The sequence below is a fragment of the Capricornis sumatraensis genome, chromosome 16 (assembly GCF_032405125.1).
Source record: "Capricornis sumatraensis isolate serow.1 chromosome 16, serow.2, whole genome shotgun sequence".
Taxonomy (NCBI): domain Eukaryota; kingdom Metazoa; phylum Chordata; class Mammalia; order Artiodactyla; family Bovidae; genus Capricornis; species Capricornis sumatraensis.
Genome location: NC_091084.1, coordinates 33,621,043 through 33,765,221, shown reverse-complemented (window position 1 = coordinate 33,765,221; position 144,179 = coordinate 33,621,043). Strand labels below are relative to the sequence as shown.

At 43.6% G+C, this 144,179-nt stretch overlaps 1 protein-coding gene, 1 non-coding gene and 1 pseudogene across 2 annotated transcripts; 1 reads left to right on the top strand and 2 right to left on the bottom strand.

Annotated features, from left to right (window-relative positions):
- Positions 1-18,466: 18,466 nt before the first annotated feature.
- On the bottom strand, positions 18,467-19,658 carry LOC138092098 (large ribosomal subunit protein uL23-like; annotated as a pseudogene).
- A 2,208-nt stretch (positions 19,659-21,866) lies between these two features.
- Positions 21,867-21,938, top strand: TRNAC-GCA (transfer RNA cysteine (anticodon GCA)). The gene has a single exon. It is a non-coding gene; the product is annotated as a tRNA-Cys (tRNA).
- A 34,456-nt stretch (positions 21,939-56,394) lies between these two features.
- Positions 56,395-137,282, bottom strand: TECTA (tectorin alpha). Its single transcript, XM_068989417.1, has 23 exons — positions 137,219-137,282; positions 133,900-134,033; positions 130,695-130,982; positions 126,446-126,583; positions 125,931-126,096; positions 120,120-120,532; positions 113,489-114,059; positions 110,966-111,558; positions 109,107-109,680; positions 100,628-101,229; positions 91,289-91,850; positions 81,143-81,342; positions 76,566-76,949; positions 73,893-74,179; positions 71,303-71,628; positions 68,221-68,331; positions 66,818-67,020; positions 65,518-65,681; positions 64,346-64,594; positions 59,361-59,523; positions 57,952-58,039; positions 57,520-57,636; positions 56,395-56,495 (listed from the first exon to the last, which is right to left on the bottom strand). The coding sequence occupies exons 1-23, from the start codon at positions 137,280-137,282 to the stop codon at positions 56,395-56,397; spliced, it is 6,498 nt and encodes a 2,165-aa protein (XP_068845518.1).
- Positions 137,283-144,179: the final 6,897 nt, after the last annotated feature.

The window sequence follows — 144,179 nt, the reverse complement described above, 5'->3', positions numbered from 1 at the left end:
AAAAGAGAAGTAAAAGCTCAGAGAGGGGGCACAGTGGCTTAGAAGATTTGGGGGTTGTGTTTTATTTCTTATGGAGAAGGGAAAGGCTACCCACTCCAGTGTTCTGGCCTGGAGAAGTCAGTCCATGGGGTCACAAAGAGTCGGACACAGCTGAGCAACTTTCACTTCACTTCACTTATTTCTTAAGCCAGGAGGTTTAACATATTTGGTTTTATTAACATTATTTAAGTATACGAGTATAGTTTATTCATTATTTTGTATGAATGAATTTTTTTTAATTAAAAAAATTATTTAAAAAAAGATTTGAGTTTCTTGTGTCAAGATCCATGGTCTAAAATCACCACATTGTAAAGCGATTATAAGCCAATAAAAAATAAAAGAAAAAAAAAGGTATCAGAACAACTGGAAAAAAAAAATCCTTACTAGGAAGGATTGCATAGAAAACCATTCTGTTCCTGGAAAGACAAAATGTCAAATAGGTCCATCTAGTGGTGAATTAGAGAATCTCAAATACAAGGATATTCCAGCTGAAGAAATACACCGGAGATAAGGCTTTTACTCAAAAATATCATTCGAAAACCATGTACACAGTAGAAAAAAATTATTAATTGAGGGAATTACTCTGACTTCAGATGCATGGTGAAGTTCTTTGGTTTGTCTCTAACTGGTTGAAAGATTAAATATCAAGCTTAGGTAATTTGCAAGGCCTCGGCCTCCTTTAAGCTTTCTGAAGGAGGAAATGGCAACCCACTCCAGTATTCTTGCCTGGGAAATCCCATGGACAGAGGAGCCTGGTGGGCTACAGTCCATTGGGTCGCCAGACACGACTGAACTGACTTAGCACAACACACCCACGGCCTCCTTTGTGTGCATCACGTTTGCCCCTTGTGGGCATATTTCCCCCCCTCACTCAGGTGCTTTCCTCCCCAGGTCTCCTGCATTGCAGGTGGATTCTTTACCATCTGAGCCACCAGGGAAGCCCAGTTATATGTATGAACACATCATTAAATAAAAATGAGCAGGAGACAGAAATATGCTCACATTCATATTTCTAAAAGGATGTATATGTTGTTTTATATATATATATATATATATATATAGTATCTGGGGAAGGAAATGCAAGAAACTGGCAAACCTTTAGGGAGGGGGGACTCTGGGGAAATTAAGTGAGAAAGAAACTTAATTTGGTTGTTTACTGTCTATTTATTGATACTGATTCACTTTTGTTACAATGTGCTTATATGATTTCCTCATACCAATTTTAAAGAGAAAAGAGTGTGTGTTTTATATGTGGAGATGCTGCGCTGTGCTTAGTCGTTCAGTCGTGTCTGACTCTTTGTTACCCCATGGATTGTAGCCCGCAAAAGTTCCTCTGTCTACAGGAATTCTCCAGACAAGAATGCTGGAATGGGTCACCATGCCCTCCCCTTCAGAGGATCCTCCTGACCCAGGGATCGAACCCAGGTCTCCGTCATTGCAGGTGGATTCTTTACCGTCTGAGCCACCAGGGAAGCCCTATGGAGATGTTACACACTGATAAATAACTTCCTACAGATAAAAAAGAGTATTGATGCTTTCTAATGGATGTTATGTGTTAGTGGTTATGCACCAATGCTGTGGTGTAAGGCAGCTTTAATTTCTCAGGGGAATGGGCTTACCTGGATGGAAAAAAATCTCTCCTGCCTGTCTTTGGACATATTCATTGCCCATAATATTTAGCTACAGCCTTTAGTTGTAAATGATTTATCTGACAACTGACATATTTTTCCAATTATGTTGAAAAAAATCAATTTGTACTTTTTCTGGATGGATGTTCAATCCTCAATACTCTATAAATGGCCTGAAATCTAACAGTGATCTCAGACTGGCACTTGACTTTTGCAAAGATCTACTTTGGATGCTAATTGGGAGAAACACTGTAATTGATTTTGTATAGCAAACTCCCAAATGAACAGGCAGTCAAGTATCACTTCAGCCAAAGCATGAGTGTTTTCTGAGCAGATCTCTTCTAGTGGACGCAAGGCTTGTTTCCGCAACACTCACTCTGCTTTCCCATTGTGTGGCAGCAGTGAGCTTTGAGGAACTGACCCGAGTTCCGTTGATGGGCTCTAGTTAGGAATCCAAGGGTTGCTTCAAGGACCTACCGTTGCATGAGGAGATATAAATTGGCCCCCAGAGACTGCAGAGAAAGACTTTCCATTGGTTGGCTTAGGGAGAGGCAATTTCTGTCATCTGCTGGATGTAAAGAAAGAAATCAGCCGGTCTTCCTGTAACCAGCAGCTGTCTCATAGCCCAGAGAGGGAACCAGACGTAGAATGATACAGACCCTGTACTTACGGGAGAAAGAACCTATATTCTTCATGACACAAGTGAGTCACTTAAACAACCAACCCTGTAGCCTGCCCCAGCTCTAGACTTGGTGTAAATGCCAACTGGTCAGTTTTTCATTCCTTGAATCAAATGGGGTGGGTTGGTTTCTCTATTACTTTCAATTGGAAGCATCATAGTGCCTATTTCAGTAGAGCAGTAAGAAAATCCCTCCATATAGAAATTACAGTATCTAGGCTAGATCTTGAATACCCTTCTCAGGATGAATTTCTTGAATATTTCAATTATAGAAGTGTAAAAGGACTACCCTGGTGGTCCAGTGGTTAAGAATCCGCCTTGCAAGGCAGTGGACATGGGTTCGATTTCTGGTTTAGAAGGATCCCACATGCCAGGAGCAACTGAGCCCATGCACCACAAGTACTGCAACTACTGAAGCCCGCATGCCTAGAGCCTGTGCTCCTCAGCAAGAGAAGCCACTGCAGCGAGAAGCCCGAGCACCACAGCTAGAGAGCAGCCCCCACCCTCTGCAACTACAGAAAAGCCCGCGCAGCAGCAGAGACCCAGCACAGCCGAAAGTAAAAAAATAATTGAATTGTTTAAAGGAAACAACTAAAGTTTGGTGTCTGTGTATCACCATTCATTGAGCAGACTTCACTTTCACTTTTCACTTTCATGCATTGGAGAAGGAAATGGCAACCCACTCCAGTGTTCTTGCTTGGAGAACCCCAGGGATGGAGGAGCCTGGTAGGCTGCCATCTATGGGGTCACACAGAGCCAGACACGACTGAAGTGACTTAGCAGCAGCAGCTATGAAGCAGACACTTTATTTCCAAATCTCATAATCATTCTGCAAGTTAAGTACTTCTCAGTTTTGAGACTCTGGGTTCAGATGCTCGCTGAGATGAAGTCACTTATTCAAGGCAGCATAGCCAGTGAGTGATGGAGCTGAGCCTTGACCTTCTCCCGGTACCGTGCCTGCCACACCCAAGGCCTGCCTGGTCAGACAGACAGGCCTGGCTCATAATCCTGCAGAGGGAAAGCCTTTGCTAGCACATTCTGTGATTTCTGCGTCTTTACCTCAACTGCCCCGGGTACCACCACCAGGGCTGAGGGTCTCACCTAAGGGCTTTCCATCTGAAGTCAGGCTAGTAGCTTATGATGTGGTCTGTCATGGGAAGCTCTGCTAGAGAAGACACTAGTGATCTAAATTCTCACTTCTATTTGTTTCATTTTAGAAATAGTGAGCAAACCAGGCAGTTGTTAGGGAAAGAGACTGGGAGAATGTGAGACAAAGCTGGAGGGCATTTAATTATACTCTCAAGAACATGCAAACTAGGTGAGACAGAACTAGACTGCTAGGCCACCCATGCCAGAAAGACTGAAGTGGGTTCAACTCAGAAACAAAGATCAAAATCTGAAGTAAAGGGAAGTAGCTGTCAACCACACTAAATTCTGCAAACAGTGCCTGTATCTGCAAAATCATGCTCATTACGTCCTCTAGTCCTTCATGATCTGCAGGCTCCTCCCTTAACTCCAGCCAGGCACACAGCTTGTGTGTCTGTGGGTACACTGTGCTGGTCATCAGTATTGCCTTTCAGCTTCAAATTCAGCCTTTTGCCTGAACACATAAATTCATGATGCTGTCCCCTTCTTGGAAAGCATTTTCGCTTGTCTAGCTTATTTCTTTGTACCCTAAGAAATGACTCAAGAGAGAATTCCTCTGAGAAACTTCTAATGATCTTCTCCACTGAACTGTGTCCACATGAGCACAACTCCAGGGAAACCCTCTTGGCTACATAACAGCTTTATATCAGGAGAAGTTAGTCTGTGTAATGATCAGATATGAAATGAGCAGAAAACCGAAGAGAAGATTAAGTAGCAGGTGTAATAAGGATTGCCTCAGGAGTCAAACTAGCAGCAACCCCTAAATATGCTAGAGGAAAATGTTCCCTCAAGAAAGGGAGGCATTAGCAGATGCAAGCTAGTCTACATGGGATAGATAAACAACAAGGTCCTGCTGTGTAGCACAGGGAACTATATTCAATATCCTGTGATCTACAGGTACCAGGACATGAGAGCAACCTAGATGTCCACCGATAGATGAGTGGATAAAAACGATGTGGTGCATACATACAATGGAATATTACTCAGCCATAAAAAGGAATGGATTTGAGTCAGTTCAAGTGAGGTGGATGAACCTAGAGCCTGTTACACAGAATGAAGTAAGTCAGAAAGAGAAAAACAAATATCATATATTTACACATATATATGGAATCTGGAAAAAATGGCACTGATGAACCTATTTGGAGGGAGGAATGGAGACACAGATAGAGAATGGACTTGCGGACACGGTAGGGGAAGCAGAGGGTGGGATGAATGAAGGAAGTAGCATTAACATGTATACATTCCCATATGTGAAACAGATAGCTAGTGGGAAGCTGCTATATAACACAGGGAGGGCAGCCTGGCCCTCCGTGTTGATCTAGATGGGTGGCCTGGGGGAGGGGAGGGAGGTGCAACAGGGAGGGGATATATATATATATATATATATATATATATATATATATATATATATATAAATAAAATTATGGTTGATTCACATTGTTGTATGGCAGAAACCAACACAGCATTGTAGAGCAATTTTTTTTCCAATTAAAAAAAAAACTATGTATTTGAAATAAAATAGCAGTGTTACTAAACTATTATTTTAAGTAAAAAAAAAAATTCTGTGATAAACCATAATGGAAAAGAATATATAAAAAAAGAATGTATATGTATAACTGAATCACTTTGCTGTACAACAGAAATTAATGCAACTTTGTAAATCAACTATAGTTCAATCCAAAAATAAATTTAAAAAATAAAAAGAGAAGCCGACAAGTGGATTAAAATCATTCACACAGGGACTTCCCTGGTGGTCCAGTGGCTAAGACTTCATCCTTCCAATGTAGAGGGCCTGGGTTCAATCCCTGGTCAGGAACTGGATCCCACATACCACAACTAAGACCTGGCACAGCTAAATAAATAAAATAAGCAAATAAATGTTTAAAAAAAATCCTTATTAAAAAAAAATTCACATATCCTTATCTTACCTCCTGAGTTAAAGTAGATATATTTATACATATATATTTATAACATTATTATATTTTCATTTTATTATGTTTTATTTCATATACATTATTTCACTTTATTCCATATATTATATTTTCATATATATGTATATATAATTGAAAGTTTGAAACTGACAGACTTTTTATTCACTTGTAGCTACGGTAAAACTGATCTGATTCTAAATTAATGAGAATGATACGCTATAATAGCAATTTGTATTACAAACTGTTCTTGAGGCAACCATCTGTACTGCACAAATAAATTTGTCTCCGAAACTGCAAGGCAACACTTTCCCAGAGTCCTACAGAGAATCCAGATGCAAATTTTCCTGGCTCGCTGCCTTTGCTTTCTCTATTTGGCCTACCAGTTTGTGAACAAATTTATATATAAAAATTTAAAAGCTGGCTCAGGCCCCGAGAGTGAGGTGGAACAATAATAACAGTGTTTTGTATTTGTGTAAGTAGAACGTTTATCCTAAATGATCAGATCATTTCAAAATAGCCTCCCATTCATTTATACTCATTTATCCAAACCAGGGAAAGTATAAATAAATATTTTAATAGCATCATTTGGTAAGAAGTATGCCCAGCAATCTACATTGGTTTGAACCAGACATGGGTGTTGTATGATTTGTATGTCCCTAGGGAACAGTACTTTAAATTCAGAAATGTTGCTTAATACTGGCATTAGGGGATTTGGGATTGAGATCCCATTAAGTTGCATTTCTTCATCTACTATGCCTAAAATCTACGAAACACTGAGCTCAGAACTAGAAATAAAATCATAAGACTCAAACTTTATAATTTAAGAAATTTACAGTTTAATTATTCTCCTGGTGACTCAGTTGGTTAAGAATATGCCTACAATGCAGGAGACTCAGGTTCAATCCCCTGGGGAAGGAAATGACAACCCACTCCAGTATTCTTGACTGGGAAATAAATGAACAGAGGAGCCTGAAGGGCTACTCTCCCTGGGGTCACAAGAGTCAGACTCGACTTGGAGATTAAACCAGTTATGACCAACCTAGACAGCATATTCAAAAGCAGAGACATTACTTTGCCGACTAAGGTCCGTCTAGTCAAGGCTATGGTTTTTCCAGTAGTCATGTATGGATGTGAGAGTTGGACTGTGAAAAAGGCTGAGCACCGAAGAATTAATGCTTTCGAACTGTGGTGTTGGAGAAGACTCTTGAGAGCCCCTTGGACTGCAAGGAGATCCAACCAGTCCATCCTAAAGCAGATCAGCCCTGGGATTTCTTTGGAAGGAATGATGCTAAAGCTGAAACTCCAGTACTTTGGCCACCTCTGCGAAGAGTTGACTCATTGGAAAAGACTCTGATGCTGGGAGGGATTGGGGGCAAGAGGGGAAGGGGACGACAGAGAATGAGATAGCTGGATGGCATCACTGATTCAATGGACATGAGTCTGAGTGAACTCTGGGAGTTGGTGATGGACAGGGAGGCCTGGTGGGCTGTGATTCATGGGGTCGCAACGAGTTGGACATGACTGAGCAACTGAATTGACTGACTGACTGACCACCACCCAGGTTTATTGAGATGTAATTGACATATAACATTGTGTACGTTTAAGGTATACAATGTCATGATTTGATACACATATATATTGCAAAATGTTAACCACAATAAGGTTAAGTACTCTTGCCTGGAAAATCCCGTGGATGGAGGAGCCTGGCAGGCTGCAGTCCATGGGGTCACTGAGTTGGACACGACCAGGTAACTCCACTTTCACTTTTCACTTTCATGCATTGGAGAAGGAAATGGCAACCCACTCCAGTGTTCTTGCCTGGAGAATCCCAGGGACATGGAAGCCTGGTAGGCTGCCATCTATGGGTCGCACAGAGTTGGACAGGACTGACGTGACTTAGCAGCAGCAGCAGCAGCACGTACTTCACCTCACACAATTACCACTGCTGTTATTGTGAGAACATTTAAAATCTAACCTTAATCACTTCTCCCTTTCAAGTATACAATACAATGTTGTTAACTCTAGTCACCACATTGTTGATTAAATCTCTCAAACTTATTTCTCTTATGAAGTTTGTACTCAAATTTCTGAATTTGAAGTTTGACCAACATCTCTTTCCCCATCCCCAACCCCTGAAAATAGTTCTATCCTTTACGTCTATGAGTTCAGCTCTTTTAGAGTTAACTATGGGCTTCCCTGGTGGCTCAGAGGTTAAAGCATCTGCCTGCAATGTGGGAGACCTGGGTTCGATCCCTGGGTTGAGAAGATCCCCTGGAGAAGGAAATGGCCACCCTCTCCAGTATTCTTGTCTGGAGAATCCCATGGATGGAGGATCCTGGTGGGCTACAGTCCACGGGGTCACAAAGAGTTGGACACAACTGAGCAACTGCACTCACTCACTCATTAATATAAGTGAGATCATATAGCATTTGACTTCCTCTATTTTATTTAGCATAATGCCCTCAAAGTCCATTTATGTTGTCAAGGACAGCAAGCATTCCTTTTTTTAAAGGCTGAATGAACATTCTGTGTGTATATCTATAGTTGCTGTTCAGTCATTAAGTCATGTCTGACTCTTTGGGACCCTGTGGACTGCAGCCAGCTTCTCTGTCCCCCATTCCCTCCTGAAGTTTGCTTAAGTTCCTATCCATTGAGTCGGTGATGCCATCTTTTGTCGAATATTGATTCCATTTTCACTTGTTAGAGAGTATTTTTTTTTTGCTTCTCCCCCACCCTTATAAAAAATATCGTCAAGTCTCTATTTTGTTTATTTAGCTGTGCTGGGCCTTACTTGTGGCACGTGGGATCTTCAGTCTTCGATGCGGCATGTGAAATCTTTAGTTGTGGTGTGCAAACTCTTATTTACAGAATGTGGGATCTAGTTCCCTGACCAGGGATTAAACCCAGGCCCCCTGCATTTGGAGTGTGGAGTCGTAGCCACTGGACCATCAGGGAATGCCTTGCTTTACAGTGCGGTGTAAGTTTCTGCTACACAGCAAAGTGAATCAGCTATACTATGCATATACCCCTTCTTTTTCGGATTTCCTTCCCACTCAGGTCACCACAGAGCACTGAGTTGAGTTCCCTATGCTATACAGTACCTTCTCTTTAGTTATCTATTTTATCCATAGAATCAGTGGTGTACATGCATCAATCCCAGTTACCCAATTCTTCCCACCCTCACCCCCATGGTTTTTTATGAAGTTATTTCTAAGAACTCCAGCAGGAGTAAGCATGGGTGGGGATTTCTGTCCCAGACTCCCTCTGACTTCTCTGAGGGATTGCCCTCCCCACTTTCCATAGCCACCTCTCCCCCATGGTTTGCCCACCCCCCACATTCCAGTCCACATGGTGGGAAACAGACCACCAGCTCTTGGATTTGACAAGTATATCTTTCTAATAGGAGAGGCCCAACTCTTCCTCAGCTTCAGTGCTAAAAGCCCCTGGGTTTGGACTTTTCATGCAGATTGCGTAGAGACTCCTGAAAAAATGAGGCATAACCAGCAGCAGGCAGTAAGAGGATAGGAGCATGTCCACAGTACGAGGAGCATTGTGTCCAAACATGGAGAGAGGGACATGGAGAGGATGGTAGACCAAGCATTGTTTATTTGTCAAGTATGTTAGCATTTGGGGAATCTGGGAAGAGGCATAAGATTTATCTCCTAAGGCATCAGAGAATTTTTTGAACTATTTTTAAACCTTTTTGTAAATCTGAAATTATTCCAAAACAAATGTTTAGCAGATTTTGTGATATGTAGTTCTTTTTTCCACCAGAATAAAAATGTAAAATAAAATGTTTTGAAAGTGGCATCTGAAGCCTGTAATCTTCGGTTTCCTTGGGGCATGTCACTCCCACTGCATGCACTTGACTTGGCACAGAGACGTTGATGAGCCAACCTCCCAAAGGTTTTTCAGACTGGGGAGGCTATTGAGCACAGGGTCTAGGGATTTGATGTTATTTTAAATCAACAAGCAGGTCATTGGAGGTTTTGAACAGTGCAGCAATATTATTTTGAAAAAGAACTCTATGTGGAGGACAATTTGGAAGGAGAATGACTCTAGGGAGATTTAACTAAGGGCCATGGAAAAGGAAAGGAGAACATGAGCTAAATTTTAATGGAAGAATCGACAAATTTGGCTACTGCTGGTGATACCATTAATGGAAATAGAAGAGACACAGGATATGTTTGGAGATATATAAACATAGAGAGCTACTGAGTGTTATAAACAGTGCCAGAGAGAAAGTAGAATCATTTTATGGAAAAAGGCATGAATAATATCATAAATTTTATGAGTAACTATGTAAGGGAGGATTTCTAAATATGACTTCAGAGAAACCTCGGACAATAAAATTTTAAATTGTATAGATTTTTAAAACCTTCTCACATAAATTAAAAAGTGAATAACCCAAGAATAAACTTTGCAATGTACATATATATATATAAGATAAATCCTCAATATCTTATAAATCCATAGTAAAAGACAAACTCCCAATTAAGAAATTAACTGATAGCCAATTCACAAAGAAAACATACCTATGGCTGAAAGAAGGAAGGAAGTTCAGCCTCATTAATAATCAGACAAATTAAATTAGAAGAATTTGTGTTCCACCCTTGAAATTGCAAAAATGAAAAAATGATGTAAGGGGTTTCCTTGGTGGCTCAGTGGTACAGAATCTGCCTGCCAATGCAGGAGACACACGTTCGACCCCTAACCCGGGAAAATCCCACATGCTACAACCAGGCCTGTGCACCACGACTGAACCTGTGCTCCAGACCCTGGGAGCCGCAACTACTGAGCCCACATGCTGCAACTACTGAAGCTCATGCACCCTAGGGCCTGTGCTCTGCAACAAGAGGAACCCACGCACCACAACCAGGGAGTACCACCACTCTCTGCAACTAGATAAAAGCCAGCTCAGCAATGAAGACCCAGCACAGCCCAAAATAAAATAGAATTAAATTATTTTAAAAAATGATAGTAAGCTGGGGCATTTGAGAAGTAATATGAAGAAACAGATGGTCACATACATGATTGGTGGGAGCAGAAATCTTTTTGGAGGAAATGTACATATCCATTAATCAGTACCTTCCTTTCTAGGAATCAATCCAGAGCATGTAATCTTGAGTATACAGTAATTTATCTACAGGAATATTCATTAAAGGTGTTGGAAATAATAAAATTTAAAGCAACCTGAATGTACAAATTAGGAGATTGCTTAAATAAATTGTGGTAATGAAATGTTCCAGTAGTCATTACAAATATTATTTTGGATTTATGTCATAAGGATGAAGAGCTATTCAGTAAAAAAAAAACAAACCCAAAACTCATGTATATTGTAATTACATTAAAAATTTTAATATCATTAAGGTATATGTATATTATAATCTTATTAAAAATTGAAAGATAAAACTCTGGAAATACACATATCAAAATATTAATAGAATTATTTGTAAAGATCAGGTATGGATATTACATCTTTCCTTCTTGTTTCCTTACTGGATTTTCTAATGTTGTACAAATGGTTTTATTCAAGTCACCTGTTGAAAGTGTACAATCCAGTAGTTTTCAACATATTCACAGAGTTGTGTGGTCATCACCGCAATTTAGAATATTTTCATCACTTCAAGTTCAAACCCATTGGCAATCACTCTCCATTTTCCCTCATCCTTGCCAACAATTACTCTACCTTTTGTCTCTGTAGATTTGATTATTCTGGACATATCCTGTTATAGGAATTATATAGTATGTAGCCTTTTGTGACTCATGATGTTTAAGTATTTCATTCCTTTTAAATGCTGAATAATATTTCATTGTAAGGATATACCATTTTATTTTTCTATTCATCAGTGGAAAGACATTTGGGTTGTTTCCATTTTGGGGCTATTATGAATAATACTGCTGTGAACATTAGAGAACAAGGTTTTGTGTGGACATATGTTTTCAACACTTTTGGATGTATACCTAGCAGCAGAATTGCTGGGTCATATGTTAGTTCTGTGTTTAACATTTTGAGGAACTGCCAGAATGTTTTCCAAAAGTGCTACACCATTTTACATTCCCACAGTAGTGTATGAGTTTTCCAATTTCTTAATATATTTCTTAGCAATACTTGTTAAATCTGTCTTTTTTATTCTAAGCATCTTAGTGGAGAAGTAACATGTTTACCCCATCGTGATTCGTATTTGCATTTTCCCAAGGACTCATGATGTTGAGCATATATATATATATTTTGGCCCTGCTGGTGGCATGCAGGATCTTAGTTTTCCAACCCAGAGATTGAACCTGTGTCCCCTGCAGTGGAAGCTACAAGGGCAGTGGCAATGCAGAGGATCTTTGCAAGTCCTTATGGTCATTTGTATATCTTCTTTGGAAAAATATCTCTTCAGATAATTTCCCCATTGAAAAATTGGATTTTTTTTTAATTGAGTTGTTAGGGTTCATTATATATTCTAGACACAAGTCCTTTATCAGACATATGAGTTGCAAATACCTTCTCCTATTTTGTGGGTTGTTTTTTCACCATCTTGATGGTATCATTTCAGATCAAAAGTTTTAAATTTTAAATCAAATTTATCTATATTTTGCTTTTAGTGTCATAGCTAAGAAACCATTGCCTAATCTAAAGGAATAAATATTTATGTAAGAGTTTACTCAAGAAATGTGAATTTTAGCTTTTTAGGTTTATGATTCACTTTGAATAAATTTTTGTGCATAGTGTGAGGGGAGGACCAACCTCGTTGTTTTGCGTGTGGATATCTAGTTGCCCCAGCACCATTTGTTGAAATGACTATTCTTTCCCCATTGAGGTGTCTTGACCCCTCTGCCAAAAATCAATAAACTAGGAATGTATGGGTTTATTTCTGGATTCTCAACTCTATTCCCTCAATCTATTTGTCTATTTGTATGCCAGTGCCATACTCAAAATGCCGGGCTGAATGAAGCACAAGCTGGGATGAAGATTGGTGGGAGAAATATCAATAACCTCAGATACGCAGATGATACCACCCTTATGGCAGAATGTGAAGAGGAACTAAAGAGCCTCTTGATGAAAGTGAAAGAGGAGAATGGAAAAGCTGGCTTAAAACTCAACATTCAAAAAACTAAGATCATGGCATCCGGTCCCATCACTTCATGGCAAATAGATGGGGAAACAATGGAAACAGTCACAGACTTTATTTTCTTGGGCTCTAAAATCACTGCAGATGATGACTGCAGCCATGAAATTAAGACACTTGCTCCTTAGAAGAAAAGCTATGACTCATCTAGACAGCATATTAAAAAGTAGAGACATTACTTAGCTGACAAAGGTCCATCTAGTCAAAGCCATGGTTTTTCCAGTGGTCATGTATGGATGTGAGAGTTGGACTATAAAGAAAGCTGAGCACCAAAGAATTGATGCTTTTGAACTGTGGTATTGGAGAAGACTCTTGAGAGTCCCTTGGACTGCAAGGAGATCAAACCAGCCAATCCTAAAGGAAATAAGTCCTGAATATTAATTTGAAGGACTTATGCTGATGGTGAGACTCCAATATTTTGACCACTTGATGTGAAGAACTGACTCATTGGAAAAGACCCGGATGCTAGGGATGATTGAAGGCAGGAGGAGAAGGGGACAACAGAGGATGAGATGGTTGGATGGCATTACTGGCTCAATGGACATGAGTTTGAGCAAGCTCTGGGAGTTGGTGATAGACAAGGAAGCCTGGCATGCTGTAGTCCATGGGGTCACAAAGTGTTGGACATGACTGAGTGAATTGAACTGAACTGAACCATATAGTCTTAATTACTGTAGCTTTATATTGAGCTTTTAAAAGCTTTATATTAAGTATATATTATTTAAAAAGCTTCATATTAAGTCAATCCTAAAGGAAATCAGTCCTGAATATTAATTGGAAGGACTGATGATGAAGCTGAAGCTGAAGCTGAAATTCTTAGGCCACCTGATGCGAAGAGCCAACTCATTGGATAAGACCCTGATGCTGGGAAAGACTGAAGGCAGGAGAAGGAGACAACATAGGATGAAATGATTGGATGGCATCACCGACTCGATGGACATGAGTTTGACCAAGCTCTGGGAGTTGGTGATGGACGGGGAACCCTTGTGTGCTGCAGTCCATGGGATTGCAAAGAGTCGGACATGACTGAGAGACTAAAGTGAACTTATATTAAGCTTTGAACTTGGAGAATGTACGCCATCCAACTTCGTTATTTTCTGTCAGATTGTTTTGGCAGTCTAGGTCCCTTGCATATTTTTATATATCAATACTTTAGGGTCAACTTCCCAATTTCTTGGGGGGAAAGGGCAGCTGGAATTTTGATAAGGATTTCATTTTGATTCCAGAGATCAATTTGGAAAATCCTTTCACCTGTAGTGGATTGAATGGTAGTACCAAAAGTATATATTACTTCCTAAACTCTGGAACCTGTGAATGTGAATTTTTCTTGAAATTGGCTCTTTATAGATGTAATTGTTTCAAAATAAGATCATCCTGGATTTACAGTGAGCCCTAAATCCAATGACAGTTGTTCCTATAAGATAAAGATAGAGGGAGATTCTAAGACTTAGACACACAGAGTAGAAGTCCCTATAAAGATGGAGGCAGAGACGGGAATCATGAAACCCCAAATCAACAGGTGCCTGGAGCCACCAGAAGCTGGAACAGGCAAGGAAAGATTCTGAGGGAGCACATCCTTGAGGACACCTTGAGTTCAGACTCCTGACCTTCACAACTGTAGGAGAGAATAGATTTGTGTTATTTTAGGCTACCCACTCTGTGGTCATTTGTTACAGCAGCTGTAAGAAACTCTAGTTAATCTGTGTGCTGTGCTCAGTCGAGGCTGACTCTTTGTGACCCCATGGACTGTAGCCCACAAGGCTCTTCTGTCCATGGGGTTTCCCAGGCCAGAATACTGGAGTGGGTTGCCATTCCCTTCTCCAGGGCATCTTCCCAACCCAGGGATGGAACCTGTGGTCTCCTGCATCTCCTGCATTGGCAGGTTATTTTACCACTAGCGCCACCTGGGAGACCCATACACAATCTAAACATCATTAAATCTTCCAACCTGTGAACCTGGTTTGTGTTTCCTTTTATTTAGATCTTTAATTTCACTCAATAATGTTTTACAATTTTCAGTGTATTTGTCTTTCACTTCTTTTGTTAAATTTATTCCTAAGGCATTTGTTGTATTGATGCTATTGGAAATAAACTTTAAAATTTTTTATCTTTGAATTGTATGGAAATGCAGTTGTTTCTCATGTCTACAGCCTTGTTGAACCTGATTACTAGCTCCAATTGGTTTTCTGTATATATGGATTTCTTATAAATCCATACGGCTTTATAAATATAAAATCATGGCAACTGCAAATAGAAATATTTTGCTTCTTCCTTTCTTGCTGGGAGCCTTCCTTACAATGTTAAATGGAAGTGGTCAGAACATATGCACTCAGTTCAGCTCAGTTCAGTCACTCAGTTGTGTCTGACCCTTTGCAACCCCATGAATCGCAGCACCCTGGGCCTCCCTGTCCATCACCAGTTCCTGGAATTCACTCAAACTCATGTCCATTGAGTCAGTGATACCATCCAGCCATCTCATCCTCTGTCGTCCCCTTCTCCTCCTGCCCTCAATCCCTCCCAGCATCAGAGTCTTTTCCAATGAGTCAACTCTTCACATGAGGTGACCAAAGTACTGGAGTTTCAACTTTAGCATCATTCCTTCCAAAGAACACCCAGGGCTGATCTCCTTTAGGATGGACTGGTTGGATCTCCTTGCAGTCCAAGGGACTCTCAAGAGTCTTCTCCAACACCACAGTTCAGAAGCATCAATTCTTCAGTGCTCAGCTTTCTTCACAGTCCAACTCTCACATCCATACATGACCACTGGGAAAACCATAGCCTTGACTACATGGACCTTTGCTGGCAAAGTAATGTCTCTGCTTTTGAATATGCTATCTAGGTTGGTCATAACTTTTCTTCCAAGGAGTAAGCATCTTTTAATTTCATGGCTGCAATCACCATCTGCAGTAATTTTGAGGCACCCAAAAATAAAGTCTGACACTGTTTTCACTGTTTCCTCATCTATTTCCATGAAGTGATGGGACCAGATACCATGATCTTAGTTTTTGTAATGTTGAGCTTTATAAGCCAACTTTTTCACTCTGCTCTTTCACTTTCATCAAGAGGCTTTTTCAGAGAAGGCAATGGCACCCCACTCCAGTACTCTTGCCTGGAAAATCCCATGGACAGAGGAGCCTGGTAGGCTGCAGTCCATGGGGCCGCTGAAAGTTGGACACGACTCAGTGACTTCACTTTCACTTTTCACTTTCATGCATTGGAGAAGGAAATGGCAACCCACTCCAGTGTTCTTGCCTGGAGAATCCCAGGGACGGTGGAGCCTGGTGGGCTGCCATCTGTGGGGTTGCACAGAGTCGGACACGACTGAAGCACCTTAGCAGCAGCAAGAGGCTTTTTAGTTCCTCTTCACTTTCTGTCATAAGGGTGATGTCATCTGCATATCTGAGGTTATTGATATTTCTCCCAGCAATCTTGATTCCAGCTTGTGCTTCTTCCAGCCTAGCATTTCTCATGATGTACTCTGCTGCTGCTGCTGCATATAAGTTAAATAAGCAGGGTGACAATATACAGCCTTGACGTACTCCTTTTCCTCTTTGGAACCAGTCTGTTCCATGTCCGGTTCTAACTGTTGCTTCCTGACCTGTATATAGATTTCTCAAGAGGCAGGTCAGGTGGTCTGGTATTCCCATCCCTTGAAGAATTTTCCACAGTTTATTGTGATCACACAGTCAAAAGCTTTGGCATAGTCAATAAAGCAGAAATAGATGTTTTTCTGGAACTCTCTTCCTTTTTCCATGATCCACTGGATGCTGGCAATTTGATCTCTGGTTCCTCTGCCTTTTCTAAAACCAGCATGAACATCTGAAAGTTCACGGTTCACATATTTCTGAAGCCTGGCTTGGAGAATTTTGAGCATTACTTTACTAGCGTGCGATATAAGTGCAATTGTGTGGTAGTTTGAGCATTCTTTGGCATTGCCTTTCTTAGGGATTGGAATGAAAACTGACCTTTTCCAGTCTTGTGGCCACTGCTGAGTTTTCCAAATTTGCTGCCATATTGAGTGCAGCACTTTCACAGCATCATCTTTCAGGATTTGAAACAGCTCAACTGGAATTCCATCACCTCCACTAGCTTTGTTCGTAGTGATGCTTTCTAAGGCCCACTTGACTTCACATTCCAGGATGTCTGGCTCTAGGTGAGTGATTACACCATTGTGATTATCTTGGTTGTGAAGATCTTTTTTGTACTGTTCTTTTGTGTATTCTTGCTACCTCTTCTTAATATCTTCTGCTTCTGTTAGGTCCATACCATTTCTGTCCTTCATTGTGCCCATCTTTGCATGAAATGTTCCCTTAGTATCTCTAATTTTCTTGGAGAGATCTCTAGTCATTCCTATTCTGTTGTTTTCCTCTATTTCTTTGCATTGATCACTGAGGAAGGCTTTCTTATCTCTTCTTGCTATTCTTTGGAACTCTGCATTCAGATGCTTTTTCTTTCCTTTTCTCCTTTGCTTTCACCTCTCTTCTTTTCACAGCTATTTGTAAGGCCTCCCAGATAGCCATTTTGCTTTTTTTTTGCATGTGTTTTCCATGGGGATCGTCTTGATCCCTGTCTCCTGTACATATGCACTGCTTATGCTTTATTATGCAACTACATGGCCCTCTAGATTCCCATGAATATATCAGATTATTGCAAAGCCCCACATAAATATCTTATTCCTTGACTTTTTTTTTTTTTTTTTTGGTTATCCTATCGTGTCTTGCATGAATATCAGCCCCTTTTGCTATTTTCAGTGGTTGCCAGGCTGCTCTGTGTGTGTGTGTTTTTAAAAAAATTTTTGGTTGTTGTTAAATATTTATTCTATGTATTTATTTGTTTGGCTGTGGTGGATCTTAGTTGCAGCATGTGGGATCTTCGACTGAAGCATATAGGATCTTGTTCCCTGACCAGGGATCAAACCCAGGCCCTCTGCATTGGGAGTGTGGAGTCTTAGCCATTGGACCACCAGGAAAGTTCCCCAGGCTGCAGTTTTTAACTGATTGTGGGCTATTGATTTTCATGATTATCATAGAGTGAGAGGGGGATGGGAATAGGGCAAATTAAAAATGCCACAAAGCTCATTGTTCTTTACCAAAACTCAGCCGTTTTTCTTGAAAAAATGTTCCCTGATGGCTTATAGCCTTTGATTAATTTCCAGAGTTCCAAAAAGTTGATCATGACAGGTTTTGCCAGCCTCATTTCTTTATAGAGTAGAGAATATTTAGAGGTCCTGAGCCTGGTGGGCCACAGTGTGTGGAGTCACAAAGAGTCAGACACGACTGAAAAGACTTAGCATGCATGCATGCGTTCTGTATTTTTATTAATATCACCCTTACAGTCTTAAGCTTAGATTTTTAAACTTAACTCCTAACAATATTTCCAGTGTTTTATTAATAAATCTTGAGGAAAATGGGTAATTTATTTATAGATTTAATTCATTTCATACATAAATAAAACTCTCCTCAAGTTGACAGTGACATGAAGCCACATTGTCGCTCATTGTCAAATGTGTTTTAAGTACTGAGAAAAAGGTCTATATATGAAGTATTGAGAAAGGGTACACTGTATACAAAGAATGTGGATGTAGATGTTCCAACAGCCAAATATTTTATTGTGCGATGAGATGTTGATGGAAAGGCAGTGAGGTTATGATGAGTTTGACTTGCATCCTGATTATGTAAGTGATCTATATGGCTAGGTTCTGTGTATAAATATCAGCTTGAGGAGAGGTTTATTTATGCATTAAATGAATTAACTCAAGAAACAAATTACCCACCTTCCTCAAGATTTATTAATAAAACATTGGGAATATTGTTAGGAATTGAGATAGCTTGGATGGCTATGCTAAAGACGATTGAGGAATATTTTGCTCTGGGAAATTCAGTTCCCAGCTCCCCTAAGCATTTGAAGTCCACCTCTCAGTATTTTTTATATAGTGAAAAGTTTTATATTTGGAATTAGCCAGCTGGACTCAGTTGAGATGATCCTAATTTTGTTGGCAACATCCAAAGCGTCATAGTCAGGAGCCAGTTGAACGAACATATGCCTTCTTCTCTCCATCAGTCCTGATCAGGGTGTTGACCTTAATCGTGTCAATGTCATTTGTTCAGTTGCAGAGCTATGTCTGACTCTCTGCAGCCCCGTGGACTGCAGCACACCAGGCTCAATGGCATAGAGCTTCTTTTAAAAATATTTTTTAATTGGTGGAAAATTGCTTTACAATATTGTGTTGGTTTCTGCCACACAGTAATGTGAATCAGTCATAATTATATATGTATCATCTCCCTCCCTCTTGAGCCTCACTGCCCGCCCACCCCTCTAGGTCATCACAGCGCCAGGCTGGGCTCCCTGTGTTATACAGCAACTTCCCGATAATGAACCCAGTAGAGAACACACTTGCGGACTCAGCTGAGGGTGGGACAAACTGAGGAAGTAGCACTGACATACATAGACTCTCAGGTGCACAGTAGGTGGCATAGAGCTTCTCCACAGTCTGACTAACTTGGTGCTTGTGGGCCCTGACATCCACAGTGAACACCAGTGTGCTGTCTTCTGTGTTCCTTGTGGCTGATTCAGTGAGAGGGGGCATATGATGGCACAGTGATCAGGCTGGTTCTCCCAGGGGTGTTCTTCCAAGGGTATTTGGGCTGCCTCCTGAGCTGCAGTGTTTTAGGCCACTGGAAGGTGGGTAATGCTCAGATCTTCTTTTCCTGTGGTTGTGGACATCTTTCCAAAGCAGTGTGTGGACTGCTTTGGTGTTGCTGCTGCTGCTGCTGCTAAGTTGCTTCAGTCATCTCCAACTCTGTGCGACCCCATAGATGGCAGCCCACCAGGCTCCTCCATCCCTGGGATTCTCCAGGCAAGAGCACTGGAGTGGGTTGCCATTTCCTTCTCCAGTGCATGAAAGTGAAAGTGAAAGTGAAGTCGCTCAGTCATGTCCGACTCTTGGCAACCCCATGGACTGCAGCCCACCAGGCTCCTCCGTCCATGGGATTTTCCAGGCAAGAATACTGGAGTGGGGTGCCATTGCCTTCTCTGACTGCTTTACTGGCCTTCAAAGCCTTTGCCTTGGCTTTGATTCTGGAAGGGCAGCAGCTTCCTTCTTTGCCTTTGGCGCCATCTTTGCGAAAAACAGTCTCTTGCTTTTTAATTTTTGTGTTTTCTTGCTTTTCCAACAAATGACTTTACAACTCATACAACCAAATCTCTCAAACATTTTTGTCTCTTTGCTGCACTATGAGCTTTCAAACATTTTAGATTCTTTAAAAGGTGTACTAGGTCACACCATCCTCTGGCTGGTAGATAATTAAAATCAGGACAGAACAGCAATATACACCCTCTAAAGCAAATGGTCAGTTCTCAGCCTTTATGCTGCCATGACATGCCTGATGAATGATTTTTTTATGTGGGGAACATTCTCAAGGGCACATTCATATTAGGACAAATATCTCAAATTTGGAAGTCATGCATTGTGGTAATTTGTAATCATCAGAACAGTTAACTGCCCATCTGTAGCAGAGGCTCTTTGTGATCCACGGTGGAGATAAACTTGGGCTGTACAGCAGGATGGTCCCAGCATTCTGGCTACAATGTCACTCCTTTGTCTCCCAGAATTCATAGATGTATATACTTATAGTAATATATACACGTGTGTGTGTGTATCAGTTGCTCAGTTGTGTCCAACTCTTTGCAACCCCATGGTTGCAGGCGTCACTGTCCATGGGATTCTCCAGGCAAGAATACTGGAGTGGGTAGCCTATCCCTTCTCCAATATACACACATACATACATATTAGAGTAAACCTTTTGGAAATTTCAGTACTTTAGCTAAAAACAACTTAACATATTGTTTTGGTTCATAGTCTGCAGCCAGATTGTGTAGGATAGAATCTGATTTCATTATGTGCTAGCAGTGTGATCCTCTGGCAAGTTAACCTCTGTCCTTCAGCATCGTCATCCATCAAGTGGACATAATGGTGCCTGTGTCATAAGGCCACTGTGAAGACACCTGAGATCACATATATAAAGGAACAAATCTGCTTCTTATAGTGGACACTCTTTTGTTTGCAACAGATCACTCTGACTCACCTTGCACTTGATTGTTTGAAATGATTTAGAGTTACATAAATCAGAGTTATGTAACTCTTAAAGGGTTTAGAGTTACATAAATAAAACTACTGGGCTTCTGGGGTGGCTCAGTGATAAAGAATCCACCTGCAAAGCAGGAGACGCAGGTTCGATCTCTGGGTCAGGAAGGTCCCCTGGAGAAGGAAATGACAGCTCATATCAGTATTCTTACCTGAAAAATCCCACGGAGAGAGGAGCCTGACAGGTTACAGTCCATGGGGGTCACAAAAGAGTCAGATACAACTTAATGACTGAACAACAACAAATACTAAACTTTGAGTAAGTTTTTCTACTCATTTAGGACATGTCAGTAATCTGGAAGCCTTTTTGGTTTTAGAGATGGAATCCTTTATCACATGAAATCATATGAAGAACCCCAGTGCAGAAACCAGTAACAAACAGATGCTCTATTTGCACTGGGAGGTCTGTGCAAATAGATGGGAGGTCAAATGGGAGGTCTGAAGCCCCATCTTTTCTGTCTGCGGCAGCACATACAGAGTCATAAGGAATTCGGCATTCAACGAAGACAGTTGGAAATCCTGTAGTCTGGTCATGCTCTTGCAATACCAATGTTCTCTTTCTGGGCAACATGTGAGCATGTAAAACGAAGTCCAATGTCCAACCTAGCTTGTATGTCTTTTTTTCTTTTTAATTTATTAATTTTGGGGAGCTGCACTGGGTCTTTGTTGTGGCATGTGGGATCCTTTTGCTGTGATTTGGGGGATCTGTTGGTTGTGTGGCATGTGGGATTTAGTTCCCTGACCAGGGATTGAGCCCAGGGGTCCTACAGTGGGAGCACAGATTATTAGCCACTGGATCAGGGAAGTTCCTAACTTTTATGTCCTGAAAAAAAATCAGCCTAGAAGGTTACCCTTCTGCAATATGCAAGGCTGTGAGCTTAATTAGCAATTCCATCAGTGTATGTGTTTAGGAAATTATCCGCCTTGGGAGTTCAGTACACCCACTTGGAGAGTAAAACCTTATAGGGTGGTGACTTTCAAGCTTTAAAAAATATCAGTATTACCTGAAGGCCTTGTTAAATCAGATTTCTGGGCCCTACTACCAGAGTTTCTGATTTGGTAGGACTTGGATAGTATCTGAAAATGTGCTTTTATTTCTTTTTTTTTAAACAATTTGATATAATTTAAATATTATATTATGAATCCTTTCAAAGTGTACAATTCAATGGTTTTATAGGGGATTCCCAGGTGGCTCAGATGGTAAAGCATCTGCCTGCAATGCAGGAGACCCGGGTTCAATCCCCAGGTTGGGAAGATCCCCTGGAGAAGGAAATGGCAACCCACTCCAGTACTCTTGCCTAGAAAATTCCATGGATGGAGGAGCCTGATGGGCTACAGCCCATGGGGTCACAAAGAGTCAGACATGACTGAGCGACTTCACTCACTCACTCACTCACTCATAGCGTTTTGCAACCATCACCACAATCAATTTTATTTAATATTTTTAAAATATAAATTTATTTGTTTTAATTTAGATTAATTACTTTACAATATTGTATTGGTTTTGCCATACATCACCATGAATCTGCCACAGGTGTACACATGTTCCCCTTTCTGAACCCCCTCTCCTTCCTCCCTCCCTGTACCATCCCTCTGGGTCATCTCAGTGCACCAGCCGCAAGCATCCTGTATCATGCATCGAACCTGGACTGGTGATTTGTTTCATATATGATATTATACATGTTTCAATGCCATTCTCCCAAATCATCCCACCCTCTCCCTCTCCCACAGAGTCCAAAAGACTGTTCTATACATCTGTGTCTCTTTTGCTGTCTCGCATACAGGGTTATCATTACCATCTTTCTAAATTCCATATATATGCATTAGTATACTGTATTGGTGTTTTCTTTCTGGCTTACTTCACTCTGTCTAATAGGCTCTAGCTTCATCCACCTCATTAGAACTGATTCAAATGTATTCTTATTAATGGCTGAGTAATACTCCATTGTGTATATGTATCACAGCTTTCTTATCCATTCATCTGCTGATGGACATCTAAGTTGCTTCCATGTCCTGGCTATTATAAACAGTGCTGTGATGAACATTGGGGTACACATGTCTCTTTCAATTCTGGTTTCCTTGGTGTGTATGCCAGTATTGGGATTGCTGGGTCATAAGGCAGTTCTATTTCCAGTTTTTTAAGGAATCTCCACACTGTTCTCCATAGTGGCTGTACTACTTTGCATTCCCACCAAGAGTGTAAGAGGGTTCCTTTTTTCTCCACACCCTCTCCAGCATTTATTGCTTGTAGACTTTGGATTGCAGCCATTCTGACTGGCGTGAAATGGTACCTCATTGTGGTTTTGATTTGCATTTCTCTGATAATGAGTGATGTTGAGCATCTTTTCATGTGTTTGTTAGCCATCTGTATGTCTTCTTTGGAGAAATGTCTATTTAGTTCTTTGGCCCATTTTTTGATTGGGCCATTTATTTTTCTGGAATTGAGCTGCAGGAGTTGCTTGTATATTTTTAAGATTAGCTCTTTGTCAGTTGCTTCATTTGCTATTATTTTCTCCCATTCTGAGGCTGTCTTTTCACCTTGCTTATATTTTCCTTTGTTGTGATGAAGCTTTTAATTTTAATTAGGTCCCATTTGTTTATTTTTGCTTTTATTTCCAGTATTCTGGGAGGTGGGTCATAGAGGATCCTGCTGTGATTTATGTCAGAGAGTGTTTTGCCTATGTTCTTCTCTAGGAGTCTTATAGTTTCTGGTCTTACATTTAGATTTTTAATCCATTTTGAGTTTATTTTTGTGTGCGGTGTTAGAAAGTGTTCTAGTTTCATTCTTTTACAAGTGGTTGACCAGTTTTCCCAGCACCATTTATTAAAGAGATTGTCTTTTCTCCATTGTATATTCTTGCCACCTTTGTCAAAGATTAGGTGTCCATAGGTGTGTGGATTTATCTCTAGGTTTTCTATTTTGTTCCATTGATCTATATGTCTGTCTTTGTGCCAGTACCATACTGTCCTGATGACTGTGGCTTTGTAATAGAGCCTGAAGTCAGGCAGGTTGATTCCTCCAGTTCCATTCTTCTTTCTCAAGATTGCTTTGGCTATTCGAGGTTTTTTGTCTTTCCATACAAATTGTGAAATTATCTGTTCTAGCTCTGTGAAAAATACCATTGGTAGCTTGATAGGATTGCATTGAATCTATAAATTGCTTTGGGTATTATACTCATTTTCACTATATTGATTCTTCTGATCCATGAACATGGTATATTTCTCCATCTATTAATGTCCTTTTTTATTTCTTTCACCAGTGTTTTATAGTTTACTATATATAGGTCTTTTGTTTCTTTAGGTAGATATATTCCTAAGTATTTTATTCTTTTCATTGCAATAGTGAATGGAATTGTTTCCTTAATTTCTCTATTTTCTCATTATTAGTGTATAGGAATGCAAGGGATTTCTGTGTGTTGATTTTATATCCTGCAACTTTACTATGTTCGTTGATTAGCTCTAGTAATTTTCTGGTGGAGTCTTTAGGGTTTTCTATGCAGAAGATCATGTCATCTGCAAACAGTGAGAGTTTTACTTCTTCTTTTCCAATTTGGATTCCTTTTATTTCTTTTTCTGCTCTGATTATTGTGGCCAAAACTTCCAAAACTATGTTGAATAGTAGTGGTGAAAGTGGGCACCCTTGTCTTGTTCCTGACTTTAGGGGAAATGCTTTCAATTTTTCACCGTTGAGGGTAATGTTTGCTGTGGGTTTGTCATATATAGCTTTTATTATGTTGAGGTATGTTCCTTCTATTCCTGCTTTTTGGGGAGTTTTTTAATCATAAATGGATGTTGAGTTTTGTCAAAGGCTTTTTCTGCATCTATTGAGATAATCATATGCCTTTTAATTTTCAATTTGTTAATCTGGTGTATTACATTGATTGATTTGCAGATATTGAAGAATCCTTGTAACCCTGGGATAAAGCCCACTTGGTCATGGTGTATGATCTTTTTAATATGTTGTTGGATTCTGATTGCTAGAATTTTGTTAAGGATTTTTGCATCTATGTTCATCAGTGATATTGGCCTGTAGTTTTTGTGTGTGTGTGTGTGGCATCTTTGTCAGGTTTTGGTATTAGGGTGATGGTGGCCTCATAGAATGAGCTTGGAAGTTTACCTTCCTCTGCAATTTTCTGGAAGAATTTGAGTAGGATAGGTGTTAGCTCTTCTCTAAATTTTTGGTAGAATTCAGCTGTGAAACCGTCTGGACCTGGGCTTTTCTTTGCTAGAAGATTTCTGATTACAGTTTCAATTTCTGTGCTTGTGATGGGTCTGTTAAGATTTTCTATTTCTTCCTGGTTCAGTTTTGAAAAGTAATCCTTTTCTAAGAATGTGTCCATTTCTTCCAAGTTATCCATTTTATTAGCATATAATTGCTGATAGTAGTCTCTTATGATCCTTTGTATTTCTGTGTTGTCTGTTGTGATCTCTCCATTTTCATTTTTAATTTTATTGATTTGATTTTTCTCCCTTTGTTTCTTGATGAGTCTGGCTAATGGTTTATTAATTTTATTTATCCTCTCAAAGAATCAGCTTTTGGCTTGTTGATTTTTGCTATGGTCTCTTTTGTTTCTTTTGCATTTATTTCTGCCCTAATTTTTAAGATTTCTTTCCTTCTACTAACCCTGGGGTTCTTCATTTCTTCCTTTTCTAGTTGCTTTAGGTGTAAAGTTAGGTTATTTATTGGAGTTTTTTCTTGTTTCTTGAGGTATGCCTGTATTGCTATGAACCTTCCCCTTAGCACTGCTTTTACAGTGTCCCACAGGTTTTGGGTTGTTGTGTTTTCATTTTCATTCATTTCTATGCATATTTTGATTTCTTCTGTAATTTGTTGGTTATTCAGCAGAGTGTTGTTCAGCCTCCATATGTTGGAATTTTAAATAGTTTTTCTCCTGTAATTGAGATCTAATCTTACTGCATTGTGGTCAGAAAAGATGCTGGGAATGATTTCAATTTTTTTGAATTTACCAAGGCTAGATTTATGGCCCAGGATGTGATCTATCCGTCAGCACTTGAGTAAAAGTTGAAATTCATTGTTTTGGGGTGAAATGTCCCATAGATATCAATTAGGTCTAACTGGCCTATTGTATCATCTAAAGTTTGTGTTTCTTTGTTAATTTTCTGTTTAGTTAATCTGTCCATAGGTGTGAATGGGGTATTAAAGTCTCCCCCTATTGTTGTGTTATTGTTAATTTCCCCTTTCATACTTGTTAGCATTTGTCTTACATATTGCGGTGCTCCTATGTTGGGTGCATATATATTTATAATTGTTATATCTTCTTCTTCATTGATACTTTGATCATTATGTAGTGTCCTTCTTTGTCTCTTTCCACAGCCTTTGTTTTAAAGTCTATTTTATCTGGTATGAGTATTGCTTCTCCTGCTTTCTTTTGGTCTCTATTTGCGTGGAATATCTTTTTCCAGCCCTTCACTTTCAGTCTGTATGTGTCCCTTGTTTTGAGGTAGGTCTCTTGTAGACAACATATATAGGGGTCTTGTTTTTGTGTCCATTCAGCCAGTCTTTGTCTTTTGGTTGGGGCATTCAACCCATTTACGCTTAAGGTAATTATTGATAAGTATGATCCCGTTGACATTTACTTTATTGTTTTGGGTTCGAGTTTATACACCCTTTCTGTGTTTCCTGTCTAGAGAATTTTAGCAATTGTTGGAGAGCTGGTTTGGTGGTTCTGAATTCTCTCAGCTTTTGCTTCTCTGTAAAGCTTTTGATTTCTCCTTCATATTTGAATGAGATCCTTGCTGGGTACAGTAATCTGGGCTGTAGGTTATTTTCTTTCATCACTTTAAGTGTGTCCTGCCATTCCCTCCTGGCCTGAAGAGTTTCTGTTGAAAGATCAGCTGTTATCCTTATGGGAATCCCCTTGTGTGTTATTTGTTGTTTTTCCCTTGCTGCTTTTAATTTTTGTTCTTTGTGTTTGCTCTTTGTTAATTTGATTAATATGTGTCTTGGGGTGTTTCACCTTGGGTTTATCCTGTTTGGGACTCTCTGGGTTTCTTGGACTTGGGTGATTATTTCCTTCCCCATTTTAGGGAAGTTTTCAACTGTTATCTCCTCCAGTATTTTCTCATGGTCTTTCTTTTTGTCTTATTCTTTTGGGACTCCTATGATTCAAATGTTGGGGCGTTTAACATTGTCCCAGAGGTCTCTGAGATTGTCCTCATTTCTTCTAACTCATTTTTCTTTTTTCCTCTCTGATTCATTTATTTCTACCATTCTATCTTCTACGTCACTAATCCTATCTTCTGCCTCTGTTATTCTACTATTTGGTCCCTCCAGAGTGTTTTTATATCATTTATTGCATTATTCATTATATATTGACTCTTTTTTATTTCTTCTAGGCCCTTGTTAAACCTTTCTTGCATCTTCTCAATCCTTGTCTCCAGGCTATTTATCTGTGATTCCATTTTGATTTTAAGATTTTGGATCATTTTCACTATCATTATTCAGAATTCTTTATCAGGTAGATTCCCTATCTCTTCCTCTTTTGTTTGGTTTGGTGGGCATTTATCCTGTTCCTTTACCTGCTGGGTATTCCTCTGTCTCTTCATCTTGTTTATATTGCTGTGTTTTGGGTGTCCTTTCTGTGTTCTGGCAGTTTGTGGAGTTCTCTTTATTGTAGAGTTGCCTCACTGTGGGTGGGGTTGTACAGGTGTCTTGTCAAGGTTTCTCGGTTAGCAAAGCTTGTGTCGGTGTTCTGGTGGGTGGAGCTGGATTTCTTCTCTCTGGAGTGCAATGAAGTGTCCAGTAATGAGTTATGAGATGTCAGTGGGTTTTGAGTGACTTTGGGCAGCCTATATATTGAAGCTCAGGGCTGTGTTCCTGTGTTGCTGGAGAATTTGCGTGGTATGTCTTGCTCTGGAACTTGTTGGCCCTCGGGTGGTACTTGGTTTCAGTGTAGGTATGGATTCGTTTGATGAGCTCCTGTCAATTAATGTTCCCTAGAGTCAGGAGTCCTCTGGTGTTCTCAGTATTTGGACTTAAGCCTCCTGCTTCTGGTTTTCAGTCTTCTTTTACAGTAGCCTCAAGACTTCTCTGCTGGGGTCCAGCCCCGGTGGATCCAGGGTGATTCGAAGGTGGGGGGATGGAGTTGGTGTCTTTGGAAAAATACATATTTAATTACAGATATAGAGAGAGATTAGAAATGGATAGTGTAGTAGGAGATAGTGTAGTGGAGAAAAGGAGGCTCAATCCAGATGGGAATTCAGCCAGAGAAACGGGAGTAAGAAGGAAGTGACATGGGGGAATCAGTCTTTCCAGAAACTGATCCGATTTCTTTACTTTTGGGTTTGCTTATATACCTTTTGTTACACATAGGGATGAATACAGAGTCGCACAGGGGTCAGCAGTCCTGACCTTTATCAAAATCAGGTGCTTCACATAAATGTATTAAAAAAAGGTCTTAGGGATATTACATCATCTTCTGGCCATGAGTGAGACCTGCTGACATTTTATGATCCTTTCTTTCTGATAACCAATCATTTCTTCCAAGGGTTTTTTTCTTAAACCAGGCACCACCCTCCAAATGAAGCTACATTCCTATAGGATGAGGGTGTAGTGAGTTACAATCAAGAAAGGAATTTATTTAACCCAAGGTTAACATGATTAATCTTCAAGGTTAATACTTATTTCTCCTATATGCTTAAAGGTTAATACTTATTTCTCCTATATGTTAGTTATATTCATTATAAGGGCAGGGAATATGGAGATTTAGCAGCGAACATCAGCCCAACAAATGAAAATCCTTTCACCAATGCTCCCCTTAAGATCTATTCAGTCTTAAGATAGTGATAAAGTTACATTTTTACGTAGCAAGGATACAGTGATTTATAACAAAGTACAGTGATCTATTACAAAAGAGAAAATCCATTAACTCAAAAAGTCTAGTATTGCTAACCTTAAAAACTACTATATTTCCTTTTCTTTTTTTTTAATTTTTTTAATTTAATTTTAAAATCTTTAATTCTTACATGTGTTCCCCAACATGAAACCCCCTCCCACCTCCTTTTCTATAGTCCAAATACATTGATTAATATATTCCCAGGTGCCTAAGGATATGGAGGTCTGGCGGCAATCATTGACTCAACAAGAAGAAAAGGCCCTATGTTAATCAAGACTCTCAAAATACTCCAAAACTCTCTGTGCTGTTTATGGTTAAGAGGTAGTAAACAATCATGTGCATAGTGGCAGGAGTATGGATAATCCTGTCACACAAGGTAGCCTGTCAGCAGAGAGGTTTGACCTGAAACATCCTTGTCCCACCCAGGGGAGGGAATTAGCAGCAATTATTGACACAACAAATGAAGAAACCCTTCACCAATATAATTCCTAACCAACCTACTATACTAATAATTTCTAACTCCCCAAAAGAATTCGCCTTTAGTAAGTCTAAAACATCTCATGCCTCTCAGGTTGTGGCCGGACGAACCTATACAGATGGGCTAGATAACCTTCAGAGGAGTCTGTAAGCTGAAACACTCTTGTCATGCCCAGGAATTTTTATTGCCTTGGAGCTGCACGTTTACTCCTTCTCCGAGAGAAATGGTTATGGGGGAGAGCCCCCTGTAAAGTCAGAGGTGTAGGTGAGAGCATAAAACAGACTCTGGTTTTGGGGTAAATGGTCTGGAACAGGGGGTTTCCTGCGGCTTGATCACGCCTTTGCATATGCCAAACCTCCTTCCTCATGACCTTTGCCATGGGTGGAGTTCCTCATGCTGGCTCCCGGCACTTCTCCATCTATACAGCACCATTGATAAAACATCTAGGTTAAAGATGAAAAGTTTCTCCACAGTGAGTGGCACCCAGAGAAGTTCACAGAGTTACATGGAGAAGAGAAGAGGGAGGAAGGAGTTAGAGGTGACCTGAATGAGATGAGGTGAAATCAAGAGGAGAGAGCAAGCTAGCCAGTAATCTCTTCCTTATGTCCACAGTCTGGACCACTCAGAGATGTTCATGGAGTTATATAGAGAAGAGAAGAGGGAGGAAGGAGACAGAGGTGGCCAGGAGGATAAAAGGGGGAATCAAAAGGAGAGAGACAGATCCAGCTAGTAATCAGTTCCCTAAGTGTTCTCCACTGTCTGGAACACACAAAGAGATTCACAGAGTTGGGTAGAGAATAGAAGGCAGAGGGAAGAGAGAGAGGCGACCTGGTGGAGAAAAAGGAGAGTCCAAAGGGGGAGAGAGCAGTCAAGCCAGTAATCTTGCTCCCAAGTAAAAATGGGTACTGAAAATTGGGTTCTTAAAGGTACAAAATTGATTAAAAAATAAAAAAAAAAACAACCAAAAAGCAAAGATTAAAAATCTAGAGTAGAGGTTGGATTTTCAAAAATACAATATTAAAGAAAAGAAAAAAGTCACAAAAATTATAATATATATATATGAAGTGTGCTTTTAAAAATAGGGTCTCTCACTCTCTCTTTTTTTTTGCAAAGTAATGGTAGGTTGCTGCTGCTGCTGCTGCTAAGTCGCTTCAGTCGTGTCTGACTGTGCAACCCCACAGACGGCAGCCCACCAGGCTCCCCTGTCCCTGGGATTCTCCAGGCAAGGACACTGGAGTGGGTTGCCATTTCCTTCTCCAATGCATGAAAGTAAAAAGTGAAAGTGAAGTCGCTCAGTCATGCCCAACTCTTAGCGACCCCATGGACTGCAGCCCACCAGGCTCCTCTGTCCATGGGATTCTCCAGGCAGGAGTATTGGAATGGGGTGCCATTGCCTTCTCCAATAGTAGGTTATAAAAATGAAAATTAAAGGAGTAATAGAGGACTTAAAAATTAAAAAAACTTAAAAAGTATGATAGTAAAAATAGTAAAAATATATCCAGGACTTTCTCTGGTGTTGTTGTGGGCAGCGTGGGGTCAGTTCATTTTCGGATAGTTCCTTGGTCTGGCTTATATTTCTCAAGATCTTTAGGCCCCTTCCTATGTAGTCAGTACTAACTACAGGGTTTTAATCTATTGCACCTGTCACTTCCAAGGCGGTTCCCTCTGTTTTAGCTTCTTCTGTTTGCTGGTCTCTTCAGTGTCTAATTTCCGCCCTGACACAAGGGGGCGGTGGTGGACACTTGTTTAGGCTCACTTGTTCAGTCGCGCTGTGGGGAGGGAGGGACGCTGCAAACAACTAACACTGGCGTGTGCTCGCAGTGTCTCAGCCACACTGGGCCTACCCCCACTCACGGCGCGTGTGCCCCCGCTGCCCACACTGCTCAGGCTCTAGGTTGCTCCACTGGGAACCATCCGAGGCCGGCCCTGGGCTGCATGCACCTCCCAGGTCTAAGCTGCTCGGGTTCAGGCACTTGGGTAGTCCTTGGGGTGCAGACTCGGTTGGGCCTGCGTTTTGTGCCCTTCCCAGGTCCAAGCAGCCTAGGTGATCAGGTGTTTGGCAAGCGTGGTCCCTGCGACTTATTGCCTCCCCATTCCTGCCGTTCGGTTTTCTGGGTGTACAACCGGCACACCTTCTCAGGCGGATCTTGACCGTCCAGAATCCCAAGAAGTCTTAGTTAACAAAGAAGCCTGCTTACAGTTTGGTAGATAATGCCTCTCTGGCGCCGCGATTGCCCCCTTCCGGCTCTGGCTGCCCTTGTCTGCCTGTCACCAGAGGGGGATGGTCTGCAGCGGGCTAGCTCTGATCAGTCCTTTGTTCTGGGAGTGGGCCTGATGGTGTCTTCAGTTCAGTTTAGTTCAGTACAGTCGCTCAGTCGTGTCTGACTCTTTGCGACCCCATGAATCGCAGCATGCCAGGCCTCCCTGTCCATCACCAACTCCTGGAGTTCACTCAGACTCACGTCCATCGAGTCAGTGATGCCATCCAGCCATCTCATCCTCGGTCGTCCTCTTCTCCTCCTGCCCCCAATCCCTCCCAGCATCAGAGTCTTTTCCAATGAGTCAACTCTTCACATGAGGTGGCCAAAGTACTGGAGTTTCAGCTTTAGCATCATTCCTTCCAAAGAACACCCAGGGCTGATCTCCTTCAGAATGGACTGGTTGAATCTCCTTGCAGTCCAAGGGACTCTCAAGAGTCTTCTCTAGGCAACCACCAATTTGCTTTGTCTCTACAGATTTGTCTGTTTGGGACATTTCATATAATATGTGGTCTCTTTTTAAAAAAGTTTTATTATAGTTGACTTACAATATTATGTTCATTTCTACTGTATAACAAAGTTATTGTTATATATATGTATATTGTTATATATGTATGTGTGTGTATATATATATATATACATACACATTCTTTTTCATATCCTTTTCCATTACAGTTTATCACAGGATAATTCCCTGTGCTATACAGTAGGACCTTGTTGTTTATCCATTCTATGTATACCAGTTTGCATCTGCTAATCTCAGACTCCCAGTGTAGCTCTCTTCTATACTCTCCCCCTTGGCAACCACCAGTCTATCTCTGTGCCCCCAATTCTGCTTCTGTTTCATTTGTGTCATATTTTAGATTCCACATGTAAGTGATATCATATGGTATTTGTCTTTCTCTTTCTGACTTACGTCAGTTAGTATGACAATCTCTAGGTCCATCCATGTTGCTGCAAATGGCATTTTTTCATTCTTTTTCATGGCTGAGTAGTATTCTCTCTCTGTGTGTATGATGTATTTATATATATATATATGCTTCCCAGGTGGCTCAGTGATAAGGAATCTGCCTGCCAATGCAGGAGATGCATATATATATATATATATATATATGAAAAAGTGATAGTGTTAGTTGCTCAGTTATGTCCAACTCTTTGCAACCCCATGGACTGTAGCCTGATATTGGAGTGGGTAGCCATTCTCTTCCCTAGGGGATATTTCCTACCCAGAGATCAAATCCAGGTCTCCCACATTGCAGGCAGATTCTTTACCATCTGAGCCACCAGGGAAGTCATATCCATATATGGTACTGTGGAATATATATATACCATGACTTCTTTATTCATTTGCTGATGGACATTTCAGTTGCTTGCATGTCTTGGCTATTACCAGCAGTCCTGCAGTGGACATCGAGGTACATGTATCTCTTTGAGTTATAGTTTTCTCTGGATATATGCCCAAGAGTGGGATTGCTGGATCAGAGCATCCATACTTCTCTCCATAGTGGCTGCACCAACTTACATTCCTACTAACAGCTTAGGAGGGTTGCCTTGAAAATGTGCATTTCTAACAAGTGCTGCTGGTCTGGGGCTACTTTGAAAACCACTATTATTAGAGAGGAGAATAAGTGGAGTGGTTGGTTACTCCATAACACCAGGGATTCATCTTTGATGAAACAATCTATATTCACTGCCATCTTGTGAAATTTTGAGATTTAATTTAATTTAACATTTATTTATTGAATTTCTACTATGGACCAAACAAACACTATGCTAAATGTTGAGAGTAAAATAGAATAAATCTACTCTGTCTTCTTGAGAAGGATTACATTTTAGTGCAGGACAGACCAGTAAGCAGGCAATTATAATAATAATATAATATAGTGTGAAAAGCCCTCTAATAAAGCTAAGTACGAGGTGCTAGGGAACCTGCCACATCTCTGGGCTCAGAGAAGGCTTTCTCAAGAAGATGACACCTACGTTCAAAATAAAGACTACTGGAAGGCAACCTAAAAAGGACAGTTTGGTAGGTTTTAGGTTGTATTTGCTTGTGCTTAACTTTTTTTGTTGCTTTGTGGTTAACTTTTATATAACAAAATAATCTTGTCATTGAGTCTAAAGTTCAGTTCTGTCCTTTTATATTTACTATTCTAAGAACTAAGACAAGTTTCTGGCAAGCCATGGAAGCATGACCTTTTGTACAAGCAGATGTGGAAAGGAGAATTCTTGTTTCCAATGCTTGAACAGCAAGAACAGTAATAAGAGAAGTTCCTATAAGTGGGTTTTCATTTCTGTTCCTTTTAAAGTGTAATTAGAATGACTGGCCTATCGTGTGGGTTATCATATTTGCTGGTAAAAAAACTTATTGATATGTTTCTTTTGAAACACTTGGTAAGAGTGATTAAAATGCATGAGACTATGGTTTCTGGAATGAATCATTCAAGCATCATTTTTCACTGGTGGGCACTGAATTAGAAAAGTGAGAGCTTGCATAACTTAAATATACTTATATGTGTTTTATACAGTATTTCTTTCTGTAAGAGGATTTTTTTCATGCCTCATAAACATTTGATAACATCAATAATTTAAATTATTTTATGTGACATTCATTTTAGAGAATGAGGTATTGAAAAATAAAAGCCATTTCTTGATCAGTGCCTCCTGACCCTTGGGGTGTCATTGTGTCCTTGGCTTCCTCAAACCCTTTCTCAATTTTTAATTTAGATGGAAAAAGAATAGAGCAAGGGAGATTTGGGAACTGTAGTAGAGAAAGGAAGTATCATGGCCAGTGTGTACTGAGAATATATATTATAGGACTTATTCTCTGCTCAAATATGTGTAAAAGTCATTTTTCTCTTTCTGCTTGGCAGCCAACCCTTGCTGACCTCCAGATATCCACCAGACAGTATCTGTCAATAGTTCTGTAGGGAGAAAGCATTTTTGCAGAGCAGAGACAAAGGTACATAGTCTAATCATTTTTCAAAGCAGATCAATGTTTGTTAATCTTTTTGATACCAAGGCCTCCTATGATAAAGATGAAAAAAAAAAAATCTCTCTGCCCTCCCAGAGACTGTAATGTGCATTCCCTTGAGGATCACAGCATTTTTTTGCAAATTTTCACCAGCAGAGGTGTCAATCTTTTGTGTGGTTTGTATTATAAAAGACATAGATGCTTTTGTTATTTTCCAAATATGTAAGTGTAATATAATTTTAAATATGCTTTTTTTATTCCACAAACATATTGTTTCCCCTAGAAGACTGATACTTCTCCAGTGGAAGATTAGGTCCTGCTCCTATCTCCCAGGGATGAGAATTATAGCTCCAGACGTGTGTTGGTGGGGAGGGGAGAAAACATGAAAGTTATATTTATATGACTGTTTCTAGTTACCAAGACAAAGACATTAAACCTTAATAACAATTAATAAGTTAGTTAATACTGATACCACTGATACCGTCACTTGATTTCTGAGTCAATTACCTGAGTATTTTGAGGAAAGATTGGGACTGTCACAATGTGGACAGCATCACTGTGGTTCTTTCATTTGTTACCTTTCTTCATATTGTGACTTAAGCCATTTACACCAAATTTAAGTGGAATTTATGCATTTCGGATGAACATAGCCTACAAAAAAGACTCCTACAAAAAAAACATAGATAAAATATAATAACAACTTTGTAAACATAAGCACACACAGAAATTAGATCAAAAGCAAGCATCTATAATATGAAAACATGCATACAATTTTAAGTGAACTTTGGAGTCATGCAAATATTCTGCAAAGTTTATAACATTTCACTAAACACTTAACACCAAATATTTCAGTACACATTAGAAAATATTTTAAAGAAGTGACAATAAAAATACATGTAAAAATTTTAGAATCAAACTAACATAATTCTTATAAAGAAATGTGTAACTTTAAAAGTTCCATGGAAAGAGGAACCTGGTGGGCTACAGTCCATGGGGTTGGACTGCAAAGAGTTGGACACAACTGAGCGACAAACACAACACTTTGCCAAGACTGATTAAGTAAAAATAGAAAAGGCCCAAATGATCAGTACTAGGAATGAAAACAAGGGAGTGAGGGGACTACTGGAGATGTTACAGGTATCGGAAAGATAATAAATAATCAACTTAATGCCAATAACATTTAAAACTTAAATAGACTGGAAAAAAATCCCTGAAAAAATATAACTGCTAAAACCTGGTTTTATTAAATATATTAATAATTATTTACTTTATAATTTATAATGATTATCGTAATTAATATTAAAGTTTTATTAAAATATTTTATTAAAAATAAAACTGGCTCAAAGAATAGAGAAACACAATAGTTAGGAATTGTTAAGGGAATTGAGTCAGTGGTTAAATATTTTTCCATAGAGAAAACTCTGGGGCTACATGTGTTTTACAAAACATCCAGAGAAAAAGCAACTCTAGCCTTCCAAAAGCAATTGCAAAGAATTTTAAAAATAAGAAATATTCTGGAACTAATTTTATGAATATAGCATAATTTTGGTATAAAATTCCAATAAGGTCAGCATAAGAAAAAAACTATAGGCCAATATAAACTAATTAATAGCATTTCAACAATGCACAAAAGGTTGGTATTTCACAAGCAAGTTGTATATATCCTAGGAATGCAAGGTATTATCTTTTCAGTATTAGAAAATCAATTAAGCAATTCATGTTCATAAATTAAAGGAGAAAAAAATATGATCAGCTCCATAGATGCTGGGAAAGCATTTGAGAAAATACAGCATCCATTCATATGAAAACTATTAACAAAGTAAAAATATAATGGAGCTTTCATAAACTTATAAAGAACATTCACAAAAAGTTTGAAAGAAAAGATAATACTTAGTGGAGACATATTGAATATTTTTGTTTGTGATCAGTATTAAGACAAAAGCAGCTACCATCATTCATATTAAAGAAAGTCCCTGATATCCTGCCAACACAGTAAGAAAAGAAAAAGGTAGACTTCCTTGGTGGTCCAGTAGTTAAGACTCTGTGCTCCCAGTTCAGGGGACACAGGTTTGATCTCTGGTCAGGGAAGATTCCACATGTCGCATGGAAGTGAAGTGAAGTGAGAGACGCTCAGTTGTGTCCAGCTCTTTGCGACTCCATGGACTACACAGCCCACAGAATTCTCTAGGCCAGAATGCTGAAGTGGGTAGCCTTTCCCTTCTCCAAGGGATCTTCCCAACCCAGGGGTTGAACATAAATCTCCCGCAATGTCTCATGGAGTCGCCAAAAAAAAAAAAAAAAGAAAGAAAAAAGTAAAAGATATGGAAATGGAAAGAACAAAATTACTGTTTTCAGATTGTATGCTATATATGTGGAACACCCAAAGACTCCACAGATAAATGATCAGAGTTATTTAGGGAGCTTCTAGAAATCACTAGGAGAAACTCAATATAGAAAAAGCAATTGTATTTCAACACATCAGCACCAGTTAGATAATGTATTCAGAAACAAGTACTATTTACTTAGCAACAGTAACCAAATACCTAGGAATATTTTTTTTTAATATATAAAACTTTGGGAAGAAAAATTGCAAATATTTGGAATTATTAAAAAGGTAAATGAATAATAATTAGGAAATCTCAACGTTATAAAGATGTTAGTTCGCAAATGGATTTTTGGGTTCAGTGCAATCCCAATCAAAACACCAACAGGTTTTTTTTGTGTGCTGTTTTATGTTGGGAAATTTTTAACTTTTGTTCATGTGAATTTATATGGAAGAGCATGTTATATTATGCTGAAGTTTATGTGGAAGAGTAGAGTAAATGCTTAAGAATAGCTGTCATTCTTTTTTTCATTATTTAATTAATTTTATTGAATCAATTTTTTAAATTGGAGGATAATTGCTTTACAATGGTGTGTTGGTTTCTGCTGTACATCAATGTGAATCAGCGATAAGTATACATATATCCTCTCCCTTGTCATTCTTGATAAAAAAACAAAATAGAAGAATGTGTCCTTCTAAGTATCAAGATATAAAGCCACAACTAATCAAGATAGTGTGGTTTTAGGTCAGGGATAAACAGATTGGCCAACAGATAATGCAGAGAGAGCTCAGAAATAATCTGTACACACAAAGCAGGCACTGAGAAATAATTATCTGAAGGATAATTCTACAAATGGTGCTTGGGCTATTTGTTACCAAACGAAAAGAAGAAGTGCACCCCTATTTCACATAAAAATCATCTTAGTAGATTAAAGACCTAAAAATTGAAATTTTTGAATTGAAATTAAAATTGAAAATTTAAATTTTAGGAAAAGAGCTTTATGAACCTGAGGTAAGAAGGGATTTTTAGAAACGCACATAGGCATATGCCAATTATCACTGATTGATAAATCAACTATATTAAAATTAAGAATGTGTATTCCTCACAAAAACAATAGCGAGTAAAAACAGATCACGAATTGGGAGAAGATATTTTCAACATATGTAGTCATAAAGATGAGCATCCAGAATGTAAAGGAATTCTATGAATCAGTAAAAATGACAATTTATCAGAAAAAAATGAGCAAAAGACATAAACAGATGGCATGGAAGAAACAAAAACGACTCATAAATCCATGTAAAGATTCTTAACCTTAATAGTCACCTAGAAAATTTAAGTCAAAAATATGATATACGGTTTTACACTCAACAGATTGGCAAAAATAAAAAAAGCTTTACAAAACCAAATTTGGGCAAGGAGGCCAAGCAATGGCAACTCTCATGCATGAGACTGAGAGAACGAATAGGTACAATTACTTTGGGAAACTGTTAGCATTATTTTGTAAAGTTGAATATCCCTCAGTACCCAGCAAATTCACTCCTGGATGTATACCTTGGGAAGCAAAAATGTACATGGTAGCACTGTTGGTAATAACAGTAAAAGAAACATGATTCAATTCAAATGTCCTTCTGTAATAGAATCATAAATAAATTGCAGCTTATTCCTGTAATGGAGTACTACCGTCGGCCCTGAGGACCCTTGGCTACTATAATACCTTTGCAGATTTAATCAATCACAGATTGAAAATATTTGGGGAAAAAATTCCAGAAAGTTCCAAAAGGCAAAACTTGAATTTTCTGTGGGCTGACAACTGTTTACACAGCATTTACATTTTGTTAGGTATCATAAGTAACCTAGAAATGATTTAAAGTACACGGAGGTTATATGCAAATACTGTGTGTAGGTTATATGCAAATACTGCACCATTTTATATAAGGGACTTGAGCTTCTGTGGATTTTTGTATCTGAAAGGGGTCCTGTAATCAATTCTCTGAGGATTTCAAGGATGACTGTATACAGAAGTAGAAATGAATGAACTGGAGCTATTCACGTTGCTGTTTTTGTTCAGTCCCTAAGTCATGTCCAACTCTTTGCGACCCCATGGACAGCAGTATGTCAGGCTTTCCTGTCCTTCACTATCTCCCAGAGTTTGCTCAGATTCATATCGATTGAGTTGGTGATGCCATCCAACCATCTCATCCTCTATTGTCCTCTTCTCCTCCTGCCTTCAGTTTTTCCCAGCATCAGAGTTTTTTCTAATGAGTCAGCTCTTTGAAACAAGTGGCTAAAGTATTGGAGCTTCAGCTTCAGTATCAGTCCTTCCAATGAATATTCGGAGTTGATTTCTTTTAGGATTGACTAATTTGATCTCACTGCAGTCCAAGGGACTCTCAAGAGTCTTCTCTAGCTCCACAGTTTGAAAGCATCAATTCTTCAGAGCTCAGCCTACTTTATGGTCCAGCTTTCACATCCATACATGACTACTGGAAAAATCACAGCTTTGACTACACAGCCCTTTGTCGGCAAAGTGGTATCTCTGCTTTTTAATATGTTGTCTAGGTTTGTCATAGCTTTTCTTCCAAGGAGCAAGCATCTTTAATCACGTTAGCATGCATGAATCTCAAAATGATGGTGCTGAATAAAAAAAGCATAAATACATACACTATGATCTATTTTATACACAATTTGAACAAAGGAAAAGGGAAGCAACATATTGTTTGGGGCTACATGAACATGTGGGCTACCGTAGTGATTCAAATGGTAAAGAATCTGCCTGCAATGCTGGAGACCCAGGTTCAATCCCCAGGTCAAGAAGATTCCCTGGAGAAAGGAATGGCTACCCACTCCAGTATTCTTGCCTAGAGAATGCCATGGACATAGGAGCCTGGCAGGCTATAGTCCATGGGGTTGCAAAGAGTCAGACATGACTAAGCAACTAACACACACACACAATATATGTGGTAAAATTAAAAGGAGTAAAAGATGAGTGACTTAAAAGATAATGGTTACTTTGAGAAGGGTTATGTGCATAGATTTGGTTGGGGAGTCATGCAAGGAGGTTTCAAGGTATGTACTGGTAATATTCTATTTTCTGACCAATGAGGTTGGCATGTGAGTGAGTGTTCAGCTTATTATGATTGTCTGTTTATCTTTATACACTCTCTTGTATATATAATCTATTTCACAGCAAAAATTTTAATTAAACATTTACAGTTCTGCAGAGTGAATATTTGGACATTTTCTTTGACTATTTATAAACATATGACTCAAAGCTTTTTAATAAAGTAGAAATCACATTTGTAAGCAAAAATAACATTAACACCAGAAAACCCAATTAATTTGTGGATATGTGCCTGATGATTATAGAATTCTGGGTAAGTATCAAAATTTTTCAAAACTAACAAAACTTATTCTATGCATGGCTCCTACTAAGATATTCTTACACAATGATTATATAAAACCTGATCTTTAAAAATATATGTATATGCTTTATAAGCTACATAATATATTAGTAAACTAGTACTGATATCTAACTTGTGCATGCGTGCATGCTCAGTCATGTTCCACTCTGTGCAAGCCCATGGGCTGTAGCCTGCCAGGCTCCTCTGTCCATGGGATTTCCCAGGCGAAAATAGTGGAATGGATTACCATTTCCTCTTCCAGGATATCTTCTCTACCCAGGGATCAAACCCACATCTCCTGCATCTCTTGCATTGGCAGGCAGATTCTTTTACTACTGAGCTACCTGGTAAGTTGGATATCTAACTTCTGCATAAGCATAAATATTATACTGCGCATGCTCAAAAATTTTCTTACTGAGTGGGTAATGAAAACATTTGGAGACCACTGTTCAAGAAACCATTTGGCAGCACCTCTGTAACCAAGGGTGCCTTAGAGTCACCCAGGCACATGTTTAAAATGCTGTCTCCTGGACGTACCCTCAGGATTCTGTTAAGTTGGTATGGAGAGGGCCCAGGAACATTCATTTTTTAATATGTGCTCTAGGATGTTCGGCTTCCCAGGTGGCGCTAGTGGTAAAGAACCCATCTGCCAATGCAGGAGATGTAAGAGATGCAAATCCGATCTCTGGGTCTGGAAGATCCCCTGGAGAAGAACGTGGCAACCCACTCCAGAATTCTCGCCTGGAGAATCCCATGGGCAGAGGAGACTGGCAGGCTATAGTCCATGGGGTTGCAAAGAGTCGGACATGACTGAAACGACTTAGCAGGCTGTTCTGACATTAGTTCACCTGCCACAATTTTGCTCTAAGTTTAGACAACAATCTAACCACATCTTTAGGAAGCTATGTCCTGAGACTGTGCAGAGCGGCTTTGACTGAATTGAACTTTGGCGTGATGCCATGGAGGGGTTCTGTCAGAAGGAAATGGCCCTTTTAAATTCATGCCAACACCTGGGATGAAGCTGTAATTGATGTTATAGTGTATGGAGGGGGCAGATCATAAAGCCCAGTGCAGCGTGCATACTCAATAAATGGTGACTTCTTATGTTGTAATTCTGTATTATGTGTTAATTCTCCATATGAGAGCACTTAGGAGTGAGTTCTTTCTGCTCTAAGTATAGGGAATAATTATGCTATTCTTTATAATATAGCAATTTGACAGTCTGCTTCTTAGTTCAATTTATTTTGATACTGGGTTAAATGGCTGTCAAAGCTGACAAAAGATACCTCCCACGAAGGTATAGATTCCAACAGAGAAGTGAGTCATCGGTTGGACTTACAAAGTGATTATATCTATTTTTCCTCTCTCACTTACCACTTATCTTAAGCAGTCTGTTTTTATTCTATAGACACTCCCTTTAGTGACTTTGTGTTGTTTCCCAGGCAGCTTAGAATCAAATTAGTGGCTCTTCCTTAGTATCTGTACAGAATTTCTTGATAGGCAAAAAAGCATGTAAGTTTTTATACTATTTTATGTTCTTGCCCATTTTTCTTACCTGCTTCTAAGTAATGCAGTTTGGGGGTTGTTTCTATATTCTTGTTATTGCTTTAAAGAGATGTTGGAATAGAGCAAGAGGAAGGGAAAGAAGAGGGAATGAGTGAGTAGGAACACAGATGAGAAGAGGAAAAAAGTGAGTAACTAGAATAAGCTCAAGTTTATTCATGCCCTGGAGCAATAATCAGAATTAGCATTCCCAGATGGCTCAGTGGGTAAAGAATTCACCTGCAACGCAGGAGGTGTGGGTTTGATCCCTGGGTCAGGAAGATCCCCTGAAGGAGGAAATGGCAACTCACTCCAGTATTCTTGCCTGAGAAATCCCATGGACAGAGGCGCCTGGCGGGCTGCAGTCCACGGGCATAGCAGAGAGTCAGACACAACTAAGCACTGGGCAGCACTCAAGTATCCAATTAATATCATGTGGATATTTCTCTTTCTCTTTCGTGGATATTTATCCACTAATTCTATATTGGGTAAATACAAATTAATCAGTTCTTTTATGGAGAATTATTGGTTATTTTTGCTTATAGACTGGTCTCCATTGTATCATACAAGGTTTGGGATGCATCTTTATTAACTGGGGAAACTTTTGAAATGTTCGACTTGGAGAATGATGAGGAGCAATCCTTCTTCAATTTCTCTTGTATTTTTAGAAGATTTATTCCAAGCTTTAAATTTGCATTGGTTAAATTTTCCTAGGCTCATGGAATTGTTATCAGTCTAACTAGTCTTAGAAGGACTTTGCGAGGATCAAGATTGTGAGAAGTTTCTATTTTTAAGTGCTAGTTAAGAGCAATTTTTCATCTTCTATTTCTACCTGCTGATAACATTTAGGAAAAATATCCAAGTGCAATAATAATGGATCTGAAATGAGTGTGTTTACATAATTTTTAATAAATGAAAGCTACTCATTTTCTTTTCATTAATGCTTCACTGTTTTTAATAGCTTTTAATGTCTCATGCCTTTTTGGAAAGCCTGCATGCTTGATAATTTTCCTTTCTAGACAGTACTTCAGCATTCAGAAACACCAGCAAGCTTTTTCGAGAATATTCCCATAAGGGATATCTATATGAACGCTTTTACAGTAAGTGGGCTAGTATTCTTAAGATGTTAATAACATTGCTGATTGGTCCCTGTGCAAGTTGCCATTAAAATTAATTGGGGGAAAAAGATACTCATACTTTACAGGGCAGTGAAAAGATATTAGGGAATGGTAAACAAGTAAAACAAGTTTTGAACTAATTAATGGCATACTCTCTCACTGATGCTGAAAAGCAATGTTTTACTACAAGAGGAAATTTATTCTTATACCTTTTTAATGATCTGTAATGTCAATAAGGAAAGAGAAATACTAAAAGCTAGTTTAATTGGCAGTCTTATAAACACAGTCCTCGACTAACTTCTCTTCCACACAACACAACAACAATAGATAACACTGAGATAATAAAGACTGAAAAAACAAACCTGCAGTACACTATTTATATACAGAGCCCATACTAAGTAGCTTGCATTTGTCATTTCACTAAGTTCTCTGAGCAAGCAGAGGGAATAAGTAATATTTTTCCTATTTTATAGATTTTGTAGGTTGTCAGAAGGGGTTTCCCAGGTGGCAGAGTGGTAAAGAATCCGCCTGCCAATGCAGGAGATGCAAAAGACGTGGGTTTGATTCCTGGGCTGGGAAGATCCCCTGGAGTAGGAAAGGTATTCTTGCTCTGGTATTCTTGCCAGGACAGAGGAGCCTGGCAGTCCACATTCCATGGAGTTTCAAAAAGTTGGACACAACTGAGCACACACACACACACACACACACACACACACACACAGAGGTTCTGAGAAAGATTCAATAACTTGCTTAACATCTTCTTACTCTCAACACAATTGGCCACTCTATCCTGCTTGAAATCCTCTCCTTCTATGGTGTCAGTCCCCCTTCCTCCTGAGTTTTCCTTGGCTTTTTCAGGCTATTCCTTGGTTTCCTTCTGTCACGTCTCCCTCTCTTCCTAACTTCTAGATTTTGATCCTGCAGATCCTCAGGTCCCCTGAGAGTGGGGCCCCTTCTCTCTCTCTCTCAAACTCTGTCCTCCACTTAAATGCCATCTAAATGTATAAGATTCCTATATATGGCTTATCACCACCCCAGTCTAGTCTGACAAGCTCCTGTCATATATCTTCTGCCTACTTGACACCTCTGCTTGGATCTCTTACAGACATTGCTTGCTCAGTGTGTACCAAACTGAACAGTTGATTTTCTCCCTGAAACTATTTCTCACTTTTTTCCATCTCAGTAAGTGACATCATCATCCATCCTGTTGTACAAATCAGAAACAGTTTTGATTTCTATCTTTCCCCTATCTTCAAACCCAATGGATGACTTAGTCCCACAGCATCTTCCTCCAAAATATAGCTCAAAGTCATCTGTTTCTTCCCATAGGCTCTGTGCCTGGGCTTTTGCCAACCACCCAGCCCTGTATAAGAGTCATTAATTCTTCCCGCTTCCTCACTTGCTCTTTACAAATCCATTCTCTATATAGTATTTGGAGTTATTCAGTTCAGTTCAGTCACTCAGTCGTGTCCGACTCTTCACGACCCCATGAATTGCAGCACGCCAGGCCTCCCTGTTCATCACCATCTCCCGGAGTTCACTCAAACTCACGTCCATCGAGTCCATGATGCCATCCAGCCATCTCATCCTCGGTTGTCCCCTTCTCCTCCTGCCCCCAATCCGTCCCAGCATCAGAGTCTTTTCCAGTGAGTCAACTCTTCACATGAGGTGGCCAAAGTACTGGAGTTTCAGCTTTAGCATCATTCCTTCCAAAGAAATCCCAGGGTTGATCTCCTTCAGAATGGACTGGTTGGATCTCCTTGCACTTCAAGGGACTCTCAAGAGTCTTCTCCAACACCACAGTTCAAAAGCATCAGTTCTTCGGCTCTCAGCCTTCTTCACAGTCCAACTCTCACATCCATACATGACCACAGGAAAAACCATAGCCTTGACTAGATGGACCTTAGTCGGCAAAGTAATGTCTCTGCTTTTGAATATACTATCTAGGTTGGCCATAACTTTTCTTCCAAGAAGTAAGCGTCTTTTAATTTCATGGCTGCAATCACCATCTGCAGTGATTTTGGAGCCCAAAAAAATAAAGTCTGACACTGTTTCCACTGTTTCCCCATCTATTTGCCATGAAGTGATGGGACAGGATGCCATGATCTTCATTTTCTGAATGTTGAGCTTTAAGTCAACTTTTTCAGTCTCCTCTTTCACTTTCATCAAGAGGCTTTTTAGCTCCTCTTCACTTTCTGCCATAAGGGTGGTGTCAATTGGAGTTATTATTTTAATGTAAATTGGTAGAAATAAGCAGGCAGAGCACAGAGGATTTTTAGGGCAACAAAAGTGTTCTGTGTGATACTATAGATATAATGGGTATGTGTCACCACACTTTTGCCAAAGATGTATACCGCAAAGATGTATACCACCGAGAATGAACCCTAGTGTAAATGGACTCTGCATGGTTATGTGTCAGTGTAGGTCCACTGATTGTAACAAATGTATCCGTACCACCTGGTGTGAGATGTTGATTGTGGGGAAAGTTATACATGTGTGTGGGCAGGGGATATTTGAGAAATCTGTGTAGCTTCTGCTCAATTTTGCTGTGAACCAAATAAGTGAAGTGAAGTCGCTTAGTCGTGTCTGACTCTTTGCGACCCCATGGATTGTAGCCCACCAGGCTGCTCCCTCCATGGGATTCTCCAGGCAAGAGTACTGGAGTGGGTTGCCATTCCCTTCTCCAGGGGATCTTCCTGACCTAGGGATCAAACCCAGGTCTCCCGCATTTCAGGCAGATGCTTTAACCTCTGCGCCACCAAAAACTGCTCTAAAAAATAAGTTCTTCTTAGAAAGTAAATTGGATGATACCATTCTCTTACTTAAAATCTTTTAGTGGCTTACTATTAGTCTTAACATAAAATTCAGATGCCTTCTCCTGGTTGACAAGACCACTGTCTACCTCCCCAGGCCCAGCATGTAGCACCCTGCTGCTGCTGCTAAGTCGCTTCAGTTGTGTCTGACTGTGTGACCCCAGAGACAGAAGCCCACCAGGCTCCCCCATCCCTGAGATTCTCCAGGCAAGAACACTGGAGTGGGTTGCCATTTCCTTCTCCAATGCATGAAAGTGAAAAGTGAAGTCGCTCAATCGTGTCCGACTCTCAGCGACCCCATGGACTGCAGCCCACCAGGCTCCTCCGTCCATGGGATTCTCCAGGCAAGAGCACTGAAGTGGGGTGCCACTGCCTTCTCCAATGTAGCACGCTAGCTCCTCCTTATCCCTGCAAATGGCATTCTCAAGCCTCAAGACCTTGCCCGAAAGGACTTGAACCTCCCCTTTGTTCGAAAAGCCTCCCCAGACATGCCCTCCTCCACGCTCACTTGGTTCCTTCTTTTCCCTCAAATCTCAGCTGAAAGAAGGCCTACCTGACCACTGTATCTAAATGAGTTTTCCACCCTCATTTCCTCCCATAAATCCTGTTTGCTTTTTTCACAGGACTTTTCTCCATTGGAAATTACATCTTTATCAGTTTTCATTTACCACCGCAGACCAATACCCACTACAAGGAAAGTGTGTGAGAGTGTGTGTTAGTCGCTCAGTTGTGTCCAGCTCTTGGTGACTCCATGGACGGTAGCCTGCTGGGCTCCTCTGTCCATGGGATTTCTCAGGAAACAAAACTGGAGTGGGTTGCCATTCCCTTCTCCAGGGGATTTTGCTGACCCAGGGACTGAACCCAGCTCTTCTCCACTGCAGCCAGATTCTTTACCATCTGAGCCACCAGGGAAGCCCTGGTACAAGGAAAATAATTGATAAATATTTGAAAAAATAATTGAATAAATGAAGTACATCTGGTTAGTAAGTGGTGAAACTAGGACTCAAACCCAGAATCTGTCTGACTCTAGAATCTGTGTTCTGAACTCTTATGCTAGGAGTAAAATCAGCTCATGTTCAGTGGAATTTCAGTGTAAAATTTCATTTTAGCACAAAAAGTCTAAAATTCTTTTAAAATTTGATCATCCACATGACAACCCTCCAAGGAAAATAGAGTACTTGATTGACCTGTGTCTTCGTGATGCTGGATAACATAAAGTATACCTGTCATATTTGGCATTTTGCTTACTAAGATGCCAGACGAGATCCCTTGCAATAACTCTTTCAACTCTGTCAAATATTTTGGAAAATCAAATAACATGACTTTGGGCAAGTTACTTAAGCTCTGTAGACCAGCATCTATAAAACAGGAAAAATATGATTTCACAGGCTAATTTAGGAGGAATAAAGGAAATAGATGAAAAACCCTCACCACAGGGTTGATATGCACTTAGTAAATAATAACTGCGTGGTTTTTTTTTTTAAGTCTTACTTCTTCCGTTAACTGAAAAGCTATAATCTTCAGGGTTAACTAAACAAGATTCCTTTTTTTGGATGAGTTGGATTCACATCCCAAGTGATCAAAGACTAGTAATAGCTGGAGAAAATTGGCAAGAGAACTGCCTCTTCAGGGAGACCCAAGAAATCACAGGAAGCTTCTAAACCTCCAGGAACTGGCTTCTAAATTTCCACTGAGTTTACACTTGACTGCAAAGGATAGCTACAGTCCTAGTTTTGAAGTGAGTGCCATTCTTGGAGGTTGTGTTTGGTTCACGGGCTTTCATTTCCCACAAAGCTTTGAGGACTACGCCAGAAGAGAACAACATATATGTTTTTTCCAAAATACTTTAAAAGAACTTTATTCATGCACTTATTTATTCTTGGCTGTGCTGGGTCTCTGTTGCTTTGCAGGCTTTTCTCTAGCTGCAGTGAGCAGGGGCTAGTCTCTGGTTGTGTGCATAGCTTCTCACTGCAGTGGCTTCTCTTGTGGAGGACAGGCTCTAGGATGCACGGATTTCAGGTGTTGTGGGCCTGGGGCTCAGTAGTTGTGGCCCATGGCCTTAGCTGCTCTGCGGCACGTGGGATCTTCCCAGATCAGGGATCAAACCCATGACTCCTGCATGGGCAGAGGGATTCTTTACCACTGAGCCACCAGGAAAAGCCCCCAAATTATTTTTAAAGAGATATTTGAGTTGGTTCATTGATTCTGCCTAGAACAACAACAAACAGACACACACTGATATTTAAGAACAGGAATTTTTCTTTTCTTTCCTCTTTTCCTTTTTATAGGCATCAGAGGGCTTTGCTTTTCAGTATTTGCCAACAGCGCTATTGCATGTTTTAATGCAAGTCTTGGGTCTCCTTTTTCTTTGAGATCAGTCTGAGAGGACCATATTTCTTTCAGAAGAAAAAAAGGTTCAGAATTTATTTTCTGTCCCTCAGGTTTTGGATGTTATTGTGACAAAACCAGACAAGCTAGCAGAGGGAGCCACGGGATTTTTTGAGAATCTGAAAACATAGCAAATGCAGTTGAATGAATTTTGAATGACAGATTCCTCATCTAACTCAGGAGAAATTAAATAGAACTTTTGCTAAATATTGTTTAAAAATTCATGGGACTTCCCTGGCGATCCAGCACTTAAGAATCTGTGCTTCCACTGCAAACGGCACACGTTTGGTCCCTGATCAAGGAACAAAGATCCCATATGCTGCTCAGTGTGGGGAGAAAAAAAAAAAAAAAAGCAAAAGCTCAGTGCTAAATACTACAGATTTTAAGATTCACCATAACGAGAGTCTTTCCTTACAACTCACTCTGAAGTCTTATATTTACATACACACACACACACACACACACACACACACACACACACACACATAACTGTAGAAGTAAATGGAACCTTAGCTATCTTAATGGCTGAGACTTGGACAAAAGAGATTGGCCAAGGAAATATTAGTAGTTTTACAATGTCCAAGGGGGAAGTTATTGGTATTTTTTATGTATCTTATGGATTGGGCTTTAAATGTATTTACTTGCTGTTCAATCAGTTTAGTGTTGTTTTAAAATATGCATTTGTTCCAAAGGCAATTGTATCAAGACACTTTTTTCTTTTCCTTACATTGCTTAGTTTCTACAAGGAATATTTTATTCAATTCATACTTCCTTCCTCAGGGTAATCTTGTCTCTCCATTTCATTTCTTGAATCTGGGTTCCATTAGATTTTTACTCACTGAATTAAATGTGAACGAGTCACAGTTATCCTTCTTAGTGTATTTCTAAAATCTCAGAAAGAAAATTAAGATAATTTTCTCCTACCTTTTGATGAAATCTGCTTAGGAGTTTTACTAAAAGTGAACTTTCCTTTATGTGACATTTTTGGAAGGGGACGTGATTTACCTTTGATGGTGGTCCAGCCAACTTGGTTCTCTCGAGGTCCTATGAGAAGGGCCAAGCCTGATCCATCTGTGTTCTCTCTACCATCCTCAGCCGCACCTTCTTACATTTTGAAGTGAAATCTTCTTGTCCTACCTTTGAAAACTGAAGGGTTATGCCACTCTCATTTTCCCAGCCTATGTGCATTCACACAGCACTTCCCAGGTGGCGCTAGTGGTAAAGAACCCAACTGCTAATGCAGGAGACACAAGAGCTTGGGGTTTGATCCCTGGGTCAGAAAGATCCCCTGGAGGAGGCCTTGACAATCCATTCCAGTACTATTGCGTGGAGAATCCCATGGACAGAGAAGTCTGGCAGGCTACAGTCCATAGGGTCACAAAAAGCTGGACATGACTGAAGCAACTTAGCCAGCATGCATGGAGTGAGAAGGAAAAACCCAGAATGGGATTGGAATAATTACTGTAGGAATCGGTGAAAATGCTTGCACTTTCAAGTTGTTAAACAAAACTGCCATAGAAGCATGTTTTGGAGGTGGCATTTAAGGGACCTCCTTCTGAGGTTAGACTAAAAGATGAGGCATTTTGTTGTTTTTGTAATATTTGCGCACCTCAAAATGACACTTTTTGGTAGAAGACTTAGAAATACACCCGTACATTTTGCAACATTTTATTATGGAAAATTTCTAGTCACCATCCAAGTTTTTAAGTTCTATAGTTTCAAGATCCTATGAATCTTAGGATCTTGAAGAGCCTGTCAGGCTTTTCTGTCTGTGGAATTCCCCAGGCAAGAATACTGCAGTGGGTTGCCATTCCCTTCTCCAGGGGATCTTCCTGACCCAGGAATTGAACTTTAACTCAGGTCTCCTGTACTGCAGACAGATTCTTTACTGTTTGAGCCACCAGGGAAGCCCATAGTTTCAAGCTACCAACACAGTATTGAAAACTCCAAGGCAGAGAAGATATGAGGAGTCCATACTGATGTAGCTGTGAGGTCTCTTGGCTTCTAGGAGTCACAGATGGAGATTTACCAGGAAAAATGATGTTTATGAATTTGTGTTTCTGGAGTGTAACACCTGGAATTTCACAGAGTCCTCATTTGTTGTGACTGTCGTAAACTGCTTTTCCTAAAATTAAAAGTATTTAGAGTTATATATGAAGACGTGTTTCTCTAGGATTTAGGCAGCCTGTGTTTTCAGGGCAATTTGCCTAAATAGTGTGCATTTAAACTGATTGCAATCATTTGCTAAATTGTTCACTGTGGCCCAAGGTGGTGATGGGTTTTTAAGATAAGGGAGATAAGATTTCTCTCCCTCTGTTGACTTAGTTCTTGATTTCCACGTAAAGTTAACTAATGAAAGGAATTGTTTATGAAAAGGATCAAAAGGGCAAAAGTTCAATTAGTAAATATTAGCGCATGGGAGATGTGAATAAAATCTACAGGGGCGGCATCTCTAGATCCTGCTAATCTGGAATTAAAATTTAGAATATTTCCACTTCTATTTTGGAGATTAACAGTAAGTAGTTAGGATCTGGGGCTTTGTTACAAGAAAAAAAAATTTGTTCTGTGCCATCCACAATGCTCATTTTATGCCTTGACTATTCTGCTACAATACCTAGACACTTTTGCATATATGTCCCATCATTTTCCCTCATGGAATTACTTTGCCAAATTGCTTTCTGAGCAGGACTGTTCGAGAGAGTAGACTCCCTCCTTTGCAAGGATGCAGCACTCTGCAGTCATGAACTCTTGGGACTCAGGAAGAACATCATTGAATATCCACTTGTAACTCCTTGATCTGAATGATCCACATAGAAAGTAAGCTACATTCAAGGACTAGGACAGCAGGTTGTACCGAGAATTCTCATGTCAGGTAAGAGGAAAACACTAGGAGCCGTGCATTCTTGACTTTGATTAGCATATAATTAACTTAATAGCACAGGTCTGCAAATAGTGTTAACATAGGAGAAATTCTGTGAGTTCCACATAAATTCAATGTAAATGTTTGTCAAGCTCTAAAGTAATTACTTATGTTATCTTTTTCATATATTTTTGCCCAGTTAAAAATAGGGTGATGTCAGTGGATTTTTGTACCCTGAACTATTCCACAAAGAAATTCAAGAGTCAGGGGGAGAAATCAAGAACTGGGTGTCACAGTTTGTTTCTTCTTAAAAGGCTGAAAAAGCTATCATCCTCATGTCTCATTAGAAGTTAGAAAGGACTAGATAAACCTACAAGCACACATATACTAGTGGGCTTGCATTTTTCTTTAGCTGGTACTTAATGCAATTATAACTTCAACCTGGTGCTTCCCCTCTGACTTCTCTGTCAAAATGCTGCATGATTTAGGATTGAGTAATAGTAAATACAGGTGGGAAAGCATTAGTTATGAAGGGTGCTCCATGAGTACACGGTACTGTTATTTCATCTAATGAGAGAATGTCTGAGTTTTAAAACTGTCTCATCATCAATATTTCACGCTAATGAATAAAATAGTAGCTAACCCAGAGGCCACATGCAAACAGAAACACACGGCAAAATGTACAGTGAACATTTTTCCTCCATTTGTTTTCTTAACAAACAGAATTTGATCGCCGAGTTATACATGAAACGATGAGTCTTTTGTGTTTTATTTCTATCAATAGACACAGAGATCTGTCCCTCTGCCACAAAGACGTTGTCTTATATGAGAGTCATATTTCAGCAGACATAATTAAACCATCACAAACAGAGTCTTCCATTAGTCAGACCAGAGTTATGGTTGTTGTGCTTTAGATGCATAAGAAAGTATTTCACAGTCTGCTGTGGGGAAAGAAAGACCACTAAATATTTCATGGCTTTTTCCAGATCAGATTGTTTATTTCTCAACATTTTAAAGAGATACTTAATTTTTCTTGACAACTATTTTTGTCATCACATTAAGAGAAATGGATATTAAGGACAAAATTTGCATGGGATGCCAAGAGCTGCTATTTTTTTTCCTGGAATGATGCTTCCTGGGTGCATAAGAATAAATATCGTACTGTTCTCCAGAAATGTCCTTGGCATTTGATGTGTTCTCTAAAGCTACATTCTGGTAATGTTCCACGTCTAAGGTTTCAAGGAGAGGGAGAAATCATATTTTGATTGGTGTCGTTCAATGTACGTTTGTGTTTAATGAGAAAATAAAAGCAGACACTAGAGGGTGCTGTTTGATTTTCTTTTTCACTGAGTTGTGCCGCAGATGCCCGTGATCCAGGGCACTGAAAAATGCCACCGTGTTCTCCTAGCCAGGACCAAATTGCAGCGCAATACAAGATGTAGACATCCCTGAGTTCAAGGGGAGAGGCCGGAAGGTTCAGAATGGTGTAGATGCTAAATTAATTCAGAATTAGTAAAGAAGTAATTCTTTATTACTCTAACCCTGTATGATTGTCATTTTTTAAAATAATTACTTAATTTTCTTGGTTGAAAAAATTTTATTAGACTTCAAGCTCTCACTAAATGTCAAATGGTTCTAAAAATAGCTAGAATATTAGACAATGTGAAACAATTTGTGCTCTCAAGGTTTGGCACTAGGATTTTGAATAGAACCCATACTACTGGTTAAGAAACTAATTAGAGAATTCCCAATTGGCAGAAATGCCAGACCCCAGGATGTTGTTTCTTTTGATATCAGAGAAATACCAAGTTAATAAGATTCCTAATTAGCTTCCCTTTTCACCTTTGCTAAGCATGTGCTTTCTTTCACCCCCCTTTCTTGACGCAAATCTTTTTGAGTGGCAGGAGAAGACAATGTTCTGGAGTTCTCTAAATATATGCTATCATACGGTTTATGTTTGTATCCTGTCATTTTCTAACCTAAGAATATTTTAAAAGAAGCTTAAAGTTCTCATTTTGTAGAAAATTAAGGTATTGTGATACGAGATGATTTGTTTCAAGCAGACAATTAAATTAGCATTGTAGAAGGGTCAGGACCATCTCCCAGTTCTTCCTGCAGACAGTCAGCTGAGGGACCTGTTCATTTTTAGTTCCATAGATAAATGTTTCTCTTTAATACAGATAGGCGTGATTGGTTCAAAGGCTACTCGGCAGCCATCACCACAGATTTCCGGTTCTTCTCCCACCCAGGCTACAGGAAGCTCACAATGCCCTCTCTCTGAACATTAGTTCTGGCCATGTAACTTGCTTTGATCAGTGAAATGGGAACAGAATGATATGTCTCTTATGAGGTGTGGTTCCCTACACTCTCTCCCCTTGTGGAGGTGAGCCCCAAAGTCTCCTATCGAGCTGGCAGCAACACAAGGTAATAAAATATTGAGAAACAACAAGTGTTGGCAAGGATGTGGGGAAAAGGGAACCCTTGGCTGTTAGGAATGTAAATTGGTGTAGCCTCTGGAAAATAGTATGATGATTCCTCCATAAACTGAAAATAGAACCACCACACGATCCAGCAATTCCACTTCTGGGCCTTTATCCAAAGGAGATGAAAAGACTAACTTGAAAAGATATCTGCACCCCTGTGTTCATTGCAGCATTATTTACAATGGCCAAGATATGGAAACAACTAAATACCCATCAGTGGAAGAATAAGAAGATGTGGTACATATACATATATAGTTGGACCCGACTGATGACTGAATACACACACGCATATAATGGAATATCATTCAGCTATAATAAAGGAAGAAATCCTGCCACTTGCAATAACATGGATAGACCTTGAGGGATTATACTAAATGAAATAAGTCAGACAGTGAAGGACAAATATATTGGGTTAGCCAAAAAGTACATTTTACATAACATCTTATGGAAAACTGGAAAGAACCTTTTGGACAACCAATAGTATGGTCTCATTTATTGGGGAATCGAAAAAACAAAACAAAACAAACATAGAACAGTCTGGTGGTTCCTAGAGACAGAGTGAAATGGGTGAAGAGGGTCAAAACATACAAACTTCCAGTTACAAAAATAATTGTGTCCTGGGGATGTAATGTACAGCATGGTAACTATAGTGAATAACTGACTGCATTCTGTATTTGAACGTTAGAAGAGTAGATCTTAAAAGTTCTCATCACAAGATAAAAAGTGTAACTGTGAATGGTGATGGATGTTAACTGGACTTACTGACAGTCATCTCCTGGTATATACATATACTGAATCATTACATTGTATACCTGAAACTAACATCATGTTAGATGTCAATTACATCTCCATTAAAAACGTGACTCTAACACAGGGACAGGAAAATAACCAATGGAAGAGAATCAAGAGCTCACAGGACCACAGAGACTGAAGCTGATTCATGCTAAAGGTGGTACTGCAGTCCTGTGAGGAAAGAATACATTGCTCAGTAAAAATAAGAGAAAAGCAAGTGAATGAAATCTCCATCCACGTCCAGCCCCCAGGATGGAAGTGAGGATCAGAGCCCCCTGACGTGAGCAAAAGAGAAACCTTTGTTGTTTAAGCCACTTAGATTCTGGGGTTTTCTATTAGGCCTCTATATCTACCTTATCCTGACGACAGGTGAGGATGTCAATCCTCTGTGAGAAAACCTGAGGCCAGGAATCAAAGTGTGGCCAGAAAGGATTTAATTAAAAAATATTAAAAAAAAACAATTATAGTCTTTAATTTAGAAATTTATAATGACCTTGATATGAAGACCAATAAAGAGAAGTTATTACATGGGAAAACATTTCCTCCTTATATGTCTTCAGGTTAAAATTTATCTAAGGAAATCATGTGTTAGTTGTTCAGTGTGTCTGACTCTTTGTGACCCCATGGACTGTAGCCCTCCAGGCTTCTCTGTCCATGGGATTCCCTAGGCAAGAACACTGGAGGATTCTTGCTATTCCCTTCTCCAGGGGATCTTCCTGACCCAGGGATCGAACCCAGTCTCCTGCAGTGCAGGTGGATTCTTTACTGTCTGAGCCACTAGGGAAGCCAAATCAGGTAGAAATAAATAAATAAATGTTACTGTGTTCCACTCAAAATCTGATTGTGAAAACCTATACCTTAGACTCTGGAAATGAGAATTGAACATTAGCTCTGAAGCTGCTATCTTAAAGTGGGGAAAGTGTGGAGCTGGGGATTTTCGTGCGAAAAAAGAACATGTGCATAACATCAATTTCCATCACGGTGCGGAAGAAGTACTGCATCTCACCTCGAATGGGCAGTTTATTCCTTAATCCATCTCAATGTTCAGCATTTTCCCAAAAGATCCTAAAATGTCCAAGTTGAAGCAGACGCATATTTTTCTCCATCAATACCAGCTGTCTTCCTGGCTGCACAGCATCCATGGCTGCCAAGCTAGAGCCTGCAGACCCTCCCAGGGGCTGAGAGAACAAAGCCGCTCAGCCCAGACTCAGTCTACACCCCACTTCTTCAGTCCAGTGACAGTGACAGCCTTTTATAGCCCAGACAACAGGAATCGTCCTCACACTCATAGTCAAGGACACTAGGGTTTCTGCTCAGTGTTTCCCAGAGTTCCCAGGAAACGACAGAAATACCCTCGGCTTCAATCCAAAACAACTTCAAAATGAACTGGAAGTGGTGTTTACTTTGTTTTTAACCTTAAAAAGAGAGGCACCCCAGGGATGTATTTACCAGGCCCTCCGTTTTGTAGTTAATTAGAGTAAATGTGGGTTTTTGTATCATATACAAAAGAGGCCACTGCCTGCTTCTCTTCTTCTCAGTACCGTACTAAATGCCCCGCTAATGCTCTGTCAGTACAAACAGCCACATAACAAAATGCATATGAGCTCCAGCCAGCAGGGCCTACCTGCTCCAACTGCTGCTGCTCTAGCTGTCTCTTTGTTTATATCAGAGGATGCTATTTGGTGTGCAAAGCTTCACCTCGATATGAACGATTCTGGCCACTGAATAATGAGAATAATTGAACACAGAGTTTATTTAAGCATAAAACATATTAAAAATTATTCGGTTGATTTGTAAAGGAGAAGAGTTTGGGTCTGAAGGGAAGGATGCGGGGTGGGGTTCCCTAGGTCAGCAAACAATATACGAGGTGGACACTTGGGCCTGGCAGGATGGCAGACAGGAGGGCAGGCGGAGGAGAACACAGGTGAATTGGAGGTCAGACACTTCCAAACACCGGAGAGACCCCTCAGAGGGAATCAAGCCTTCCAATCACTGCTTCTCAATATTTACTGTTATTCCACCAGGCCCTCCCTCTGTAAAAACTATGATCCCGACCCAGCACTGGGTCTACTGGTGGGGTAGATTTCTCTGGTTAGATTTCCAGGTAGACTTGTCTCACCAGAATTTTTTCCTTTACTGGTTTTTCCTGTGAGCCCAACGTTCCTAGTGACAATTGTTTGGAAATGTTAGGGAAGATACATGTTTTCCACAAGCAACTTTTAGAAGCCAGTTTGCATACTCTGAAAGGGGGGGGTGGTGGCATGGCTTTTCCCTCTTTTCTGGAACTCTGACCATACGGGGGAGATGGCATCACTTTGAGACTGTGGACAATTTCAAATAGGTTCTGACTTAAGGGCATACACCTTATCGCCTACAGGGGGTCAAAGTAAGTAAATTACAGTGCTTTATATATAACCTTGAGTGAATTATGAGGTCATGCCTGACTTATAGACAAAATGCCATAATGAAATCTGGGTCATGACGAGAAGCAGCATCCAAACTTGAAGTTCGATGGAAGAATTAGAGGCTGTGAACAGAAACAGCGACATGGTAAGTCCTAGGAAAAAATGTACCTGCTTGACATGGATCAGCCATCCGGGTGGATTCAAATAAAGGCACCTGCTTTCCTCAATGCCAAGAACCCACTTTCTCCAAATGGACTTGACTGTGGCAGCGAGGAAGTGAAATTAACTCAGCCTCTAGATGAATCCTGCTAACTTAAAAGGTGCCAGGGAAACCTGGTAGCTAAGGCTACTGCAGGCAAATGTGTTTGATGGATCACACACCCCAGTCCTGGACTTGGGGGCCAGATTAAAGGTCACTACTTGGTTCTTAAATGCCTGGATGTGTGTGTGTGCTCAGTTGCTCAGCTGTGGTCTGACTCTTTGCGACCCCATGGACTATAGCCCTCCAGGCTCCTCTGTTCATGGAATTTTCCAGGCAAGAATACTGAAGTGGGTTGCCATTTCCTTCTCCAGGGGATCTTCTTGACCCAGGGATCGAACCCTCGATTCCTGTGTCTCCTGCATTGACAGGCAGATTTTTTACCACTAGCACCACCTGGGAAGTTCTATTAAATGGCTGGATAACTTTCTTTAAAAAAAAAATTCCATCTTTTAGATAAAAGATCAGGGACTCAAAGGTTTAAAAAAACCAAAAATATGCTAGTATTCCTTGAGTGGGCTTCCCTAGTGGCTCAGCGGTAAAGAATTCACCTGCCAAAGCAGGAGACATGGGTTCAATCCCTGGGTCAAAAAAATCCCCTGGAGAAGGAAAAGGAGGCAACCCATTCAGTATTCTTACTTGGGAAATCCCACGGACAGAGGCACCTGGAAGGCTACAGTCGATGGGGGTGCAAAAGAGTCAGACGTGACTTAGTAATGCAACAACAGCAGTAAGTTCTTTGGGTGTTTGCTTCGTCTTTCCTTCTTACTTTCTGGAGGTCTTATAGGTCAGCTGCTGACCCACTGGGCCTTGCATTGGAATGTCTCCTTCTGGGAGTCAAGAGCTTCCTGTGCCCCTGGCTGCCCGCCCGGAGGCTGTGCGCTCACCTCGGCAGCTCTTGCCATCCTCCTGCAGGGTGCCCGTCACGCAGCTGCACAGAGGCCCGTCCACCCGGCTCGTGCAGATCTGCTCACATCCTCCATTGTCCTCACACCAGTCCAGCCCTGAAAGACAGCCCTGGACAAGTTACCTGCAGACAGTCTAGCTCTTCATCTCCTATCTACGGCCAAGGCTTTAAAGAGAGGAGTGGCAAGGGAAAAGGCCTAGTACTCCCATGAGTTTTTAGCAGTCCATGAAAGGATGTCATTATGGACACCTGTGATTATGGCAGGCTTTGCAAACGGGGGGTCCCCAAACAGGCGTCCTCAAGCTCCTGGTTCACCAGGTTCATGTCGTAGTCACAACACACCCCAGAGTTAGCTTGAATCTTCAAATCCCATTGTTTTAATCATTTAGAGTGTTTTAGGGAACATACATACTTTTTCTCCTAATAGGTCCCACTGAAATGATCTGTTCTTTAGGTTCCTTGGTATAATCTGTGGCAGTCCTGGAATTTTGAGGGCAAGTCTGAAAGACAGAACACCAAAGGGAACATTTCACACAATTAAGCTGATAACTTATTCTTCACCACATCCTCACCTCCAAAAGAGGCAGGGGCTCAGCTCGGAGCACTACTGCAGCTCAGATTAATTAGAAGCAATGTATTCTTGATCATTGAGCCTCCTGGGACTTGGGGCTTTATGTTGAACAGAATTTAATATATTCTCCACACTAGAATTAGATTCAAAGAGGCTCCCTTCCTAGGAAGGAGGATCCTGTATCAGATCAGATAGTAATGTATGGACCAGCATCGGTAAGCAGCTTGGGCCATTGCCCCATCTCAATTCTGCCAACATATTGTTGTTCAGTCACTCAGTCACGTCTGACTCTCTTTTGCAATGCTGTAGACTTTCAGGCTCCTCTGTCCATGGGATTTTTCAAGCAAGAACACTGGAGTGAATGTCTTGCCATTTCCTCCTCCAGGGGATCTTCCCAACCCACAGATCAAACCCTTGTCTCCTGCATTGGCAGGCAGGTTTTTTACCACTGAGCCACCTGGGAGGCCATCTGTCAACATGAGGTGAGGGTAAAGCTGCATTGTTAGGGATTAGGGGCCAGGGACCAGCGCAGTAAAACCTTAGGGACATAGCTGTACATGGTGGAGATGTAAGCCTGGCGTCTGTCACCTCATCTGCCAGCCCCTCAGAGCCCCAGGCCCAGAGCGTGGATCTGGATAATCTGTGGGATAGCCCCTGCCTAAAGGAGACCTGGATAAAGTACATACTGAGCCTGGGAGTTTGCTTTAAGTGGAGGAGAGCTTGGCCCCAGCCTTCACTTCGGTGACCTGGCTTCTTGAGGCTCTGGCATAGTAGTTCTCAAACAGGGCCAATTTTTCCCTAAGGGGACGCTGGGCAATTCCAGGAGGCATTTCAGGTGTTGTAAGAGGGGAGGAGGTGCTGGCGTCTAGTGGGTGGAGGTCAGAGATGTGCTGAACAGTCAACAGAGCACAGGGCAGCCCCACAGCAAAGAATCATTTGGCCCAAAATGTCAGTAGCGCTGAGGTTTAAGAAACCCTGGTCTAAGGTTACACCAACAACAGACTGACATTTCAGAGATAGAGAAGAGTAAACGGTCATCATTCTACCCTGCTCTCTTATTGTTCTGGCACAGATGACTATCACTCCTGGGCATCTGAAGACGGCTGTTATTCAGCCACCGCCAGGGGCCTTGAGCCCTAAAAAAAAAAGCCTCTAAAGAGCCACTGAACTTGGCATTCACCATCCCCACGTGGGGAAACCTGAGGCCGTGAGAATAAAGACACGTGTTGAATTTCCACACTCTCACTTACTATTTTACAGGAGTACTTTTCTGAATCACAGAGGGACACTGCGCAGTGCAGGTGGACCTCGTCATAATCCCCAATGAACTTAAAGACCGTGACGTGGAAGCGACAGGTGAGCGAGACGCCATTCTCCTCAATGCCGATGGTGTTGTCTTTAATGTTCTGACACCTGTTCAGAAAGAAAGGGACGCTCTGCTTCACACGTTCATGTCCCACCCAAAACCATCACGAATGGTAAAAATGCCTTTGCGTTTGAAAGTGACCTCTGGAGTGTGTGGGCTTGTCATTTGTTAGGACTCCCTTACAGTTTCATAGTTTGTTGGGAAAGCATCGAATAGCACCTCAAATTAGCATCTTAACTGCAACTAAAGACAAAACAACCGGAGGGCCTGTACTCAATTTCCCCACACGTCAGTTTCTCATCCCTCTCCTTCAGAATGCTGTGTTTTACGGATATCAGTTAAACACAAGATGAGTTCCTAGTCTTCTGTACTTTCTTCAGTTAATTAGCAATTTGGGGAGGGGCCCCTTTTTCAAGCTCTGTTGGGAAGTCTCCCAACAGAGTGAAAACACGTGCGAGCGGGAGAAGACAGACAAGCTGAAGGGACCACCCTCCTCCCCTCTTTGCGGTACTGAGCCAATAGGCAAGGGATGATGGTATCTGCCTCCACTCGTTGGCGTTCCCCAAATGGCCCGCAGTCTCTTATGCCCCAGGGTCTTTTCACACACTGTTTCCCCACCTGGAAGCCTCTCTGCACATCTAACTAACCCTGCTCTTTCTCCAATGCCCATCTGTGGTTCCCCCTCCAGTATAAATATGCCCTGATCAGGCAGGAACAAGTGGCCTTGCCTGAAATTTGCGGACCACACCCTGCTGAGCCCCTGGGGAACATGAACCAAGGTGTAATCATCACTGTGTCTCCAACACACTGATGGGCATGCAGTGAGTATTTCAAAAGAAGACGTGGTACATACATACAATGGAATATTACTCAGACATTAAAAAGAATGAAATAATGCTATTTGCAGCAAATGGATGGACCTGGAGATTATCATGCTGAATCAGTCAAAGAAAGACAAATATCACATGATATCGCTTATATGAGGAATCTTAAAGAAATGATGAGGAATCTAAAACAAAAATGATACAAATGAATTTATTTACAAAACAGAAGTTGACTCACAGACTTGAAAAAGGAACTTATGGTTACCAGGTGGGTAGGGTGGGGAAAAGGGAGAGATTGGGAGTTTGGGGTTGACATGTACACACTTCTATATTTAAAATATATAACCAACAAGGACCTACTATAAAAAAAAATAAATAAAAATTTTAAATAAAAAGGAATATTTAGATGCTGTGTAGTCAAACTCACACAAATATTTGCCGGACAAATAAAAGCTATGACACACCTTTTAACTCCAAGAGAACATTTCTCTGTGTGTGTATACAATTATATATAAATTGTATTTTTACTTTTGGAACATTACAAGCAGTATTAACTCTCAGACTGTTTTCTTTGAAATGTGGTGTTAAAATTATACTTAATTTTTAGACCCCCCCCCCCAAAAAAAAAAACCTCTGGGAATAATCAGTGAGCAAATGAATGAATTGTGCTGCCATGGCCAAGGCTGGCCCATCGCAGCCAAGAAGCTCTTTAAAAAAGATCTTATCAAGATAAAATGGGTGGCTCTTCTCCTTATGTTTTCTTCCCCTGGCCCACAGAATTCAATAGTTTAGTGATAAGGAAAACTTTAAGTTGATGTTATTCTTCAGGATCCCCACACCTGCTCAGTTCGGTAATTCAGTCTATAAGGCAATAGTTTCCTAAAAGCTTTGAAACAAAAACTTACTAGCTGTGCTTTTCCTTGTCACTGTAACTCATCTGAATAATCTAAATTGGTTCAAGGATTCTGCAGTGTTCTCAGCCCTCTGGTCTTCACGCAGCTCTTCCCTCCTTTTTTTAAAAAAATATTTATTTATTTGGCTGTGTCAGGTCTTATTTGCATCACGTGGGATCTTCTACCTTTCTTTCAGCATGCAGGATCTTTAGTTCCAGCATGTGAGATCTAGTTCCCTGACAAGAGATGGAACCCAGGCCCCCTGCACTGAGAATGCACAATCTTAGCCACTGGACCACCAGCAAAGTCCCCAAACCTTCCCTCTTAACTAGACCCCCCAACTCTTAGAGAGATGATTTGAGATTTAAGTGTCAGAAAAACAGGAAGCAGAAGGAAGGGGCCTTGGGAAGCAGGGACAGTCTGTCTGGATGTCGCCTTAGGGGGCAAACAAACCAAACACCAGGATCCTCTGTCCACAATTGGAAGGATGGTGTCCTTTCCTCCATCTGGGCATACACAGAGAACAGAGAAGTGACCTTTGTGTGCTCAGACCGTTGCATCACTGGTAGACGGCGGTGGCATCTCTGCCTCCCCGCGCCCGCGCCCCCTCCCGCCCCGTGTAGCTGGAGAGAAGCAGCTGACTCCCCCACTCCCAAATTCCAATGCAGAACCATTCAGCTGCTCAGTCATTCCACACTGAGCATCAGTTTTCCCGTAAGCTCACTGGAAAAAAAAAACAAAAACCAACAATAACCACATTCCTCCAAGAAAGGTCAAAAGGACTCATGAATTAAAATTCTCTCACATGATGAAATTACTTCTCACCCAACAACAGTTTAATTTGAAGACCTTCATCCAGACCCTGGGGGAAGCTGAGATTTATGAACGTACTCACTTACTCTCCCTCTCTGGGTCAACTCTATTAAATACTATTTAAAAAATGCTAAATGCCACAGTGTCCTTCAAAGGCAGCCCGAGCCCACCCACCAGGGTTTGTACAGTGGCTCAAATCATAGTCCATAAAAGGAAATTTGGGAGAAAATACCATGATGGGGTGGGGAGCCAGGGAACACATGGAGAAAGAGACCTGTTACATTAGCCCGAGCATCTGGATCTGCAAGATACCATGTAATCCTCAAGCCCTTCCCTCTGCCTCCAGGGAGGCTAAAAATCAACCCAGAAAGATAGTGCCTTCATGAGGCCTTTGCTGAAAATCCCCTTCAATGCCTCAGCAACCCAGGCTATAAGCCACACCTGGCCAGGTAGGGAATTGATGTACCTTGGTACCTGAAAGATTTCTTTCTCTGCCCCTTGCTGGTTAGGTAGCCTTGGGTGAGCTGTATTCAGGCTCTGAGCCTGTTCATCTGCAAAACAGTGGATGTTTATTGTCTGTCTGCCTAGAAGCATAGTCTTCTTTGGGGGAACTATTCCTTCTCTCCCCAACTTGAAGGCTAATTATACCCTATCCATTGCACCCCAGGGAAGGATGCTGACTCAGGCCTCAGATAGGGTTCAAGAAACACTATTCCCAAATCTGGCACCTTGAATGTTTTCAATTGAAGGAGTTTGAGAAAAATGACAGAATCAGGAAGGTCACTCTTCTCCCCTGAAAGAGGCCATAAAACTCCTGTGAGAGGTACACCAGAGGAAAGGAGCATTCTTATCTCCAAAGTCAAGGGGGCGCTGAGAAGAGTCTGAAGAGTCTGGCTAAGATTTCCCTCAGTTCACTACACTGACCACACACGATGGACCTATCATATCCACAACTGTCCACTCTGTCAAATGGGGCAAAACGATACTCAGTTTGAACGATTTCTCAGAGTCTCCATTTCCTTATGAAGACTCCCGTGTCATGTAAAATTTACATTAAATAAATGTGTATGCTTTTCTCCTATTAATCTTTGTCCAGATAATTTTCAGACCCAGCCAGGAACCCTAAGAGGGTCAAAAAAACTGCCTTCCCCAACACCAGGCACTTTAACATTGCATCTTCTCCAAACGAAGGAGAGGGAATCCATCCAAGAAAAGCTAATCCTACTCCTTCCCAGGGATTCCCTGAATTGGGACTAGAAGGAATGCTCATTCCTGGGGGTTACAATGCTGAAAAAATGCTGGTGTCTAATGAGGACAATGAGATAGACAGAGACAATGACAGAAACAGAGAGACAAAGGATAGAGGGAGGGAGGGAGTGTTGACAGCAACTGGCCCCCTGAACCCAATTACTCCTGAAGCCACATCTACTTATGTGATTTGGTTTTGTAAACGTTAAGTACTTTGTTTTTGCATAAACTTGTTTGAAATGGTCTCTACCACTTATAAAAGAAAGAATTTTGATAAATACAGTCATCTGCTTTTAAGAATTCATGTACTGAGGTGATGGAAATGTTCCAAAATTAAATTATGGTGGTGGTTGCACTTCTCTGTGTAAATTTACCAAAAATTGTTGAATTTTACACTTAGAGCAAATGCATTTTATTGCCCATAAATTATGTATGCAATAAACCTGTTAAGAAATTATTGTTGCTTGACAAAACCACTAAGTGTTTTTAAAAAATAAAGATAATTATCATGATTGTTGATTGGTTCATAGCCTTTTCTTCTTTTTCATTCACCCATTCATTCATTCAATAATTTTGTCGCATAACCACTATTTTTCAGGAAATATACTAGGTGCTGGGCACATATTGGTGAGTAGAAAACTCACCTACAGGCTATTATTCCAATTCCTTTTAAATTTTGATAGATGCATTATTCACCAACTTTAGTAATTCTCATTATCTCCTTTCATTTGTAGATAATCCACATTCAACTCAGATTGAAATTCAAAGTAGGAAGGACAGAATGCCCTGTTCTTCACATTGAGAACAGAGCGTTTTATAGTTAATGTCACAGAAAACTGGTGATCTACCACTAAATTGCTGTGTGACTTCAGGAATTGCTTGTTTTCACTAAGCCTCAGCCTTTTCGTCTATAAAAAAGGAGCTTATCACATTTACTTCATATGTTGTCATAAGGATTAGACAGTTCTTGGGTGCAAAATGCTAGTCCTGTAGGAAGTCAACAAACGTTAGTTACCTTTCTCTTCCCTAAAAAAGATGTAGACAAATGTAACACTAAAGGCTCTGAGACCGTCCTTCAAGAGGCTACCCACCCTCCTTCAATGATGAAGTATCGGAGCTTGTCGTTGCTGTCACGGGACGGGGTGGCGTAGCATTTGTTCAATGTCAGAATGAGGTGTGTGGAGTCAGCTCCGACCACAAAGACCCCAACATACAGCACATCTCGCGTTGTCAGTACAACTTCACCCTGGCGGTAAGGATGTTTGTAGGAGGCATTTTTGTAGAGTGCCATCTTGGTGGTGAAGCTGCCTTCTTGAGTTGGAACCGTCAGGTTAATGACACTATAAGGGAAAAAGTTACGGACTTAAAAATCATTCACAACCTAAAAGTTGAGAGTTATGTTTTTTTTGGTGGGAATTTGTAGGACTTCAAATGACCCTGACAGAACTGCTCCAAGAATGGGAGGGGAGGGACCAGGTTATATAGAAGTTTTGCAACAAAGGGCAGGTAATCTGAACATCCAAAAATTACTGTTAATGAAAGAAAACCAGATATCCCAAGTTAAGGAATTTAGTGCTTTTCTATGTATGGGAAGATGCAAGGGTCTGGGCTCAATGAAATCATTCCTTGGATATGCACCTCAGCTGTCTGGGGCCAGTATCCTGTTTTCACATCCTAAGCTTCTTTTTTTCAGGGCTCAACTTAGGGAGTAGCTGCAGTCTGGTGGCTGCTAGACGGCAGGTATTCTTTCCTTCCTGAGTTGCTTCAGGTCTCATCAGCTCACCATTCATGGTGGCTGCAATCCCTGATGACTGTGACATCCTTTGTTTACTGACATGGCAGGAAATACTCCGGTTCTCACAGTCATGAGTAGGGAACCCCAAACAATGTTGTCTATCCAATTACCATTTTCCCAGCTGAAAATGCAGAGGGAAAGCCACGCAGAGAGAAGTAAAGTCTAATAGGCTACATGCGGCCACTAAAATTAAACTAAAAATTCACTTCCTCAGTGCCCCGCTCCCCTGGCACATTTCAAGAGCTCAATGCCCACATACAGCTACTGCATTGGATAGTACAGATATGGGACATTTCCATCCCTGTAGAAAGTTCTATTGAACAGCACTGGTGTAAGACATCTGAGTTCAGAAAACATGAATTATCCTTTCCTAGTGCTTCAAAGATAGATGCCAGCAATTTTGATTACGCTAACCTTAACTGTCAAGGAAAAGACAGAGCGATGTGCACAGCCTGTGAGATTTTCTACCTTAGCATAGGTTTTACAACGGAGTCCAAGGAGATCTTGATATCCAGCTCATAAGCACATGAAAATTCCACGTTGATTGTCCTGTCCCTGGTGATGATGTTGCCAGTATTGTTGGCACTTTCGATCCAAATAGTGTTTTTATACATGATATGAGTGCCATTGGACTGCAGAGCAAAGGAAGGTCAGAAATCATTAAATCTGGGTGTGGGTATGTGGCTTGCATTTTAAATCCATGGGCCTAAAAGTAGAGAAATGGCTTCACTCCATACATAACCCAGAGGCCAGTATAAATCAGGATGGAGCTAGTCTCAGCATTTAGTAAGAAAAAAAATAAAGTATTAAATGGATGGCAACAGCACCCTTCAGTCTGATAACTCTGAATGCCACCAAGGGTGATTTCATGTACCACTGAATTCTAAGTACTACCAGCCCCCAGTTATCTGTGGGAACCCAAGCTGAGGACAGCATGAAGTATTGCCATCCCGAGGTAAAATACATATCATCTTTCAATTCTTAATTCAAAATCCCGCCCGCCCCCCACCGTCAAATCTTGTACCAGGCATGCCCACAAGTACCCAAATGGATACATACATGTTTTGCCATCTTGCTCCTTTCACTCGCTGATTAAAAAGTGCTAATGTACACAGTTAACAAAATACATATTACCATATGTAAAGTAGGTAGCCAGTGGGAATTTGCTGTGTGACACAGGGAGCTCAATCTAGTGTTTTATGACAACTCGGAGAGGCAGGGAGTGGAAGGTGGGAGGGAGTATACCTATGGCTGATTCATGCCAATGACTGGCAGAAAGCAGCACAATATTGTAAGGCAAATATTTTGCAATAAAAAATTAAAAAAAAAGAAAGATGGCAGGAAGGCACAGGAAGAAGAGAGGTGAGATGCTTTGCTAACCTAGAAATTGGATAGCCCAAGACAAAAAGTTGTGACCTTGCTATATTTCTGCAGCCAACTGTTAAATGATGTCTGGGACACCCTTACCCCTTGAAATAGCTGAACCCAGCTGTCTTTACCTGGGAGAACAATAAAAGCACTAAAGAGATAAAAACATGTGTCAACATTCAGGGCAAAGGATGACAGCAGACAGAGCAAAGCAGGGAAGGAAGTATGTCCCTTATCTTGCTTTCAGTTCAATCAACCACTAGCACTCAGTGATGGGTGTCTTTTGCAGTTTTCCGGGAGCATGTTCTAAGCTAGAGCCCCAAAGCTGGCTTAAGGACGGTCAGTGTGCAAATGCCCAGAGCTGTCGCCACCAAGGCCGGCTGCCCTTTCTGTTGCTCACCTGCACAATGTTTCCACAGTTCCCTTTGGTGTTGTTGATCTGAAAGGAGATAAAGTCCTCGCCCTCAACGCCGGTGCACTGCCTATCATTGACCCGCACGCCCTCCCTCTCGAAGCCGAGCTGGAAGAGCTTGCACTTAGATATGGACACTTCCATCTGAGCCGCCTTGCAGGTCACCTCTGCATCAATGATGTCGTGAGAGTCTGTGGGGACACAGGTATTATGAAAGGCGAGTCACTGGGAGCTGCCCTTGCGGCGGGAGTGGGCGTGGCACCCTGTCCTCTTCAGAAGAGGCTGATGATCTTCACACAGAGGCTCTGGCATACCTAACAAAGCTCTGATCAATCTCAATGAATACATGAAGTCATTCAAAGCAATAACCTGAGCAATGCCAGAGCCTTTTTTAAAAGATGAAAGTGCTATACAAAGCATCTTTGCTCTTTTCTCTTAAACCCAGGATTCCTGCCCCATTCTGGTAGTAGCTACTCTTGTAAGCTCCATACCGTGTCTGGCTTGCTGTGGCCTGGCTAAAAAACATGATTCAAGTGAGGGCAGCCCTGGGCTGGTACCCAGGCCAGCACTAGGAGCTCTTGTTTTTTTGTCATGGGATGCACCAATGGACATTTTCCATGAGTACACAAACAGGCTAACGAGCACTAACGAAGCAGAGAGAAACACTATCTGCTTTGGTGAAGCCTTTGAACAGCTCATGTGGGCCCCTCCTGTGGAGCCCTCTGGTCAACCAGGCATTCATTTGATGATGCTAAACGTAGCACATGCCTCCTGAGTCCCCTGGTCCAACCAAGGTGCATGGAGCTGGGAAGCAAAGCAGCTCCCCTTCAAGCTGACAAAACGGGTGTGCTCTGGGCCAGGGACAAGGTCATTGCTACTTTAAGGGGGCTGTGGTTAAGAACAGGACCTGGAGTCCTAATTGCTTGGAGTCCTAATTGCTTCAACATTCCAGTTTTCTTTGGGACCTGCTGAAAAGCTTCGGGGAAAATAAAGCTGGCTTTAAACATGTCTTTAAGCACCTGGCCCTCTCGTCCTGATTGTTTCATGTTTTCGCCAAATCACCCTATCTCCCTGTGAGTCTAAAAGATCAATTTGGATCTCTCTGATGTTGAACGTGGCCTCAGATGGAGCTGACTGATTCTATGAACGTACAAATTTACGTTTATCATTTATTGGAGAAAGGGATGTAGCTACAAGGAAATGAACATTACCTACTTTGAAGAGGTCGGGTTCCTTTCTTGTTCTGCTTAAATGCTCATGAAAACTTCATTATTTGCGTTTCTAACCCACAGCATGGGACATGCGGTCTCCCACCCAGGAGCTTTCCTACAAGGCTGCCAGGAGTCCCCCACTGGGCCTTTCTTGGGGGTGGGGCGGCAGCTGTCACTCACTGTTTCCATAGGGAGGGGGTTCAATGCAGCCACACAGCTCCCCTCCATTTTCCAGCTCACAGGTTCGGTTGGGACAGTCCACCCCAACACAAGGATCTTCAACCACTCCTGCTAAAAAGGAAAACAAACAGAAACACACACAACTTGATTTTCACACCAATGCCCGGCAGCATGTGGTCACACTCTGAACTTGCCACTTCAATGGACCTGGTGATGGTCAGATGGCAGATACAAATTAACAGACAGGGCAGCCTTCCAGGCAGTAATGACAATAGCTAATAATTGGGTCTTTGCTATGTGTTTCATGCATTGGTGGCATTATCTCTTCCAACCCTTACAATCTCTGCCAGCTAAGTATTGTAACTTGGCATCACAACTGAAATGTACCCAAAGTCACGCACAGGTGAAGGTAAGTGAGGAGGATGGAAGATACAAACAAGCTGAACTGCCAGCACGTCCCGAGATTCCTGCACTTACTGCTCTGTACCACCACCAAGTGCATCAAAATCTTTATATTTATATAAGCTGTAGAGTCCAAACCATTTACCTCTATATTCCCAATACCTGGCCACCTCACAGTAGATGCTCAACAAGTAGTTGCCAAGAATGAAGATTTCAGGGCCAGTAAGGTCCCAGAGAGGTCCCTTAAACCAAGACTTCTTAGTCTTTTTTTTTTTTTGATTCACGGTCCACATGCTTCTACTTAATTTTGTAAAAATAGACAAACCAAAATCTACACACAACTCACCAGCACTGACTGAGATTAATGGCACTTTTTTTTGCCAAAACAGGGAAAACTCTAAGTAAAATACAAATGTATGTGAAGTGTCATCACCAACAGATTACAAACAATATTTCTGTAGCAGATGAGCCCATAGGCCACCTGCAAGCTCATTAACATCTCACTTTGAGAACAACTAATGGAAAACACTTTCTTTTCGACACTCATTTCTTTATTTAAAGACTCTTTCCCTATCCAGGTGTAATAATCTTCCTCGTTGTCATGGTTTCTAACAGTAAGTGTTAAAGAAACAGCCATGATTCAACTCCAGCATGAGCCAAGTTAGCTTCAAGAGTTTAAAAACAAAACAAAACAAACCCCTCAAGCTGTCCCAAAACTGCAGATGCTTCTGCCAACCTTCTGCTAAATAACTATTATAACAGGTGAGAGGACAGGAATGGAGTCGCATCAGTCTATCTTAATTCCTAGAAAGATGACTACAGTAGAGCCCTCACCATCAGCTAAATACACTTACTTACTATTTTTGCAGTTTAAACTTTTTATTTTGTATTGGGGAATAGCCAATTAACAGTGTTGTGATAGTTTCAGGTGAACAGTGAAGGGACCCAGCCATACATATACATGTATCCATTCTCCTCCAAACTCCCCTCCCATCCAGGCTGCCACATAACATTGAGCAGAGTGCCCTGGGCTCTACAGTAGCCCTTTGTTGCGTATCCATTTTACATATAGCAGTGTGTACATGGCCATTCCAAATTCCCTAACCATCCCTTCTCCCATCCTTCCTCCCTGCAACCATAAAGTTTGTGCTCTAAACCAGTGAAGCTCTTTCTGTCTTACAAATAAGTTCATTTGTATAATTTCTTTTCAGAGTCCACACATAAGGGATGCCATAGGACATGTCTTATCCTCTGTCTGACTTACTTCACTCAGTATGACACTCTCTAGGTCCATCCTTGTTGCTACAAATGGCATTATTTCTTTTTAATGGCTAAGTAATATTCCACCAAATATACTTATTTCTTAAAAGCTTCTTTTTCTAAAGACCCATTTATTGCCTAGTATGTTCAGCACCTAAGACAGTGCTAAGCACACAGCAGCCACCCAATGAACGTGCTGGTGGATTAACACAATATGCAAACCACCCAGGAGAATAAGGGGAAAAAAAGTGTGGAGGTTACAGCTCCCAAGAAGACCAAAACCTCACTTACAAACAGAGTGGGCCACTTACTACTTGGCAAATAACATGCCCAATACAGAGGTTAAGTTTTGAGGTTAAAAACAAAAACCAATATATTTTTTTAAATTCCAGACAATTTCTGAAGTTCAAAACAGTTTAGGCTCTTTAAAGCATTGCTTATTACAGGAGAGGGTAAAATATTAAAGTTACCAAACAAAACATTTCTATTGATTGCCAACAAAACTACTCCATTTGCTTAAGAGTTTCTGAAATTACTGAGTGCATATTTTAATTAATGACATTGTTTTTAGGTTCTGAATTGTGTATTCCTACTCTTGTCAGGTGTGGTGTGCAGATTTGCTGATGAGAACATTCCGTCTTGAAACAAACAGGGCCAGTTTTCTCAGCAGGACCTGTATGTACATGGGGTTGCTGTTGTGCCTTGAGGGACAAGCACACATTCTGACGGACGCAGGGTCACACTGCATTCACGGGACAGAGTGACCATTTATGTACATGGACACACATATACGGACATGACAAATTTAGGCACACACTCACTTGCTCCATCTGTCTTTTTAACATGGCAAGAAAACAAACACAGAGAATAGTGGATAATGGACATCAAAATAGTTTTCTTACTACAGAAAAAAAATGCAAGAGTCTACAGATTTTTATTTTATCAATAGCACAGGTATAATCCCTTTATAAATCTAATCATGGCTTCCTTGCAACCTGGCAGATACAGCCAGCTCAGTCTGCCATTTGCCACCTGCCTTCTCTTTGTGTTCTGGGCTCTGACTCCTGTGAAAGGAGCTTTTGGAGAGCTGAATTTGGGGCACTGAAATCAATTAGGAGTCCCATGCTCTGTCCTGCAATCTTAGAAGACACTACACTGATTCTCTTCCCACCCAGAGAACCCCACCTTCCTCAGTTGATATTCTGAATTCCATAACTGGACCTAGTGGGGAGTCAAGCTCCACTGAAAGTGCCGCCTCACAGAATCTCCTGCAGCCCACACCTCTCCACCCTTCAACCCCCAAAGCGGATCTACAGGTTGAGATGGAGACCAGCGGCTAGCCCCGGACAAGTGACGCCACTGGCCGAGCTGTGCTTTCTAACTCAGAGAAGAGTCTGCAGCAATAAAATAATTCTCTTACAGCAATTCTCCTTCTCAATCCACTCGGTGCTGAGGATTCCGAAGGAGCGGCAGGACTCCCCGTAGGCGGCCAGGGAGCCACACAGCTGGAACTTCTTGTGGTTGTAGCAGCCATCCAGGTAGCAGGACTCGTAGAAGGGGAGGGGGTCAAGCAGCCCGTAGCAGGGCTGGAAGAAGCCCTTCATGTCCGTGAGCTTCAGGCAGTAGCCGTCGCCCTGCAGGTTCTGGATGTGCACGTTGTCGCACATGGCTGCGTACTGTGAGAACTGCAGCTCGTTGCAGCTGGGGGTGAAAGAGGGAGTCAGACTAGGAGGCAACGCCAGGCATCTGAGATGGCCAGTGGGGGTGGGGGGTGGGGGAGGGGAGACCACAGTGGTGACCTCTTATCTAACCCAGAAGTGAGTGTGGGTGCTGATCCCAACCTTAACCCAGGCTAGGATTCGAAAGTCAAGATAATTTCTACTTACCTTGGGATGAGTGAGGGTAAAATAAAATGATAGTAGCTAACGTGGAGAAGGCAATGGCACCCCACTCCAGTACTCTTGCCTGGAAAATCCCATGGACGGAGGAGCCTGGTAGTCTGCAGTCCATGGGGTCGCTAAGGGTCGGACATGACTGAGCGACTTCACTTTCACTTTGCACTTTCATGCATTGGAGAAGGAAATGGCAACCCACTCCAGTGTTCTTGCTTGGAGAATCCCAAGGACGGGGGAGCCTGGTGGCCTGCTGTCTATGGGTCGCACAGAGTTGGACACACCTGAAGCGACTTAGCAGCAGCAGCAGCAACGTGTCAGACAAGGGTAGATATTGGTATAATAACCATTAACCTTTGATGTGGGCGTCCCTGGTGGCTCAGTGGTAGGAAAAAAAAAAAAAAAACCCCGCCTGCCAATGCAAGATATGCAGCTTCGACCCCTGGGTTGGGAAGATCTCCTAGGGAAGGAAATGGCAACTCACTCCAGTATCCTTGCCTCTTGGAAAATCCCATGGACAGAGGAGCCTGGAGGGCTACAGTCTATGGGGTCACAAAGAGTTGGACACAATCAACTCTGTTGTTTAGCAACTAAACAACAACAACCTTTGATATAATTGACGGATATGATTGATACAATAACTATTAACAGATACTGATATAATAACCAATAACAATAATGATAATTATATTATTATTAATCAAAAATAAAGGTAATAACTGTTGAGAAAGTAAAAGATTTGAAAGGAAACCCAGAAGCTTCTAAACCACTTCCAGTTTAGTTACCAGAGACCATAAGGAAATTCTTCACAAGAAAATTGGTGTCAGGCTAAAACCATTTATAAAAGAAGAAAAAGAGGAAATAAGAAGGGAAAGGAAACTCAAACAGAATGATGATTCCTAAGGAGAAGCTGAATCTTGCTCATCTTTGGAAGCCCCAGAATAGTTTAATGTGCAAAGGAGTCATTTTTCTAACTGTGGGTCCCAGAAGTGACATTTTAGAGAAAGCATCACATTAGGAATTCTGAAATCTAATCCGGGCCTTGCCACTTACTGTGCCCTCTCATCTAAATCATTCTACTCTAGCCTCCGTTGCACCTAGAAAGGAAAAGACTGGACCAGATTGTGCCCAAGGTTCTTTCCAGCTCTGGGTCCCACAGTTCACAGGACGGTCTAATTTATGGCACATTTTTCAGTTTAAAGCTGCAGAAAAGTCAAAGAGGGTTGAGAGCTTCATTCCCACATCTGGGAATTCAGCTGACGTTTGGCATGTTAAAGCTCAAGGGGACAGAATCATTGTACAAGCAAAGAAATGCCAAGAAAGAGAAGTGTAGCTCTAGAACCTGAGAGGAATTAACATGATTCAGCAGTCCGGAAGGACTCTTAAGCTACACACCTTTGAAATAACTTGCTTAGCTCCTTCTATCTCAGCTGGCCAGAGAGGGGCCTGATAATAACCTCAGTGACTTCTACTTTCTTGGGCTTTCTGGACTCCCGCCAACTTCTGCCTATGCACCCAAGCCTCTGGTAAGAGGTATAGATGGCACTAGTGGTAAAGTACCTGCCTGCCAATGCAGGAGACATAAGAGACGCAGGCTCACTCCCTGGGTCGGGAAGATCCCCTGGAGGAGGGCATGGCAGCCCACACCAGTATTCCTGCCTGGAGAATTCCATGGACAGAGGAGCCTGGCAGGCTATATGACTGAAGTGACTTAGCATGCACAGACATGACGTCTCAGCAGCAGGGAGCAAGGAAGAACCCTCTTCTCCCGGGTTAACTCTTAATCCCACCCTCAGCAAGGATGCCCAGTCGCAGTTAAATTAAACTTGACCAGTTGGGCAGATGGCCAAGGCTTTAGAGCTCTAATCCTAGGAACGCTCTTCTGTTCGGCCAAGGGCCGGATGACACAAAAATTCAGACTTATCATCTAAGTCTAGTTACTTCCTCTGCTGTTCAAGAAATTACTGTGCCTGTTTGTATGATGAAAACTCCAAAGATCTTGAGCTTAGCTCTTTGTAGGAGAGGAAGGGTGTTGCTATACAAAGTACCTCTCTCATCCACATCTGTCATAGACACGGGAGACTGGGACCACTGAGTCTAGTGACTGGAGACTCTCACCTCTTCTGCATGCCATTGGTTTTCCAGCTCTGGGCCAGGACCACGCTGCTCACCACTGGCTTCCCCCGCAAGGTCACGTAATCGTCAGTTAAGTCCCCATTGAAGTTGCCGCAAAGGCCACACACTTTGTTCTGCAGCCTCTCGCTGATGCTGATTTTTATGACGTTGTAGCCGTTGTAGTAGATTTGGATGTCGGGGCTGGTGTCAATCACCAGGAACCCCTCACTGCTATAGATTTTGGTTGCCAGGCCGGTTATGAATGGAACATTCACTTGTGTGCCATTCACCTGTTAAAGGAGAAAGAAGAAGTAAATGACCCTCAAAGCAGAGATTGGCAAATATTTACTGTAAAAGTCCCGAGTAAATATTTTAGGATTTGCAGCCCATATGATCTATCCTCGTGGCAAAAAAAGCAGCCACAGACAAAAGTAACTAAATGATCAAGGCTATGTTCCACTAAAGCTTTATTTCCAAGAACAGGCAGCAAGCAGGTTTGGCTGAATTTTGTATTTTGCTGATGCCTGCCCAGGAATTTGAGTGGTCACTCATCTTACTGTCCACAGTTCCTCCCAAAGAAGCAAACTATGGTGGCAGAGAGATTAAAATAAAAATGATGGAAAGGTATAACGCACAAGTGGCTAGATTTTTGTATAAAACTTTCTCCAGCATAAACCAATTACTGAAAACAAAATCCCAATCCTGTGCTAAGGAGAGTCTAACACGATTAAAATGAATCTGGGGATCACTGCTATGTTTATTGTTTTCTTATTTATAATGTTTGAACAGGAGATGCCCTCCCAGAGGCCCCATAGGCACAGTATTTTCTCCATTTGTCATTATCTTGCTTTATAAGTTTCTTTTCTTAGCCCTTAGGACAGAACATAACATGCCTTTTCTGTACTTACAAAAGAAATTGTTCTTTTTCCCCCCTAGGTTATCAGTAACTTTTGTTGCTTAAAAAAGCACAGCAGAAGCCTTTAAAAAATACGATTCTTTACTATTTGGGTGGCTGGGAGTATTGTATTCAGCACAATGTCAGTTCTGATCTCAGGTGATCCCTTTTTGCTTTCTTGCTGATATATTCTGGGCCCACGCAGTCATGTCCATGTGGGCCAATTTGCAAAAGGAATTAGAGTGTCAAAAACAGTAGCAGATTAACTTTCACTGAAGTTAAAAACCAGTATTAAAATCCAGACTCTTCCTTTTAAGCTTGCAAAACCCTACCAGTGTTTTGCCTAAATGCTGGATACTAAGCTATTCACTGACTCTTTAAATAGAGATACTCCCAGTGCATGATTATCTGAAACGGTGGTGGAAAGCAGATACAGTACCACTCAATTCCAAAAACATTACTATGCCTGTGCTGGCTCTCTCCTTGGCCCCACCTAGCTGGAATCTGCAACACGGGGTGGGGGGAGGCGGGGCTGACTCCAGGGTTCTAGTCCGCTTGCAGCCGACTGGTTTAGCGGAGTGACTGGGTGACGGGGAGTCACCACCACTACTTCAGAGCAGGTTATCGTCTCAGATGGAAACATGGGAGGAATACAGGTCGGAGTGGTGCATTCGTTTATGGAGGGGGGGCGGGTTGGAGATTCACATTTATTTATATACCGTTGTAAGATTCACAAGAAACCCGGCAACTCTCCTAGAGAACAGCCAGCTCTAAGAGAAACCCACCGTCTCTCCTCTGTGCTCTTTCCCTCGGCGTGTCATTAGGGGGCGCTCTCATAGTGAGGGACGATCCCTCCCACCCGTTTTTATTTAGGTAGCTGTGTTTACAGGACGGAGGAGCCTGGTAGGCTGCAGTCCATGGGTTGCTGAGTCGGATACGACTGAGCGACTGAGCATCTTCACTTTCACTTTTCACTTCATGCATTGGAGAAGGAAATGGCAACCCACTCCAGTGTTCTTGCTTGGAGAATCCCAGGGACGGGGTTGGGGGCGGGGGGAGGCTCATAGGCTGCCATCTATGGGGTCGCACAGAGTCGGACACAACTGAAGCGACTTAGCAGCAGCTGTATTTACAGGCAAACGCTTGCTGTCTTTCATTTTCTAGAAAGGATGGCAGAAACGAAAGAATCGGTCTTCATTCAGGTGGCAGAGCCAAGAATAATTTCAAGCTCTTATAAACAAATGAGAATCTTTTTGGAAATTAATTCAGATTAAAGCTGACTTATCTACCATTTTATCACCCGAAGTTTTATTAGGATACACGCTGACCTTATGTCCTTGAGATACTGTACATATCCCACAAGGCCTTTGGAATCGTATGTGCTAAGTCCTTTCAGTTGTGTCCAACTCTTTGTGACCCTCTGGACTGTCGCCCACCAGGCTCCTCTGTCCATGGGATTCTCCAGGCAAGAATACTGGAGTGGGTTGCCTTGCCTTCCTCCAGGAGATCTTCCCTACCCTGGAATTGAACCCACATCTCATGTCTTCTGCGTTGGCAGGTGGATTCTTTACCACTAGTAAGCGAAGGACTAAATGGGGCCCTTGCTTATGCCTGTAGAATCTTTACACTTTCAGTTCTCTAAAATCTGGTTATCTGTCTATGGTATGTATGAAATAAACAGCCTGTTAAACTCATTATCCGGGAAAACCACAGTAAACAGCCCCCTAGATAGGCCCTCGTTCCAGGGTACATTTCCCAAGAATCAAGGACAGGTTCGTCACCTTGACTGTGTTCCGGTCGTTGATGAGAATCTGCTCTTCGTTAATGTAGAAATAGACGGGCGAAATGATGGTGAGATTGGGGGCCGACCACTTGTCGAAGTTGATGATGAGCTGGAAGGAGATGTCGGGGAGTTTCTGGCAGATAGTGGAGAGCACGAAGGCGCAGTTGGCTGGGAAGCGGAGGAAGGCGCCATCGAAGGTGCGGAAGACGCCGCCGCCGGCCGCGAGGCAGTAGGAGGTCTTGGTGCTGAAGCAGCCACGCCCCCCGTTGCGCAGCGCGCACTCCTCGTCCGATTTGCACTGGCGCGGGTCGCACTGGATTAGGTTGCGCCGGAAACAGCGGCACCGCCGCGTGCAGTCGCTGTTCCAGAACAGCTGCTTGGGCTGGAAACAGAGGCGCCCTTTGCATGAAACTCTGGTGGTGGTCAAGGTTGGGGACCCCAAAGCCCAGTCCACCTGGACCCTTTTCGGGCTGGGCTGGCCTATCAGTAACGGGGGTGGAATTTGCAACAAGAGAGGCTGGTTCAAGTTAAACAGTACCCGCCTTCCGGGTAACTCAGATGCCAAACTATATGCTACCTAGTCTCTGCTGGTTTCAGTAAAGAATTTGGGGATCTTCACAGTGGGTTGTAGAGCTAATCACAGCCAACCAACCAGAATGGGAAGCAGGTCAAGGAACTAGGTGAAGAGGAAAATACTTGGTAGGGAATTCATCTAACAAGTATCAGCTCTACTTGAAGGAACAAATTTAAAGTCACTCAATAATGATAAACCCCACCCTTCAATCTTAACTAGGTTAAAGAAAGGGAGAACCAATTCTTATGCTGAACCATTTTTGTCACCTTAAAAAATGCACAGTGTGAGAGTTGCAAATTAAGTTTTATTTGGGACAAAATAAGGGCTATAGCCCAGGAGACAGCATTTCAGATAGCTCTGAGAAACTGCTCCAAAGAGGCAAGGGGGAGGGTCAATATGTATGTGGTTTTGGTGAAGGGAGAATACATGCAATCAAGTACCTATTTTTTGCAGAAGGTTTCTGCTAGTCATGAGGAGCAGTTGTGACCATGAAGGATTTTAGTGCTTTTTCAGTTATTAGGAGCTACAAGAATTGGGCACATAAAATCGGCTCCTAAAAATGCCTATTTGAAGACCTATCCTGCCAGTTTTTCCAGAGCACAGAATGCCTGGTTCTGCTCTTCACCCTGAACTCTTTTCAGGGAATGTTGAAAAATCAGCAGCTGAAGCAGCACATGTTTTAATCCCTGTAGAGGTAGATGGCAAGTGCCAGTGGCAAATGCCAATTTGTAGCTGACAGTTTCAACATTTCACAATACTCACTGTTCCAAACTTCTTTCCTTGTAAATAAACTACTGCTAATTGACTTCTGTTGCAGATACCTCTATTTCTATATCCTGAAGTGAGAAACCTAAATAACAGTTAGGGTCCATGAAGGGAAAACTTTGGGATCAGACCACCTAGGTTTCGATCCCAGCTCTGCCACCCTACTCATGACACCCTGAGAGGCTCTGCCAGCTTCCCAGAGTGTTGATTTTCTTTCTCTGAATTGAAGTTAATAATAATGTCTTGCAAGGTAGTTGTGAAGATTAAATTCAATAAGACGTGTGATGCACATTTCCCGGCTGAGAGTAGGTACTCAATAAATAATAGCTGCTGTTATTACCAGAGAAGAACCACTCATCCTCTTTCAGATAGTGGGGAATTATAAAAATTTATATTAAATACCTGCAACGAAGTGTATCATCAATTGGTGACAGCTATTATTTTTCACTCTTTCTACAATCTGTAGACACAGCTGTACTTGTAGAGTCTGTGCTCTTGATCTTGTACCTGTTCTAGACTAAGAATTTCAGGGAACTGTTTGAAATTGGTCATGACTGTTCAAGCGGAGTGCGGTCCCAATGAGCGGTTTACTTCATAGAGATGAGGGCACTCAAGGCATTAATTCAATTTTCTAAAACAGTGCTTTCCAGGGAAGATGTTTTAATGGCACAAGAAGGGCCTATTCTACTGTCTGGTCACAATTTTCTGCATTAACGATAGACTTATTAAAACCCTGGATATCAAATAGAGATCTGACTTAGATTCAAGGGTAAGTAGGAAGAGGGTAAGATCTTCCAGAAAGAGTTTTCTCAAGAAAACCATTCCTGATTCTTTCACCCTTAAAATGGAGTATAAGTAGTTCCTGGAACCTCTTTCCAGACCCGTGAAATATTCTGGGTGCCAGCAGCTTCACAAATTGGCTTCCTTTCTCTTATCAGATTTGCAGAATAATTGAGTGGATAGTCTGGCCTCTCTCAGATAAGAAGTCAGACATTGCATGGGTGGAGAGAGAAAAATAACCTGATGTGTGTGGATATGATCAAGGGTCCATAACTCACCCTACAGGAGAACTTGATCATGAAAAGTAGCATCCCAGTAAAGAGACGGGCCCAGTGCGGCTTGTTCAACCTTAATTAGACCTGATAAGGACAGCTGGGTACTTACCCTACATGCTGATGGCTAGACGTGTTCTCTGTTTATTTCCAAAGAAATCTGTTGTATAAACAAGCCTCCAAGCTTGCTTGAACTCTGGCAAGTAGGTGTGGGTTATTTCTTCTGTGAATTTGCTACTTCCCAGATATAAGCTGTTGTCAAAACCCACTGACTTTCTGATGAAAAGTGGATACTAATGTTGATGGTGCTAATAGCTGCCGAGAGCTGTATTGTGCTTTTCCTGAGAGCTCCAAGGGCTTTTATATGCATTATTTCATTAACATGCCTGGATTTCTTTAATTTATAAAATGCCTCTTAAGAGAATTACAAAACAATAAGCAGCTACCAATCATTGAACTGCTAGGTGCCAGGTACTAAGGCACCTGCATAGATTATACAACGACCATACTGAGTTGGTATTATTAGTCATGTTCTGGAGATAAAGGGCACAGAAGCTCAGAGAAATGACACAGTTTGTTCAGTGACACATCACCAGTGTTGGCTCCGCTAGGATCAAGCCCAAATCTCAATCCATTATGTCACAGACACTCAGGATCTCTGTTGAGGGAAGCATGACACACTTGATAAATGGATACATTTCAGTAAATCTCTGGACAGGGGAGCAGAGATTGAAATAGTATTTTTCAATTTTAAGCCTGGTTATCTCTTCTCCCAGACTGTGGGAAAATGGAATCTGTTATTATTTTCTCCCACATGTTTTGCCTCTTCCTTTCAAATAATCAATATCTCTAAGAGCTAACTTCAAAACTCACCTCTGCCAAGAAGCCTTCTGTGATCAGTTCTGCTATTTTACTCTACTTTCCCCCATCTTTCTAATACAACATTTAAACAAATTTCCTGCTTAAAATGAGATTGAAGGTAATGTCCATATTCATCTCTTTCTATTTCTTCTCAAAGTAAAGCCAACTTAGTAGCTGTTCTTGAACAAGAACAATATTTCTTTACCGAAAGAAAGCAGTGTTTCTTTTTTGCCTAGTTTATTTTCAATTTAGACACTCCAATTAGGTTTTTTTTTTTAATGCTTCGATTCTTTTTCATTTTAAAATTGATTAGTGCTGTAGGGTATTATTTTTCACTTGTTGATATGTTATTTTGTAATTGTCCTCTTGTTTTTAAAGTGCATTTTTTTTTTCTCCTCTTCCGAATAGATTTTTTAGTTCCTTAAGGCAGGGAACATGCTTTATCATCCCCAACAATACCACTAGCACAGAGATCTGCAAATAGCAGCTATTGCACAGATGCTGTTGTTAACTGTCTACTCACCAATGTCAGGTATTGATATCGTTTAAACAGAGAATGGGCGAGAGGCAGAACCCAGGGCTAAATAACCTCTCCAGGCAAGATCTTTTTAAGCTTAGTATTCCAGCACATAAAGAAAGATTACAGGGTGGAAGCATAAATGATTTTGCAAGCTCATATGTTTTACTCAGTGACATCTAAGAAGGGCATCTTCATCAGCTCTATGTGAAGCCCCCAAAGAGAGAGAAGCAGAGGGTAGGATGTGGAAAACAGGACATTAGGCAGCCCAGACAGAACTCTCTGGGGACGGTCCTAGAGGGACAAATGACACACGAAGAGGTGGCAGCCTTCACTCCCCTTCTCATGGAGCTGCAATAGACAGAAGAGAGAAAGCCACTCCTCCCATCCTAGAGCTCCATATTTTCCAGTTAAGACAGCCCTTAGCTAAGACAGGTATAAATGTCAGATTCACTGCCTTCTTGTTTCCAAACAGCCGCCACGTCAGAAGCTTTCAGACTAAGGTTTACAGGAGAGGAAATCAGAAGGGCTTAGAGAAAGGCACGGAGGGGAGAGAGGGTCACACACACTGCTAGCGAGGAGGCGGGTGGAGTGAGACCCAAGCGCATGTCCAAGTCCGGAGCCTCATCTGACCTGTCCTTGACCTCTCGCCCCCCACGTCCCCCTTCTCCGCCTCCCTGCGAATCCACAGCACCATCTTCTCTTCATCAGAGAAGAGAAGATGGGCTCACCGTGACCCATCTTCCTCCTAGCGGGGAGAGAGCTCCGCTGCCTCTCAAGGCAGACGGGCGGGCCGGCGCCCCTACCTCGTAGTACTTGCCGTCGGAGTAGCAGCCGCAGCTGTGGGGCAGAATGCAGCTCTTGCCGTTGAGGACGTAGCCGGGGTCGCACTGGCAGCCCTCCACGCAGTAGTGGTTGCAGTCGCTCTTGAGGCGGATGGCGGCGCAGCGGGGCTGGCACACGCTCACGCAGCTCTCGTAGTGGCTGTTGGGAGGGCAGGCGACGGCTGCAACGGGAGACACGGGTCAGGATGTCCCGTGACAGCCCCAGGGCTGTCAACGCCTTCCTCCCGGCCTTCCCTCACCCGCCTGGGGAGATGGAGGCCTGGTGGGGAGGAAGCTTTGCCCCGCCACCTCCCGCTTTCCTCCCCTCTCTGCTTACGGAACGCCTTTATGGGACTTAGCACTGCAGAAACAATGGAGAGCAGAGCAGACGGAGGTTCCTCGGCTTCTCACACCTCTTGCTCCTCTCCTCAGCCTTGCTTTCCCTGAGGTTCTCTCCAACCTGTTGCCTTAAACCCACTACCCAACACGCATCTTGACTCCAGTGATTCACGGGATGGCCTCCCAGGGGCGCCCCACACTCATTCCTGTCTTTAGGTCCCCATTTGGTGTTCATCTCCCTTCTCCACCCACTTCTTCATCCTCCCAGTGTCTCCAAATTTATCTCCCATTTATCTTTTTTTTTTTTGCAGTATAATGGCTTTACCATTTTGTGTTAGTTTCTGCTGGACAATGAAGTGAATCAGCTATACCTATATGTATATCCCTTCCCTCTTCGACCTCCCTCCCACCGCCTTCCCCACCATCCCACCCATCTAGGTCATCACAGAGAACTGAGCTGAGCTTCCTGTACTTTATAGCAAGTTCCCACTACCTGTCTATCTTCCACATGGTGTATGTATGTGTTAATTACTCAGCAGACTCTTTTTGACCCCATGGACTCTAGCCTGCCAGGCTCCTCTGTCCATGGAATTCTCCAGGCCAAGAATACTGGAGTGGGTAGCTACTCCCTTTTTCAGGGGATCTTCCAGAACCAGGGATCGAATCGGGGTCTCTTGCATTGCAGGCAGATTCTTTACCGTCTGAGCCAGCAGGGAAGCCCTTTACACATGGCAGTGTGGTGTATATACGTCAATCCTATTTTCCCAATTCATCCCACCCACCCCTTTGCCACAGTGTCCACATGTCCATTTTCTACATATTCATCTCTATTCTTCCCCTGGAAATAGGTTCATCTGTACAACTTTTCTAGATTCCACATAATGTGTTAATATTTTATTTTATTTGTTTTAATCTTTTGGTCATGGACCATGGTATGTGAGAGCTTAGTTCCCTGACCCAGTATTGGATTGTGTCCCCTGGATTGGCAATATGGAGTCTTAACCACTGGACCACCAAGGGGAGTCCCCGGATCCCTCATTCTTCAAGCCCCAGGTAGAGTCCCAACTTATCTTCAAAACTCCCTATTCTTTCACTAACTCAGAACCCTTTTCTAAGCCAATAGGTTTTAACAGTAGGCCCTTGAACCCCTTGATTTCTGAGAAGGCAGACTTATGTGGTGTGTGTGCCTGTGTATAGAGACCAATCCATGTCAACTATGTTCTGTGGTTTTTAAATGTATGTAGATGCTTTCCTGGAAGGCAATTGGGGTCCTGGTGAAGGGTGTGGGCTCTGGAATCAGCTCTAAGAGACTGGAGCCATTACCTAATCTCTCTGGGTTTCAGCTCCTTATCTGTACTATGCAGTTACCCAGGGCAGCACTTCATGGGTTTTGGGGAGGGAATGAGTGAGTCTATGTACTTAGAACAGTGCCAAGCATCTAAGTGCTTGGCGTGCTGCAGTCTGTGGGGTTGCAAAGAGTCAGACATGACTTAGCGACTGAACAGCAGCAACAACAAGCACCTATGTGTTCAGCAAGTGGTAGGCAATCATTAGAGACAGATTTGCTTACAAATTTTACAGAAACTAGTATTTTTAGTCAATGCATACAAAAAAACCGGTAAAGAACCTGCCTGCCAATGCAGGAGATGTGGGTTTAAACCCTTCATGGGAAGATCCCAAGAAGAAGGAAATGGCAACCCGCTCCAGTGTTCTTGCCTGGGAAATGTCATAGACAGAGGAGCCTCATGGGCTACAGTCCATCAGGTCGGAAAAGAATTGACATGACTCATCAACTAAACAACAAAAATAACAATACAAAAAGTACAACTACTCTTATGTGGGAATTTCTACTCCACATCACTTAGCCTTGAATCATTGTTTTTGCACTGCTGTGTGTATTTTATGTGTTTATAATGATGCTATATCCTTATACATTTATCCATGCCCTCATGAATTAATGAATCTCTACAGTAAATTCCTGGAAGTGGAATAACTGGGTCAGAGGGTATGTGCATTTAAGCTTTTGATGGATGCAACTGAATTGCCCTCTAAAGAGGCTGTGTCAATTTATCCTCCTACCAGGGCTATATGAGATTTATTTTTCCCTCATCCTCATTGATTGTTTATCCCCAAACTTTCTGGTCCTTGGAAAAAACTACATGCTATACCTATAAGGGATCACCATCCAGAATATGAAGGAACTTCTAAAATTCAGCAACTAAAAAAACAAACAATCTGATACAAAAATGAGAGAGGGATTTGAATAGACCTTTCTGCAAAGAAGATGTATGAATGGTCAATAAGCATGTGAAAATCAACATCACTAATCATCAGGAAAATCAAAACTATAATGTGATATCACCTCATACCCATTAAGATGGCTACTATAAAAAAAAAAAAACACCCAGAAAATAACAAATATTGGTAAAGATGTGAGAAAATTGGAACCGTTTGCCCTGTTGGCAAAAATGTAAAATGGTACAGCTGCTGTGGGAAAGAGTAGGGTGGTTTCTCAAAGAATTGAAAATAGAATTACCCTGTGGGTCCAGCAATTCCATTCCTGGGTGTATACTTAAAAATGTGAAAGAAATATCTCTAAGAGATATTTAGACACTGTTGTCATAGAAGCATTATTCATTATAGCTAAATCATGGAAGCAATACAAGTGTCCACCAATGGATGAATGGATAAGCAAAATGTAGTCTATACATACAATGGAATATCACTTAGCTTGAAAAAGGAAGGAGATTCTGCAACTTGGATGAACCTTGAGACGTTATGCTAAGTGAAATAAACCTCCACAAAAAGATGAATACTGTATGATTCCACTTATGTGAGGTATCTAAAGTAGTTAAGACAGGAAGTAGAACAGTGCTTTCAGGGGACTCTGGAAGGGGAGAGGAATGGACAGTTAGTGTTCAGTGGGTACAGAGTTTCAGTTGAGCAAAGTGAAAAGCCTTCTAGAGGTGGAGGATGGTGGCTGCACAACAATATGAATGTACTTAGTGACACTGAACTATACCCTTAAAAATAGTTACAAAAGTAATTTTGTTATGTATATTTTACCACAATAAGAACTTAATGCTATATCCTTATCTCATTTGTATTATTTGTGAGACTGATTATCTTTTTCCTTTGTTTATAATCTATTTGTATATCTTTTTCTTTGAATTGCCTTTTCATGTCCTTTACACATTTTGTTTGTTGAATTTTTTGTTACATTGTAAAAGCTCTTTGTAAATTAAAAATTTATTTTTGTTTATCAGGTGTTAAAATATTTACGATTGCTTTTTGACTTTGCTGCTTCTTCCTTTTTTTTTTTTTTTTTTGGTACATTGGTTTGTGATCTTGATGATGTTTTTGCCACATGGAAATATAAAAATTTAAAGTAGTCAGATTTATCGTGTTTTCCCTTGTGGCTTTAGGTGTTTTGCTTAGAAAGGCCCTCTTTACTCCTAGGTTACCAAAAATATGCCTTTGTTCTCTGTTAGCAGTTTCTTCTGCTTTAAGTTCATTTATTTTGGCTGTGCTGGGTCTTGGCTGCTGCAGAGGCTTCTCACTAGCTGCAGTGCACGAGCTTCTCATCGCAGCGGCTTCTCAGTGCACGGCGCAGGCTCTAGGGTGCACGGGCTTCCGTAGCTGCGTCACATGGGCTCTGTCGCTTTGGCGCACAGGCTCTAGAGCACAGGCTCAATCGCTGTGCACAGGCTTAGCTGCTCCGTGCCATGTGGGACGCTCCCAGATCAGGGATCGAACCCATGTCTCCTGCACTGGCAAGTAGATTCTTTACCACTGAACCACCAGGGAAATGCTTCTGGTAGTTTTATGATTTAAATTTTCATGTTTAGTCTTGGCTCTGTTTGGGTTTTATTTTTGTGTGAGGAAATGAAGGAAGGGTTTAATTATTTTTCACCCTGATAGTTTGTCCTTTATTGAGTAATACATCTTCCCCAGTGATTGGAAACGCCAGCTTTACTGTATACTAATTTCTCTTTGGTGTTTATTTCTGGACTTTCTCATCGGTCCACTGGTTGGTTTTTCTGTGCATGTGCCAGTATCGACTTGCTGTCTGGCAAATCCCATGGACAAGGTACACAGTCCATAGGGTAGAAAAGAGTCGGACACAACTGAAGCGACTTGGCACGCACGCGTTGAAACTCTACAATATATTTTAATATCTGGGAAGACATAACTACCAATTTAGAAATGTCTACTGTTGTTTCAAGTATACTGGTCCTATTTGCCCAACAAGGCAATAAACTCCCTATTTCATACTTCTGATTTTTTTGTGGTCCCCCAAACAGTGGTGAGAATGTGACAAGTGATTAATAAATATTTGATTCTTGAAAACAATCTTCCAAATTCCTAATTCTGATTTTCTCCACCTAAATGAAGTACGGAGAGCTGAAAGTGATGATGGTTCTACACCTGGATTTCTGTTGTGGTCACAAATGTGTCTCTTGCTGTGGCCAGTGGACTGATACAGCCTTTGTGCCCTCGGCGGGCAGGATGCATGGGAAGAGCAATGCAGCAATGAAATAGAACTGGTACAGGTTCTGGAGTCAGGCTGACCTGGCTTGAGTTTTGGCCTCTGTGACTAACTGGCAGTGTCACTTCAGGCAGGTTACTTACTCTCTCTAAACCTTGGCTCCTCTGCTTCCTCATCTGTAAAACGGAGATAATAATATCTCCCTCATCACACAGTAATCATTGTTAAGATAAAATGAAGTGCAATTTTGTACAGTGCCTGGTTCTTCAATGAAAGTTTCTGTTACTAATAGTAGGAACAGTTGTAGTAGTAACAATAGGAATTTTTAAAGTTATTCAACTACAATTTTGTTTTTTTTTTATCACGCTGGGTCTTTGTTATGGCTCCAGGCTCTTCCATGCGGCTTCTCTAGTTATGCTGCAAGGGTTCCAGAGAGTGCGCGCTCAGTAGCTGTAGCACATGGGCCCAGTTGGCCCTTGGCATGTGGGATCTTAGTTTCCCTGACAAGGATCAAACCTGTGTCCCATGCCATTGCAAGGTGGATTCTTAACCACTGGACCACTAGGGGAGTCCCTCAATTAAAATTTATTGAGTTTGCAGAGAAAGATATAGGAAAACACCTAATTATCACACTTTTGACCAAGAACTTTGAAGCAGCAAAATCTGCCTCTGAAAAAAGAGAAAATGATACTCAACGTTGGCTGATCAGGCACCAGACAGCCTTGTGTATGAGCCATCATCACATTTAATTCTCGCGAGGGCCCACTGAGGTTGGAAGATGCCTCCCCAGACCTGGTTCTACAGAGCTCTGCATCCTGTGTGGCACCCCGACGCTCCCCACCCCCCAGGGCTTCCTGGGCTGACCAGATAAGAGGAGCAGCACCCTACAGCCAGAGAGCACTGTCTCTGGAACCACCTTCCAATTTACCCAAGCCAATTTCTTGGGAAAGTCACTGAGTTACTCTGAGCTTTGGTTTCCTCCTCTAGAAAGTGCGACTATTAATATGGCAGAAACCAACACAATATTATAAAGTGATTATCCTCCAATTAAAAATAAATAAAATTTTAAAAATAGGGCGTACTTTACAGGGTTGCTGTAAAGTTATAGGAGTCAATGACTGAGGACTCAGCACTGAGAAGAGTGCCTGGCACATGGTCAGAGCTAAGTACCTGCAATGAATTTATTATTTTCTTCTCTTACTATATTCTCACCATCAAGTGCTCTAATTTAAGTTCTCCATTAAAGGACTGAAAGAATGACAGATGTAGCGGAAAGAATTTTAAGAAGGGGTCCACAACAAAGACAACTGGCCTCCCCTCCCCACCTAAGCCTATTTGTTCAACTTGGGTGAAGGAGTTTTCCATGCATTTTCAAAAAGGGTAATTCAGTAATAAATTATCCCATTGATAGAAACAGCCAATATTATTGATAACCAAGAGCATCCTTCTTTGTTACCAATCAAGCATATATTTAACGGGCAATTCTGGTTTAACCCCTTTTCTCCTGAAAAGCCCTTTTTCTCTCCCAGCATTCTCATTTCTCAACATGTGAGTGTTGAAGTGGATGAATTCTTAGTAGAAGAGAGGAGTGGGACATGCATGTGTGCTAAATTGCTCAGTCGTGTCCAACTCTTTGCAACACTATAGACTACAGCCCATCAGGCTCTTATGTCCGTGGGGATTCTCCAGGCAAGAATACTGGAGTGGGTTGCCCTGTCCTCCTCCAGGGGATCTTCCCGACCCAGGGATCAAACCCATGTCTCATGTCTCCTGCATTGGCAGGCACGTTCTTTACCGCTGGTGCCACCTGAGAAGCCCCAGGGAGGGAAACAGGGGGATGCTATTCCTGCCCTCAGTCTCAGAGGTTAACACCATGTCAGATTTGGTTGTTGCTTAGTTGCTAAGTTGTGTCCAACTCTTGGGACAGCATGGACTGTAGCCCACCATGCTCCTCTGTCCATAGGATTTCCCAGGTTGGAATACTAGCTGCCTCTTGAGACCTGCTACAGAGCAGTCCCTCTTTTCCTATAGCCATGCCGTTCCTGAGTTGCCATTTCCTTCTCCAGGGGATCTTCCAACCCGGGGATCAAACCCACATCTCCTGCATTGGCAGAAGAGTTCTTTACCACTGAGCCACCAGGCAAGCTCCAAACTTGGTTACAAACAATCATATTCAAGCCAGCCCGCGTTCACCGATCTTTCAGATTGAATGGCTGAGTTAAGACTCAGGCTCCAGCGGCTTTTCTCTGCTTCTGAAATTCAAAATGGAAAACTAAGTTGCCTCCAACTGTGTCCGCACACCCCCCATCTCCGCCCACACACCGTCTCTAAAGTGTAATTTTTTTTTTCTCTTATTTTAGCTTTTCTTTTTTGCCAGTCACCACCACCACCTCTTCAGGAGCTTTCTTTTAGATCTTGGCCCCTGTCCTGAAATGCCAAGGTGAGGGAAGGACTACCCCCACTGTGGAGAGGACAGCTGGCCTAGGCCTTGCTGGCAGGCAGTGGTCCAGGCAGGGGTGGGGCTCATGGTTAAGGGTGGGCAGGACAGACTCTGCTCTGACTTGTAAGGAGCTCCCTGTGACTATGTATAGAGGACGCCACCAATGTCTGGACAGATCTCTGAGCGGGGGAGAGGAAAGAATGCTGGTTGAGGGGACAGGAGGACAAGAAAAATAGTCTTCATAGCCTTTAGGAACGGTCTCCCTTTTCCAAACTGTTTCCCCATCCTGCACCAGTTTCAGCCCTATGGGTCCAAGCTCCCTAGAAGTAGGGGAACTTTCTCCTCAAAGGTAAGGCAATGAGCACGTGCTAACTTGCTTCTTTTCTTTCCAATGAGTGACAACATTTGATACCCATAATTTCAGGTGAGAGCTCCTGGTATTAGCCTCCTTTAAAACCAATTCTTCACTGCTCATTGCAGCTAGATGTAATGGATGTGGGCAGACACTACTCTCTGCCCCACATCCCGGCAACACCAGACAAAATGACGGCCACCACAGCATGGCTACAGGAAAAGAGGGACTGCTCTGTAGCAGGTCTCAAGAGGCAGCAGGCAGGGTCTCCTTCCTAAAACTCTCTCCCCATCCTGCACCATGTTTAGGCCCCTGGCTTCAGAGGCTGGTCTTCTGATTTAGGGGAAGGTAAGCTCTCTTGTGGGTTTCCCAGGTGGCACAGTGGTAAAGAATCTGCCTGCCAATGCAAGAGACACAAGTGACTTGGGTTCAATCCCTGGTCAGGAAGATACTCCAGAGGAGGAAATGGCAGCTACTCTAGTATTCTTGCCTGGGAACTTCCATGAACAGAGGAGCCTGGCGGGCTATGGTCTGTGGGGCTCACTAGGAGTCCGATACGACCGAGCAACTGAACGTGCTGACAAGGAAGCACTCTCGCCCCAGTGAGCTCACCTCAGTGAATCCAGAGTCGTTCTGGAGGTATATCCACAGCCTGACTTTTTTATAGGCGTACTTATTTTACTAAAGTCACCAGAGGCCCCTACTGGCATTGCTCCCTGTAACCCCTCACTTAGGGACTGAGCCTGGCTGACATGGCATCTTCTCTCTCCCCCTCCCCCCTTCCTCCAACCCTCCCCTCCTAATCTACATGAATCTAATTATCTGGAATGTAAATGAACTGTGTGAGCATTAAACGACAATACTGTTTTCGGTTTTTCATCCAAATCTCCCTTTACCAGGAAGAAAAGGGATTTTATTTTCCAGGACCCCTGCTGTATCACTTATTTGGAGCTCTTTGCATTCAGCATCCATTTGTAGCCTTTCTCATACAGTTAGGCCTAAAAGAAATTTGCTGTAGCTAATGAGATTGAGATGGGAAAACAGACCCAGGCAGTTTGGCCAAAGACCAATAGCAGTTTCTCTTCCCCATTTTTTCCTATTGTGATGTGCTAAATGCAGACAAATTATTCCACTATGTAGTGTATGGGCTGAGAGCAGGAGCTTTGAGGCTGGAAGGTCAAACCCTGACTTTGCCACTGAGATTGTAGGACCTTAGGCAGGTTACTTAACTCCTCTGAGTCTCAGTTTCTCCCTGACTAATTGGGTGATTGAGCAGATAATGTTGATAAAGTGTTTAACACTGGACTTGGCTCAAAGCAAGCCAGGAATGTAACAACAATACCACTTAACATGCATGGAGTGTGCTAGGCTTTCAATTATCTAATTTGATCCTCCTGACGTTTCTGTAGCATAAAGAGTGCAGGCAGCAGCATTATCAGAGAGTGGGCGGGGGGGCGGGGGGGGATGGTTACAAATGACCAGGGGAGGAAAAGTGAAATGCTTCAAGGTCACAACCATCCTTACAGACAGAGCAAGGCAAGAATCCAGGCGCTCTATTTCTTTTGCTTTTTTCTCTTTTTTCATTGACATATAATCAATGTGAAATATTAATGTTAATCTCAGGTGTATCTAATTCTTTTTCCAATGTTTTTAACATTCTGCTATATTTCATCAGTGCAAAAACTGACACACGACATGCATGCGTGCTAAATCGCTTCAGTCGCGTCTGACTCTTTGTGACCTATGACACGTAGCCTGCCAGGCGCCTCTGTCCATGGGACTCTCCAGGCAAGAATACTGGAGTGGGTTTTGCTCTCCTCCAGGGGATCTTCCTGATCCAGGGATTGAACCTGTGTCCCTTACATGTCCTGCATTGGTAGAGCAGGTTCTTTACCACTAGTGCCCCTGATAAATGACATATATGAGTCAAATAGAAAAACATGCTAAGCGAAAGCATATAAATTATCAGTACAGTGATGAGTCAGTGAGGTTCTGGAACAATGAACTAAGCAACCTACTATCTCATTCTCCCCCCATTTGTCTTTTGTTAGAATCCTACTGTGTCCTTGCTGAGCCCAAATGCCATGTGGGCTGCTCTCTGCTTTATGTACATGTTGATTCATCTTCAGAGGAATATAAAGGAAGTAAGTGGTATTAACCCCATTTTATAGATAAGAAGACAGAGGTTCTTGGAGGTTTGAGCTCTTGCTTCAGATAGCAAACTCAATTCCAAAGGGTATATCTCCTTACCTCCCAAAAGTGCATATCCTGAGACATCCCTGGTGGTCCAGTGGTTAAGACTCCATGCTTCCACTGCTAGGGGCCTAGGTTCAATTGCTGGGTCAGGGAACTAAGATCCTGAATGCCATGCGGCACGGCCAAGAAAACCCCACCAAAACCAGAGTGCATGTCCTGAAATGGCCCCACTGGATTTGCTCTGACTCCTACTGGGTGACTGGCCCGCCCACACCAATCAAAATGAAAGGAGAGCCCACAGGAAGGACTCACAGCAGGACGTGTAGTTCCTCCAGCCAGTCACCGCAATCCCCTGGGTCTGGCAGGTGCTGGCATAGTTCTGCAGCCAGCTGCAGGCGGTCTGCACAGCACCCCCATCAATGCAAGAGTCGAAGAGGCAGTTCTTGTAGAAGAAAGTGGGGTTGACCTTGCTGTGGCACTTGGTGAAGCCTGCATTCTGGTTGGGGATCAGGCTGCAGAGCTGCTGCACTTTGGAGAAAGCTTCCACCTTGGCACAGGATGGGCAGCGGTCACCACAGCCAATCTGGCAGAAGGTGTCCCTCTTCACCCAGCTCTGTCCAAACTCATTGACGCTGGAGGCCAGCAGACCCATGGGCATCTCCAGGTCATCATCGGGGTTGCCGTTGTAGCGGCCACAGAGGCCATAGGTGCTGTTCTGCATGCTCCGAGGGACTGTGACGGACAGGAAGGTCTTCCAGTCATAGACCACCTTTAGCCCAAAGTCAGTTTCCACCACCACGTGGAAACCAAAAGAAAAGATGTTTATCTTCCCTTGTCCCAATTTCAGGGGCAGATAGAGCCGTTCATTGTTGACCTGCAAGAGGAAGTGGGTTGGCATAGACAAATCCAGGTGACCCAGACATTCCCCCTACCCCCACCCACCACTGCTGTTTTAATGATTAGTCTCTGAGAGGCAGCCCCAGAGGGGGGTGGAAGCAGGTTGAATCCAATCTTTGCATTTAGTGTCGTTTCTGTCACTCAACTGTTATTATTAGGATTTGAACAGACTTAAATGACTATCCTTTGTACATTAATACACCTATTTATTTCAGTGCCTTCTGTTTATAGTGTTATTTCCCCCAGGAGTTCAAATTGTTTTCTCCAAGGTAATGAGAGGGTAATAAGAATTCAATTAAAGTTTAGACTAAAATATCCAAACCTAGAACTCTTATGTTGCTATTTCCAGCTCTTCCGTGGATTTATCTTAGACAAGCCTCCATTTATTAAACCCTTCAGGATCTTCTTTTTCCTGAAGAATGACTTGCCTTTGCTGGTCCCTCTGCCAAGGATGCTATTCTTTACCCGTCAACATCCTTCTCATCCCCCAGACCCTGCTCAAATGCCAGCTCTTCTATAAGGCAAGATTTTTGGAGCCGGTGGTCAGAATGAATCACTCCCTCATCTGGGCAACCAGAACAAGTTATTTATACTTCTCTCCTGTTCTTCTGCACCTTTGGCCAAGATCAGGCACGCATACCTGCTACTGAAGCGCATATGACATCAGCCTCATATTACAGCTGGTTGTCTACACCTCTGTCTCATCTACAGGATTAGGAGGGACTACTCTTTATCGATCTATGCATCCAACTCCCCCTCGTTCCCTGCTGGGCGCCCACCACAATGCCTCACGTGGAGAGGGTACTTGAGACATGTTTCCTCCTGCATATTTTAAGTTGAGAAAACAAGGAAATCCCTGAGCTTCAAACTCCAGAACGGTACGGCCCTTGCACCATTTTGATTCAGATCAGTCAAATCCTGCAGCTTGTGGCTGGGTGAGTGCATGCTGGAAAACAGAGACTGTTGTGAGGGCTAAGAGAGAGCTGATCTTCCTGGTGGAGGAGAAGGTGGCTGCCCTTTGGAGTGGTCTGAGGTTGCTCTCTGACCGGAACTACCTCCCTTTCTGATGTCCTTACTCTCTTTCTCATCTGACACTCCCACCCCCAGCCCAACCACCTTAATTCAGACTCTGATCACCTTCCACCTTGACTCTTAAACACACCCATTACTCCTCTCCCTGCCCTGGTCCTCCGTTCTCCTTCATTCACTCTTCACTGCCTCTCCAATATTTTTTTAACGCAATTAATACTTAAAACCCTCTCTGCAGTGTGAATGAAATGGGGGATATGGTTAACACATCAGACAGGGCTCTCCAGGAGCTGGCCCCTGCCTCTCAGGCCCAACCCACTCATTTCCTGCACCCCAGCCATACCCAGCACTTCACTGCCCCCCAAACGGACTGAGTTGCACCACTCCACATGCCACCCCCCTTGCTGTGAGCGTGATGGTGCTTTCTGGGCCCCTTCGGGGGACCCATCCTCAGCAGTTGTGAATGTGGGCTAGTGATAACTCACAGTTGGTCTTGGCCACAGGGGAGCCACCTGGCCCAGGAGGTTAAACCTCCTATTCCAGCCCCCACCTCACCCTAAGGGCAGCCGTTGGCCAATGCCTGGCCAACACAGGGGACCGATTCTGTATGCGGGTCACACACCAGAGTTTCCGGTGACTGAAACTGGTGTCCAGCTTAGACCACATCCTCTCTGAGCTCCCTGCTCCTGGTGTACCCCTCATTTTCAGGCACCACTTTCTCAGACTCTGCCTCTAGGCGATCAAACCTGAGACAGCACTGATGCTCCTCCCCCATCCCCCCATTCTCTGGGGGCAATAGTCACCCTTCAAATTTCAACTCAGCTATCTGCTTGTCTGTGAACATTTGTCCAGGCAGGATTCACTCACTCATCCAGTAGCCATCAGTCTGGCACTACTGTGCACCAGCCACCGTGCTGAATGCTAGGATAAAGCACAAGGCTCTCTCCCTAGGAGCTCACAGGCATGTGGCCAAGACAAGTACATAAGCAGGTCTGATTGCCTGATAAAAGTTAACAGTAGAGATAAACAGACGCACAGGAACCAGACTCAGCATGGGAACAGAATCAAGGATACCTGCAGAAGGTGGTGCCCACACCCAGCTCTGAATGGGGAGTAGTGCTGGCCAGTCAAGATAAGTTAAGAGTTTGGGATTAAAATATACACATACTAGATAACTAGTTAGGATCTACTGTTTAGCACAGGGAACTCAGCTCAATACTCTGTAATGGCCTATATGGGAAACGAATCTACAAAAGAGTGGATATACATACATGTATAACTGAGACACTTTGCTGTACACCTGAAGCTAACACAACATTGTAAATCAACTATACCCCAATAAAAATTTTTAAAAATACACACTACTATATATAAAATAGATAACCAACAAGGATCTACTTGTATCAGAGAATTATACTAAATATTCTATAATATACAGAATAACCATACTCATTCTATCATGGAAGAGAATGTAAGAAATATATATGTGTGTGTGTATATCTATATACATATGTATGTATAACTGAATCACTTCACTATATACCTAGAACTAACACAACATTATAAGTCAACTATACTTCAATAAAAATTAAAACCAGAACAAAACAACAAGAAAGAAGGAATGAGAGCGAAGAAAAGGGAATCCCAAGGAGAGAGCATAGCCCAAGTCAAGGCCCAGAGGAGAGAAGCAACCTCATAAACATGAGGAATTACAGCAATTTAATGGTGCTGGAGCACACAATGTGACCTCGGGGATGATGGGAGATGAAGATGGAGCGATGGGAGGTTCCTGGACCACGGAGGGCCACGTATGTAATGTCCCATGAGATCAAGCTTGAAAGAGACTCATTCATTTCGCAACAAAAAGTCACTAGTGATCTTAGTAAAAGAACTTCAGTAGCATGATGAAACCAGAGGTTAGACTGGAGAAGTTAAACAGCAGACAGGGGATATGGAAGCAAAGATGACTCCAGGAGTTTGGTAAGAAAAGGGAGAAGAGGGATTAGATAGGAGAGGGATTGGGTTGAACTGGGGTCAAGGTTTGTCTTAGAATAAATATGTCTATGGGTCGAAGAGAAGGACCTAAGACACAGGAGGGGGAGGAGATGACAGATGGGCAAGGGCCTGGGAAGGCAAGATAGAGATGGTGCAGGTGGGTAGTGGCCGTGGAGGGGGAAGAGATGCCTCATTCTCTGGAACAAGGAGAGGAGGTGAAGATGACGTGGTGATGGGTCATTTCAGTGACAGGGTGGAGGAGGGAAGTGGAGGAGGGAGATCACATCTGGTAGGCACAATTCTCTCAATAAGAAGGCCTGGAGCTCAGGTGACATAGGTTCCATGTAGATCCATAACACAGGTGCTCAAGGTCACCAGGAGACACGGAGGCCGAAGGGCCTCCCACCAGCCTTGACAACACACACGAATAAACGAAAGGCTGTGTGCCAAATGGCTCACGTGCGCTGGCTGGCATTTCTCCACGTTCTCTGTTCCTGGCTATGGGCGTCAAGCAGGAGGCGACACCGTGCGGAGGTCTTGTACCTGGATTACAGCTGAGAGGCTTCGAGAACCCGGGCAAGCAAGGCCTCAACATAAACAGGCCGGCTTGGCTTCTCCCATCTCTGAAGCCCTGTGAATGCCACCTCCATCCCTCCATCCCTGCCCTGTCTGTCCTTGCGAGTGAGAATGGAGGGAAGGTGGGAGGCCGAGGAAGGAAGGGGTCAGTAAGGAAGTGGTGCCTGATGGATGGAGGAGGCGGGCAAGGAGGAGGAAGAGGAGGGCACGGGGGTCAGTGTGGGGCTATTTGTTTCTCATCTGAGTATCGGAAATAAGGCCACAAACTTGCTTTTCAGTGGAGAGCTTTCCTTTAAACAGCTGGCTTGGACCTGCTGCTGCCTCTTCAGCTTCTCTGAGGTCCCCTCACACCCCCCACCTTGCCGCCCCTCTGGTTCTCCACGGACGATTCCTGGTCCTCCTTCTGGGCCTGGCCAATGGACACCTTCAGGGCTCAGCTCTGGGTCATCTCTTCCAGAAAGCCTTCCTTCTCCACCCCCAGGTAGCTCAGGCAACCTGTTCTCTCATGACACCCACCTTCCCACCCACACATCATATTTTTCTGGGATTTCACATCCTGTTAAAGTTACCTGCAAACACGTCTGTCTCTCCTACCAGACCCTGAGTTCCCTTAGTACAGGAGCCCTGTTTGACTCATGTTTCTACCCTCAGGGTTTGGCACAAGACAGACATCAATACAAGCCCGTCAAACACAGCTGAGCCAGAGTGATGTTCAAAGGTCCTCTCTTCTCTGCTGCCCACAGGATGAGCAGTCAGTGATAAAGACACTGGCTGTGAGGGTCCTGAAAGCCTTCCCCTCGGCCTGGACCACTCAGGACCTGGCCGTGTTGAGCCTGGGCGAGACGGAGGACAGGGGCCGTCTCTGGAGCTCAGGCTGTGGACGGCTGACGCTCGGGCTGTGAGATGCCCAGGAGAGGCTCCCCTCTCCTGCTCACCCCACACCCTGCCTGGTACACACAGCATGTTTATTTCTAGTTTTCCTCAGCTTAGTGGATTTCCCCATATCCTCAGTACTGCAGGGAAAGAGAGTCACAGAGGGACCTGGCGTGCCGAGGAGTCCCTTCCAGGTCACCTCTGGTTTTGTGTGCACCAGCAGTGACCCGGCTCTGTTGCTGTGTTTTGCCCGGCGCTTGACTGTGTGCTGTCATTATGATGGCTGTTATTCTTCTCAGGGAGAGAGGGTGACTAATAATAACATCATGGGAAAAACAAATGCAAATCATTGAACAAGCAGATCCTGTAGTGCATGTTAATAATTCAAAGTAAATGCTAAATCTATTCCCCAGGCCCCCGAAGGAAAGAACCTTCAAGCATCCTGAACCTGGTCTTCCTGTCAGAGATTGGAAAGCTATATACTCTATTCCCAGCTTGGGCATCTTAGGACATCTGGGGACAAAGAAAGGCAGGCCGTGGAAAGTGTCCCCTCATGCCGTTAATCAATTCCTCCTTGCTGCCCATGACTCTCTAATTATTCCCTGTTGTAGACCGAGTTGTGTCCCCCCAAAAGATACACTGAAGTCTTAACCCCAGGACATGTGAACATGGTCTTGCTCGGAAATAGGGTCTTTGCAGATCTTAATCAAGTTAAGATCAGATCACGCTGTGAAAGGGTGGGTGGACCCTAAATCCAATGACGAATGGTCTTAAAAGGAGAGAGATCTGGCGCAGGGGGAGGAAGGTCATGAAAAGATGGAGGCAGAGACTGGAGGTATGAGGCCCCAAGGCAAGGGTCACCTACAACCACCAGAAGCCGGGAGAAAGCCTGGAATAGATGCTTCCCTAGGACCCCCGAGGGACCATGGCCCTGCCAACACCTTGATTTCAGACTTCTGGCCTCCAGAGCTGTAAGAGGGCAAGTTTCTGCTGTTTTAGGCCATCTGGTCTATGATGCTTTGTGATAGGAGCCCTAAGAACTAACATACTCTCCCCTCTCCATCTCTTTCTGAGAAGAAGAGACCAGCAGTGTGGTTCTCATGGCACTTGACTTTTTAGCCACGAGTGCATCTCAAGAGACATGTGCCTGGAAGGTAGGCTGACCCAAAGAGAGGGAAACACCCAGTGAGAGTGGGGAATCAGCCTCTGGGGAGGAGGGAGGGAGAGCAGGAAAAAGAACAAGTGTTCATGAGGATATGGTGTCCATATGCGAAGGTAACTGGGTCAGAAAACATAGGTAACCTCAGATGTCTACTTAACTAAACCTCGAGAGTGTGTAATGCAAGGCAGAAAATACAATTTCATAGTACACTGGATGAGACAGGGCTTACGAACAGATTGCATTTTAAAAGAAGAGAGCAATCTGAAAAGTAGAAAGGCGGAAGAGCGTTAAATGTCACAGAGAGAAGGAGTGACATCAAAGTTTATAAATCTCAGGGTAGAAAAATATCAGAGGAGGAGCAAAGCACAAATAGGGTGCCGCCACACGGACAAAATGATTGATGTCTTTGTTTTAACACAATTGATGAAAGTGAAGGAGAGAAGTTATTGTAATGAGTGACTTTGACTATCCAGACATCTGTTGGAAAACTTATGTGGCTAAAAGCAAGGCACCTGATATATTCCTAACTTGTCCGGGTGGTAATGCAATCTTCCCAATTGCTGACGAAGTGACCAGCGGCAAAATGAAAGTCGTAGGAACCTTGGAAGAAAGGGCTTGCTATGTCATCTGTTTCCTTTATTTGACAAACGTTTTGAGTGTCATGGCACGAGGTATATTCATTTAACATAAAGATGGATTAGGTGTGGTTCCCACCCTCAAGAGGCCCACAATGAGTATTGAGTGCGCCAGACACAAACATCATGGAAAAATGCACTATGATTAATGCCTTCAATGACTGAGGGACCAACTGTTAGAAGGAAACACATAGGGAAACAGTAGGGGGTTTGGGTGAAATATCCAAGAAAGAGAAGAGGAATGCCCGTAGTGAGACTTTCATCTTAGGTGCTAAAAAGGCACGTTTTCCAGTAAACGTGAAAGAGAAGACAGTTTAAGAAGCAGATGGCTGGTGAGAGCCTATTGTAAAGCACAGGGGGAAAAAAAAGGTACAATCTGTTTTTAGGACACATATTAAGTTAACCTTAAGAATGCATTCCGATATACAGAGGGTACACACAAATATGGGCTTCCCTGGTGGCTCAGTGGTAAAGCATCTGCCTGCCAATGCAGGAGACTTGAGTTTGATCCCTGGGTCGGGAAGACCCCCTGGAGAAGAGAATGGCAACCCTCTCCAGTATTTTGAGCTTCCTAGGTGGCTCAATGGTAAAGAATCCACCTACAGGAGCTGCAGGAGACACAGGTTCAATCCCTGGGTCAGGAAGATCCCCTGGAGGCAGAAATGGCGACCCATTCCAGTATTCTTGCCTGGGAAATCCCATGGACAGAGGAGCCTGGCAAGCAACAGTCCATGGGATCGCAGAGAGTCAGACACGACTGAGCGGCTAAGCTCAAAGACAAATACTATTTGATTCCACTTACATGAGGAACCTAAAACAGTCAAATTCATAGAGTCAGAAAGCACACTGGTAGATGCCAGAGGCTGGGGTGGGGAGGGGATGGCAAGTTAGTGTTTCAAGGGGACAGAGTTTAGGAAGGTGAAAAATTCGGGAGTGGAAAACGACGAGTCGCACGATGTGAATGCGCTTAGCGCCACTGAATTGCAGTTTGTAGCGTTAGTCGCCCAGTCATGCCCGACCCTTTGCAACCCCATGGACTGTAGCCCACCAGGCTCCTCTGTCCATGGGATTCTCCAGGCAAGAATCCTGGAGTGGGTTGCCATTTCCTCCTCCAGAGGAGCTTCCCCACCCAGCGATCGAACTTGAGTCTCCTCCATTGCAGGCAGATTCTTTACCGTATGAACTACAGGGAAGTCTCAAATTGTACAGTTAAGTATGTTTAAAATAGTATGTTTTATATTATGTGACTTTTATGGCAATAAAAAAAAAAGCTCATAAACCTCTGTTTGTCATAGAAGGGGGTTAAAGGAAATCCTAAGAAAGGAAAGATATCAGAAGAGCTGGCAAGGAAGTCTTTAAGTCAGGATTTGAAAGGGAACATATACAGGAGCAAGAAGCACTTCCTTAGAGCTATATTACACCACAGACCTGGGAAGACAGTGTTAGAAGGCTGACATCCTAAGTCAGCTCCTCCACAATGCTAAAGTAATGGCTTGTTAGTATCCCAAGTTCTACTTAGGGTGGGCCCTTGAAGAAGGGGTGGCCAGGCTCTTGCTGGGGCCAATGTCCACAGGCTGGACTTTGGAGGGCACAAAACTCCTCAACCCCTACCTGCTCCTGTCTTCAAGGTCAATGGACAGAAAATGTGGGAAAAAGTAAGATTATAAGGGAGCCCCTAAGTGCTCCAAATGTGGGCAAGACTCTTGAACTCCCGGGTTCCCTGGGAACCAAAGGGAGACTGGAAGAGGCGGAAGGAGGCCAAAGCAGACAAATGTTTTTATCTCAAAGAAGAGAAAGAGGGGCTTCTATGATGGTCCGGTGGTTATGAATTCACCTGCCCATGCAGGAGACACGGGTTTGATCCCTGGTCTGGAAAGATCCCACCTGCCGTGGGGCAACTAAGCTTGTGAACCACAAGTACTGAGCCCGTGCACCCTAGAGCCTGTGCTCTGGAAGAAGAGAAGCCAGCTCAATGAGCAACCTGTGCAACGCAACTGGGGAGTAGCCCCCACTCGCCACAACTAGAGAAAGCCTGCGCACAGCAATGAAGACCCAGCGTAGCCAAAAACAAATAAACTACAAGGCAAAGAGATGGGTCCTTGCAGATGCCTAGCCTGTACTAGGTGTGCCTTCTCCTACATAGACAGCAACTGCCCGAGGCCACATGACAGTAGACGAGCCGGGACTCCATCAGGCTGTGCCGTCCCCAGCACGCTCTGATGTGGCATGAAAGGCTGAGTTCCTAGAGCTGGCTCTGTCCCTAATTCAGTGCCGGTGACCTGGGTATTTTCCTGTCTGACGGCTCCATTCCTTATCTGTAAGATAAAGTGACAGGGAATCTACAGGGCCCCTCTTTGCCCTGACATCCTCTGCTGTTCCTTGGATCCTGGGCCTGCCTGGTTCAGCTGCAGCCTGGCTTGCTGGCTCGGGAGCCCCGTCCTCGCATCCCCACGGCTCCCCTGCTGGGGCCCTGCACGCACTCACCAGCACTGTGTGCTTGTAGGCCCTGTGGATCACGATGCTGTAGCCCCACACGGTCACGTCCACCTGCTTGACCCACAGCGCCAGCGACGGATCTCGGTCCTCGTTCTTGGCGATGACAACGAACTTGGGGAATGTGTCTGAGTTCGGCCTGCTTCCTGTGGTGCACAGGATGAGCGGGCAGCTGGTCTGGAAGTCAAAGGGGTAGCCGTCAAAGGTCAGGTAGTGGCCGTAGCCTGAGACGACACAGGAGGCGTCGGTGCGGGCCTGGCAGTAGTAGAGGCCGCCCTCCTCCATGCAGTACTCGTCGTCCTTGCAGGGGATGCTCTCACAGTGGACGCTGTTGTCCGTGCCGTTGCAGTAGCAGAAGATCTGGCAGTCCAGGTCTACCCAGAAGGTCTCATTGGTGGCAAGCTGGTGCCCTTCGAAGTTGCAGCCACACTCGCTCCGGGTGACGCACTGGCTGCCTTGCAGGGCATAGCCCTCGTCACACTGACACCCCTCGGTGCAGGTGTCCACACAAATGGGGCCCAGGGCCAGGGTCTCACAGGTCTCCGTACACGTCATGCACTCCTCGAAATGGCTGTTCTCAGGGCACTCCAGAGCTGAGGGTGGGCAAGGAGAAGAGGGGCTTGAGAAAGGGACAGAGAGTAGAGACAGAGTTTGTGTACACTCATCAGCATGCACAAGTGCGTGTGCATTCACAGGTGTATGCACATGTATGTGCGTGTGTGTGCATGCATGGGTGTGCGCAATGCACGTGTGTGCCTGTGTGTGCATGTGTATATGCGGCCTGTGACTCATATTTGTCCAGTGCAGTGGGCTCAGCGAATGCCACGTGAGCAGCACGCCACCAGCTTCAAGGGGGTGATCCATCCGAGACTCCGTGAGCCTTTGTCATGTGCCCCTAGCGCACTTGATTTCTCACATAGAAGATTCTGGGAGGACAGGCCTGTTCTGAGCACCTGCAACATGCCAGGCACTGTTCTAGGCATTTTACTGTGATTTTCCCAACAACCTGGATGGTAAGGAAAGTCGAATCACCCTTGTCTTACAGGTAAGGAAACTGAAGTTCAGTGACTTCACCCCACTGGTAAGTACTGGAGAGAGATTTGAACCTGTGTCTCCTGAATCTAAGTCTCCAAACTCAAAGACTTTGGCAAGAGAGTCCTGGAAGGAACAAATGCTTTGAGGCCACAGAGACCTGGGGGTCCATTTCTGAGCTTCAGTTTCTTCTTTTATTAAATAAGGACAATGCTTAACTAGGACCGCTGTTCTGAGGATTAATAACCTAATATGCCAAGTCCACAGTAGTGTCAGTAAACTCTATGCTCTTCCCCTGCTTATTCTTCCCTCCATTACAGACAGGTTTCAGGGTGGTACCACCACTCTACACACTGGACTCACCCTGGGTCTTTCGTCTCTCTGCTCCTGTGCCCTCTGACCCCTTCCGCTGCCTCACTGACTTCAGAAATGGTCACCCCCACCTCCTCTGTTCACGCCCTTGGCCCCACTGGCATAGCCCTCACCAAATAAAATGCTACCCATCTTCCAACTTCACTTCAAGTTGTGCTTCTGTCTAGAAGCCTTCCTTGATGGATTAAGTCTCTGAGTCACTAAGCACAGCACGTAATAGAAAATCATACACAGCTCACTGTGGGGTTCTGTGTAACCTTCCCATTCCTCTTTATTATTTTTGTTTGTCAGAATTTGATATGAGCCGGGGTGAGTCCAGGAGCAGAGAAGAAATCTACCTACAGGTCTGTGTTGTCTGAAGATCTGTGAAGGTCCTTACCCATCATCTCCTGGGAGTTTAAGATCTTGCCTTTAAGGCTCTCTTTAGGTATTATGTACACTATCACTCCTTAAGAGGGTTTTATAATCCAAGGACACAAAGGACACAATAGAGAAAAAGCGCCTGACAGTAATAGACCTGCTGATGAGTACCAACTCAACAGTTCCACACTGCGTACTGAAAGCCAATCTTTTTTTTCCCTCTGGGCTAAGGGGTTGTCTCCATTTCCGTTGACTAGTTGAAGGCTAGTTCAGCACTAATAAAATATGTCTGTGGAGAGGGATTTTCACATTTGTCTCTAAATTATGAATGTTCTAACACTGACTGGAGGTTTATGGTGATAGCAAATAACATGACTTATTTAAATGGCTCCCGTTTTATGAATTATTGTGTTGTCTGAATGTGTCTGAAAGTCTGGCATATACAGAAGCGAAGTAATAAAACTTCTCCTGGCCCCCAAAATGCCTCTGAAATTACTTAATTGGGCAGTCTGACTCTGCCAGTGAGCGCCGGTTAAAAAAATATCCGAACAGAGAAGCAGCGGTTGTTTCTCTCCAGGCCCAAAGGAGACTGTGTTCCTGATTTGCAGTTGTCATGCAATCCAGTCCCCACTCTGCAAGACCCCGGCCAGACTAACCTCTTAATACTCAGAAACTTGATTATAAAGTGTGTGTGCTCTGGACTGCCTCGCCAGACCCATCCACACATTCTAGAGCTTTCTCAAGTGTGTGCCGTGACCCTCCACCCAAGGAAGCCAGGCTCCATGTAGCTGCTGCTGTCCATGTGTCTCCCTCTAAAAGAGGTACTTAAAAGCACTTGCTCCAGCTCTGCAGGCCCTGATGAAGGAGTCAGTTCAGTTCAGTTGCTCAGTCATGTCCAAATCTTTGTGACCCCATGGACTGCAGCAAGCCAAGCTTCCCTGTTCATACCAACTCCCAGAGCATGATCAAACTCATGTCCATAGAGTCAGTAATGCCATCCAACCATCTCATCTTTTATCATCCCCTTGTATTCCCCTTAAATCTTTCCCAGCATCAGGGTCTTTTCCAGTGAGTCAAATCTTTGCATCAGGTGGCCAAAGTATTGGAGCTTCAGCATCAGTCCTTTCAACGAATATTCAGGACTGATTTCTTTTAGGATTGGCTGGTTTGATCTCCTTGCAGTCCAAGGGACTCTCAAGAGTCTTCTCTAACACCAAGTTCAAAAGCATCAATTCTTCGGTGCCCAGCTTTCTTTATAGTCCAGCTCTCACAACCATACATGGCTACTGGAAAAACCATAGCTTGACTAGATGGATCTTTGTTGGCAATGTAATGTCTCTGCTTTTTAATATGCTGTCTAGGTTGGTCACAGCTTTTCTTCCAAGGAGCAAGCGACTTTTAATTTCATGGCTGCTGTCACCATCTGCAGTGATTTTGGAGCCCCCAGAAATAAGGTCTTTCACTGTTTCCACTGTTTCCCCATCAATTTGCCAAGAGGTGATGTGACCGGATGCCATGATCTTAGTTTTTGGAATGCTGAGTTTTAAACCAGCTTTTTCCCTCTCATCTTTAACTTGCATCAGGAGACTCTTCAGTTCCCCTTTGCTTTCTGCCATAAGGGTGGTGTCATCTGTATATCTGAGGTTATTGATATTTCTCCTGGCAATCTTGATTCCAGCTTGTGCTTCACCCAGTCTGGCATTTCACATAATGTACTCTGCATATAAGTTAAATAAACTGGATGATAATATACAGCCTTGATGTATTCCTTTCCCAATCTGGAACCAGTCAGTTGTTCCATGTCCAGTTCTAACTGTTGCTTCCTGACCTGCATACAGATTTCTCAGGAGGCAGGTAAGTTGGTCTGGTATTCCCATCTCTTTAAGAATTTTCCAGAGTTTGTTGTGATCCACACAGTCAAAGTCTTTGGCATAGTCAATATAGCAGAAGTAGATGCTTTTCTGGAACTCTTTTGTTTTTTCAATGATCCAACAGATGTTGGAAATTTGATCTCTGGTTCCTCTGCCTTTTCTAAATCCAGTTTGGACATCTGGAAGTTCTCAGTTCATGTACTATAGAAGCCTGGCTTGGGGAATTTTGAGCATAACTTTGCTAGTGTGTTGGATGAGTGCAACTGTGTCATAGTCCGAGCATTCTTTGGCATTGCCTTTCTTTGGGACTGGAATGAAAACTGACCTTTTCCAGTCCTGTGGCCACTGCTGAGTTTTCCAAATTTGCTGACATATTGAGTGCAGCACTTTCACAGCATCATCTTTTAGGATTTGAAATAGCTCAACTGGAACTCCATCATCTCCGCTAGCTTTGTTCACAGTGATGCTTCCTAAGGCCCACTTCACTTCGCATTCCAGGATGTCTGGCTCTAGGTGAGTAATCACACCGTTGTGGTTATCTGGGTCATTAAGATCATAGTTCTTCTGTGTATTCTTGCCACCTCTTAATATCTTCTGCTTCTGTTAGGTCCATACCATTTCTGTCCTTTATTGTGCCCATCATTGCATGAAGTGTTCCCTTGATATCTGTAATTTTCTTGAAGAGATCTTCAGTCTTTCCCATTCTATTTCTATTCTATTCTATATAGTCTTTCCCCCTCTATTTCTTTGCATTGATCACTGAGGAAGGCTTTCTTATTTATCTCTCCTTGCTATTCTTTGAAACTCTCCATTCAATTGGTATATCTCCTTTTGTCCTTGGCCGTTAGCTTCTCTTCTTTTCTCAGCTATTTGTAAGGCCTCCTCAGACAACCATTTTGCCTTTTTGCATTTCTTGCTCTTGGAGATGGTCTTGATCACCACCTCCTGTACAATGTCACAAACCTCTGTGCATAGTTAGTTCTTCAGGCACTCTGTCTGTCAGATCTAATCCCTTGAATCTATTTCTCACTTCCACTGTATAATCATCAGGGATTTGATTTAGGTCATACCTGAATGGTCTAGTGGTTTTCCCTACTTTCTTCAATTTAAGTTTGAATTTGGCAATAAGGAGTTCATGATCTGAGCCACAATCAGCTCCCAGTCTTGTTTTCGCTGACTGTATAGAGCTTCTCCATCTTCAGCTGCAAAGAATATAATCAGTCTGATTTTGGTGTTGACCATCTGGTGATGTCCATGTGTAGAGTCTTCTCTTGTGTTGTTGGAAGAGGGTGTTTTCTATGACCAGTGTGTTCTCTTGGCAAAACTCTGTTAGCTTTTGCCCTGCTTCATTTTGTACTCCAAGGCCAAACTTGCCTGTTATTCCGGGTATCTTTTGATTTCCTACTTTTGCATTCCTGTCCCACAGGAGGAAAAGGGCATTTTGTGTGTGTGTGTGTTAGTTCTAGGTCTTATAGGTCCTCATAGAACTGTTGGTGAAGGATAGGGAGAAGCAATTCTTAGCAGGTACTGCAACCAGGAAAAGAAAGCATCATTTCCATGGTCCCACACTTACTTCGCATGTACAGTGCCACCAAACTGTGCTTGGTGCAGTACAAAAACAATCCAGTGACATTTCCCGCTGGGTAGGATCTCATAGTCTAAGAGATTGACACAGATACAGTCTGGCAACAACATGGATTGGGTATGGGCAGACTCTGTAATCCTGTAACATGAATGAACTATAACTACAAAGCTGAGTGCAGGGGGAGGGACGGAGATCACTGCAGACAAGCTAGAGGTAAGGCAGAAGAGGATGTGGGAGGTGGGTTAATAAGAAGGCCTAGGGAAGGCATTCTGAGGTCCCAGTAGGTGTGGTGGTCAATAGAAACCTTGGAGCCTCCCTCCCTTTAGGTGAATTTCTGAAAAGAGCATTCCCAGAATTCCAGCTCAAGGACTGACAGCCTCTGCCATTAAACCCTCCCCAGTGTGGTCAGGGTCACCTGGGACAAAACCGCCTATCTCCGGGATGACACTCGTTTGGATTTTTGATGCTCAGAAACAAGAGCATTATTATAAAATAAAGGTGAGTGTGTGTGTGTGTGTGTGTGTGTGTGTGTGTGTGTGTCTTAGTTCTATCTAAGAATTTTCTACTGAAAAGGCTTAGAGGCAAAGTAAGGATACTCCAGTAATGACAGGTAAGCCTCACCCAGACCTTGGTTTCTTCTTTTTTAAAAAATCTTTTGGCCCTGTTGCAATGCCTCTTAGTTTTCTGAGCAGGGATCGATCCATGTCCCCTGCATTGGAAGCATGGAGTCTTAACCACTGGACCATCAGGGAAGTACCCAGACCTTAACTTCTAGTAGCATTCTCCACCAAAAGGAACCTGGGCTTCTTGGAGTAATGGTTGATTCTAGGCTGGGGAAGGGAAGGCTAAAAGACGATGTGGAGCATCTTGTTAATCTATAAAGTAAGAAAATGGGTGGGAGGGAGGTTCAAGAAGGAGGGGACATGTGTATACTTATGGCTGACCTATGTTAATGTAAGGCAGAAACCAACACAGCATTGTAAAGCAATTATCCTCCAATGAAAAATAAATTAATTTTTTAAACAGAAAGAAAATAACAGAAGCCTATGAAAAGGAGGTAGGAGGCAACTTGAAGGGGCTCCCACGGGCCAAATTTGAAATAATTTTAATGCCCAAATAATTAACAAATGTAATATATCCCCAGTGGTTCAGTGGTAAAGAATCTGCCTGCCCAGCAGGAGCTGTGCGTTTGATCCCTGGGTCAGGAAGAGCCCTTGGAGGAGGAAATGGCAACCCACGGCAAGAATTCTTGCCTGGGAAATCCCATGGACAGAGGAGTCTGGTGGGCTACAGTCCATAAGGTCAAAAAGAGTCGGACGTGACTTAGTGACTGCGCATGAGCATGAGCGATAGGAAACACAAATAACTGGAAAAATACAGGAATCCACGTGTCCATATTGATAAGATAGATGGGACTTCCCCGGAGGTCCCGTGGTCAGGACTCCACGTTTCTAAAGCAGGGGGCTGAGGTTTGGCCCTTGGTCAGGGGACTAGATCCCACAAGCTGCAAGGTGTGCTCCTTCAAAAGACAGACGGATGATTGAGATAAATAAATAGGTGGATGGATGGATAAATGAGGACAGGCAGACAGGAGAGAAGCGAGGGCTCAGAAAAATAACAGCTGCTGACGGGCACTAGTGGAGAGAGTACAGGAGCTGGAAACGGCCAGCCTGCAATCACCATGCTGAAGATCAATGCGAGCATAAGTCCTCGGTGGGCACTAAATCGAGGAGGGGGACTCTGAGGACAAGCAGGACATGCATGGTCTTAAAGTATTTCCCCACACAGTGGTCATTCGTTACACGGGAGAAACCCCATAATGACACAGAGTGAGGACATTTGACACCTCCTGACCCAGGGATCAACATGCCCATCCCTAATGAGAGGAGGCTCTACAGAGTGCGCCACCCATGTGAACTGATACCAGCAGGAAAACAGGCATCTCCTAAGCAGGAAGCTTGGTGCTGTGTACAGTGTTACCCCCTCATGGGGATACACCCAACCCAAATGGGGGGCCATTCTATTTCAAAAGGGGGGAGACTCTATTCTTCAAAAATGACAAGATCATTAGAGACAAAGAAAGCTAAAGAATTGTTCCAGGTTTAAGGAGACCAAAGAGACATGACAACTAAATGCCACGTGGGATCCTAAGACTAGATCTGTGTTGAGAGAGGGCTAAAGCCATAAAGGACATTACTGGGTCAACTGGCAAAATTGAAATACAAATGCTAAGTTATCGCATCAATGTTAGGTTTCCTAAGGTCAGTAACTGTATTATGCTATGAATCAGTGTCCTGATTCTAAGGAAGTACAGACTTCTGTATTTAGGGGCAAAGGGATATGATCTCTGCAACTTCTCAGAGACAGTGAGAGGGAATGACAAGGCCAGTGCGGCAAAATGCTAGCAGTAGATTCATCTGGATGAAAGCTATATAGATAGGCTTGTACCTTCCCTGTAACTTTCAAGTTACTTCAAAGTAAAACGTTGAATAGGAAGAAATACAATGGGAGAGAGATAATCAGTCGTGAGGGATGGAATTCTCAATGGTGGAGCTGGTCTTGGTGAGGTCTGACCTTCTTGGTAGGGAAGAGATATGGAGATGTAGTCCAGGTGGGTCAGTCCTGATTCCAGGCCTGGGTCCCACTTCCTCAGCCACCCCTCCTTCTACCTTCCCACTCACTCCTCCCTCTGGGCTCCCCCATAGCCGAGGAGGTTCTCTATCTCCTCTTCCCAGCAATTATTCTAATTACTACCAGTAGTGCCAAGAGGGGTGAAATATTCTGGGGACAAAATGAAAAACCAGATACATGGGGCTCTTTATAACCATTGTCAAGTTGTCGTTGGGAATAGGGCTAATCTCTACTTGGGAGAAGGTACCCCAACTGATCACATCCTTTTGAAATGAATGGGGTCCTGCTGCCAAGAGAGAAGGCACCCACTGAGCTGTCACAAAGATTTCTGGTGCTGTGACATGATGTGTCTCCTCCACTAGATAAAACCAAGGGTCAAGAGCTAACTGTTCTACAGCTAAGAGGGACTGTGTGATGCGAAACAAAAATAAAGGTGAGAAACGGTCTGGTCTGGGGGGACAGGCCTTCCAGAGGACACCCAGGGAAAGTCTACAAGATAATTAGATTGTCCTTGAGTGTGGGATTCCACCAGGAAGAGAAGAAGATCCAGTGGGATGTCTCAGCTCTTGCCCCGCCCATCATCCCAGCCGGCCTCCCCCATAACGCAGCCCCAACTCACGGCAGAAGTTGTGGGTTCTCCAGGGGCCCACCTCCACATCGGCGTTCTTGCAGGCACTTGCGTACCGGGCCACGGAGTCACACAGCTCCGACTCATTGCCCCCGCTCTGACACAGGCGGAAGAGGCAGGTGCGGTAGTAGGCGGTGACGTTGACCACACTGTGACACTCCAGGAAGGAGCTGTTGGAGGGGTCATTGATGATGCCGCACCTAGAACGGCTGCGGTAGAACTTTAGCAGCTCCGAGTCGTTGTTGCAGGCCTTCAGCAGGTCCCCGCACTCCCCATTGCAGATCTCCTCGAAAGTGGTCCAGCTCTCCAGGAACACTGCCAGGTTGTCCGTGCACTTGCCAGTGGGGAGACAGAACTCGTCACTGGCATTGGCGTTGAAGAAGCCGCACAAGCCCCCGGTGCAGTTAAAGTAGGCCGTGGAGAGTCGAATGTAGAGCAGACCCACGTCTGAGTACTGCACGGTCAGCACACCCTTGGACTCCACCGTCGTGCTGTTTTTGTTTCGATAGATTTCCAGCTTCCCCGAAGGATGGAAAAAAGGCAGTTCCACTTCCTGACCATTCACCTGAAAAATTAAATCACTGTCATTCATCCCAGATATGCACAGAGTGCCCACAGTTTCCTAGGCTGTGAATAAAGATGTGGTTCTGCCCCATGGCTAGCCCTTGGAGAAATGTCGAGAAGCTGACAGTCTGTGGAAACCACACAGACGTCAACTGTTTTTTCATGGGCATCTTTGCTGCTTTTTTCCCAGGCTCCTCTGATCCAGCACATTTGCTGTTTGTGTGTGTGTGTGTGTGTGAGGCCTTGAGCTAGTTCCAAACACTGAAGTGTGAGCAAAAGTCATTGTAGACATGTGACTTACCTGTCCCCGAACTCCTACCTCCTTCCTCTCCTTGCTCGTCAAATCTTACTCTTCCTGTGTCTCAGCCCCTTGGAAGCACATGGTATATATATCTAATTATCCAGCTGTCCATCTGCCTATCTACCTAACACTAGTTCAATAAATTAATTTCTGCCAGCATGTCAGTGGGAATAAAACACAGCCCTTTCAGTTTGTGGATGGATGTTTTATTATTACTGCACTGACTTCTGCTTTCTAGATTAGATGTCATGTGATATTATGAAATGCATGTCCTACTGGAAGGAGGGTGAACCGCCCCTCCCCCACCCTCCCTCATCTCAGTTCTGCCCCTGCCCAGGTGTCAGGCCCAGGGCCCTCACTTAGCCTTTCTGGGATTCTCCTATGAAAATGAGGAGTTGCACTAGATGATTTCCAAAAATTCCTTCTAGAACTAATTATCTATGAGCCTGTATGTGTAGTATTGGGTATTTTAGACCAGAACAGAGGGACGGGAGGCACCATGGCGGGCACCTTAGTGTCACATCGATTTCCGTCTATAACTAGAAGACCCAGCATAGTACAGGGTGAAGAGCACAGATTCTGGAGCCAGCTGACCCAGCCTTGAATCTCATTTTAGGGCTGTGTGTCTTTGGGGAAGTCACTTAACCTCTCTGTGCGTCAGTTTTCTCATCTGTAAAATGAGAATAGTTATCTATGGCCTAGGATGAAATGTCATACTGCTTAGGATAGTGCTTGGCACATAGTAGGCGTCCTGTAAGTATTTGCTATTCTGGGGAGCTGGTCCTCCTCTCATTTGAGGAATCCCAGCTTCACTCCATGTCTCCGACTGATGCATACTTGGTGTTGACAGTCAGAAAGCTCTCACATTTCAGAGTCACTGGGGTCCTAGAATCCGCTCACGGTCAGAGACATCGAGGCAAGCCTGAGGAACACGGGTCCACCGCGGGACTCATCAGAAAACTCTCCAAGGCCACAGGAATCTTACCTTGACCTCCGAAGCCCCGATGCCTCCTATCTTGACCTCTTGGTCGGCCACCAGGATCCGGACACCCCGCAGCCAGGCGGGCCCCGCCTCTGGCTTCTTCTTGTTGATGTCGATTTCCAAGTACTCCGGCCGCTCGGGGCAGGTCTTGAGGAGCGTGTAGGAGAACTCGGAGGGGAAGGCGTAGGCGGCGCCGTCGAAGGTGTGCAGTACCTGGCTCTGGCTGAGCAGACACACGGTCTCCCGCTTGGGGAAGCAGCCCTGATAGCCGTCCTCCACCGCACACACCTCCCCGCCACGGCATGTCTTGTTGAAGCAGTACACGTCGCCGCCCTCCTCGCACAGGCACTGTACCGTGCAGTTAGCTGTGGCCCAGAAGAACTCGCCCATGGCGTAGTAGTGGCCGTCGAAGTCACAGCCGCACTTGTGCAGCGGGACGCACTGGCTGGTGCTGAGGACAAAGCCTTCGTTGCACTCGCAGCCCTCCGTGCAGGGCGTGACGCAGTTCTGCGAGGCAGTCAGATCCGAGCACGTGTCTGGGCAGCTGCTGGTGCACACGGAGTAGTGGCTGAAGCTCGGGCACTGCACGGTGGACACTGACGTAGGGGAGAGGAGAGAGTGTGACAAGGTGAATGACCCGGGGGCTAACCGGCCAGATCCACCACGCACGGGGCGGAGGGAGGGGGCGAGGAGGGTTGCCTGGAGGAAGAACGCCCCATCTGGACCAGTTGGTTCCTGGAGGAGGGTCTAGCCGGCACTCGCTGGGGGAAGGGAGACTGAGTCCTTTGGTAATAACTACTGAGCAGAGAGATGGGTTAGAACCTCATTTGATCATCTTGGAAGGAAGATGGAAGAAAGACTGGAAGAAAACTTCAGGTTACTATCCTAACTAGATTGCACCGATTATTAAATACAGGTTTAGTATTGAGTAGTCTACAACCAGGGAGATGGTTTAAGATATTCACCTGATGGGCGTATAAGCTGGTCTGATTTTAAAGAGCACGCCCCATTCTTAGAAGGAAATAAATCCAACTTGCAGGCGAAATGAAAAAGGTTAACTCTTAGAGGAGGAATTTGAAAAAGTGAATTTTCAAACAGGGACCAAAGGAGATGGAAAATAAATTCTCTGGGGTTTGAAAAATAAGAAAGAACCTTGGCTATCTGAAAAGAACCTGTGTGCCTGGTCCCCTAGGAGACTAGATTAGAACTAGATGCCTTCCAAAGGCCCTTCTTGCCTTGGAAGCATTCAGTTCTTATTTTAAAAACATCTGACTCTGGTTTGGGTCTGGTTGAATCCTACAGGCGGGTGCTCAAGAGCCTGGTAGACTAGTTCTCTGAATTAAATCTAATTCATCTCACCAAAGTGAAAGACAGAGAGAGAGAGTAATGTGGAGGGTAGGAAAGCAGTACCACTAGAAAAAATTAGCCGTGATAGGCAAAAATTTAGGCAATTGGATGCTCTTAGATTATACAAGGATTAAAGAGAAGTCATAATCAGTCTTAGCTTGAATCAGCATTTGGATATTTCGGGCGTGATAGAGGCTGGCCAGTCCCCACAGCAAAAAAATAAAAAACAAAACTTAAATATATTGTCTTTTAATAGCTTGATTAATTCTGAAAGAATTGATTCTGATGCATATTAATTTCTATGAAGCCAACTTAAACTGATAGAAAGAAAATTGCCCTCTGGCCTTGGAACTGAAAGAAACTTAAAAAATCTCACCTCCATAGCACTCTCAAATCCATGGGGTATAATTTTCTGTTTACTCTTGTGGAGAAAACCAAAGACCAGGAAAGAAACAAAATTCTAACAGGTGATTTGGCTTTTTTGTTTGCTGGTTTTTAACATTTACATTACGAGGAAGAGTAGTTATGGAGAGAAAGTTGCATAGGAGGAAACCATAAAACAGCTAAATGGTTCCAAACACTCAATCCAAAAGTGTAATTCCAAGGGGACAGGTGGGTTTCCCACACTGTCGGGGCTTTTCCTCACCACCCAGCGTTTTAGAAAGCCTCTACCTGCCCTGTCTACTGCCCCTTCTCTGGCCAGCTGAAATGCTCCGAAGCAGGAGGGACTGCAAGTGAAGAAGAAAGAGCCAAGGACAAAAATGCCATGGGCTCTATATAAATATCTGGACGGTGAATACTTTTCCCAAAATCTGGTCTTGATTCCCCAGGCCCACATCTGCATTTCCGCAATGGCCTCAGAGATAGACACCTCCAGCTTGGACCGCCCCCTCAACCTTGGCTTGGCCACTACTGCTAATGGCCCTACTCTGGCCACATATTCCGTGTCTCCAGACACGGATGCTTATTAGTAGTTTCTTGTTTTCTGATCACCATTTTGGCTGGGGAGAAAGGTCAAGATCCTTTTACAGTTCAGTCTTTATCATTTGTGATACTTCAACCTCACCCTGACCCTCAGGTAATGCGTCTTAACAGGGAGCTCTCTGAGGAGCCTGGAAACCCTCTCCCAGCCCCCCCTGCACACGAGCGGCTTTCTGTGTGGACGGGATGCCAGCTTACCACACCCAGTCTGGATGCGCCAGTCTCCAATCGGAATGCCCAAGCCTTGGCACACAAGGGCATAGGCCTGGATGGCCTGACACAGGAGGGTCCCGTTGTCCCTCACACTGCACAAGTCATACACGCAGCTGTGCACGAAGGCCGTGGGGTCCATAACAGTGCCACACTCCCACAGGGGGCCGTCCGTCCTGTTGAGGAAGCCGCAGTAGTCGGAACCAAAGTAGAGGGCCTCGGTGGCTGCGTCACACCGAGTGCAGTTGTCCACGCAGCCCGAGTCGCACTTCCACTCTGCGTGGTAGACCCGCCAGCTCTCTCCCAGGTCCAGGACTGACATGGCCGGCCTGCCGTCAGGGCGCAGGAAGTCATCCAGAGGGTTTTTGTTGTAGTTCCCACAGAGTCCGCACGTGGAGTTGATGTAGGAGCCTGGGATGGAGATGGAGGCGTAGTGCTGGCCGTCAAATATCACTAAGAGCCCAAAATCCGTCTCCACGGCAGTAGACATGCCACTCTGGTAGATTTTCACCGCCCCCAATTCTAAGGTGACGGGCAAAGAAGCCACTAGGTCATTAACCTGCCAACAACAGCAATAGTGAAAAGGCAGGTGAGCAGAGGCCAGGGTAGCAGGTCCAGCCAAGGTCAGGAAAAGGAGGAGGAGCAACTCAGCGCCCCAGAGTTCGTGGCCCCCAAGATGCTCAGGCACCGGAGGGCGGGGCTTGCCTTCCAGGAAGGCGGAGGCCCCCGGGACCCTTGAGAGCAGGCTGGCATTTGACTTGTGACAGATATGCATTGCTTAGTGCCACTCTAGACCCCTCTGGGGACCAGGTGGTGCTCAACACTTCCTGCCTGGCTCTCAAGGCATGTGTGAATGCTCAGTCATGTCCAACTCTTTGCAACCCTGTGGACTATAGCCCACCAGGCTCCTCTGTCCATGGGATTTTCCAGGCAAGAATACTGGAGTGGGTTGCCATTTCCTCCTCCAGGGGATCTTCCAGACCCAGGGATCAAACCCGTATCTCCTGTATCTCCTGCATGGGTGGGCAGATTCTTTACCACTGCACCCCCTGGGAAGCCTGGCTCTCACGCCAGCTTCAAGTCTTTTCTTTAAAGACTAGTTACCTGGCTTTTCCTCTTTTCTCCTCTAAATCCATTCTTTAAGTCTCAGCTCAAGTCACTTTCCATGATCCCTGCACTGCCCTTGGCACTCTCGGACACTCCTCCCAGCAGGCAGGGTCACTATAAACCATCCCACACCATCAAGCTTTGAGGCTGCCCTGGTGTTATTCTCTGAGTATTTCACCCTGTCACTTCCTGATACCAGGACTTTGTCACGTCATCATTCAACACAACAAATTTGAACACCTACTAGGTACCAAGCACTACGTTAGGTGTTGAGAAAAAAGAATTAAAAAAAAGTAATTGTTCCTGCCCCTGATAAATTCTTGGTCTGGGGAAGAGAGACACAAATATCAATTACTTTAATGTACCAGTTAAAATCTGCATTCATAGGTGACGCAGTGATGCAGTGGGAGAAGGGTACCTGAGCGCTGATCCAGCCTGGGGAGGGGGCATTCATATCAGCTTTTCAGGGGCAATCAAGTCTGACCTGAGTCTTCAGAGATAAACAGAAGTGGCTGAAGGAAGAGTAGGGGTCAGAGAATCCCAGGAAAAGAGAATGAAGTTGCACGGTTAGATAGGGCTACATGAATATGAGGATAGTCATCAGGTGTTGCTGGACTGCAGAGGGAAGGGGTGGCTGGAGAGGAAGGTAGAGACACAAGCAGGGTCCGTTCACTCAACAGATGTCAACAACGTAGACCTTTCTGTGTGTCCAGCTCTGTTCTAAGAGTTGGGGATAAAAATGTGCTTCTTGGAACATCTGTTTCCCTTCAGGAGACCAACAACAAACAAAACCAATAAGGAAAACAGGTAACACCACCAGGAAACTGTTCTGCAGAAAAATAAAGCTGGGAATATGGGCCCAAAGTGCTAGAGAGTTTTCGATTTTAAATAGGGCCAGGAAAGGCCCCACGGGGAAGGAGACCTTTGAGATGAGGAGGAATCCATGCCATTACCTGCGGTGAGAGTGCCTTGGGCAGAGAGTACAGCCAGGCCCTGGAGTGGAGCATGCTGGGCACACTGGGGACACATGGGACATGTGGCCGGAGTAGAGAGCCAGGAGAGGGCAGTGGTCAGTGAGGTCAGAAAGATAAGGGCAGCTAGAACAGGCAGGGCCTTGTTGGCCATTGTAAAGACTTTGGCTGTGACTCTGAGGGAAGCCGAGAGGGTGCACAGAGCACAAGATGGACAAGATCTAACTTCCGTTTTGGGAGAATTGCTTTGGCTTCTGGGTTGGGAACAGATCTCAGAAGAAGGTCTGTTTTTAAGACAAAATGAAACCCCACTAAAACAAAAAAATAACTTGGATTTCTCTTCTATAGCAAGAGCTCTGAAAAGTTTTCAGCAAGGGAATGACATAGTCAGACTTGTGTTTGAGGAAGTCCTTTCTGGCCAGTGGGAAGGATGTATTGAAGTAGGTAGAGATGGCATGCTTGCTCAGTCGCTCAGTTGAGTCCTACTCTTTGCGACCCTGTGGACTGTAGCCCACCAGGCTCCTCTGTCCATGGGATTTTCCAGGCAAGAATACTGGAGTGGGTTGCCATTTCCTTCTCCAGGGGATCTTCCTGACCCAGGGATTGAACCCATGTCTCTTGCAGGTGGATTCGTTACCACTGAGCCACCTGGGAAGCCCACATGGAGATTAAAAACAGAGAAATCAGGCAGGTAACTGGTGTTGGAGGCCAGGGGCAATGGAGGGCAAGGCCTGACCTGCCCACAGACGTGGAGAAGGGCCAGCTGGTAGAGGATACTCCACAGGGCCTGGGGCTTTTTGCAGGGTGTGTGTGGGGGGCCGGGGTGGGGAGGGTGAGAAATGGGCAAAGAATCAAGAGTGAATCCCATGAGTAAGTGGCTTGATAAGCCTTCAATAGTTTTTCTTCTTTCTCACACTTGCCCTGCCTGGCACCTCTGCACATCACTCTTTGAGGGCTGGGATAGATGGTTAGTCCTAGAGCAGTCCTGAGTGGGCTGACTCTAACTTCTTGTCCAGGCTGCCCTGACCTGTCCTGATTCCTGGCACATGGAAACATCAGGGTCTTTAGTGCCACCATTGCCGCCACTCTCTGGATTGTCTAGGATTTGAGACAACAAATCCTAGACAATCCAGAGCGTTTGGATTGACTGAGCGTTGCTCTGAAGGTTTACCATGCCAATGCCAATTGCAATTCACTGTCCTTAGAGATTAGTAAGATTTAATGGGGGGATGGGACCAAAACAAACAAAAAACAGGCTTGAGATGAAAGCTATCCGATGAGAGTTAGAAATAGGAAAAAAATCCCCTAGAGTTGACTGATTCATCCTTATCTCCCAGGTAGCAAGTTAGCCTGCAAAGATGAGAAGAGCCACGCTCTAAGGGAGGTCACCCAGCAAGAGCGCTGGGTGATTATTGCATATTGTTCTGTGCTGAGATGTAGGGAGGAACATCTTCTCCAAGGTGGTATAATTGTAAATGCCAAATACCTCCCTTGTTGAATGTCCTCCTCTCCTCTCACTCAGTTCCTGCTAAAAAAAAGGACAGCTGTTGCATCTCAGAGCAGAAGCCACAGAACGGGGACTGTGCCTGGATGTTGCTACTGCCCCCCTTGTTTCTCTGCAGCTGATCTTATCCCACTCAGAATGCCTGTGTCCCTATGCTGACCATCATTGTTGCCCAAGGTATTTTTCCTGACATAGTGGTCATTGTGCCCCCTTCCTCTCTCATACTTGTCTCAGTTTCAACGACATGTTAGAGTCCTATGCTTGTACCCCACAGAGCTTGGGGTAGGAGCTCCGGGGACTCTTACCATCACATGGCTTCTTATTTCATTCCTGGTGTCCCAGTCCTCAGCTTCCGGTGAGCCGATGTTGATGAGCCTCCCTGTTTGTGTCTCTTCCTCTCCCTGTGTTCCAGGCAACCCTCCCCCGCAACCATATTTCTCCCAGAAGAGGAGGAGTGAGAAGTAGCATCATAGAAGGACAGGTCTTAGAATGAGAAAAGACTTTGGTGGGTGGCAGTGTGGGGACAAGTGTGTATTGAGTGCCTACTGTGTGCCAGGCTCTGTACCAGCTGTCACACATGTGGCTGTCCTATTTCATCCTCAGAAAAATCTAATAAGGTCTTTATAATCTCCCCGCTTTGCAGATGGAGAAACTGAGGTCCGAGGCTTGCATAATTTGCAGGTGACAGGACGCTCCCACTTTCCACTGTTCCCTGCTGCCTCTGTCTGGGGCTAAATAGAGGGAGTCAAGTCCAAACTATAGCCAAGAGCCCTGCCTTCCAGATACAACAAAATGACCCCATTTTATAGATGGACATAGTGAGGTTCAAGGAGGCCTCTCAGCTGGCGTGGTGGCACAGGGCTTGAGTAGATCTGATCTCAGAGTCTGATCTTTTTGTCACCATGAGCTATTTGGCATTGGCCCTCTTTCCCCTGGTGCACCCTAAACTACTCAGTTTTATCTGAGGGAAAAAGATGAAAACTGATAAGTATTAGCTAGAAGGAGACATTTTCTATATATGGGTGCTAGCTAGGTTTTGTGTGTGTGTGTGTGGTGTTTTTTTTTTTTTTTGCCCTTATTAACATATACAATCCTAAATTGTTTATTTTGTCACTTAAGAACATTTCAAAGGGGGAAAATGCACATTCAGAACCCAGTTCCTAACCCCAGCATATGGAGAAAGGCGATCCGTTCCTAAGATCTGTTTGCCGGCCTGGCATGTCTGGAAGTCGGCTGCCTCACAGGCAAATCAGGCTCCTTCTTGCCTCACACCCTCTCCTCGCCTGTCCCCACATCACCCTGGGTGGGGGCTCTGCCATCCACGGAGCCGCCCTCCCCCGGCAGAGCAGGTGTATTCAGAGACACTTGGAAGCCATTTGGCAAAAGGAAAAGGGAGCCATTGTTCGCTTGCAGTTGGAATCACATAACCTTTTCTTTCTGAAACATTTACATTCACATCCACACCTCCCTGTCGCTACAGAAAATTGAGGAATCTGTGCCCTCCGCTCGGACGATGGAAGAGAGCCACGCAAAATTAGCAGAGCTGCTGGGCCTGAAAACACTGCTGGTGCCCCTTTCCTTCTAAAAAAAAAAAAAAGAGTCTGACTGTGAGGGGAAAAGAATTTTTAATCAAAATGGAAAATAGGAATAAAGCATGAAGCTTTCTTTTTCAACTACAGATATTGTACACATGATCCCCACAAGACAAGGGGGTAGGGGAGAGCTAGTGAGCATTTTTCTAGCTGGAAATGTTAGCATCTATCCGCAAGGACAAATGTCCTGCTCGACAGCACAAGAGAAATTTAAAAGGGAAAAACTCCAAACTTCCGCAGCTGAATTCTTACCTTTGATTTGATTTACAGAGCTGTCTCTAGGGAGACTAACCAAATAACAAGCTAATTGGCATTTCAACCACAGTAATAGCCCACTTTTCTAATTATGACACTGATACGCTGCACAGACCTAGGAAGGGCAGAGCCAGAAAAAGTGGAATTAGTTCCTCGGTCCTGCCTTTTGTTGGCCACACTGCACCAATTAAAACTACAAAATGTATTTTAAAATAAAAAGAAAGACCTCCCTGTGTTGGCATCTGTTCTGGTTTGTAATCTCTGTGATGACCTCCGTGTTTGGGGATTAAGGACTCCATGGGGTTGCAGCAATCAGCCCCTTGTGGTCCTGGTTATTACTGCTTGAATAAATGCACGGCTGCCACAGGGTCTTCATTAACATCATGAAAACTGGGGCCTCCACAAATTGAGTAATTGCTAGTGGCTTTTTGTTCTCTCTCTTTTGTCAGTGCCCTGTCCTGATATCCAGGTGGATGGGGACGAGAATCATTTGCATAGGTTAAATGAACCTAACCGAACCAAACCATAGAGATCCGTGTTCTCTCGCGTTCCAAGCAGGAATGGTGGGGGGAGGGTTGTGTTAAAGGAGCATTTGGGCAATTACTGTAACTTTCCATCCAGGTTTCACTAAAGAAGTCACCCAGCCCACTCTGGCTGCCTGGACAGACAGTGCTTATGGACACACCAATCAATTTAGGGGTTTCTCTGAGAATGAAGCCACAGCTCTTTGGCAAACAGAATGAGTGGGTGGGGTGAGGATTATTAATCAAAGACTATAGTGAATTATGGGTTTGTATGTTGTGTTTACATTGACTCCAGCGCATGGCCATGTCACCACTGCTGTTTCAAGCTAGGTCTATAAGAAACTAAATTTACCTCTGTTCCCAGTTACTTCTGAGCTTGGATGTACGTGTGTGTGTGTGTGTGTGTGTGTGTGTATGAGGGAACTAAGAACCCATATGTACATTAAGATACCCAGCAGATAGATGTGTCAAAGAGAAAGCTTAGCTCTTGCACAAACAGACTTTAGCCTCGTGAACAATTTCACAAGGCATTTGCAAGGCGGGAAGAGCCACGCAAGTCTTTGGTACCAACAGCAACAGCAGAACCAGTAGACCTGGGAAGGTCTTCCCCAGGATGGAGCATCTCCAGCTTCCCCACCTCCCCATGGAGGATGGAGAGGGTCTCACCTTGACTTTTCCATAGCTTCCTTTGGGGATGAGAATCTTGTAGCCATTCACCTCCACCGAGAGCTCCTTCACCCAGGAGACGGCGGAGCCCCCCCGGTGCTCGTTCTTGGCCTCTACGCTGAAGAAGGGGAGGCTGGAAGTCTGCAAACACTGTCGGGCCAATAGGTAGGCACAAGAGCCTTGGAAGTGGAAGAGGAAGCCATCGAACGTGTGGTAGTGGGGCTCCCCGAACACCACACACGTGCTGGTCTCCACCGGGCTGCAGTAGAAGAACCTGCCTTTGGGTTCGCACACCTCGTAGGGGCTGCAGGAGGCTTCCTGGCAGTAGATCTCATTGTTGAAATCCAGACAGCGGCACTTGATGGTGCAGTTCAGGTCATCCCAGAACACCTCCCCTCGCCGAAGGAACTGTCCTGGGGAGTAAGGACAGCAGAGCTAACATTTATTGAACATTGACCTTCTGTGCCGGGCATTGGGCTAAAAGCTTTACTTGCCTTATACCATTTAACCCACAACAGAAACCCCTGTTAGATACCAAGTGCTGCCTTCTGTTGTCAAGTGAAGAAACTGAGGCTGAAGACTAGTTATCCGATTCATCGCAATCACTTAGCAACTCAGTGGCGAAGCTGGGATTCCAAGCCAAATGTGTGTGAGTCCAGCCTAAGCTCTCGGCAACACTGTCTCCTCCACTGGTGAGCACACTCCCATTCAAGGAAAGACACGTTGTTTCACTCCACTGACATTAAGAGGAAGGGTATTCAGAAAGAAGGCCCCTCAGGTAACTGGGCAACACTCTTGGTTCATTTGCCGATGTGTTCTTTCATTCACTCATCCACTCATTCAACAAGCAGTTGCTGGGGCTCAGTATGAAATGGAGCAGAACCCTGTGGTCCTTGCCCCCAGTCCACCACATCTCCTGCCTGCCTTTTGCCTGTGGAAAACTGCAGTCAAAGAATGAGTTTAATCAGAGAAGTGAGAAATTGGAAACAAAGGAAAATGGTCAAAGGATACTAAGTAATAATAATGTAGTCATTAAGCATAAGCAGAGACCTTTAGTTCTTTCTCCAGGGCTATAGGTAATATTCTGAGTCCTATCCTGTGAGTTGTCTTATAGATACTAAAACAGCAAGTGGAAAAGTTAACTCCAGGATGACCAGATTGTACCAGGACATGAGTTGCGACAATTCCAAGAGCTGACCACAAAGACATGGGAACAAATGGACCCTGGAACTGAAGATTTACCGTACCTAAAACAATCAAGATGATGCTGGTCAGACCACTGATGACCAATCTGAAGATGACTGTTAGGATGACTGCTGTTTCTACGTGTAACCGCTCCTCCCCTCCCCACCCACGACCGACTCTGTCATTAAGAGCTCTCACCCCCTGCTTGTTGGCAGCAGGGAGGTGGGGTATCAGCCTTTGGACAGATGTCCACCATCCTCCCCGCTCCCCCCAGTTGCTGGCATCTGAAATAAACCAAACTTTCCTTTCTACCAACCTGGCCTGTCTATTGGCTTTCGAGCAGTGAGCAGCCAGACACATATATACATACCTTTTGGTAACAAGTAGGTGCCAGAAAAGAATCAGGAGTCAGACCCACAAAATTAAATCCCAGACTCCCTGGGAAGATGTTGGAAACGGCTGACCTCTGACTTGGCACCATTGTGGGCTCACAAATCCTGCAGACACTACTTAAGCAGAACTCACACCTACATGAGTTACCGTCTCCCCTCCGCTTTTTGCTCCATACTAGGTCGTGTACCTCTCTTTGCAACCCATGGACTGTAGCCCACCAGGCTCCTCTGTCCATGGGATTTCCAAGACTGGAGTGGGTTGCCACTTCCTTCTCTAGAAGATCTTCCTGACCCACCCTATGCCCTGTCTAAGTCTAGCCCTACTCACTGTTTATCCACTGGACAGAATTTCTTGACAAAATCTGGGTCAGGAGGAGAATGAGGTGGGAGGGGAATGGTTCTAAACAATGTGCCAATTTTTTTTTCTAGTTTTTTAAAAAAATTAATAAACTTTATTTTTAGAGCAGTTTTAAGTTCACAGAAAAATTGGGTGCAAAGTACTGAGAGTTTCCATATACTTCCTGTCCTGACACAACTGGGAAGTGCTCATTTTTAAAACGCTTACTTCTCTTTATTTGGAAGGTGATCAGTCTTTAAAACTATTTCCCTAAATGAATGATTTCTCCCCACCCAAACCCTTGAAATCTGCGAGTTCTTCATAGCAACCCTCAGTGGGCATGAGGGCTGGGCTGAGGGTTGTGATCCAGTCCTTGGTCAGGGGTCGGATTCCAGAGAACCAAGCAGCAGTCACAAGTCTGCCACCCACTGCCACGACCGCCACCCTAACTTCCTCCTGTCTCAGTGCTCCACCCTGGAGAAAGTGGACAAGACTATGTTCTCATCTCTGCCTCCTGGGGAACAGAGACGCTAGAAAAAACTGGCCCAGGTTGATAAGGTAGAAGCATCTGTACACTGAGAATGTCTGAAAAGGAAAACATCAAAGATGCAATGTTAAGTGTAAACAATATCATAGGCCAGGAATAACCATAGCTTGAAACTGTAGTTGGAAAAGATTTTTCAAATTTTTATAAAACTGAATACCTAGGGACTTCACTGGTGGGTCAATGGTTAAGAATCCATCTTCAAATGCAGGGGACATGGGTTCAAGCCCTGGTTGGTGAATGAAGATCCCACATGCTGCAGAGCAACTGAGCCCGTGCAGCTCAACTAGAGAGAAGGTTGTAAAGTGCAATGAAAGATTCCACAATCTGCAACTGAGACCTGACGCTGTCCAAAACAAATAGATAAATTAATTAATTAAAAAAAAAAAACCCAAATACCTAATGAAGAGCACAAGGCTGCCAGGTGAGCCGAGGCAGAGGGCAGGGCTGCCCTGGTGACAGTCCTTTCAGTATCTGCCCAACAGGAACAATTAGGTCTCAGCGGGCAGTTCTGTTTCATACCTGTTGAGAATAGGGCCCCCGAATGACATAATAGAGGCATTCACACTCCCAGTAGGTCATATGCATCAGCCTTGAAAACAGGCCCTTCCAACCTCACTGTTCTTTGGCACTAACCCAGGCTGCATATATTGTAACAGCCTCCACTCGGCATAATTTCCAGTTTCTGCTTTCTCAGCCTTCCAATAAATGAGGGGGAAATGCCTTTGAACAGAGGAGGTTTGGCCCAAAAGGTAGACTCTCTGAGATAATTTTGTTTGCAAAATGATGATATAATAAACCCGCTCTATGCAACACTTCCTCTGTTATCACCCAGGCCAAATCCCCATCTCATTAGACTGATATATGTCCAGTGGCACATTAAAATGCACAGCAGTCTGTATAAGGAGATTGAATTTGTCCTGTAGATGAAACCCACAGCCATCACTCAGTGGGAGAAAGAATGAAGTCAAAGTGAAGACTTTGTGCATGGCTGGCATCTGGCCAACCCCACAGCTCTGTGAGTCTGTAGTTTTCCATTATCACAACACTTCACTCCTGGGACCCAAGGAGAGGCTGTCACCCGGCCCTTAGGTAGCAGGGCCACAGCCAGTCAGCTCGGTGACACTTGGACAAAGGGGAGAGGCTTTGGGGAGAGGCACTGGGGAGAGCCCAGGCCACAAAGAGGAGAGAAAGAATGGGGCAGTGGTTTGGTGTCTTTCACAGGCCTCAGATGAAGCCGTGTTTACACTGTGTAAGGGAGGAAATCGCAGTCTTTGAAACCCTGGTGAGCTTTGGAGCTAGGTTCTTTTCTGTCCAGTTTAATACTGGCTTAGCTCTAAGCATTTATTTGCTATTCCGAACATGGAGGACTTGACAGCATCCACAGAGGCAAGGATGTCCAGGCAGGCCACCTTCGCCAACCACCTTCCCTCAGAGCAAAGGCAGAGGTCTGATAAGTGTGACTGCAGCACAAGGGAGGGGGGCAGAGGGTGTGGGCATTCCAGGCCAGATGAAGATGAGAGTGCGAGTGCAAGTCACTCAGTCGTGTCTGACTCTTAGTGACCCCACGGACTATATAGTTCCTGGATTCTCCAGGCCAGAATCCTGGAGTGGGTAGCTGTTCCCTTCTCCAGGGGAACCTACCAACCCAGGGATCGAACCGAGGTCTCCCGCATTGCAGGAGAATTCTTTATCATCAGAGCTACAGGGAAGCCCAAGAACACTGGAGTGGGTAGCCTATCCCTTTTCCAGTGGGTCTTCCCGACCCAGGAACTGAACTGGGGTCTCTTGGGAAATAGATGGGGAAACAGTGGAAAACAGTGTCAGACTTTATTTTTGGGGGGCTCCAAAATCACTGCAGACGGTGATTGCAGCCATGAAATTAAAAGACGCTTACTCCTTGGAAGAAAAGTTATGACCAACCTAGATAGCATATTCAAAAGCAGAGACATTACTTTGCCGACTAAGGTCCATCTAGTCAAGGCTATGGTTTTTCCAGTAGTCATGTATGGATGTGAGAGTTGGACTGTGAAGAAGGCTGAGTGCCGAAGAATTGATGCTTTTGAACTGTGGTGTTGGAGAAGACTCTTGAGAGTTCCTTTGACTGTAAGGAGATCCAACCAATCCATTCTGAAGGAGATCAACCCTGGGATTTCTTTAGAAGGAATGATGCTAAAGCTGAAGCTTCAGTACTTTGGCCACCTCATGCGAAGAGTTGACTCATTGGAAAAGACTCTGATGCTGGGAAGGATTGGGGGCAGGAGGAGAAGGGGACGACAGAGGATGAGATGGCTGGATGGCATCACTGACTCGATGGACGTGAGTCTGAGTGAACTCTGGGAGTTGGTGATGGACAAGGAGGCCTGGCGTGCTGTGATTCATGGGGTCGCAAAGAATCGGACACGACTGAGCGAAAGAACTGAACTGAACTGAACTGAGTGGTTGGATGGCTGAATGGATGGATGGGTAGTTGGGTGGATAGGTGAGTGGGTGAGTGGACGGGTAGAGAGATGGATGGCTGATTTACTAATTCTGGTTGCTATAGCCTCCACTTCTAGAAGCAGAAATATGAACAGAAATCCTGTTTTCTGAATACTTTTAGACATATAAGAAGCAGGAATCTATAAACCAGGATGTTCCTGTGAGAGTCCTGGGCTGTTTTGCACATCCAAAGAGGTTTTGATACTTCAGAGAAGGCTCCAAACTTCGGATGCCAATGCAAAGGAAACCCACCGAGGTTCACTTATAGCTTGTTCACACAGATGTAAAGCCAGCTTTGATTCTCCCTAAAATCCTGCGTGTTTTGCCACTGCTTCGAGGATTTTAGGAGAAGCTACCCTAAAGACTATGACATTTTCCCCCCTTTGTTTCTAATCATGCTAGGAAGCACTGATTTACTTTCGTAGAGACTTGGCGATGCTTCAAGTTCTCCCACCCCCGTGGATCTACAAAGTGCAGATGGCAGAGCAGGAGTCAAAACGAGACAGAAAATTTAAAGGGGGAAATGGCAACAACGACAACAACAAAAATAATGTTAAACAGGAGGGCTCCCTTCTGTCCCTCTGGCTGAGAAATCATTCAAGAGCCTCATGCACTTTGCAGTAGTTCCCAATGGGGAGCTGTGTTCACACCCCAGGCAAAGACTTCAGAAATCGCAGTATGGCCAATGCAGGCTTCAGCTCCTGGAGTGATGAATGTGCATGCTAAAATTACCTTGATCTCCATTATCCAGCCGAGCGGTGTCAAAAGAGTAAGGCATCAGCAATGAGTCCGCCCCCGTGGCTTAAAAGCCTGCCTGTCAGTCTAAACTAAACAAACCCTGCTCTGCCTCAGAGAAGAGGAGATGCCTTTACCTCTAGAGGTGCAGCCATTGGCTGGGTCAATTTCCTTCCCGTCAACTTTAAATGCCCAGCGACCTGGCACATTGACGTTTGTTGTCTCTTGGATGTTCACAATATCAGGAGTTCTTGACCCCGGCAGGCTGAAGAAATTGGTAAGGTTTCCACCATTAAATCCCGCCTAAAGCACAAAAGAAAGAGCAGACTTTTGAGCATACACACCATTCCCATTTGGTTTACTTGTCCAATGCCTTATTCTCAGAGCCCAGCACAACCTGAAATCAAGAGACAAACTTTTAATTTTTCCTGGAGCCCCTGGGGCCACCATTCCAGGTGACAAAGGCCCACTAGCTCATGGCACACCTGGATCAAGGTAGCAAAGATAGGCGAGACTAGTCCCTCAGTCCACTCGCTGGAGCAGATGTGCTTCTCCAATTCAAAGCAAGATCCCCCCTGGGGATGCTGAGAGTGTAGGCAGAGAGTGCAGTGCTTCAGAAACACGTAGGAGAATGACCCGGAGTACCACCTACCTGCGCCATCACGCCCCCAAGGCCCGTCAGGGGATCGCCACCACTCGCGGTCCCAGTGGTCCAGTTGATCTCGTAATAATTGAAGAGCGTGAAGGTGTAGGAGCCATCAGATACCAGGACGGCCTGGAAGGTATTCACCTACAGGATGAGAATGGGTGGGTGCGGGGATCTCATGACTTGCATTCCCCATCATCTCCCCAGTAGTAGCTTCCTTTACCCTGCCCTCCCCCCACCACCAAGCTGCCAGAGCTGCTCCCAGGCCACCTCTTGCTCTGCCTTCTCTCTGAATATGTTCTTGCCTCCAGTGGGAAAAGCAAGTCATGTGGGGTTGTGCATCCAGAAGAGAAATTGCCTGAGAATTACCTACAGGCTGACTCAGCGTCCCTCATAACATCTCTGAATGGTACCAGAAGGGAAAGTCAGAGGCTGGCTCAGCGTGTGATAATCCTGAGTGCCTATAGATGGCAGCATGAGAATAAACTATAGGAAGCCGCCAGGTCGGGGAGAGGGCTGTGAGCACCTGTTCCCAAAAGTGTGGAGGGGGTGGGGGAGGGGGTGGGGGGGCAGGGGGAACAGGGCACGCAAATGCCTGTTGCTGTGACTCCAGTGGTGGCGAGGGCCCTGCTCTCTGGCTTCCTAGAAAACACGGCTAACCTTGGTGAGATGTCTTCCCCTCTCTTAGGTGAAGCTTGGAACGTGCTTTTAAAAAAGCCCATTGTGAGGAGAAATTGCTCCTCTAACGGAGCATTCATGCATCACTTTATATCTGCAAAATTCTCTCCGTGCTCCCCTCCCATCTGTACCTCAATCAACGTTAAGATGGGCAATTTTTTTTTGGCCCATTCACATCTCAGAAGCTAAGAAAACTGAGGACTGGGACTTCCCTTGTGGTCCAGTGGCCAAGAATCCACCTTCCAAGGCAGGGGACCCGGGCGGGATCTAAGATCCCACATGTCGCAGGGCAACTAAGCCCTGGAGCTACAATTACTGAGCCTGTGCATGCTGTAATGAAGACCCAGTGCAGCCAAAATAATTTTTTTAAAAGAAGGAAAACTGAGGGCTGAAGGAAACAGATTGCTGGACATGCCACAATGATCCAACAAAAAATAGGACTGGAGCCAGAGCTCCCAGTCTGATCCCTGAGTGTACTGTCATTACACACTATCTTAATTTTCAATTTTTAAGGACAGAGATGTTATACAAATTCACACCAGCCCTGCAAACAGTTTCCAGAAAGAAGCTATAGCAGACTCTGTCCTTTACTCTTTTCCTTTGCTAATCCCTACCCCTTGATGTGTGTTTTCAGGAAATTCAAGTGAAACTAGAGTTAAAAGGAGAGACTGCTTTGACCTTTCCTGTTCAAACCCAGCATTTTCCCAGCTGCCTGATACCATCCTGGTTAACATTCTGTCAGATGCAGAGGAACACCCACATCCTTATCCTGTGTAATCAAACTGGGCTAGAGGATCTTGGAAGCCCCAAATCTCCCATCCTAGACAGTCCCAGGGAGGGAGAGGAGGTGCAAGTAAAGAAAAGACCTTTTTGTAATCAAGAACTTTCTCCTCAAGCTCTGCACTTGCCACGGCCGATGGCGTTTACGATAGAGCCGCCCAGGTATATGCCTCCTTCTCTGGCTTCGCACAACAAAAGAGCAAAGTGGGACACAGAGGGGACCAAGCAGTCAGCCTCGTGGCCACTGTGGGGTCAGGTTCAAGAGACAGGCATAAAATCAAGGTCATGCAAGGACCAAGGCTAAACCCTCCTTCAGACCAGGATGCTCCTTCAGGATGTGAGTTCCTTTTGAAATGAATTTGGAAATATCTTTGATCCAAGCAGGTTTTGAAAGCAACACATGTCTGACCCCAGAAGTCAGCTCATAACCAACTAATCATCCTTAAGAACGTTCCAGAAGCTGGCTCACCCTCAGGCAACTTCTCACTTACTCTCACACATACCCCTCCCCCCAACACACACACACAGGTAATTCTACAACCTGAGTTTAAGAGTACTCTGGATTTGTTTTTGTAAAACCATGTTTTCAATTCTTGAAAAGCCCTTTAGTGCTTTTTCGTGCCCGTGCTAAGTCGCTCAGTCGTGTCCGACTCTTTGTGACCCCCCATGGACTGTAGCCCACCAGGCTCCTCTGTCCATGGGATTTTCCCGGCAAGAATGCTAGAGTGGGTTGACATTTCCTCCTCCAGGGGATCTTCCTGACCCAGGGACTGAACCTGCATCTCCTGCATTGGCAGGCAGACGCTTTACCACTGAGTCACCAGGGAAGCCCTGTGATACTTCAGAGGACTTTTAATGCTACTTAGCGGGGGCAACAGAGGAAAGAGGTTAGGGTTCAGAGACAGCAGACTTGGGTTTCCATCCTGCTCTGCCTCGTGTAAGGTTCAAGTCCCTTTTCTTGGCCCTCGGGGAAGTTACTTAACCTCTCTGGGCCTGTTCCCTCACCTTTAAAGTGGAAGGCGAGCTTCCACGGGTCAATGATTTGCAGAGACAGGGCTAAATTATTTGCAGACATAGTCTAATACAGCTCAGGGTTCATGGTCAGCCTCAATAAGTATTAGTTTTCCTTCCTTAAAGTAAACAGGTTCCCATCCCCTTGACTTTCTATTGGACTTCTAAAAGATCTCTCATGCCCTATGTTTCATTGGCCTGTTGATATGTGTTATTCTAAAGAAGCAGAGGCCTGGGATAAGGGTAAACAGGAGAGGGGGCAGATTTCAAAGACAAGGATGGATAGACACACCTGCAGCTCTGGAGGATTTTTATCATCTTTCTATCCCAGGAGCTCAAAGCACTTAGATGTTCCCTCATTCATCCTCATGGAAAGAGTCCTCACCTAGTCTAGAAATTTACTCCAAAGTACAAACCAGAAAGTATCTAAATTATCTTGCCATTTTTACTGCCAATGGAAGTTTTTTTTTTTTTTAAAAAGGTGGTCAGCATTTGATGGGCATTTTTTTTTTCTCTTTTTCTTCTCCCACTGACACTAAAATTTATTGATCGCTGGCATCCTGCATTCTAACACTGTAAGGTGTGAGACTTGAGGACATAAAACATCACCCAAGGAGTTGTTAGCAATCCATAACATGACAGAGGGAAATTATGCTTCTTTAGAGGTTATTTCTAGCCAATGCATCCCTTGTTTAAACTTGTTTCTTTCTGTGGTCCAGGACATCTTAGTGATACAGTGCGTCTCGATGCTCCGGTCAGGAGGTGCAAAGAGACAGGGTGCTCACTGCCTGGCAGCTACAAACTGCAGACGCAGCCCTTTTTCACCTCTCTCTCTCTCTCTCTCTGTCTCCACCTCCCCCACCCCCCAACTCAGTAGTTTCTTTTCCACCCTTAAACAACTGACTCATCGCCAAGGAAATGGGAAAACAGATGGAACTGGAAACAATCCTAAGAAAGCGAAGGGCAGATTTTTGAGTGTCTTTGCTTACTGGAAATTATACATCGAAGACCCATCTGCTACTTCAAAGATCTCCATTGCCAAAGTCACCCAAACAAATGGCAAGCTTTCCTGAAAACTCTGTTCTGTCCTTTTATATAGAAAGTTGATTATCTCTATAATAATGCCAGTGATCATCTTTCTTATTTGACTTTTATTTGATTGCTCATTTGGGATTTCTGAGCAGATGTTGAAACTTTATTCATGAAAACACTTTAACTGCCCACTCCAATTAGCATCAGAGATGAATAATTCTAGCCCCGGTCACAATTTTTTTTTTTAAAAAAAGGTCATAACATAATAAAATGAGCCAGATCATTTGGCCCAATACTGGCACCCCATTTTCCTTTTCCTATCAGGTTTTGCGAAAAAAGGGTAAAAAAAGGAAATTAGCTGATGGAGAGAGGCTTTTGTGCCTCTGGTAAGAGAAAGGGACCTTTGGTTTCCTAATTGTTCCCTAATCATCAGGGGTCTCAGTGGCTCAATCACTCTCCTGCAAAACAGAAATGCTACACACTGCAAGAAAAGTGAGGAGGGCTTCTTTTTAGACATTTGTGATGATTCGCGATAGAGATGACACAGCTTCTGAAATACTATTACAGCTGACCAGACTGGTTAGGTGTGATAGCTCCCTCTGTTTCCTAAAAAGTGAGTTGGCAAGACTCCTCAGTTAACCCAAGGAAACCGACATTCTTCAGCTGTAACAATTAGGCTCCTTCAGAGTAGTGAAGATGGGTAAGAATTGGATCTCAGGATATGAGGTGGAAAATGGGAAATATGGATGATTACAGGCGTGGTGCTGCTCCCTCCGTAAAATGTGACTTCCTCCCAGGTCACAATGAAAACCCAAGTGGCAGAGAAGGTTGCCATGTCTTTGAAGTACTTCCTGATGTCCTTGGTGGCTCTTTTCAAGATGACAGGGTCCATGGTCTCTCTGTAATAGATCTCGCCTCGAATCCCGTTGTGCACATCTGCCCAAAATGGAGCAATGAAGGCCCTCCCATCCGTCAGGGGAAAAGATTCAGGCGTGAACTGGCTCACGAGCACGTTGAAGGAAACAACTCCGTTGTTATTGACCTACAAAGATAGGAGAGGTTTTGCACAGTGGATCTGAGACTGTGACAATTTCAGAGTCATAAACCAAAACAGACGTTCACCTAATCATATGAATGGAAACAACTTTTAAACCACTGAATTAGAACCTCCAGACAGCAGCTTCTATTGCTCAACTAGGAGGTTCGTTTGCTTCCAGACAAACTCATCAGTTTCCTTTCACTTTGAATTTGTCGTCAGCTTCATTTCTTAAATAATCAGCCTCATTTCCATGTTCTCTATCCTGTCTTTGTTTGCACTTATCAAACGCTACTGGATTGTGTGTGTGTGTGTGTGTGTGTGTGTGTGTGTGTGTGTGTGTGTTGAGTTAGGCAGTGGCTTCTGTGGACAATAAAGAAGGCCTAGAGTTACAGATGCAAAATAGACAGAAAAAAACCAACGTGGAAGCAAAAAGTTAAATTAAAAAATTAAGGAACTCTGTATTAGACCTTGATTCCTATCATATGATGAGAGAGGAGTGTCAGTAAAAGATAGATCAAATACTCCATCATCAAACTCAGATCTCAGATGAACCACATCCCACTCTGAGACATTTAAAGGATTTCTACGGATGTCACAACCACTCTGTACCCAGAAAAGGGACAAGGTAATAATCTACAGATGAGCCCAATTCCATTATAGCTCTTATAGTCTGGGGACTTCTTTGTGTAATCTCTGCACAAAATGGAGACATAAAAGCTTTACACTGAATATGTAAATGACTTATCTTACAATGATTTCTTCATGATTTGTAAATGGCTTAGTAAGCTTACTAAATTACTCAACCTTATGCAAATAACAAGCCAATATGCATACTCATAAGCAGGATCTGTAAAATATTTGCCTCTGTCTGTGTCTGCAGCTCAATAAGTTGGCCCATGAAGCGCATTTAACTCTAGGGCTTGTACAGTTTCAACAGCAGGAATGTCAGTGATGGGAATCCTTCCAATTCCTCAATACAGAAATATTCTATTGTTAGTTTCATATTAATTAGAAATATTATGGACATTAATGGTGATCCAGATCCCAGAGGTTAGTTATCAGTATCTGAGCCATGGGTACATCACCCTATTTTGGAAGCAAGGGTGTGTGGTTTGAAAAGGAAGCTGGAGACCTAACTACAAAGACACTGAGAGTCTACTGTCTGCAAGTCAGCGAACAACCTAGAATCTTGAGCAAGACTATATGACTCTGGAAACTCAGGGAACAATTTGCCCTCAAATAAGTCTGCCCCAAATTAAGGACCCTCCTTCTGCAAAAGCAAGAATTTTTCAGAATCCATGTCACCCAATGCAGTGAAGGAGAAAGAGGAGCTTAACTAAATGCACGTGTTTTGGCTAGTGGTCTAGGAGACCAAGGCTTCCAGAATGGAAGCCCTGAGAATACTCTCATCTCCCAAATGAGGTCAATATATTCAGAAACTTACCATCACCTGTTACAGACCAAGGAGGCTATACTGTAAGTAGAGCATAAAGGGCATTTCAAGATGCCAGAGGAATGTGTTTTCTAGGAAATAATGGTGTAATTAAAACACACAAACTAGGAGAGGAAGTTTATGATGACTCAGATGTGTTCTGATTATCTTCTATAGTTAAAGGCAGTGGTTCTCAAACTTTTGCTGGCATCAGAATCCCCTGGAGGGTTGGTTAAAACACAGATTGCTGCCCGCCTCCCAGATTCCATAGGTCTGGGGTGGGGCCTGATAAGTGACATTTCTAGCAAGTGCCCAGGCGGTGCTAGAGCTGCAAGTTCAAGCACCATGGGTGATGTAATGGAAGAGGAAACTGTTTTCTGGTGGGACTCAGCCCTGAGCTATCAATAAAAAGCAGAGAAGACAGAGGTCCCAGACACAGAGGTGACCAGAGATAGAGCTGTTCAGAGTTTGATTTCTTCCTCTGGGGCTGCTGCTGCTGCTGCTAAGTCACGTCAGTCGTGTCCGACTCTGTGCGACCCCATAGATGGCAGCCCACCAGGCTCCCCCGTCCCTGGGATTCTCCAGGCAAGAACACTGCAGTGGGTTGCCATTTCCTTCTCCAATGCATGAAAGGGAAAAGGGAACGTGAAGTCGCTCAGTCGTGTCCGACTCTTCGCGACCCCATGGACTGCAGCCCACCAGGCTCCTCCGACCATGGGATTCTCCAGACAAGAGTACTGGAGTGGACAGAACATAGGAAAAATTGGAATGTAATATAATCTTCATTTTCTTCATTCAGTTCTTTAAGGCCAAAGATAAAGACAGGTTTGGTTGCTCTGAACCTTTTCGTCAATGCGCAGTAGTCTCACTAGCAGCAATTCCAATGGTAAAAAATTAAAAAAAATAACCTGAGAACACAGGTCCAGAAGAGCTCTGACAGCAAATGATATCATTTCTTTATGCAGTTTTGACAATGAGACCCTATGGCGGATCTCAGACCCTTCGAGGGTGGCTGATTCTGCAAACAACGTGTAAAGAATAGTTGACTACCCCTCTTCTCTGCTCTGACTCTGCTCCAAATTGGTAGGAAGTCTAAGAAGAGCAGATGCCTAAACTCTTCACACCCCCAGAGGGAAAGAAAAATGAGATTATTCCTATTGGTGGTTCACTGTATCTTTTTATCTTGTCTAGTGGCAGAAATAATGTTCCTGGCATTGGGGCCTCTGCTTCTCTTCGGTGTTTAATCACCCACAAAAGCAATTTATTGCCCTGTATACTCCTCTACTATGAACATTAGCCATTAAGTATACCTTTGACTTCCTTAATCATAAAAGCTATCAGCTCATGAAATCTCAGAACTCGTCATCTGGGCTGCCAATAAATCCTCCATTCCCAGAGCCCTGGAAAAAGGTATTTAAAATACTTTTCCTTAATGACAAACAAGGCGGGGAGAGCCGTAGAGGAACAGCTGAGTTGTTTCTCACTTACATAGACAGTACGGTAAGGAACACCGAAGAAGAAGACGGGAATGGCTAGCTTAATCTCAGATGAGCTTCCATCGTCCACTTTAGGGGTCTTGGTGTCATTCTGCCAAAATGGATACATGAGTTCCCTGGGCTGAACTGTCAAGAGAGAGGGTGGTTAGGTAGACAGCAGATCCCCCCTCCATTAGGCAAGCTGCTTCCTTCCCATTCACTAGAGCCAGCTTCTTCCAGTAAGTTACAAATGGCACAGACATCAGGTGGGCTTTTTATTTATCCTAAACCTCAGCTGGACACAGTGCGTGATCTTCTGCCTCCGGAAAGAGGAGCATGGAAGTGATGATGTTTCTCCTTAAGAGAAATCACTTCCTGCTTCATTCTATATTTTCATACATTTAGGAGACAGCAATGGTTATCATTGGCTGGAAGGTTGTGAAACTGACCCTGCCTGGAGCTCTCAGAGCACTGAGAGGGGCCCCTGGGTCTGGCGGGGCTTAGCCGGCTTGATCCTTGATCAGAAGGCAGCGTACAGAGAATGTGGCCGGTGGCTCTGAAATTCTCTCCTAGCTCAAGAATTCTACTATCAAGGCTTTTCCTGAAAGGAGTCCCCTTCTTCCCACTGCACAATAGGAGAAGATAGCAGATCCCAGAGGAAACAGACAATAGTTGGATCTGGGACAAGGGTGGGAGGAGAGGGTTTGTAGTAAGTGGCCCGTGAATGACCTTGATTGAGCTCCAGCCCCGTGAGAAGGCTCCCTGCCCGGCTCCTGTTTACAAAGCCAGACACGGGATACTCTGGGGCACAGGAGGTTGGGCTTTTGTGAGTTCTTTGGAGAGGAGGCTGGGGGATCTGACTTATCACCCTGGTCAAAGGTGACAGTCATCACACAGACACATACACCTCACCTCCTGCAACCCTGTCACCACCTCTCCTGGCAACTTGGCTTATTTCTCAAATTTCTCATCCAAACTCTTGCAAAGGGTGGCCCAGTTCACAGAAATTAGACAGCTTCTCTAGGGTCTTCATTACCAACGATCAGGTCCAATGGCTTGTGTGAACTAATCTACATTGGGGATTACATTACATTAATTAATTACATTCCACTAATACTTTTTCTCTGCCTGGATGGAAATAGAGCAATAGGACACCATCTTTTCCTCCATGTTCTAAAACTGTGTGTTAGTTTCCAGGGAGAGCAGTGCATCCATTTGGGGCTTCTGCTGACAGTTCATGGGGTACCTGATTGCCACAATCCAGAGGCTGACACCCCATCCTCAGGTTGGGTGGAGGGGGGCCCTCCTTGGAAAAGTCTCTGCTCTGTGTTGATAGAGTCGATAGGCTAAAGAGCAATTGGCCAATGGTTGCCCTGCTCCTCTGGGAGTCTTTTCGTGGGCAGACAGCAGTTCACGGAAGAGAGAGACAGAGTGACCAGAAAGCCACTCAGCAAGGCCAGGTGCCAGCTTCTCTCCTCCTGAGGAAGGGAATTCCAGGACGTCTGCCTGGAGGAAGAGCGCCTCTGTTGCCAAGGATTAATATAAGAGGAAACCGGGGAAAAGGAGTCTGGTCGTTAGTGAGCGCCAGCCTGCAGAAGTCGCTGCAAAGCTAGCCAAAGGAAGGAGCTTTCAGAGGTGCTATAATTAATTTCATCACAGGAGCTCTCAGCTTTATTTAGTGTCACAATCAGTAGACAAGAAAGGACTCTTTTCTAACAGTCATAATTACATAGACATAACAAACTCCAAATTCTTAGAAGGGAGGAATTTTTAAAAAATTTCTTTGTGATCCTTATCATAGAATTCTATATAGGTACTTATTAAATTTGAAGGGTAATGAGCTTTCTCAAATTAATAATAATAATAAATCAAATCTTGCTATGGATTTATCCTTCATGGGGAACTTTTAAGGAGTGACACCCAAGTGTAAATAAAGGCCTGATTCACACTGAATTGTAATCATTTGAATGGAAAGAGTAATTTGTATTCAGGGCAGCACTGGCTGAGCTGCCAAGGAAATGGAAACTCCTCATCCCTCTTGGAGGAGATGGAAAACTATGGTCAGAGAGACTGTCTCTAACTTCTCTCTCTGCTCCAAAGGCAATGCAAATTTGCAAGAGTCCTTTCTTCATGAGTGATCCTAACTAGTTCATGATTTTAGACAGGAAAAGAACAGACAATTAAAATTTTTCAATATAAGAATACAAAGATTCAGGATATCTAATATTGCAATTACGTAGCAAATACTTGTTGAATGAAAAAAAGATGTTTAATAAAAGATAAAACGGAGTAGATTTAAACTACAGTAATTTCCACTTTAAAGTCATTACCATTATAAAAATATGACTTGTTAACAGCATGGCTTATTGACAGCATCAGAGTTAATAAAAGAAAACTCCTTATTCGCGCTGATCTTAAGCAGGGAATTTACAGTAAACATAACTATGTTTCCAGGAGTTTTTTTCCCCCAACAAATAAGACATACTTTCTTAGTGCAGCAGTAGGTGAGGGGCAGAGGGACTCATTATTGTGGGGTTTCACACCATGGCCTGCCCGATATAGCTGCTTAAGTTTATCCAACCCTAGAAAAATGGTAGGGCTCCACACGCCTCATACACCTGTTCCCTCAGACTTGTGGTCATGCGTCCATTCAACTAAACAAACAAAACCAAGACAGACGCTCTAGAATTCTAGTCAGGAACGTTTCAAATCAATATAAACTTTCCTACGTTTCTTGTTTAAAATTCAAAAACTGTAGAAAGAAACCCATGCAATCTTTTACCTACTCCAGGCAATGCTACATAGAGAAAAAAGAGAAATCACAGAGGGGAATAATTTTCTTATTTCACTTGCAGTTTTAGATTTTTGGCCATTGTAAATGGTCACCGAGACTCAAGTCACTGACATTAATGTCATTGAACTTTTCTGATTTTGGCTTAAATAAGTGTTTTGTTTTTTTTTTTTAAGTTTGTGCCACCAGCTCAATGCCTTCCTTGGAATCCGTCATCAGGGACAGGGTGCACATGCACCAACCCTATATACTTTTAATGAAAATAATTTGCGTTATCTTAAAGACCAACTCCATTTACATGGGGCAACCTGGTATAAGCAAATTGTGTTCCAAGTAAAATAAGAAAAAGTAGGGATGTAAGTGAACATCATTCAAAGTTAATATATTTTGCCCTTGACAAGAGAATTTAGTTTACATTTTTTTTGTTATAACAGTAGACACATGTACACCTGCCCTGACAATTATGGCTCCAACAAAAGCGTCTCTTTATAAATTCAAGAGAGTGCTAATCACGAGCTTTATGGAATTTTGTAGTACTCACCTTGGTGCCATACAAGTGCGAAGATGAAAGAGACCCAAATTCTAAGTAATGATGAATAATTCATCCTGGAATTTTAAAAAGAAAAAGAAAAAAAATCCCCAGCTTGCCAGAGTAAACAGAACACCAGGTGCATTTGGTGGCAAATCCCAAGACACATCACAACCGTCACAGAGCATTCACATAACAGCAGCAACAGTTCTGAGTAAGGCTGAAGTGCCCTGGATGCTGGTGGGGCCTCTGCAGTTCAATGCTTTGTGGACAAATTAGATTCCCCAATGAGAAGCAGTTTGGAAGTGTAATGAATCACTTAAATTGTCAGGAAATTATATAGAATCAATTAGCAAACAACCAGTAAGGAAAGGCATCTCCGCTCCAGCTACTAGAGCCCTGAAAACCTGCACCTCACTCTAAAGATGCCTGGTGGGTCTCTAGAACAGACATCCATCCTCTGTGAGACCAGGCTATCTCATTATCACAACAGCTTTCATTCAAGATCCAATAAAAGTCAGTTAAAGCACAGGTGGTCCTACAGGCAGGAGGATTTAGAGTTTGCTGTCCCCTCCTTGAAGGGTGGCTCAGTGGTAAAGGGTCCACCTGCCAATGCAAGAGACGCCGCAGACTCGGGTTCGACCCCTGGGTTGGGAAGATCCCCTGGAGGAGAAAATGGCAACCCATTCCAGTATTCTTGCCTGGAAAATTCCATGGACAGAGGCGCCTGGAGAGCTACAGTCCATGGGGTTGCAAAGAACTGGACACAGCTAAGCGTGCACACGCATCCCCTTCTCTAAAGTATGGAGCCAGTCCATCATTTTGAAGTGCTGACCAGAGTCACGGGCAGTATAAGACTCTTGTCCACTGACCATCCAAATGTGAAATAAATAATAGACACATAACAAAAAAAGAATCATGTCAGGATGGCTCTTTGAAATTACGATAAAAATAGAATCCAGTACAAAAGCAAGTCATTAGTCGTAGCAAATTAGTTAGAGAAAGAACATCACAGAAGTGAACTTGTTTTCATTTTAGTTACAATCCGTTGAACCGGTGGCTTTACCCTTGGACAGTCTGTGCCGCTCTGTATAGCTAAAATGCAAGCTCCCAGTTATACATACACCTGGAACCGAAGCGAGTGCAGAGGAAACCCTGAAGCTTGCTCCCGGCAGCATTCTTAAAAATAAAAACCCTTCCCTTATTATTGGAAGCTATCACAATTCATCAGCCAAACTTCCAAGGAAAAATCAGTGAACCTCCTCTGTGAGTTTTATTGTAAATCTTCAGCTGTCAAGCACACGCATTGAAATCTCAAGCACACCATAAATATTCGTCAGTTTTGCTGAAAACGTGACTAAGACTTCAGCAGAGATCACACACAGTTTTTAGCAGAAGGAGATGTCAGGCAGGTTTAAGACTGAAGTCCTTAGGGAAAGAGTTCAGAGAGCAGGAAGGAGGATTCATTTAAATATTTGTATTTATGAAAAATGTCACTAACCTGTTCGGCAGGGACTGGAGGAATTGAGTCGGAAATATAAAGCCAAATCTTGGTAAACCCGGAAAAAATTAGGTAAAACAAGAATTTATGTCAGTTCTCCCCCACTTGCTGCCAATTATTTCTGATTCCTGAAATGATGTCTGAATCCCCTTCTCTTAAAACCAAAAATTCAGTTAGTCCTCTGCTAGAGTCAGGTAAGTGTTGAGTTGCAATCAAGTTTTTTTTCCTATTGATTAAGGAAAAGTAAATCTAAAGATCAGTTTCAGGATTGCGTAGAGAGGTTCTTTTCCTGAAAAACTAGACCTTTTTCTGCCCCCCTCCCCACTCCCACCCCTTAAAAAAAAAAGTAGATTCAGATGGAAATGTCAGTTACTTGGAGCTGAAACCTTGGTCCTTTCTGATCAGAATCACTTTGCACTGAAAACACAAAAGAAACCCCCCCTTCTACCTTTGTACCCAAAAAAAGAGAACTGTATAATGTTACAGAATTAGCATCCACCAGCATGATTTTAAAACTACAAACAAAGCTGCTGCCTCCAACATTTAAATGAAGCTGGTTTGCTACTAAAGGCTTTTTTTGTCTCTCTGGTTTTGAACAATTGCCACTGATAGACTCTACTCTGTATTTTCACAGGTATGCATGAAGTATTTAAAGAAATGCTCTCAAAATTTTCTAGGTTTTATTCCTGCCACTTTCTCTGATTCACCCCAGGGCAGAGGATTAGGCCAGGGAATAGGTAAGTAGCGTGAGGCATGATCTTTCACAAGGGAAAAATCAAAGGCTCTGCAAACCTCCAGGAACCCCCAGTGAGGGTCCTCGGAGGGTGTGGGGGAGATAGAACCCCTCCTGATGAAATTTTGTTCTAGGTATTTAAACATCATGAACAAGGCTAAAACCGTTTCCAGTTCTGTCGATGCAGAATGAGAAACATTGGCTAAGGCAGAAACGAAGTTTATTATCCAAAATTATTAAAGTGAGACTTGTTTTAAAAAAAAGGAAATCATTTGAATGTAGCAGGGAAAAACTCTCTGTAAATTAATAGGAATTTAAAATTGCTCCAAATTTATCTCTGACCAGACATTTAAATGCCAACTGTGTCAAAAGACATAACTCCAGTTTTCAGTACGTTGTCCTAAAATGGACAAGAGGTTTGGGGAACTGATGTTTCAGTCTAAATTAGTCAATATATATTTTTTCCAATATCCTGTGGTAATTCAGTAGGGTTTTTACCCTACTCTCCATATATATTTACTTTCAGCTGTGTCAAATATCTATCTATCTTTCTCTAAAAGGCACATATTTATAGAACAGAAAGTCTGACTTTGGGGGTGTCTGTTCCCAGTAAAATTAACTCAAATCCAAGACTCACCTTGAAAAGCATTTTCCTTGCCCAGTCTTTATTAAGGTGTTAGTCCTGTAGTCAATCTAAATGTCATGAAGCAAAATAGTTGGTTCTACTTTAGCAACTCCTAGTGGCATCACTGTTTTGGTCTTCTCTCTTCGTGCACTCAGGGGCATTTGTGTTTAGCCTTTTGATCCATATTAAATGCTTCCATATTAAATGCTTCGTCCTTCTTGAGGCAGGACCACTCCTGGGTTTAACCAGATACAGAAGATGGCAGTATGCATGGCTCAGAGTGGCTGGCTCTGGGTGTGAGCAAGTCAGGTGCCTGAGAGCAGACGGGGCTGATATATCACTGGTTGGGCTGGAGAGCCAGTCAGTGAGTGTGTATTTCAAGTGTACACTCAGTGGTCACAGAAGGGGGAAAAAATGACAAAAATCTCTTTTTATGCCTGTCGGTAGGGGGACTTATTTTGTTGAAGGGGTGAAGTGAGCCAAGATTCAACAAGATTTAGACCTAAGGTGGTGTGGGCGTGGCTTGGAGCCAGTAACCCAAGACACTTTGTTTTTTACAAAGAAGGCATAGATGGATGCTGCTTTTTAGGCAGAAGGAAAGACAGTTCAAACAAAACACAAAACAAAACATCTAATTTCCTAAAAACAGAGTCAGCCCTATATGCTGACTGTTTTTGTTTCGTTTTCTTAAGTTTCTTACACCTTTTGTGAAAGAAAGAGATTTGAGCCAGTTTGAAATAATGCGGTGAGAAGTGTGGCAGGCTGCAAGCCTCGAGCTGGGAGCTCCTTCAGCCTCAGCCTCACTGCTGAAGCCACGGGACTCCCTGCCAGTGACTGGGCCACATGGTAGAGCGACGGCCTCGTCACTTTGCACCCAAAGCAGGACTCCTCTAATGGGCAATTTTGCTCGAGAGAACCTAGGTGAGATGACAGACAATATCAAGTCTTCAACTGAGGCAGCTCTATTATGCCGAAATCAGGGTCTAATTGGGAAAACCCTGTACCTGTGTACACAATTTTATGTATTAGGATTTTATATATAAATAACTGGGCTTCCCTGGTGGCTCAGATGGTAAAGAATCTGCCTGCAGTACGGGAGACCCAGGTTCAATCCTTGGGTCAGGAACATCCTCTGTAGAAGGGAATGGCTTCCCACTCCAGTATTTTTGCCTGGAAAATTCCATGGACAGAGGAGCCTGGTGGTCTAGTGTCCATGGGATCCCAAAGAGTCGGACATGACTGAGAAACAAGAATTCATATACATCTATCCATCCATATATATATTACACACATATACATATATGTACATATATGTACACACATGTACACATATGTATATACATATACATACATATATATGTACACACACACACACAGAGGTTGAAATGCCCAAATTACTGGGACAGATGGCAGAAGAAGGAATTAAAAGTCTCAGAAGAATGAACGCGTTGGACATCCACAGGGATAGAATTCCAGATAAAATAGCATCTGACTAGAGAACCTACTTTATGAGAAAAGGGATGTGACAGTGTGCGCCCAAAATTATGGCAGAAGCCACAGGTTGGAGCAGCGCCCCAAGAGGAGGACCCACGGGTCCAGGTACCAAGGTGCCGAAACAGGAGTAGCTCCACTTGTGACCACTCCCAAGGATTCTTGGCTCCCAACGCCTCATCTCTAGGTTGCACGGAGCTTGACATCCTGGTTCCCAAGAGGGCATACTCTCACCAGAAGACAGGACAAGAGTCCTGCTGAACTGCAAGCTGTGGCTGCGATGCCGTCTGGGTACTCCGGGTTCCCTGTGACAGACACTAGCAGGAGAGATGAGCCATCATCCCATCAGGAATCCCTGACTCTGATGAGCAGGAGGAGGTGGGGCTGCTGTTGAATGACAGGTCCAAGGGGTAAGGTGTGTGGAATTCAGGTGATACCTTATGGCAGCTCTGGATACTCCCTTAGCTGCTTGTGACTGTGATGGACAAGCACAGCAACCTAAGCCTGAGCAGCATATGGGTACCAGGGATTCAGACTCCTCAGGAATTAGAGGTTGGGAGAAACCACAAGGGAAACCACTGAGACCTGCAGAGGGGATAGAATGGATGGTGGAAGAGCGAGATGATGGGTTCCGGTCCTGGGCCTGAAACCCACTGCAGGGGCCAGAGTTCACTCCTCTGATCTCCCCTCTCTGAGGTTCCCCTCAGGAAGAGAAGTCCACCAGAGCCCTGAAAGAGCTGGCCCTGACCATGGAAGGAGAACTGCACCTACACACAGCATGGGGTGGACCATGGTCTGTACAGATGTGCACCACTCAGATCCACCTTACAGAAAAGGATGCTCTGAAGCCACAGAGTATGGTCAGCTGACAGCTTCCAATGGCTGGCTCCTCTGGTGTCTGCATCCGTGCTCAAGCTCAGGTTATGTTCTGGTGTTCCTCCATCCATGACTGAGAAAAGCTTTGGTATAAAGGACCTGAGTGAGACTCATAGGCACTCTTTGCTCCAGAGCATCGTATTGGGCTTGGAGACCGTGTCAGGTCCACGGCACAGTGTGATGCCCTCTGCTGCCGCATGCTTCTTTCCCACTTTTCCTTCATGGGTGTAATTCCCCAAGAGGCCTTCTGCACTCCTCCCTGCACCTTAGCATCTGCTTCCCAGACAGCTGAATCTGTGACACTGATGCCTTGGACAAATCTACCAGCCCTCTGCAACTGATCATTCTGCAGCCTCCATATGCCATGGAGATGCCACATATTTCTGCAGTGCATTTGTTTCTACCACTTATCCATCGATGGATTAACTTTCAGCCTCCTAGATCTAGCTTGACACAGTGATTACGTCTAAGGTTATTCGTTTATTCGGCTGGGTCGGGTCTTAGTTGTGGCACGTGGGCTTAGTTGCTCCTTGGCATGTGGGAATCCTAGTTCCCTTACCAGGGATTGAACCTGCATCCCCCACATTACAAGGCAGAGTCTTAACCACTGGACCAGCAGGGAAGTCTCTTCATCTAATGTTCTGCTTAACGTTCTCCCTGAAAATGGTGGTCAGTCACAGCAGAGTCCTTGAAACGGAGGAGCTGATTCATGAGCAATTATGCTTGTGACGACCTCCTAGATAGTAGAGATGTTCACAATGGAAAGTTCTCAAGGACGCTGCACCTCGAAGTTTGTTTCTCTTACTGTCTTGGAATCATTGTTCTTATACACCTGGGTTAACTTTCCTAAAATTAACTTTCCATGCAGTCTGTTAGTTTTTCCATCTTAAGAGCAAAACGTTTAAAAACCTGTCATATTTCTAAAATTTTTCGTATTTAGTAGTATCATGATAACCATTTTGTAACAGTAAGCTGGAAGCATTAGGAGTTTAAATTGTAGCACAGATGCTCTAGAACCTGTCTTTTTAAAGAATTAATATTATTTACCTCCAAGTAATTTTCTTTTTTTTGGTGGGAAGTTTTCCCTGGTGGCTCAGCAGTAAATAATCCATCTGCCAAGCAGGAGACTTGTATTCGATCCCTGGGTCAGGAAGATCCCCGGGAGAAGTAAGTGCAACTCACTCCAGTATTCTCGCCTGGGCAATCCCATGGACAGAGGAGCCTGGCAGGCTACAGTCTCTGGGGTTGCAAAACAGTCGGACACCATTTAGTGACTAAACAATAACATTTTTCTTTTTGTGCTGATCTTAGTCTAGGCACTGAACTCTTAATTATGAGAAAAAAGGCACTGACTCTTGGAAGATCACATGGAATGACATTAATGTTTATTAGCTAACTAGCAAGACTTTCTAGATCTAAGATCTCAATAATAAAAAGATGTTCAGCTCTGAAACTTAAACAAGGACTCAGATATTTTCTGAAAATAACTCTAGAATTTATCTCTAGGCAAGCGGTTTGTAATAGATAATTCTAAGTAGACCAACATAACCAAACCCCCCCCCCCCCCCCGCAACCAGTCTTATTCTAACATCCTTGCTAGCACATTAGCAATAAAGTTGAAAAGGGATTGGGGGAAGACACTGTATTCCCTATTCACCAAGTAGTTCTTTTTAGAATTTCACTGGTTGGAAAGAAGCAGTTCTGATTAAAGCTTACTGCAGACAATAAACAGAGGGTTTTAGGGCTA

Excerpts from the sequence above, each read along its gene's own strand:
- TECTA (XM_068989417.1), bottom strand. The coding sequence starts at position 137,282 with ATGAATTATTCATCATTACTTAGAATTTGGGTCTCTTTCATCTTCGCA. Across the intron at positions 76,950-81,142 it reads CCGACGGCAAGTACTACGAG|CCCAAGCAGCTGTTCTGGAA; the intron begins GTAGGGGCGCCG and ends CTCTGTTTCCAG. Across the intron at positions 71,629-73,892 it reads ACCAATGGCATGCAGAAGAG|ATGCCTGGCGTTGCCTCCTA; the intron begins GTGAGAGTCTCC and ends TGGCCATCTCAG.